General features: G+C 61.8%; 8 protein-coding genes across 10 annotated transcripts; 3 read left to right on the top strand and 5 right to left on the bottom strand.

Moving 5' to 3' along the window:
* Nucleotides 1–2,522: 2,522 nt before the first annotated feature.
* Nucleotides 2,523–10,702, bottom strand: AMHR2 (anti-Mullerian hormone receptor type 2). The gene is made up of 12 exons (XM_034071609.1): nt 10,690–10,702; nt 10,188–10,340; nt 9,260–9,424; nt 8,405–8,482; nt 8,199–8,302; nt 7,024–7,248; nt 6,085–6,199; nt 5,835–5,995; nt 5,079–5,226; nt 4,504–4,640; nt 3,658–3,886; nt 2,523–2,627 (listed from the first exon to the last, which is right to left on the bottom strand). Exons 1-11 carry the CDS (start codon nt 10,700–10,702, stop codon nt 3,776–3,778), a joined length of 1,410 nt encoding a protein of 469 aa, XP_033927500.1. The 3' UTR covers nt 2,523–2,627; nt 3,658–3,775.
* A 3,803-nt stretch (nt 10,703–14,505) lies between these two features.
* SP1 (Sp1 transcription factor) lies at nt 14,506–24,353 on the bottom strand. Its single transcript, XM_034071604.1, has 6 exons — nt 24,292–24,353; nt 23,659–23,744; nt 21,556–23,047; nt 16,725–16,893; nt 15,835–16,034; nt 14,506–15,061 (listed from the first exon to the last, which is right to left on the bottom strand). Exons 1-6 carry the CDS (start codon nt 24,296–24,298, stop codon nt 14,745–14,747), a joined length of 2,271 nt encoding a protein of 756 aa, XP_033927495.1. The 5' UTR covers nt 24,299–24,353; the 3' UTR covers nt 14,506–14,744.
* A 7,691-nt stretch (nt 24,354–32,044) lies between these two features.
* Nucleotides 32,045–37,137, top strand: SP7 (Sp7 transcription factor). Of its 2 annotated transcripts, none has more exons than XM_034071643.1 (2): nt 32,045–32,174; nt 35,757–37,137. In XM_034071643.1, exon 2 carries the CDS (start codon nt 35,858–35,860, stop codon nt 36,872–36,874), a length of 1,017 nt encoding a protein of 338 aa, XP_033927534.1. In that variant the 5' UTR covers nt 32,045–32,174; nt 35,757–35,857; the 3' UTR covers nt 36,875–37,137. The 2 variants fall into 2 exon arrangements, with proteins under 2 accessions (XP_033927534.1, XP_033927535.1); XM_034071644.1 differs by lacking the exon at nt 32,045–32,174 and adding an exon at nt 34,240–34,340.
* Nucleotides 37,138–39,820: 2,683 nt separating this feature from the next.
* On the top strand, nt 39,821–45,986 carry AAAS (aladin WD repeat nucleoporin). The gene is made up of 16 exons (XM_034071640.1): nt 39,821–39,972; nt 40,718–40,845; nt 41,382–41,437; nt 41,693–41,784; nt 41,959–42,005; nt 42,868–42,966; nt 43,294–43,437; nt 43,508–43,628; nt 43,911–44,035; nt 44,208–44,268; nt 44,351–44,441; nt 44,525–44,618; nt 44,697–44,764; nt 45,252–45,333; nt 45,598–45,682; nt 45,799–45,986. The coding sequence occupies exons 1-16, from the start codon at nt 39,856–39,858 to the stop codon at nt 45,925–45,927; spliced, it is 1,539 nt and encodes a 512-aa protein (XP_033927531.1). The 5' UTR covers nt 39,821–39,855; the 3' UTR covers nt 45,928–45,986.
* Nucleotides 45,987–46,576: 590 nt separating this feature from the next.
* MYG1 (MYG1 exonuclease) lies at nt 46,577–49,799 on the bottom strand. The gene is made up of 7 exons (XM_034071642.1): nt 49,605–49,799; nt 48,771–48,883; nt 48,440–48,599; nt 48,098–48,247; nt 47,895–48,017; nt 46,966–47,147; nt 46,577–46,898 (listed from the first exon to the last, which is right to left on the bottom strand). The coding sequence occupies exons 1-7, from the start codon at nt 49,764–49,766 to the stop codon at nt 46,688–46,690; spliced, it is 1,101 nt and encodes a 366-aa protein (XP_033927533.1). The 5' UTR covers nt 49,767–49,799; the 3' UTR covers nt 46,577–46,687.
* An 867-nt stretch (nt 49,800–50,666) lies between these two features.
* On the bottom strand, nt 50,667–75,743 carry VDR (vitamin D receptor). Its single transcript, XM_034071641.1, has 11 exons — nt 75,687–75,743; nt 74,597–74,669; nt 63,673–63,744; nt 62,168–62,318; nt 58,121–58,251; nt 54,189–54,373; nt 53,407–53,527; nt 53,010–53,178; nt 52,668–52,819; nt 52,346–52,462; nt 50,667–51,271 (listed from the first exon to the last, which is right to left on the bottom strand). Exons 3-11 carry the CDS (start codon nt 63,734–63,736, stop codon nt 51,012–51,014), a joined length of 1,350 nt encoding a protein of 449 aa, XP_033927532.1. The 5' UTR covers nt 63,737–63,744; nt 74,597–74,669; nt 75,687–75,743; the 3' UTR covers nt 50,667–51,011.
* Nucleotides 75,744–81,563: 5,820 nt separating this feature from the next.
* TMEM106C (transmembrane protein 106C) lies at nt 81,564–85,395 on the top strand. 2 transcript variants are annotated; one of them, XM_034071647.1, is made up of 7 exons: nt 81,564–81,793; nt 81,933–81,996; nt 82,495–82,654; nt 82,743–82,883; nt 83,194–83,243; nt 83,526–83,579; nt 84,178–85,395. In XM_034071647.1, exons 1-7 carry the CDS (start codon nt 81,661–81,663, stop codon nt 84,302–84,304), a joined length of 729 nt encoding a protein of 242 aa, XP_033927538.1. In that variant the 5' UTR covers nt 81,564–81,660; the 3' UTR covers nt 84,305–85,395. The 2 variants fall into 2 exon arrangements, with proteins under 2 accessions (XP_033927538.1, XP_005140547.1); XM_005140490.3 differs by having other exon boundaries at nt 81,564–81,847.
* A 1,566-nt stretch (nt 85,396–86,961) lies between these two features.
* On the bottom strand, nt 86,962–109,082 carry COL2A1 (collagen type II alpha 1 chain). Its single transcript, XM_034071637.1, has 54 exons — nt 109,001–109,082; nt 106,577–106,777; nt 105,533–105,549; nt 105,343–105,375; nt 105,182–105,214; nt 104,526–104,579; nt 104,333–104,434; nt 104,174–104,251; nt 104,018–104,062; nt 103,873–103,926; nt 103,622–103,675; nt 103,480–103,533; nt 103,326–103,379; nt 103,186–103,239; nt 101,750–101,794; nt 101,610–101,663; nt 101,483–101,527; nt 101,305–101,358; nt 101,133–101,231; nt 100,970–101,014; nt 98,620–98,718; nt 97,541–97,594; nt 97,140–97,247; nt 97,001–97,054; nt 96,823–96,921; nt 96,013–96,066; nt 95,832–95,930; nt 95,351–95,404; nt 95,159–95,212; nt 94,914–94,967; nt 94,014–94,067; nt 93,869–93,913; nt 93,498–93,596; nt 93,302–93,409; nt 93,136–93,189; nt 92,698–92,751; nt 92,558–92,611; nt 92,425–92,478; nt 92,238–92,345; nt 92,054–92,107; nt 91,921–91,974; nt 91,188–91,389; nt 91,046–91,155; nt 90,226–90,333; nt 89,988–90,041; nt 89,796–89,903; nt 89,395–89,448; nt 89,188–89,295; nt 89,013–89,066; nt 88,789–88,896; nt 88,424–88,712; nt 88,117–88,304; nt 87,608–87,850; nt 86,962–87,502 (listed from the first exon to the last, which is right to left on the bottom strand). Exons 1-54 carry the CDS (start codon nt 109,080–109,082, stop codon nt 87,356–87,358), a joined length of 4,497 nt encoding a protein of 1,498 aa, XP_033927528.1. The 3' UTR covers nt 86,962–87,355.
* Nucleotides 109,083–110,903: the final 1,821 nt, after the last annotated feature.

The raw sequence follows: 110,903 nt of genomic DNA, 5'->3' as shown, positions 1-110,903 counted from the left end.
CGCCGTGCGCCGCACCACTGAGAGGGGAGGGAGGGGTAGAGAGGCTGCGGGGGGGGGGGGGGCGCTGCGGCGGAGTGGAGGACTGAGGGGGGGGGGCGGAGGGGGGAGGTGAGGGGGTGTAAAGGGGCAATAATGGGGTATAATGGGGCAATAATGGGGTCTAATGGGGCAATAAGGGGGTATAAGGGGGCAATAATGGGGTATAAAGGGGGAATAATGGGGTATAAAGGGGGAATAATGGGGTATAAAGGGGGCAATAATGGGGTCTAATGGGGCAATAAGGGGGTATAAGGGGGCAATAATGGGGTATAAAGGGGGAATAATGGGGTATAAAGGGGGCAATAATGGGGTCTAATGGGGCAATAAGGGGGTATAAGGGGGCAATAATGGGGTATAAAGGGGGAATAATGGGGTATAAAGGGGGAATAATGGGGTATAAAGGGGGCAATAATGGGGTCTAATGGGGCAATAAGGGGGTATAAGGGGCAATAATGGGGTATAAAGGGGGAATAATGGGGTATAAAGGGGGAATAATGGGGTATAAGAAGGGTAACAATGGGGTATAAAGGGGGTAATAATGGGGTACAAAGGGGCAATAATGTGGTATAAAGAAGCAATAATGGGATATAAGGGAGGCAATAGCAAGACATAAGGGGGGCAATAATGGGGTATAAAGGGGGGCAATAACAGGGTATAAAGATGCAATAATGAGGTATAAGAAGGGCAATAACAGGGTATAAGTGGGGCAATAATGGGTTATAATGGCGGCAGTAATAAGGTATAAAGCAGGCAATAATGGGGTATAAAGTGGGGTATAAGGGGCAATAATGGGGTATAAGGGGCAATAGCATGGTATGAAGGGGCAATAATGGGGTATAAGGGGGCAGGAATAGGGTATAAGGGGGGCAATAAAAGGACAATGGGGTAATGGGAGTAATGGGAACATGTGGGAGTGCATGGGGGCAACAATGGGGGGCAAGAAAGGGGCAATGGGGGTCATGGGGGGCAAGTGGGGTCTGGAAGGGGGCAATAATGGGGTATAAGGGGGGCAAAAAAAGGACAACAGGGGGTAGTGGGGGCACAGGGGGCTGGAAGGGGGGCAATAACAGGGGCCAATGGGGGCAATAAAGAAGCAAAGGGGGCAGGTTGGGGGCTATGGGGCAGGTTTCCCCTCCCCACACTGATGGGGGCTCTCCCTCCCCCCAGTGGCACAAAGCAGACACTGACACAATGGGGGGTCCCAAGGCTTTATTGGGGAACAGCAGGGGGCACCCCAGCACCCCCCAGCACCCAGGGCCTGCCTGCGGGGGGAGGGGACATGGGGGGGCCACCGGGACACGAGAGGTCCTGGTTGGTCACACGTGGTCATGGATGGACACAGGAGATCCCAGGGAGGTCCTGCTTGGTCATGGATGGTCATGGATGCAGGTCCCACATGGTCATGGATGCAGGTCCCACATGGTCATAGATGGTCATGGATGCAGGTCCCACATGGTCATGGATCATCATGGATGCAGGTCTCATGAGGTTATGGGTTGGTCACAGCTTCACATTGGTCGTCATGGGTGGTCACAGATGCAGATTCCATGAGGTCATGGATGCAGGTCCCATATGGTCATGGATGGTCACGGATGCAGGTCCTACATGGTCATGGATGGTCATAGATGCAGGTCCCACATGGTCATGGATGGTCATAGATGCAGGTCCCACATGGTCATGGATGGTCACGGATGCAGGTCCCACATGGTCATGGATGGTCATAGATGCAGGTCCCACATGGTCAGGTGTTGATCATGGCTTCACACTGGTGGTCATGGGTGGTCACGGATGCTCATGGGTGATCCTGGGCCCACATTTGGCCACGCCTGGCCATGGACACGGGTGGTCCTGGGGGTCGGGGGCACACGGGATGGACACGGGATGGACATGGGATGGACATGGGATGGACATGGGATGGACACAGGTGGTCACAGGGTGGTCATTGGTGGCCACAGCAGGAGGTGCCCACTGGCCTCTGGTGGTGGCCTCAGTCGGAGTCGCTGCTGGAGGAGGAGGAGGAGGAGGACGAAGAGTGCTGTGGGGGGGACAGGAGAGACGTGAGCACCCTGGGGACCCCCAGGGCCCCCCCCATGTGTGTGACCCCCCCCCATCACCTTGTGCTTCTTGTGAGCCTTCTTCATCTTCTTCTTCATCTTCTTCATCGCCTTCTTGTCCAGCACAGGGGGGTACACGGGGGGCACCCCATGGGGGGGGGGACAAGGGGGGGGCACCCCAGGGTGGGGGGGGCACCCCGGGGGTCCCATTGGGGGCCCACAATGGGGTGGGGGTGCCCCTGGAGGGTATGGGGGGTGCCCCGGTCCCCCCGGTGGGTATGGGGGTGCCCCCGGGGGGGGGTACATGGGGTTGGGAGGTGGGGGATGTGGGGGGCACATGGGGTTTGGGGGGTACACGGGGTTGGGGGGGGGTGGTGGCCCTGGAGGGGGGGGGGGAGAGAGAAGTGAGGGGGGGACCCCAACCCCTTCACTGCCCGGGGGGGCAGGATGGGGGGTCACAGGAGGCCCCAAACCTGGGGGTGTCCCCCCCTTTACCTGCACCCGGGTTCCACATGGGGGGGGCAGCTCCAGGACCTGGCGGGGGGCAGAGGGTAAGTGTGGGTTGTGGGGTGCACAGGGGGGATTCGGGGTTCAGAGGGGTTGGGGTGCACCAGGGTTATGGGGTGCAGGGGGGGCTTGGGGTTGGGGCTGGTTCTGGGGTGCAGGGGGTGGATATGGGGGTGCAGGGGGGCTTGGGGTTGGGGCTGGTTGTGGGGTGCATGGGGATGGATATGGGGGTGCAGGGGGTGGATATGGGGGTGCAGGGGGATGGATGTGGGGGTGCAGGGGGGGTTGGGGTTGGGTCTGGTTGTGGGGTGCAGGGGGTGGATATGGGGGTGCAGGGGGATGGATGTGGGGGTGCAGGGGGGGTTGGGGTTGGGTCTGGTTGTGGGGTGCATGGGGTGGATGTGGGGGTGCAGGGGGGGAAGGGGTTGGGTCTGGTTCTGGGGTTCAGGGGATGGATGTGGGGGTGCAGGGGGGGTTGGGGTTGGGTCTGGTTCTCGGGTGCATGGGGTGGATATGGGGGTGCAGGGGGGGTTGGGGTTGGGTCTGGTTGTGGGGTGCATGGGGTGGATATGGGGGTGCAGGGGGGGGTTGGGGTTGGGTCTGGTTGTGGGGTGCATGGGGTGGATATGGGGGTGCAGGGGGGGGTTGGGGTTGGGTCTGGTTGTGGGGTGCATGGGATGGATATGGGGGTGCAGGGGGGGTTGGGTCTGGTTGTGGGGTGCATGGGGTGGATGTGGGGGTGCAGGGGGGGTTGGGGTTGGGTCTGGTTGTGGGGTGCATGGGGTGGATATGGGGGTGCAGGGGGGTTGGGGTTGGGTCTGGTTGTGGGGTGCATGGGGTGGATATGGGGGTGCAGGGGGGGGGTTGGGGTTGGGTCTGGTTGTGGGGTGCATGGGGTGGATGTGGGGGTGCAGGGGGGGTTGGGGTTGGGTCTGGTTGTGGGGTGCATGGGGTGGATGTGGGGTGCAGGGGGGGTTGGGGTTGGGTCTGGTTGTGGGGTGCATGGGGTGGATATGGGGGTGCAGGGGGGGTTGGGGGGGGCAGCTCCGTTCCCCACCTTCCGCCTTCGCTCCGACCTTGGCCCCCGGCGGCAGGAAGCGGGAGGGGGGCGTGGCCTCCGGGCGGTGGGCGTGGCGAGGGGCGGGGCTCTGCGCTGGCCACGCCCCCGGGGCGGGTCAGTCTCCCTGCGCCAGGCGCTGCAGCCGCTGCAGGACTCGCTCCGCTGAGAGCCGAGCCTCGGGGTCCGGGTCCCAGCAGTCCTCGAGCAGCTCCGGGAGAGCCCCGGGCTGAGGGAGCAACGGGGACATCAATGGGGACCCGACGGGGACGTCAGTGGGGACCCCAAAACAGGGACCCCGAAACAGGGACCCCAAAATAGAGACCACCCCCCCAAAACGGTGACCCCCAAAGAGGGACCCCCAAAAAAGGGATCCCCCCCGAACAGAGACCCCTTGAAACAGGGACCCCAAAAGAGGAACCCCCCCCAAAACGGTGAAACCCAAAGAGGGACCCCCCTGAACAGGGAAGCCCCAAAGAGGGATGCCCCAAGCAGGAACCCCCTCAAACAGGGACCCCCGCAAACTGTGACCCCCAAACAGGGCTCCCCCCCGAACAGGGAATCTCCAAAGAGGGACCCCCCCCAAACAGGCCCCCCCTGTGCTGAAGAACCCCAAACAGAGACACTGCCCCCCCCACCAAACAGGGGCACCCCCAGGGCAGGGACCCCCCCTGGACACCCCCAAACACCCCTGGGGCTCACCCACACAGGGCCCCCCCCCCATCACGGACACCACCAAACACCCCTTGGCACCCACACAGTGACCCCTCCATAACAGGCACCCCCAAACACCCAGTGTGCACCCACATAGGGACCCCCCCCCAATGGGCCCGGTCCGGGGCTGACCTGTGGGGCTCGGTGCCAGGCAGGGGGGATCAGCGGCCGGCGCCGCTCGTCCACGGCCAAGCGGCGGAGCTGAGCCCCGGTGGGGCTGGAGCCCAGCTCGGCCTCGTACGCCAGGCGGAATGGGGGTACCGGGGCTCCTGTGGGGCCGGGGGGGGTGAGAGCATGGCGGGGATGTGGGGATGCGGAGTATGGGGATGTGGGGATGCAGGGCACAGGGATGCAGGGCACAGGGATGCAGAGCACAGGGATGCAGGGCATGGGGATGCAGGGCATGGGGATGCAGGGATGCGGAACACAGGGATGCAGGGCACAGGGATGTGGAGCACAGGGATGCAAGACATGGGGATGAGGGGACGTGGAGCACAGGGATGCGGAGCACAGGGATGCAGGGATGCGGAACACAGGCATGCAGAGCATGGGGATGCGGAGCACGGGGATGCAGGACACAGGGATGTGGGGCAGGGGGATGCAGAGCACAGGGACGCAGGGATGCAGGGATGTGGAACACAGGGATGTGGAGCACAGGGATGCAGGGCACAGGGTACAGTGTGGTTGGAGCATCCCAGTGCACTCACCGGGGCTCAGGGCCTGGCAGCGGGTCAGGATCTCCCAGAGCAGCAGCCCCAGTGCATACACATCTGCCTGCAGCAGTGCCCGGCCCCAGGCGTGCAGGTCCAGGCTCTCGTCCAGGATCTCGGGGGCCAGGTACCGCTGGGTACCCGCCTGGAGCCGGTGAGCACAGGGGTTCATGTGCCTGGAGCACATAGCAGTGCCGGCAGCAGCAGGGGGCCTGTCCCTCTCACATCCCCATCCACAGCCCCATTCCCATCCCATCCACTTCCCATTGACACCCACGTCTCAACCCTGTTCCTGTCCCCATCTCCATTCCCATCCCCATCCCTGTCTCAATCCTATCCCCATCCCCATCTACATCTCAATCCTGTCCCTGTTCCCATCTCCATTCTCATCCCATCCTCATCCCTGTCTCAATCCTACCCCTGTCCCCATCTCCGTTCCCATCCCTATCCCTGTCTCAATTCTATCCCTGTCCCCATCTCCATGTCCATCTGTACCCCTGTCTCCATCCCCATCCCCCTCCCTGTCCCCATCCTTGCTCCCATCCTGTCTCCATCCCCATTCCCATCCCATCCTCATCACCTTCCCAGTCCTATCCCTGTCCTCATCCTCATCCCTGTCCCATCCCCATCCCATCCTCATCCCTGTCCCATCCCATCCCACCCCATCCCCATCCCCATCCCCATCCCATCCCATCCCCATCCCCATCCCCATCCCATCCCTATCCCCATCCCACCCCATCCCCATCCCATCACCTTGCGGATGGGCCCGGCTCTCGGGGCCGTGGCTCCCCCCTGCGCACACGGTGGCAGCGCCAGCGCCAGCCCGAAGTCCCCAATGGCGCATGTGCCATCGTCCCTCACCAGCACATTCTGGCTGCTCAGGTCCCGGTGCACCACACTGGGCTTGTACAGGCCTGGGGGGGGACACGGGGGTGACACGGGGGGTACCGGGGGGGGGGTCTCCGGTGCTCTCCGGTGCTGTCCGGTGCTGTCCGGTGCTCACCATCGCGCCACAGCTCCTGGTGCAGGAAGGCCAGGCCTCGTGCCAGGGACAGCGCCAGGCGCACGGTGCCCACCCAGGTGCCCACGTGGTGAGCCAGGAACTGGCGCAGGGAGCCCTGGTATGGGGGACATGGAACACACATGTGAGGACATGTGACATGTGTGAGGACACATGACATGTGTGAGGACATGTGACACGTGAGGACATGTGACATGTGTGAGGACACAGAACATGTTTGAGGACACGTGACATGTGTGAGGACATGTGACATGTGTGAGGACACAGAACATGTTTGAGGACACACAACATGTGTGAAGATATGGGACATGTGGGGACACGACACACGTGGGGACATGGAACATGTGTGAGGATATGTGACAAGTGTGGGGGCGTGACATGTGTGGGGACATACAACATGTGTGGGGACATGGAACACATGTGAGGACATGTGACATGGGGACACAACACACGTGGGGACATACAACACACATGAAGACATGGAGCACACAGCACCCCATGGGCACCCATGTGAGCCCCAGCACCCCATGGGCACCCATGTGAGCTCTAGCACCCCACAGGCACCCAGAGCACCCCATGGGCACACCCAGCACCCCATGGGTACCCCCAGCACCCCATGGACACCCATGTGAACCCCAGCACCCCATGGGCACCCACAGAACCCCATGGGCACCCCCAGCACCCCATATGCACCCCATGGGTACCCCCAGCACCCCGTGGGCACCCGTGTGAACCCCAACACCCCATGGGCACCCACATGAGCCCCAGAACCCCATGGGTACCCACAGAATCCCATGGGCACCCCCAGCACCCCATATGCACCCCCAGCACCCCATGGGCACCCACGTGCACCCCCAGCACCCCACGTGCCCCCCACGTGCCCCCCACGTGCCCCCCGCACGCCCCGCCCCCCCCGCTCACCGCCGGGTACAGCTGCAGCACGAGGATCCCGCCCGCGGCGCGCGGCCCCGCGGCGCGCGCCCCCAGCAGGCGCGCCACGTTGCGGTGCTCCATGAGCGGGAGCGCGTGCACGGCGCGCTCCGCCCGGAAGCGCGCGGCCCCGCGCGCCGCGAACGCCTTGATGGCCACGGGGCGGCGCCGAAGAGACCCCGCCCACACCGACGAGAAGCGGCCGCGCTGGAGGACCTGAGGCACCGCCGCGACCACCGGCGGGGACAGAGAGACAGCAGCGACACCCGGCGGGGACACAGAGACACAGCAGCGACACCCGGCGGGGACACAGAGACACAGCAGCGACCCCCGGCGGACGGGACAGGCACAGCGACACCCGGTGGAGACACAGAGACACAGCGGCGCCACCCAGCGGACGGGGAGAGACACAGCGACACCCGGTGGAGACACGGAGACACAGCAGCGCCACCCGGTGGACACAGGGAGAGAGACACCCGGTGGAGACAGAGAGACAGAGACCACATGGAGAGGGGCAGAGACCACACAGGGAACCCCCATGGACCCCCATGGACCCAGAGCACCGGGATAGGGACCCACAGCACCCACACACCCCATAGAGAGGGGCAGAGACCCCACAGGGCACCCCCATGGACCCAGAACATCGGGACAGGGACCCACAGCACCCACACACACCATAGAGAGGGGCAGAGACCCCACAGGGCACCCCCATGGACCCCTATGGACCCAGAGCACCCGGACAGGGACTCAAAGCACCCGCACACCCCATAGCACTGGGACAGGGATCCCCCCATGAACAGAGCCCCACAACACTGGGACAGACACCCCGCAGCACCCACACACCCCATAGCACCAGGACAGGGACCCCCCATGAACAGAGCCCCATAACACCCACACACCCCATAGCAGGACAGGGACACCCCGTGGGTCACAGCCCGAGACCCGACCCCACTGCAGCACCAGGAGCGGGCACCCAGGGTCCCCCCCACCCCCCAACAAGGACCCGCATGCCCAGGGGTCCCCAGCCCTGACCCCCCCCCGACCCCACAGGGTTTCATTGCGCCACCCCCCCACCATTGGGTGCCCCCCCAATGGGTGCTCCTCCCATAGGTGCCCCCCCCACGGGTGCCCCCCCTATAGGTGCCCCCCCCACGGGTGCCCCCCACCTTCAGGAAGCGCAGCGCAGGCAGCTCCGGGCTGGGGGGTTCGGGGGGGACCCCACTCCCCCCCCGATGGGGCCGCCCCCTGTGGGCCCTGGCCCGGCGCAGGCCTGGAACGGGGACGTGTGGGGCACAGGGACCCCCATAACGGGAGCCCCCATAGGGGACACGGGGGATGGGGGGGGCTGCGCCCCATGTGCCCCCCCCCGTACCGAGCACACAGAGGCAGGTGAGGAGGATGAGGAGGGGGCCGGCGCCCCACAGCCACAGCGACCCCGAACGGACGGGCCCTGGGGGGCAGAGACTGCGGTGACCCCGGGGGGTCCCCAGCCCCATAGACCCCGTGATTCCCACAGGGCCCCCATGGGCCCCACATCCCCATATAGGTCCCTTAAGGGGCCCAGCACCAACCCCACCATAGACCCCTCCCGGTCTCCCACCCCTCAGAGGTTCCCTATAGGTCCCCTGTCCCTCCCCATGGGTTCCTATGGGATCCATATCCCACCCCTAGGGGTCCTTTAAGGGTCCCAAGCACCCCCCCCAATGGGTCCCCTGAGGGTCTCAGGGTCCCCCCAAGTGACCCCAATGGCTCCCATCCCTTACCCTCCATTGCTCCCACTGCTCCCATTGACCCCATTGCCCCCCATTATTCCCATTGTCCCCCATTAACCCCATTGGCCCCGATTACCCCCATTGCTCCCATTGACCCCATTGCTCCCATTATCCCCATTTCCCCATTACCCCCATTCCCATTATCCCCATTTCCACTATTACACCCACTCCCCCCATTCCCCCATTACCCCCATTATCCCATTGCCCCCATTGACCCCATTGCTCCCATTATACCCATTACCCCATTACCCCCATTCCCCCTATTACCCCCACACCCCCCATTCCCCCATTACCCCCATTATCCCATTGCCCCCATTGACCCCATTCCTCCCATTATACCCATTACCCCCATTCCCATTACCCCCATTCCCCCATTCCCCCCATTCCCCCCATTGGCCCCATTCCCCCCATTCCCCTCCACTGCCCCCCCATTGCCCCCCCCCGTTGCCCCTCACCCGCTCCGTGCCCGCGCGGCCCCGCTCCGGGCGCGCTCCCGTTGCCGCTCCCGTTGCAGAGCTGCCCCCGGCACAGACACACGCGGACGGAGCCGCCCGAGGGCCCCGCGGGGCTGGGGGCGCAGAGGGGGGAGGGGCAGGAGGAGGCTCCGCCCCCCCAGCAGCCTGCGGGGGGGGGGGGAGCTGGCACCGGGAACCCCGGGGACACCCCCGTGACCCCCCCGTGACCCCCCAGGGAACCCCACGTGACCCCATATGGGAACCAGCAAGGGAACCCCCGGGGAACCCCCCCAAGGGATCCCCCCCCGTGACCCCCCCCAAGGGACCTCCCCCCCGTGATCCCCAAGGGAGCCCCCGGGGACACCCCCCCCCTCCCCCAAGGGAACCCCCCCCCAGGGACCCCTTTAACAGGGACCCCCCCCCTAAGGAACCCCCTCGGGAACCCCCCCGGAATCCCTCCGTGATCCCCCCCAGGGACCGCATAGGGACCCCTTTAACAGGGACCCCTCAGGGAACCCCCCCCCCCCCCAAGGACCCCTCTGGGATCCCTTCAGGACCCCCCCCAGGGACCCCTTTAACAGGGACCCCCCCCCACCCCACCCGTAGATTCCCCCAGGACCCCCCTTAATTCCCCCCCCCGATCTCCCCATAGACCCTCCCCAAGACCCCCCCAGGACTCCCCTCTCTGTGCCCCCCCTTCACCCCCCCCCATCGAGGCCCCTTTCCCTGCCCCCCCCCCCCCCCGCATTCCCATCCCTGCTGCTCAAGGCCAAGGTCAGAGCCAGGCAGCAGCAGCCACCAATGGACCCGGGGGGGGGGGGGGTTCAGCACCAAAACTGCCCCCCCCCCCAGGGCAGGATCAGCCCCAGCCCCCCCATACCCCCCCCCCATAGGGCAGGATCGGGCCCCCCCATCCCGGGGCTCTCACCCTGCACCAGGGCCTGGCTCCGGTTCCAGATCCCGATGCAGCAGTGGCGGGGGGGGCACCGCACGGGACGGGCCCGAGCCCCCCCCCCTGCACCCCCCAGCCCCCCCCGCACACTGGGGTGCTTGTAGGAAACGCAGCTGAGATTGTGGGGACCTGGGGGGGGGGGGGAGGGAGAGTGGGGAGGGATCCAACCCCCCCCCAAACCCCAACATCACCCCCATCCCATCATCACCCCCCCATCACCATCCCATCCCCATCACCCCCATCCCATCCCCATCACCCCCATCCCATCATCACCCTCCAAACCCCATCATCACACCCCCCATCACCCCCCCATCCCATCCCCATCACCCCCATCCCATCATCACCCCCCCATCACCCCCCCATCCCATCCCCATCACCCCCATCCCATCATCACCCCCATCCCATCATCACTCCCATCCCATCATCACCCCCCCATCCCATAATCACCCCCCTATGGGGCTGGGGGGGCAGCACCCACCTGGCTGCCCCATGGGAGCCTCTGGGATGGAGTGGATGGGATGTGGGATGTGGGAAGTGGCCCCGGGAGGAGGAGGAGGAGGAAGGAGCAGCCCCCGCAGCAGGGAGGGGAATGGGATGGGATTGGGACTGGGGGGGGCCCGGTGGGATCCAGCCCTCCCCATAGCCTCACATTGGGCCTGTTCCTCCCCCCATAGCCCCATATTGTGTCCCCCCCAGCCCCACATTGTGCCTGTTCCCACCCCTATAGCCCCACATTGTGCCTGTTCCCCCCATAGCTAACATTGTGCCTGTTCCCACCCCTATAGCCCCACATTGTGTCCCCCCCATAGCACCACATTGTGCCTGTTCCCCCCCCCATAGCCCCACATTGTGTCCCCCCCATAGCACCACATTGTGCCTGTTCCCCCATAGCCAACACTGTGTCCCCCCATAGCCCCACATTGTGCCCCCCCAGCCCCACACTGTGCCTGCCCCCATCACACCTCCAGGCCACGCCAGCGACTCATCTTTATTACAAAACCCCCCCCATCGCTGTTCCCCATTTACAAAGGCCCCCCCCGACCCCCCCTTCCCCCCCCCATCATTTTCATCCTTTGTACAAAAAAATAGCACTTTGGGACCCAAAGCAGCCCCAAATCCCCCCCATCTCGCCCCAAAAATCGCCTCTGGGGTGTTCTCAGCCGTGCCCCCCCCCCCACAATCACAGACCCAAGAGTCTTGATAAGAGAGTAATGAATTATTGCCAGTGTGGGGGGGGGGCAGGACCCCCCCATCGCCCCCCCCTGCATAGACACCACCCCCCCCAGTGCTGCCCCCAGCCCCATGGGGGGGTGGGAATGGGGGGGGGGGGGGGGTTCGGCCCCTGCTGTCACCCCCTTATCAAGGCACGTTTGTGGGTGTCCCCCCCCCATCACCCTGGGAGGGGGTGGGGGTGTTGGGGGGCCCATGGTGAGGATGGGGGTGCTGCAGAATGGACCCCTCCCCCCCCCCCAACCGTCCCCATCCACGTTTCCATAGGAAAACAATTCCATCAGAGCCAATGGGAACATCCCGGGGGGGGGGGGGGAGGGGGGGGCACACGAGGGCCCCCCCAAAACCTCAGTGGGGCACAGGTTTGGCACTTGATTCCTGCTTGGAATGGGGGGGGAAGGGGGCTGAGAAGTGGCTGTTTTGATGGTGAAGGCCCCCAAATCCCTGCTTCCCATTGGAATTCCCGGCGGGGGGGGCGGGGGGGGGGGGGGGGCGGGGGGGGTTAGTGCTTCACAGGTTATTAAAATACAAATGCTCCAATTCCTATATAAAAATATACAAATGCAAAAATATCCCTCGAGGGAGAGAGCTCCCGAAGGGGGAATCCCAGCGCCATTCCAGGGCTCCGGCATTCCGGGGGGGGGATGCAGCTCCAACAGGGGATTCCAGCCTATGGGAAGTGGGGGGGATGCTTGAGGTCAAGGTGGTGGTGGTGGGGATGGGAATGTGGTGGTGGCAGCATGGGGTGTTCCCGGGTTATCCCGAAGGAAAGGGGGAGAAATGTGCTGGGAATGAGAGGGGAGCAGGGATGGAGCGGTTGGGTGGATGGAAGAGGCCATGGGTGGGATTGGGAAGATGCCATTGGATGGGATTGGGAAGACACCATTGGATGGGATTGGGAAGACACCACTGGGTGGGATTGGGAAGATGCCATTGGATGGGATTGGGAAGACACCATTGGGAGGGATTGGGAAAACACCATTGGATGGGATTGGGAAGACACCACTGGGTGGGATTGGGAAGACACCACTGGGTGGGATTGGGAAGACACCACTGGGTGGGATTGGGAAGACACCATTGGGTGGGATTGGGAAGATGCCATTGGGAGGGATTGGGAAGATACCGTTGGATGGGATTGGGAATACACCGTTGGATGGGATTGGGAAGACACCACTGGATGGGATTGGGAAGACACCATTGGATGGGATTGGGAAGACACCGTTGGATGGGATTGGGAAGACACCACTGGGTGGGATTGGGAAGATGCCATTGGGAGGGATTGGGAAGATGCCATTGGGAGGGATTGGGAAGACACCGTTGGATGGGATTGGGAAGACACCGTTGGGTGGGATTGGGAAGATGCCATTGGATGGGATTGGGAAGACACCGTTGGATGGGATTGGGAAGACACCACTGGGTGGGATTGGGAAGATGCCATTGGGAGGGATGGGAGATGCCATAGGGTCGGATGGGAGAAGACAGCATTGGCTTGGAAAAGGAAGACACCATTGGGTTGGAAGGAAGAAGATCTCATTGGGTGGGATGGATGTGGAAAACGCTGCTGGGATGGATGGAAGATACTGGGATGGATTGGGAAGACACCATTGGGTTGGATGGAAGAAGGCATCACTGGCTTGGAGGGGGAAGCTGTTGGGTGGGATGAGGGAAGACACCATTGGGTTGGATAGGGAAGACTGCTGGGCTTGATGGGAGAAGACATCATAAAGCTGGATTGGGAAGACACTGTTGGGATGGATGGAAGATACTGGGTTGGACTGGGAAAACACCATTGGGTTGGATAGGGAAGACTGCTGGGCTCAATGGAAGAAGACATCATTGGGTTGGATTGGAAAGACACTGTTGGGATGGATGGAAGAAGGTATCATTGAGCTGGACTGGGAAGATGCTGTGGGGTGGGATACAGGAAGACACCATTGGTTGGGATTCATGGAGCAGCCCATGGGCTCCTCACCTCCACACCAGCTTCCCCATGGACAACGGTGGTGGCACCATGATCCAAAGCCATCGGGATGGGGACAGCAGGGGCCACCTCCACCTCTGCACCACCACCAGGAGCTCAAGGATGCTCCCATTCCGGGACTGGTATTCCCATCCCAGGTCATTCCTAGCCCTGGCTCCCCCCTCTCCAGCCCCTCTTCATGCTCCTCTCACCCCAACATCCCTGCTCGGAACAGGGATTCCGATCCCATGGGAAGGGCGGTTGGGATCCCGCCCCCCCCGCTGCTGTGTTTCGGGAATGCAATCCCTGTGCAGCACCCTGAGATCAAATCCCCATTGGAATGGGGGGGGGATGGATGGGATGTGTGTGTGCAGCCGGATGGGAGCGGGCAGAGCCCTGGAGCAGGAAGAGGAGGGTGTGGGAGGAAGGCGCCCGGAGCCGCCGGATCCTGGAAAACCAAAGGGGTTTTCCCTGAGCTGCCCCGTATCCAACGGGATTGGTTTGGGGGGAGCCGCCTCCAGCCCCGCTCTGTGCCCCCTTCCATGCGGATCCCGGGGGGGAAGCGCCGGCTCCCACGGCCCTTTTTGGGGCTGATTCCTCTGAAATCCAGCAGGGATGGAGGAAAACGAGACATATCCCTGAGGAGAAGCTCCGGAGCCGTGGCCGGGACCCGCTGAGCTCGGAGCCCCGCACGGAGCGGGGAAAGAAGGCTCTTCCCATAGGAAGCTGCTTGGAAACCCATCCAGAAGCCCAAGGGGGGGGGGGAATAGAATCCAAGCCTCACCCAGCTCCAGAGAACAGAGACAAGGGGGTACAGGGGGTACAAAAGAGCCCATTGGGGGGGTGGGAGGGGGGGGGGGGGGTCCCCTTTCCCAAGGGATTTGCTCTAAAAGGGAATCCCGGAGCAGCTCAGCCCCCGGGATAAGGCATGGAAGAGCCCAGGGCCGGGGCTCTCTCCCGCGAGCCCGCTTTACACGTTATATATATATAATAATATAGACTCTGGGGGGGGCTCCTCGGAAGCGGATTTTTTTTTGTCTTTTCTCCTTTTTTTGGTTTTTTGTCTTTTTTTTTTTTTTTTTTTTTTTTCCTTTTTTTTTTTTACGTTTTTCCTAAAAAGTGAACTTGAGACTGGTATATTTTCCCAAGGCATGATGGCGTCGAAGGCTAAAGCTACGGGAGCGCATCCCGGGAATGCCGGGGGAGGGACTAGGGAGTGAAATGGGGGGGGGGGGGAACCCAACAAATGATACGGTGAAGCTGGATTAAAAACCAACATAGAGAGAGGAGAGAGCTCTGGCCTTGGGATGCGGCGCGATCCCATAGGAATGCCGCGGGCGCCTTCAGAAGCCGTTGCCGCTGATGTTGATGGACTGGAGGTCGGCCACCTGCATGACGTTGATGCCGCTGCTGGCCAGGCGCGCGATGCCCTCGGGGCAGATGGCTTCCATGGCTACCATGTTGGTGGCGATGAGGGCCGAGGGGGCCGCGGAGCCGTTGCCCTCGGCCGCCGTGTCCATGGGGACGGCGGAGACGTTCATGGCCACGGCGCTGCCGGCGCCGCCGCCTTTCTTGTTCTGGTGGGTCTTGATGTGCTTGGAGAGGTGGTCGCTGCGCATGAAGCGCTTGGGGCACTCCGGGCAGGCAAACTTCTTCTCTCCTAGGGGATGGGAAGGGGAAGGAGGTGAATCCCTGCGGATGCTGCGGTCCTCATGGAGCGCTTTGGACGGTGGGGTTGGCAGAGCAAGGCCATGGGGTTGGAGCAGCTCCCATAGGAGCCAGGATGAGGATATTGGGGATGGAGCAGGGAAGCTGCGTGGGGAGCTCAGAGCAGCTGAAGGGGGGTACAGGGATGCTGGGGAGGGACCTGCATCAGGGACTGCAGCGATGGGATGAGGGGTGATGGGTTCAGACTGGAACAGGGGGAGTTCAGGTTGGATAAGGAAGTTCCTCCCTGTGAGGGTGCTGGGACACTGGGATGGGCTGAATGGAGGTTTGGCTGCTCCATCCCATCAAGGCCAGGTTGGACACAGGGGCTTGGAGCATCCTGCTCCAGTGGAAGGGGTTAGAACCAGATGAGCTTTAAGCTTCCTTCATCCCAACCCATCCCATGATACAAACATCCTGATGCACCAGGATACACCAGATTGGAGACAAGGAAGCTCTTCCCTGTGAGAGTGCTGGAACACTGGGATGGGCTGAATGGAGAAGGTTTGGATGCCCCATCCCATCAAGGCCAGGTTGGATACAGCAGCTTGGAGCAACCTGCTCCAGTGGAAGGGGTCCCTGCCCATGGCACCTGGATGAGCTTTAACCCCCCCCCCCTCCAACCCAAAACCACTGTGGAATCCTGTGCCGGTTCCCCCCCCAGTGCACCCCAGGCTTGGGAAGAAGCCAATGGGAAGCAGCACCCGCATCCCTGAGCATCCTGACCTGTGTGCGTGCGCTTGTGCCGCTGGAGCTCGTCGCTGCGGGTGAAGCGCTTGCCGCACAGCACCCAGCTGCACACGAAGGGTCTCTCCCCCGTGTGCCACCGCAGGTGAGCCCGCAGGTGAGAGGTTTTGCCATAGACCTTGCCGCAGCCGGGGATGTGGCAGATGTGCTGCTTCTTCTTCCCTGGATCCCCAGAGCTCCTGTGGGAAAGAGGCCCCGGGGGGAGTTAGAACAGTGCTGGATGGAGGGGGAATGGGGCTGGGGTCCTGCCCCTGGGTTGGGGTGATACCAGGAGGATCTGGATGGAGCAGCCTGAGGAGAGGGATTTGGGGTCCCCATGAGGTGGCTTCAGGGAGTGTTTGAGCCCCAGTGTGGGGCTGCACCCCCAGAGCGTGAGGGAGGGGATCCTGCCCCTCTGCTGCGGGGAGAGCTGAGAGCAGCTCCAGAGCCTGCAGGGAGCCGGGAGAGGGGCTTGGGATGAGGGATGCAGGGGTGGAATGAGGAGTTTGGGCTTCCAGCTGGAATAGGGAAGAGTTCAATGGGATATGGGGAAGTTCTTCCCCATAAGGGTGTTGGGATGTGGAATGGAGAAGCTGTGGCTGCCCCATCCCTGGCAGTGCTCAAGGACACAGGGGCTTGGAGCGCCCTGCTCCAGTGGAAGGGGTCCGTGCTTGTGGACACCTGGAGGCCCCATCCCATCCATCCCATCCCATCCATCCTATCCCATCCCATCCTATCCCATCCCATCCCACCCCCCCTATTCCTGGCAGTGCTCAAGGACACAGGGGCTTGGAGCACCCTGCTCCAGTGGAAGGGGTCCCTGCTTGTAGACACCTGGAAGTCCCATCCCATCCATCCCATCCCCATCCATTGCCCCCCATCGCACTCACCTGCCCTCGCTGTCCTTGCAGTAGGGGCAGGTACAAGCCTCCCTCCTGACTTTGCGGCCCTGCTGGGGCTGGGGGTCCGGGCTGGTCTCCCCCTCCTCCACAGCCGTGCTCTCATCCCCCAGCGTGTCCCCCCCGGCTCCATGCAGCCCCAGCTGAGCTCCGTGGTCACCTGCAAGGAGAACACCGGGATCAGCGCGGGATCCATAGGGACAAAGCACTGGGGGGGGTTGGAGGGGGGGATGCAGCCGTTCCGCACTCATGGAGCCAGAGGAACGTCCTCATCCCAGCTGGCTCCTGGGCTCCCAGCCTTGGGAATCCCGCCCCACTGCTTCCCAAGGCCATCCCTGCCTCCCGCAGCCCCAGCAAGGCCGAGATGCCCCAAACAGCCGCATCCCAGGGACAAACATTCCCTCCCCCCCCCACCTGCCAAGTATTCCAGCTATTCCAGCACTGGATCCAGCACCACATCCCAGAGGGAGCCTGCTCCCGGCCTGGGTTTGGGGCTGGATGAGGCCCTTTTCCCTTGGCAAGGAAGTGGGGAAAGCCGCAATCCCGCAGGATTTCTTCAGGGCAGACACAATTCCCACCCCCCCCTTCCCAAATAATGGGGAGTGATTCCCAGCTGCCAACAGAGCATTCCCACCTGGAATCCAGCCCCAAAATCCACCTTTTCCTACTAACTTCCATTCACAAGCAGGGAGCCAGGATGGATCCACACTGGGATCAGCACCTGAACGTGTCCCCAGCAGCAACCACCATTGGCTCTCTGTGGAATTCCATCCCGCTGTTGGGAATGAGGCTGCACATTCCCAAAGAACACCAATCCGGGAGCGATCCTGATGCTGCTCAGCATCAGCTGCCCATTGGCTCCAGTGGGGATGGGTTAATGGGAAGGAATGGGCCAGCCTGACAGGGATACCGGGATACAAGGAACACTGTGGTGCCAGCATCACTCCATCCATCCCCTCTTCCCGGCGCCTGGAAGCTGCTTCCTCAACAGGGACCATGAACATCCCAAAGTGTGCTCTCCAAAGCCAGCATTCCCAAAGCCTCCTCCAGAGCCTGGGCACAGCCATGGATACAGGGAGGGAGCATCCAAGCATCCCCAGTGAGGAGCTGCAGGAGCTGGGAATGCTGCAGAATTCCTGGCAGCCTTCCCGGCCCCTCGGTGCTGTTACCAGCAGGTGTCAGTGGTGCCCAGGAACGGATCCATGGCTCCTTGGGCACTGCTTCCAATGATCCTTGATGGGATGGGGCAGCCTCAGCTGCTCCGGGCACCCTGTGCCAGCCTCAGCACCCTCATAGGGAAGAGCTGGTACCCAAGAGCCCATCTCAGGCAGGTTCAAGCCATTCCCATTGTCCCATCCCTGCATCCCTCATCCCAAGCCCCCATCCCGGTTCCCTGCAGCCCTGGAGCTGCCCTCAGGTCCCTATGGGGTCTGTGCCTGCATCGCTGCCAGCAGGAGCCCATCCTGCCCCGGGGTGGGTGCTGGGCTCTGGACCGGAGCCACCCCCGGGGCAGGATCGGCTCCTGCAGGGGCTGATAAAGGAGCAGCTCCGGGGGGGGGCACAGATAAAGGGAGGGGAGGAGGGAAACGGAGCCCTGAGGAGTGCAGAGCACCGACCAGTACCAACCAGTACCGACCAGCATCAACCAGCACCAACTGGTACAACCAGCACAGACCAGCATCAACCAGCACCGACCAGTACCAAGCAGCATCAACCACCACCAAATGGTGCAACCAGCATCGAGCAGAACCAACAGCACCAACCAGCACCGTGGGGCTGCCCCATAGCCCCCCAGCTCCATCTCCTGCCCCAGGCATCAGCCCCTGCTCCCAAGCAGAGCCCAGGATCCCTTGGGATTCCTCTGGCAAAGAGCCCTGAGCCAGGAGAGAGCGGAAGGAATGGGGAGCCCAGCCCAGGAAACTGCACAGCATTCCCAGTTCCTGCTGGGACAGGGCTGGAGAGGGGAGAGCCCATCCATAGGGATCAGAGCCTGTCCATAGGGATCAGAGCCTGTCCATAGGGATCAGAGCTTGTCCATAGGGATCAGAGCCCGTCCATAGGGATCAGAGCTTGTCCATAGGGATCAGAGCCTGTCCATAGGGATCAGGGCCTCTCCATAGGGATCAGAGCCTGTCCATAGGGATCAGAGCCTGTCCATAGGGATCAGAGCTTGTCCATAGGGATCAGAGCTCGTCCATAGGGATCAGAGCCCATCCATAGGGATCAGAGCTTGTCCATAGGGATCAGAGCCTGTCCATAGGGATCAGAGCTCGTCCATAGGGATCAGAACCCGTCCATAGGGATCAGAGCCTGTCCATAGGGATCACAGCCTGCCCATAGGGATCAGAGCCTGTCCATAGGGAACAGAGCCCGTCCATAGGGATCAGGGCCTGTCCATAGGGATCAGAGCCTGTCCATAGGGATCAGGGCCTCTCCATAGGGATCAGGGCCTCTCCATAGGGAACAGAGCTTGTCCATAGGGATCAGAGCCTGTCCATAGTGATCAGAGCCTGTCCATAGGGATCAGAGCCTGTCCATAGGGAACAGAGCCTGTCCATAGGAATCAGAGCCTGCCCATAGGGATCAGAGCCCGTCCATAGGGAACAGGGACCAGGACCTGCCGTGCCCTCCATGCCATTGGGATGTCTCATCCATGCCACAAACTCCCCTGGAACCCAGGGCAGGGACAATCAGGGCTTTGTGTCCTGCCCTGGGGAACAAGAGCCTGGATCCCATGGGATGAGCTCCCCCTGTTCCCTTCCAGAGGGATGCTCCTGCTGCATCCCACCCATCATGGATAATGGAGGGAGCCCTAAAGGAGCTCATCCCACAACCCCCCCATGGCTGCACCTCTCCAGCCCCATCCTCCCTGGAATACCCAGGCAGGGTTGGAAGGGGCAGAGAAGCCCCAGTGCAGCACATCCCAAATCCCATCCCTGGGCTCCCATTGGAAGGGGATCCCCATCGCCACCCATGGACACAGGCATGGAGCCCGGCCTGCCCCAGCAGGTTCCCTTCCCGATGCTGCTTGCTCCAGGGGGATCTTCCCTGTCCCAGTGGGAGCAGGAGCAGCACCAGCAGCTCCCTGCCCCGCTCCAGTGATCCCAGAGGATCCCCGGCCTCGAATGGGGTCAGGAGAGGAGCCGTGATTCCCAAAGTCCGGCAGCAACTGAACCGGGACAGGGGAGCTTCCAGGGCAGCTCAGCCCTGGGACATGGGCAGGGAAGTGCTGGGATGCAGAGGGATGCAGAGGGAAGCAAAGGGATGCAGAGGGATGCAGAGGGATGCAGAGGGAAGCAGAGGGAAGCAGAGGGAAGCAGAGGGAAGCAGAGGGAAGCAGAGGGATGCAGGGGGATGCAGGGGGATGCAGGGGGATGCAGGGGGGTGCAGAGGGATGCAGAGGGAAGCAGAGGGATGCAGAGGGATGCAGAGGGAAGCAGAAGGATGCAGAGGGATGCAGAGGGATGCAGAGGGAAGCAGAGGGAAGCAGAGGGAAGCAGAGGGAAGCAGAGGGAAGCAGAGGGATGCAGAGGGAAGCAGAGGGAAGCAGAGGGAAGCAGAGGGAAGCAGAGGGAAGCAGAGGGAAGCAGAGGGAAGCAGAGGGATGCAGAGGGATGCAGAAGGCTTGGACCAGGCGGGATCCACGTCCGGAGCCCCCACTGCAGCAGAGGATGCTCAGAGCCATGGACAGACCCACAAGCCCCCATTGTGGGTGCTGGGGAGCTCAGCACCCCCCGAGAGGGGCCGGATTGGGTGACAAGGGCGCAACCGGAGCCGCTGCCACGTCCGGCACAACCGGTGCGACCGGTGCCAGGCAGGATCCCATTGGTGCCACAACCCTGGATGCCATCGGGAGCCTCAGGCTCATCGGCTGTGAGGAGCCCCCCCCAAGTGGGAACAGGGAAGAGCTCGGGCGCATCCCGGTGCTGGCAGCAGGGATCAGAGGAGGAGGAGATGGAGGCGGCTCCAGGGATGGGTGGGCTCCGGAACGTTCCTCCCTGTCCCACCTCCGAGGGCAGGAACCGGGAGCTGCCCATGTGCTTCCCGGCGCATTCCCAAGCAGGCTGAGGGGATCCCATGGATCCAGCCCAGCAGACCTCCCCCCACCGGGTCTGTGCTCCGGAATTCCAAGGATCGGGATAATCCCTGGGATAACACTGCTGGAGAACAAGTCCGGGCAAGTGGGACGAGCATTGAGCAACGGGAGCTGGGAGCAAACCCAGCAACAGCCGGAGCCAGGACAACAACAGGAAACAGGGATGGGAAAACACTGGGAAAGCGAGCGGAGCCCTCCCCCCCCCCCCCTCTGGCAGCTCTACGGGCAGGCACAGCATTCCCAATGGGAAGCCAAGCAGCCCTGTGTACACACACCCTCCACGGGCTGCTGGGAGCTGCTGGGAGAGCATGGAATGGATCCATAGGGAATGGAGCAGCCTCAGGCTCACACTCCACATCCATGCACCCGCGTGGGAACTCTGGGGATGGATCCATAGGGCACGGAGCAGGGCCCAGCTTTAGGCTCAACACACACTTAAGGAGCCCTTTCCTCCTTCCCTGCCAGGCACTTCCTCAACAGGCCCCGTTTTCCAGGAGGATTTCAGTGATTCCCAAGTTTTCCAGGTGCAAACCCTTCCCATGGGCTCCTGCAGTGCAGGAGCGGGGCTGGACACGGGGTCCATCCCTAACCCTGACCCGAGACCCCACTGATGGCCTCCACGATGCACCCCAGCACCAGCCCCTTTGCCACCTCCATGCGGCCCCAGCATCACACTGAGCATCCGCAGAAGGAACCAAGAGGGGACCCCCCCGAACCCCCACTCACCGGCAGCATTGGCAATGGCCAGAGGCAGCCCCTGGAGCTGGTGGACCTGGATGCCAGACGCTCCCAAGGCACTGAGGTTTATAGTCTGGAGGCCGGGCACGGAGGAGAGCTGGGCAGCGTTGACGGTGACGGTGCCGCTGGGGCTGAGCGTGGTGCTGGTGCTGCCCGCCTGCCCCAGCGACACCCCCTGCATGGGGGCCAGGGTGATTGTCTGCGCCTGGGGGTTCTGCACCTGCAGGTTCTGCAGCTGGATGGTTTGCCAGCTCACCTGCCCGTTGGGCCCCACTGTTGGTGTGCGGATGATGATGGGCCCCGAGTTGGGCACGGCCTGGAGCTGCAGGTTCTGCAGGGTGTCCGGCGAGATGGCTTGGGTGGCAAAGGTCTGCCCGGAGAGCGGCGTGCTCTGCAGGGCTTGGATCGTCTGCCCCCCCTGCACCAGCTGCGGCTGGATCAGGATCTGCTGCTGGGATTGCTGGCCCTGATCCCCCTCTTTCTGCTGCCCCGACGGCAAAGGCACCCCCGAAACCTGGCTCTGCAGAGAGTCCGAGCTCTGGACGCCGCTGACCCTCTGGGGCGCCTGCGCTTGGACGGTGCTGCCCACCGTGGTGCTGGTGGAGAAATTCATGATGCCCACATTGCCGGTGCTGGTGCTGGTGCTGGAATAGCTGTTGGCGGTGGTGAAGAAGGCTCCGGAGCCGGCCTGCGACGTGGCCGCGGTGCTGGCGCTGATGGCGGAGCCGGAGGTGGCCGGTTGGGAGCTGCTGTCCGGGGAGCCGGCGCTGCTCAAGGTGCCGGTCTGCGAGGTGGGCGCCAGGCTGGCGGCCACGCTGTTGACGGGCAGCAGGGTGATGTTCCCGTTCAGAGCCACGGGCACGTTGGCCACGTACTGGGCCTGCCCCGAGAGCGTGTTGTTGGCCAGCCCCACGCCCTGGATGGGCACTGCCTGCTGCAGCAGGTTGGGCATGGCGATGAGGTTGCCGGTGCCGGTGCGGCCCGTCAGGATCTGCTGGTTGGTGCCGGGGATGAGCTGGAGCTGCCCGGATGCGTCCTGCTGCACGTTCACCTGCGCCGGTGCCGCCGCCGCCGCCGTGGTGAACTGGAGCTGCTGCCCGTCAATGGTCTGGAACTGTGGGATCACCTGGTACTGGATGTTGGGAATGACACCCGGCAGCCCCGCCAGCACCTGCTGGTTCTGCAGCCCCGAGGCGGCCGTCACCACGTACTGCCCCGCGCTCACTGGGCGGCTCTTGCTGCCGTCACCGCCGTTGGTGCCGTTGGTGCCGGGCTCCTTGGTGCCCGTGGGGGTGCTGGAGCCCGTGGAGATGATCTGCCAGCCGTTGGCTGACTGGGCGAGCTGGGCAGCGGCTGCTGTGAGGTCCAGCTCGCTGCTGCTGCCGCCTGCCTGGCCCTGAGAGCTGTTGGAGTTCTCATTGGGAGACTCGATCCGGCTGCAGGTGGCGGCCAGCAGGGCCAGCGGGGAGGGCTGGGATTCCTGCGGATGGGAAGCAAGGGAGGGGTAAAGAGGCTGTGATTCCAAGGGAAAAGACGGGTTAAAGAGACTGTGATTCCTAAGAAATGAGGGGTTAAAGAGGCTGCGATTCCTAGGAAAAGAGGGTTAAAGAGGCTGGGATTCCAAGGAAAGGAGGAGTTAATGTGGTTGTTATTCCCAGGGAAGGAGGGGTTAAAGAGACTGTGATTCCAAGGGAAGGAGGGATTAAAGAGGCTGTGATTCCAAGGGAAGGAGGGATTAAAGAGGCTGTGATTCCAAGGGAAGGAGGGGTTAAAGAGGCTGCGATTCCCAGGTTAGGGAAGGAGGGGTTAAAGTCGTTGTTATTCCCAGGGAAGGAGGGGTTAAGCCTGGGCCGGCCACAACCGAAGGGAGCAGCAAACAGAGGGAAGCGGGCGCAGGGAGGAGCCTCCCGGGAAGCACAAACCCCGCTTCCGGACCCCCCCCCCCCCCCTACGGCAGCACCGGGCCCGCAGGGAAAACCCCTCGGGGGGGGGGGGGCAAAGGAACGAACGGGAACGGGAATGGGAATGGGAACGGGAATGGGAACGGGAATGGGAACGGGAATGGGAACGGGGCCTCCGCGGGGCTCTCACCTGCGCCTCGGCGCTGCCCGTGCTACTCGCGTCTCCGTCGCCCTTCTCGGCCTTCATCGCCGCCATCTCGTCGGGGCTCTCCTGGTCTGCGGGCAGGGGAAGCGGCAGCGCCGGTTACCGGACATGGCCGGGCCGGGAGGGAGACGGGAAACGGGGGGGGGGGGGGAACAACGGGACCGGGACGGCGGCGGAGCGGCCGCGGAGGAGCTGCCAGAGCGGCGCTGGCAGCGGGACAGGGCCCGGCCCCGCTCCGGGCTCCGGCTCCTCCCTCCCAGGCCTCCCCTTCCCCTCCGGATCCCCCCGCATCGGATCCACCCGAGCGGGGCCCGCGGTGACGCCGGCACCGGCCCCTGCTCCGGCGGCCTCAACCCCTCCGGTTCCCCGTGTCCCGAACCGCATCCGGACCCCCCCGTCCCACCCCCCCCCATCACCGGTGCCCCCCCCCCCATTATCGGGGCCTCCCCCTCCCTCCCCTCCTCCGCTCCCCGTCCCTCCCCCGAGGCCTTCCCCCTCCCCCGGGTCCCTCCCCGGCTGAGCCCGGCGAGGCCCGGCCCGGGGCGGAGCCGCCTCAGGCCCCGCCGATCGCGGCCTCCCCCCCCCTCCCCAAGCCCCCATCCCCGGGCCCGGCCTCACCGCTCATGGCGGGGCGGGGGGGGCCGAGGGGCGGGCGGGCCCGGCGCTGCGAGGCGGCCACCGCCGAGGCGCTGCTGAGGGGACGGAGCGGAGCGGCCCCCTGGCCCCGCCCTCCGGCCCCGCGGGCCAATGGGGAGCGGCGGAGGGGGGGGGAGTGACGGGAGCGGCGGCCAATAGGAGGAGGGGGGCGGGATGAGGAAGGGGGAGGGAGGCGGGAGGTGGGGGGGGGCCAATGGGAGCCCGCGCGGGCTCGCAGGGAGACCCCGTATGGGAGAGGCGGTGGCGGCGTGGGCGGTGCGGTGATGGGCGGGGGTGGCGGCCAATGGGAGGACGGGAGGAGGGGCGGGGGCGTGACTGGCAGAGGGAACAGCCAATCGGCTGCGCGGATGACGCCGAGGGGGAAGGCGGGCTGGCGGGATGACATGCGCGCTGACCAATAGCAGCCAGGGAGGCGGTGGGAGGCTGGCCAATGAGAACGGCGGTCTGTCTCAAACTAACCAATAGCGGCTGAGAGGAGGCGGGGCGAGCGGCAGGGCTGCGCCCTTGGAGAAGGTGGCGGAGGAGGAGGCGCCATCTTGGGCTGGCTCCGCCCCGGCTCCGCCGAGCGCGACCCCCGGAGCCGGGTCCGGCTGTGGCCGCTGCAGGCCCCGGAGGCGGCTCCGAGGCTCCGGTTCCCTTCCCGGTTCCCGTCCCGGCCCCTCCGGTCCTGTCCCGTCCGCTCCATTCCCGTCCGTTCCCTTCTCCCCCCCCCCGTCGCCACAGCCGCCATGGCGCCCACACGGTCTCTGTGCCTCCTGTCGCGTTCCGCCCTGCTCGGGATATGTGGGGGGGGGGGGGGGGGGTCGGTTTGCGCTATTTTTGGGGTGTTTTGTACCAAACCCCCTCTTTTCGGGCCCAAAATGGACGCTTCGGTTCCGGGGGGGGGGGGGGGGGGGGGGGGGGGGAGGGGAGGGGGGGGTTATCACGTTTGATATCAGCTTCATAACCCCGCGGCGGCGCTTTGATGTCCGTATACCCCCCCCCCCACGGGGGGGCATTGACCCCGGGCCCCCCCCCCCCCCCCGTGGCCCCACTGCCCCCACCCCACCCTTCATGGCGCCCCCTGGCGGCCGGGGGGTGTCGGTGTCACCGGAGCGGCCTCTGCTGCCCCCTGGCGGAGCCGCCGGGGGTGTTACCAAGTGTCCCATAGGATCCCATGGACATTCCCTGTTCCCAAGTGTCCCATAGGATCCCATGGACATTCCCTGTTCCCAAGAGTCCCGATAGGATCCCATGGACATTCCCTGTTCCCAAGGGTCCCATAGGATCCCATGGACATTCCCTGTTCCCAAGTGTCCCCATAGGATCCCATGGACATTCCCTGTTACCAAGTGTCCCATAGGATCCCATGGACATTCCCTGTTCCCAAGTGTCCCATAGGATCCCATGGACATTCCCTGTTCCCAAGAGTCCCGATAGGATCCCATGGACATTCCCTGTTCCCAAGGGTCCCATAGGATCCCATGGACATTCCCTGTTCCCAAGTGTCCCCATAGGATCCCATGGACATTCCCTGTTCCCAAGTGTCCCATAGGATCCCATGGGCATTCCCTGTTCCCAAGTGTCCCATAGGATCCCATGGACATTCCCTGTTCCCAAGAGTCCCGATAGGATCCCATGGACATTCCCTGTTCCCAAGGGTCCCATAGGATCCCATGGACATTCCCTGTTCCCAAGTGTCCCCATAGGATCCCATGGACATTCCCTGTTCCCAAGTGTCCCATAGGATCCCATGGGCATTCCCTGTTCCCAAGTGTCCCATAGGATCCCATGGACATTCCCTGTTCCCAAGAGTCCCCATAGGATCCAATGGACATTCCCTGTTCCCAAGTGTCCCCATAGGATCCCATGGACATTCCCTGTTCCCAAGAGTCCCCATAGGATCCAATGGACATTCCCTGTTCCCAAGTGTCCCCATAGGATCCCATGGACATTCCCTGTTCCCAGGTGTCCCATAGGATCCCATGGACATTCTCTGTTCCCAAGGGTCCCATAGGATCCCATGGGCATTCCCTGTTCCCAGGTGTCCCAATGGGATCCCATGGACGTTCCCTGTTCCCAAGTGTCCCATAGGATCCCATGGACATTCCCTGTTCCCAAGTGTCCCATAGGACCCCATGGACATTCCCTGTTCCCAAGTGTCCCATAGGATCCAATGGACATTCCCTGTTCCCAAGTGTCCCCATAGGATCCCATGGACATTCCCTGTTCCCAGGTGTCCCATAGGATCCCATGGACATTCCCTGTTCCCAAGAGTCCCCATAGGATCCCATGGACATTCCCTGTTCCCAAGTGTCCCATAGGATCCCATGGACATTCCCTGTTCCCAGGTGTCCCAATGGGATCCCATGGACATTCCCTGTTCCCAAGAGTCCCCATAGGATCCCATGGACATTCCCTGTTCCCAAGGGTCCCATAGGATCCCATGGGCATTCCCTGTTCCCAGTTGTCCCAATGGGATCCCATGGACATTCCCTGTTCCCACGTGTCCCCATAGGATCCCATGGACATTCCCTGTTCCCAAGTGTCCCCATAGGATCCCATGGACGTTCCCTGTTCCCGGCAGTGATGGGGATCAGGGATACTGGGATAGGGACCAGGGATACTGGGATGGGAACTGGGGCCACCGGGACCAGTAAGGGAAGGCACAGAGACACTGGGCTGGGTAATGGGGACCCTGAGCCCACTCTGTCGGGGACCAGAGGCCATTGGGAGGAGGGGGGGGGTGTACTGGTGAGGGCGAGGCTTGCACTGGGCCCAGTCAGGAAGTGACTGGGAGCACTGGGAGGGGGGGGGAGGGGGAGCCCCTCCCCCAGCCGCGGCTCAGGCCGACGCCGGGCGAGTCCCGGCAATTTTGGGTTGGGAACCGCAGAATTGTGGCGTGGCGCGAGGCAGGGACGGGGGGGGGGAGGGGACATGGGGGGGGCTCCCCCACGCTCCTATGGGGGGGGCCGGGGGGGGTTGGAACCTCCCCCCCCCCCCCCCCCCCAAAGCCACCCCCGCTCATTGAATGGGAATGGGAACCCCCCGGACCTGCAGGCACCGGCAGGACCCCGGTGATCCAATGGGATCCCTATGGGGCCGCACACACCCTATAGCCCTTCATAAACCTATTGGTCCTACAAATCCTATGGGTCCCCCAAACACTAAAGGACCCCGAAACCCCATAGCTCTCTCCAAACCCTATAGATCCTCATTCACCCCATGGGTTCCCACACACCCTATAGGTCCCCCAAACCCTGTGGGTTCCCTAAACCCTATAGGACCCCCAAATCCTATAGGTATCCCCCACACCCTATAGGACCCCCACACTCTATAGCTCCCCCACACACTTTAGCTCCCCCAAAACCTATGGGCACCCCAAACCCTAAAGGCCCCCCCAAAACCTATAGCACTTCCACAACCCTATAACACCCCCACAACCCATAGGACCCCCAAAACCTATGGGTACCCCACACCCTATAGAAACCCCACACCCTATAGGTCCCCCCAAACCCTATGGGTACCCCACACCCTATAGGTCCCCCCAAGCCCTATAGGACCCCCAAACCCTATATGTCCCCCAAACCCTATGGGTCCCTCAAACCCTAAAGGTCCCCCCAAACCCTATAGCACCCCCACACCCCATAGGACCCCCAATCCCTATAGGACCCCCAAACCCTATGGGTACCCCACACCCTATAGGAACCCCAAACCCTATAGCACCCCCACCCCTATAGGTGTCCCCACACCCCCCAGGTGCCCCCCCCGGGGGTTCCCCCCCCCGGAGCCCTCCGAGGGTCCCCGGGGCCGCCCCCGTCCGGAGCCCGCGGGCGCTGGAGCCGCTCCCGGCGCAGCCGCAGGGCTGAGGCCGCCGCTATTTCGGGGCCTCCGACCGCAAGGGAAACATCCGGGAGGGGGGGGCGGGGAGAGGGGGGGGCACCGGGGGGGGAAGGGAATGGGGGGGGCACCGGGGGGGGAAGGGAATGGGGGGGGCACGGGGGAGGAGGGGAATGGGGGGGGCACGGGGGGGGAGGGGAACGGGGGGGGCAGGGGAATGGGGGGCACAGGGAATGGGGGGGCTGGGGGGGGGAAAGGGGGGGCAAGGGAATGGGGGGGCACAGGGAATGGGGGGGCACAGGGAATGGGGGGGCAGGGGAATGGGGGGGCAGGGGAATGGGGGGGCTGGGGGGGGAAAGGGGGGGCAAGGGAATGGGGGGGCACAGGGAATGGGGGGGGCAGGGGAATGGGGGCCTGTGAGCAGGGGGAGACACGGGGACAAGGGGGGGCAAGGGAATTGGGGGGCACAGGGAATTGGGGAGCAAGGGGCCAAAGGGGTGGCACGAGAAATGGGGGGGACACGGCGACAAGGGGAGGGCACAGGGAATAGGGGGGACACGGGGAATTGGGGGGGACACAGGAAATGTGGGGGGCACAGGGAATGGGGGGGACATGGGGAATGGGGGGACACGGGGAATGGGGGGGACACAGGAAATGTGGGGGGCACAGGGAATGGGGGGGACATGGGGAATGGGGGGAGCACAGGGACAAGGGGGTTGGACACGAGGGACGCTGTCATCGGAGGGGACACTGGGGGGGGCACTTTATGAGGGGGGGCTCAGGGGCACTGTGCTATGGGCCGGGTACCACATCCCTAGTGCCACCAGTTGCCATTCCCAGTGCTCCCTGTTCCCATTCCCAGTGCTCCCAGTCCCCATTCCCAGTGCCCCCAGTGCTTCCCATTCCCAGTGCTCCCAGTCCCCATTCCCAGTGCCCCCAGGGCTTCCCATTCCCAGTGCTCCCCATTCCCAGTGCTCCCTGTTCCCAGTGCTCCCCATTCCCAGTGCTCCCCGTTCCCAGTGCTCCCCATTCCCAGTGCTCCCAATCCCCATTCCCAGGGCTCCCTGTTCCCAGCGCTCCCCGTTCCCAGTGCTCCCCATTCCCAGTGCTCCCCGTTCCCAGTGCTCCCCGTTCCCAGCCCTCCCCGTTCCCAGTGCTCCCCGTTCCCAGTGCTCCCAGTCCCCATTTCCAGCACTCCCCGTTCCCAGTTCTCCCCGTTCCCAGTGCCCCCAGTCCCCATTCCCAGTGCTCCCCGTTCCCAGTGCCCCCAGTCCCCATTCCCGGTGCCGCCCCCCGCACACATGGAACCCATTCCCACTGCTCCCTTTGAAGGCCGCGGTGCCCCCGGCCCAGCCCCGGCTCTGGCTCAACCGCAGCGGGGGGGCCGGGGCAGGGCCCGTCCCGCTGAGACCCCCCAGGCTCGAGCCGGGCTGGGAGATGGGGGGGGATGAGGGGAGGGAGAGAGGGATAACGGGGATGGATGGGGAGGGAGAAAGGGAGGGAGGGATAACGGGGATGGATGGGGAGGGAGGGAGGGAGAGAGGGATAACGGGGATGGATGGGGAGGGAGAAAGGGAGGGAGGGATAACGGGGATGGATGGGGAGGGAAGGAGGGAGAGAAGGAGAGATGGGATGGATGGATGGATGATGGGAGGGAGGGAGGAAGGGAAAGAGAGAGGAATAGATGGGATGGATGGATGGATGGGTGGAGGAAGTAGGGAGGGAGGGAGGGAAAGAGGGATAGATGGGAGGGATGGAGGATGGATGGATGGATGGATGGATGGCAGATGGATGGATGGATGGAGGAAGGAAGGAGGGAGGGAGGGAAGGAAAGAGATAGGGATAGATGTGAGGGATGAAGGATGGATGGATGGATGGGAGGGAGGGAGGGATGACAGATGGATGATGGATGGAGAGATGGATGGATGGAGGGAGGGAGAAGGGAGGGAAGGAGGGAAGGATAATGGACAAATGGATGGAGAGAAAGAGAGATGGAGAATGGAGGAAGGGAAAAAGGGAAGGAGAAATGAAGGAATGGAGGGAGAAAGGGATGAAGGGAGGGATGGACACAGGGCAGGTGAGTGGACACCCGTAGGGGGACACAAAACCGGAGCCATGGAGGAGCCCCCCCCATGTTCCCCCTTCCCCATCCTCCCCCAGACCCCCAGGTAATTGTGGGGGCCCCGGTGCCCCAATTCCCCCCCCCGGGATGGATCCATCCCAGTTCGCTCCCAGTTTGCGGGCGGTGGAGCCCAGTGAGGTTGCAGTTTGGGGGGGGGGGGGGGGGGGGGGGGCGCGGTGGTTGCGGCCGCGGCGCCGGCGGCTCCGGAGCGGAAAACCCTGAGTCAGGGCTGGGAAAGGGACCCGCTGGCTCCGAACGGCCTTGGATGGGAACCGGAGGGAAAGGGGGAAACGGAGGGGGAAGGGGGGGGAAACAGGGAGGAAAAGGGGAAGGGGGAGGGGAAAGGGGGGGGAAAGGAGCGAGGTTGGGAATAAACCCTTGGGAGCAGGGAAACTGAGGCACGGGCATCCCCAGCCCCATCCCTGCTCTATCCCACTCCATCCACAGCTCCTATCCCCAGCCCTGGTACCTCCAGCTCCATCCCTGGTACCTCCAGCTCCATCCCTGGTCCCCTCCAGTCCCCATGCCTGTTCCCATCCACATCTCATCCCTAGCCCTTCTCCCATCCATATCCCATCCCCATTCCTGCTCCCCTTCACTTCCCATCCCTGTCCCTGCTCCCATCCTCATCCCATCCCTGTCCCTGGCCTCCTCTTGTCCCCATCCCTGCTTCATTCCCATCCCTTCCTCAAGTCCTCATTCTTGCTCCCATTCACATCCCATCTCCATCCCGTCTCTGCTCCATCTCCATCCTGTTCCCATCCCTGTTCCCTGTCTATCCTGTCCCTGTGTCCCCCCCATCCCAGACCCTCAGCCCCACGGACACTGTTTTGGGGTGGGTTTGCCCCATCTCCCCCCACAGACGCGGGGTCACGAGTCCCAGGTCCCCCTTGTTCCTTTCCCCCTCCCTGTCCAGCTCTTCCCTGTTCTGCCTCTTCCCTTCCCTCTTTCCCAGCACTTTTCTCATCCATTCCTTTCCCTTTCCCTTTCCCTTTCTCCCCTCCCTTTCCTCTCTCTTCCCCCTTTCCTCCCCAGCCTCTTCTCCCTTCTTTTCCTTTTCCCCTTTCCCTTCCTCTACCCTCTTCCCTTCCCTTTCCTTCTCCACCCTTCCCTTTCCCCTTCCCACTCCACTCTTCCCACCCCATCCCAGTCCCTGTATCTCAGCTTCCACCTCCCTCCCTTAGCTTCAGCCTCCCACTATTTCTTTTCCTTTCCTTTCCTTTCCTTTCCTTTCCTTTCCTTTCCTTTCCTTTCCTTTCCTTTCCTTTCCTTTCCTTTCCTTTCCTTTCCTTTCCTTTCCTTTCCTTTCCTTTCCTTTCCTTTCCTTTCCTTTCCTTTCCTTTCCTTTCCTTCCCTTTCCCTTTTCTTTCCTTTCCTTCCCTTTCCTTCTCTTTCTTTCCCTTTCATTTCCTTCCCTTTCCCTTTTCCTTTCCCTTCCCTTCCCTTCCCTTCCCTTCCCTTCCCTTCCCTTCCCTTCCCTTCCCTTCCCTTCCCTTCCCTTCCCTTCCCTTCCCTTCCCTTCCCCTCCTTTCCCTGTTTTCCTTTCTTTTCCTTCTTCCCCCCCGATTTCCATCCCTTTCCCCTCCTTCCCTTTCCCCTCCATCCCTTTCCCCTCCATCCCTTTCCTTCCCATCCCTCCTTCCCCTTTTCCCTCCCAGTTTCTCTCCCTCTTCCAACTCCTTCTTCCTCTTTTCCAGCCTCTTCCCCTTCCCCCCCCGGTCTCCCCCCCCCCCCCCCCCCCGTCGAGGGGCGGTTCGGGGCCGGGCTCCCGTCGCCGGTCCCGGCCCGGCCCAGCCCCGCGGCAGCGCAGAGCGGGGCAGGGGCAGCGGCAGCGGAGCCGCCTCCTGCGAGCGACCCCCGGACCCCGGGACCCGAACCCGGCAGCGCCGAGCGCCGGAGAGCGGTAGGGAAAGGCACGGGGAGAGGGGATGGGATCCTCCGGGATACGGGACAGGGATGGGACAGGATCCTCTGGGAGACGGGACACCCCCGGCACAGGATCCTTTGGGATACGGGACAGGATCCTTTGGGATATGGGACAGGATCCTTTGGGAGACGGGACAGGGATCCGGGATATGAGACAGGATCCTCTGGGATATGGGACAGGATCCTTTGGGATATGGGACAAGATTCTTTGGGATACGGGACAGGGATCCGGCATATGGGACAGGATCCTTTGGGATATGGGACAAGATTCTTTGGGATACGGGACAGGTATCCAGCATATGGGATAGGATCCTTTGGGATATGGGACACCCCCGGCACAGGGATCCCAGCACAAGATCCTTCGGGATGAGGGACCCGGCAGGATGGGGGACCTGTGGGATAAGGGACCCGCTCCAGGACAGGGGAGATCCCGGGTCTGGGAAACTCCAGGATGGGGACCCCATCTGGGACAGGGACCCTGGGATAGGGGAGACCAACGGGAAAGGGAACCCGTTGGGATGAGGGGAGCCCCCAGAGCCGGGATGGAGACTGAACCCCCCCCCCCCATCCCTGGGATACGGGACCCTGCAGGATGGGGAATCCCTCCAGGATGGGGGATCCCCACCGGGACAGGGAAAGGAGAAGGAGCCCCCGAGGCCAGGAGGAGTCCCCTGGGATAACGGGATCCCTGCGGGAAGGGGGGACCCCCCCCCCCCCCCCCTCCATGGCCTGGATTGGATCCAAGGGGTATTTCCAGCTGTGGCTGTTCCCATCCTGGCACCATCGCACCCAGCCGGGGGCACCCCAGGGTGCGGGCAGTGCACGGGGCTGGGGTGCCCCAGGGCATGGGGATGGGGACGCATTGGACCCCAGCACCATTGCACCCCAAAGCTGGGGATGAGGATGCATTGGTCCCCAGCACCATTGAGCCCCATAGCCGGGGATGGGGACGCATCAGACCCCAGCACCATTGAGCCCCAGAGCTGGGGATGGGGACGCATCAGACCCCAGCACCATTGAGCCCCAGAGCTGGGGATGGGGACGCATCAGACCCCAGCACCATTGAGCCCCAGAGCATGGGGATGGGGACGCATTGGACCCCAGCACCATTGCACCCCAAAGCTGGGGATGAGGATGCATCGGTCCCCAGCACCATTGAGCCCCAGGGCATGGGGATGGGGACACACTGATCCCCAGCACCTTTGAGCCCCAAAGCCGGGAATGGGGACGCATCCGTCCCCAGCACCATTGCACCCCAAACCCGGGGACGGGAACACATCGGACCCCAGCACCATTGCACCCCAGAGCTGGGGATGGGGACGCATCGGTCCCCAGCACCATTGCACCCCAAAGCCGGGGATGGGGACGCATCGGTCCCCAGCACCATTGCACCCCAAAGCCGGGGATGGGGACGCATCGGACCCCAGCACCATTGCACCCCAAAGCTGGGGATGGGGACGCATCGGACCCCAGCACCATTGAGCCCTAGAGCCGGGGATAGGGGCGCCTCCATCCCCAGAGTCTGGCACCCGCTGGGGCCATGGAGATGGGGCCACGTCCACCCCTGGCACGGGGCCACCCTGGGACACTGGGATGGCTCCAGAGGCCACTGCGGTCCCTTGGAGCCGTGGGGACCAGGAGGCAGGGCCCTGGCATCCCCCATCCCCTGATCCCTGCCCCTGTGCGGTCCCTGGACCCCCCCAACCCCACAGGACCTGGACCAGGGGGGGGATGGGGATGTGGGACCCCAAAGTGCTCCCCACCGTGTGAACAGGGGGAGCCAGGGCTCGGTTTTGGGGTGACCCTGGGGACATCGGCCATGGGGGACACTGAGGAAGGGGGACACCCGTGGGGGTCGGGGTTGGGGTGCACTGGGGAGAGGGACCAGGCACTGGGGATGTGGATGGGGTTTGGGGACCTGGGGTTGGGGTCAAGGTTTAGGGAGCTGGGATTGGGGATGAGGGATGGGGTTTAGGGACCAGGACTGGGTTTAGGGAGCTGGGGTTGGGGTCTGGTGACAAGAGCCTGGGAACTTAGGGGTTCAGGAACTGGAGATCACGGATTGGGGATTGGGGACCTGAAACTGGGGACCAAGACCCAGGAATTGGGGTTTGGGAAGAAGACACCAAGGACTGGGGATTGGGTGAGCCCCATTGCAGGTCCCATCCCCATTCTCACCCCTATCCCCATCCTCCTCCCCATCCCCATCCCCATCCCCATCCCATCCCCATCCCAATCCCTATCCCCATCCCTATCCCACCCCATCCCATCCCCACCACACACACAGAGGACCCAAGCAGGGCTCCTGCTCCTGTGCCCATCAGAGGCCACCGGGAGCCACCGTCGGTGCCCCCTTGGCCCCGGCGCGCGCCCGCAGCTCCCGGCATTCCCGGCCTCGGGCACAACCGGCGCTGATTTATGGCCCTTGGACCCTATTTTAAGCTCGGCTCAGCTCCACGCTCGCCCTGGTTTTAATTAGGAGCTGGGGCGGCAGCGCCACAGGCCTGGCCCTTGTTATCCTTGGAAAACCGGGAGCGCGCTGCGGCCGCGGCCGAGCCCGGCGCAAAAATAGGAGCAGAAACCACAGCAAAAAGGGAACGGGGGGGGGGAAAACAGCGAAAAAAACCCGGAAAAGCCACAAAACGGGAGCGGGGGGAGGGAAACGTCAGAGCGAGGGGAGAACTTGGGAATGGGGATGCCGGGGGGGGCCGGGCTCGGCGGCAGCTGAAAGCCATGAAGGGCATTAAAGGAGAGGAAGTGGCCTGGGGAGGGGGAGGCCGCAGCCTAATTCCATTAAAAGGCCATAAAAGCGACGGGAGCCGGGATTGGGAGCAGGGATTGGGAGCGGGGGGGGCGGTGGGGAGGGGGCTCTGCCATGGCACAGCCCTGCTATGAGCCCCTGGAGAAGCCACAGCCGGGGGGGAGATGGTCCCATGGAGGGGAAACTGAGGCACGGGGGAGCTGGGATGGGGGGGGGGCTGCCTGGGGAGGGTGCCCATTGCTCATGGGGATTGGTACCCCAATATTGAGTGCCCCATGGGCTTCCTGCCCCAATATTGGGTGCCTATTGTCCTGAGTTTCCCACGGGCCTGGGTGCCCCAATATTGGGTGTCCCGTTGCCCTGGGGGTGCCCTATGGGCCTTGGTACCCCAATACTGGGTGTCCCGTTGCACCAGTTACCCCATTATAGTAATTACCACATTTCACTGGGTGCCCCATTGCTGTAGCACCCCATTGCACTGATGGGTGCCACACTGCTGTAGCACCCCGTTACAGTGATGGGTGCCCCACTGCAGTGATGGGCTCCCATTACCCTGACGGGTGCCCCATTGTCCTCTTGGGTTCCCCCTTGCCCTGATGGGTGCCCCATTGCCCTAATGGGTCCCTATCACCCTGATGGGTGCCCCATTGCCCTGACGAGTTCCCCCTTGCCCTGATGGGTGCCCCATTGCCGTAATGGGTCCCCATCACCCTGATGGCTGCCCCATCGCCCTGATGGGTGCTCCATGGCACCGGCCGCCCCCCCCACCCCCTAACTCCCATCTCCCTCTCCCCGCAGGCCACCACCAGGGGCCATGACCGGACACCCCCATTAACGCCGCCCCCCGAACCCCACCGCACATCGGGGGTGCTCCGGCCCCACCGCCGCCTCCTGCAGCCATGGGTGACTCCTTCACCGCCGCCTTCCCCAGCGCTCCGGGGCTGCTCTCGCCCTCCGCCAGCCCCCAAGCATCGCCCGGGCCCTACGGCCCCGACTACGGCCCCTTCGGCCACCCCTTCCCGGCGCCGTCGGGGGCGCAGGAGGTGCTGGGGGCCCCCGTGGTGGTGGCGACCAAGGGGCACCCGTCGGGCGAGTGCCTCCCCCCCGTGTACCCCTCGCTGGAGATGCCGCATCCCTATGGCTCCTGGTACAAGGGCGGCATCGGGGGGGGCCTGCCGGGGGGCTCGGCCCCCGCCGCCCCCTCCTGGTGGGACGTGCACCCCAACGGGGGCTGGTTGGGGGCCCCGACGGGCGCCGAGGGGCTGCAGGGCTCTCTGCAGGCGCAGCCCACGCTGAGCCCCCCGCTGCCCGCTTACGGCTCCGACTTCGGGGCTCTGAACCCCCCCCCTTACAGCGGTGCCCCCACGGCCGCCCCCGTCCCCCCCCAGGTCCCGACCCCAAAACCGGGCTCGGGGGAGCCCCCGAAGGGTCCCCGCGGGGCCGGGTCCTTACCGGGGCGCCCCGCCTGCGATTGCCCCAATTGCCAGGAGCTGGAGCGCTTGGGGGGGGGTCCGGCCCCGGGGGGGGGGCCCCGTCGGAAGCCGGTTCACAGCTGCCACATCCCCGGCTGCGGCAAGGTCTATGGCAAAGCCTCGCACCTCAAGGCTCACCTGCGCTGGCACACGGGCGAGCGCCCGTTCGTCTGCAATTGGCTCTTCTGCGGCAAGCGCTTCACCCGCTCGGATGAGCTGGAGCGACACGTCCGGACCCACACCCGAGAGAAGAAGTTCACCTGCCCCCTATGTGCCAAGCGCTTCACCCGCTCCGACCACCTCAGCAAGCACCAGCGGACCCACGCCGAGCCCGCAGCCCCCAAAGCCGGCCCCGAGCGGCCAACGTCCCCCCCGAGCCGAGCCCCGGGCTCCCCCGTTAAGGAGAACGGGAGCCCCGAGCCTGGGAGCCTGCTGGAGATCTGAGGATGCACTCGCTCCCCATCATCATCATCCCCGTCGGGGGGGGTTATTATGGGGCGCTGCCCCCCTCTGATACCGCCCCCTCCCCATCATCATCATCATCCCCGTCGGGGGGGGGTTATTATGGGGCGCTGCCCCCCTCTGACACCCCCCCCATCATCATCATCATCCCCGTCGGGGGTGGTTATTATGGGGTGCTGCCCCCCTTCTGATACCCCCCACCCCCCCCGCATCTCTTCATTAGCGACTATAATTTATGTGTTAAATTATGGGGGGGGGCTCACTTTGACACCCCCCCCTCCCCCCCCAAACCCTCTCCCCTCCCCCCCCCCGCACAGAGCTCAGGGACAGGGTTGGCCTGGGTCATTAGGCGCTAATGTAATGTAATGTGTGTGCCCCCACCTTTTTAAGCTGCCCCCCCCCCAGCAATAAAGGGATCGCTGAGACCTCAGAGCGGCTCCGTCTCGGGGGGGATCTGACTCCCCCCCCCCCCCCCGAGTTCGGGCTCCGAGGGAAACTGAGGCACGGGGGGGGGGGGGAAGGGACACGGGACCCCCCCCCCCAGTGTGCGGGTGCTGGGGCAGGAGTGGGGTTGGGGACAGTCTGGGTCTGTGCCCCCCCCTTGTGGCCCCACATCCCCCCATGGCCCCAGGGCCCTTTCTCCTGTCTCTCCCCATTCCCAGGATCCCAAAACCCACATCCCAGTGCCCCCATGTCCCCACATCCCGGTGTCCCCATGTCCCCACATCCCAGTGTCCCCGTGACCCCACATCCTGGTGTCCCCATGACCCCATATCCTGGTGTCCCCATATCCTGGTGTCCCCATGTCCCCACAACCCGGTGTCCCCGTGACCCCATATCCCGGTGTCCCCATATCCCCACATCCACCTGTGTCCCTATGTCCCCATGACCCCACAGCCCCCACCCCCGTGTTCCCAGGCCCAGTGGGACAGTTTTGGGGTCCCCCCCTCACGGCAGCACACGCGTGTGCCCCAGCCCCATACACCTGCCCTGGCCAGTGACAGCCGTGCAGGGGAGCACAACACAGTGTGCATAGGAACATGTGTGTGCACATAGGAACATATATGTGCATAGGAACATGTATGTGCATAGGAACATGTATGTGCACATAGGATCATGTATGTGCATAGGAACATGTGTGTGCATAGGAACATGTGTGTGCACATAGGAACATGTATGTGCATAGGAACATGTGTGTGCACATAGGAACATGTGTGTGCATAGGAACATGTGTGTGCACATAGGAACATGTATGTGCATAGGAACATGTGTGTGCACATAGGAACATGTATGTGCATAGGAACATGTATGTGCATAGGAACATGTGTGTGCATATAGGAACATGTATGTGCATAGGAACATGTATGTGCATAGGATCACACATGTGCACATAGGATCACACATGTCCAACGCGTGCACAGTTCCTGCCCCTCCCGCACTGACCCCATCCCCGCTGTCCCCCCCCCCCGTGCCCGGTGGTGAACCCCCCCCCTCATCCATGTGGCACCGGAGCCGCTGGAGCCGTGGCCAGGACGGCTCCATGGGATGGGGGCTGCCGGTGCCAGCAGCCATAACCCCCCCCCAAACCCACGGCTTTGCCTTTTTTGTGGTGTTTTCACCCCAAAGCTGAGCTCGCCCTGGGTGGGCCGATGCCAACGCCAAGGTCCCGGAGCCAAACCCCAGCTCCGTGGCCACCGAGGGCTCGACCGCCCGGAGCCTCCCAAACCACGGCCCCCCCCCCCCCGGCTCGTTCCGTAACGGGTGTGGAATGCGGCCCCCCCCCCCCCCCCCCCCCCCCCCCCGGGTTCATTTAATATCCTGGAGCCATGGAAATAACTCCTGCGGCCGCGAAGGAAAACACCGGGATAAAGGGAATAACGGGGGGGGGGAAGGGGGGGGGGGCTGGGAATGGGGCACCCGTGGGTATGGGGGGGGCACGGACACACGTGGGTATGGGGGGGCACGGACACACGTGGGTATGGGGGGGGCAGGGACACACGTGGGTATGGGGGGGGCACGGACACACGTGGGTATGGGGGGGGCAGGGACACACGTGGGTATGGGGGGGGGCACGGACACACGTGGGTATGGGGGGGCACGGACACACGTGGGTATGGGGGGGCACGGACACACGTGGGTATGGGGGGGCATGGGGAGCTGTGGGACCCCCGCACCAGTGGGTGTGGGTACACGGGGTCCCAGACACCCGTGGTGTGATGGGGTGTGATGTGTATGTATGTACATGTGTGTGTGTGTCTACGTGTATCTATGTGTATCTATGTATGTGTATGTATATGTGTATGTATGTGTGTGTATGTATGTCTAAATATGTATGTGTATGTATATATGTATGTGTATGTATGTATGTCTAAATATGTGTGTATGTATGTATGTGTATGTATGTATGTGTGTACGTGTATGTATGTAGGTATGTGTGTGTATGTCTATGCATGTGTATATCTGTATTTATGTGTATGTATGTGTGTGTATGTATGTACGTATATGTATGCATGTTTATGTACGTGTATGTATGTCTATGTATGTGTATGTATGTGCATGTATGTCTATGTGTATGTATGTATGTGTATATATGTGTATGTATGTCTATGTGTGTGTGTGTGCGTATGTATGTCTATGTATGTGGATGTATGTGGATGTATGTCTATGTGTATGTGTATGTATGCCTAGGTAAGTGTGTATGTGTATGTATGTAGGTATATATATGTACGTCTATGTATGTGTATATCTGTATCTACATGTATGTATGTGTATGTATGTATATGTATATATGTTTATGTACATGTATGTATGTGTATGTATGTGTATGTATGTCTATGTCTGTGTCAGTGTCGGAGCCCACCCCCCTCGCTCCCCCCCCGCCCGCCAGGGGTCGCTCTGTCTCCGGTCTCTGTGTCCCTCAGGCTCCGGTTCCGGTTCCGGTTCCGGTGCGGTCCCGCCGCGGGATGTGCTCCCTGGCGCTGTTCCCGCCGCCCCCCCCCCCGGGGGACGTCACCGAGTACGAGAGCAACAACGGGCTCGTGAGCGCGAGCCAGAGGGGGGGGCGGGGCCGGAGCGCACACGTGAGCGACGGGAACGGGAACGGGATAGAGGGAACGGGATAGAGGGAACGGGAACGGGATAGAGGGATAGAGGGAACGGGAACGGGAACGGGATGGGAGCGGGATGGGAACGGGAGGGGAACGGGATGGAACGGGGATGGGAACCGGGATAGAGCCGGGATGGGAACGGGATGGGAACGGGAACGGGAACCGGGATAGAGGGAACGGGATAGAGGGAACGGGAACGGGATGGGAACGGGAACCGGGATAGAGGGAACGGGAACGGGATGGGAACGGGATAGAGGGAACGGGATAGAGGGAACGGGATGGGAACGGGATAGAACCGGGATGGGAACGGGAACGGGATGGGAACGGGATAGAGGGATAGAGGGAACGGGAACGAGATGGGAACGGGAACGGGAACGGGATGGGAGCGGGATGGGAACGGGATGGGAACGGGATGGAACGGGGATGGGAACCGGGATAGAGCCGGGATGGGAACGGGATGGGAACGGGAACGGGATAGAGGGAACGGGATGGGAACCGGGATGGGAACCGGGATGGGAACCAGGATGGGAACGGGGATGGGAACGGGATAGAGCCGGGATGGGAACGGGATAGAACCGGGATGGAATAGGGATGGAACCGGGATGGGAACGGAATAGACCTGGGATGGGGCCGGGATGGAACCGGGATGGGACCGGACGCGGTCGGGGGTGGAGCCCTGTCCGTTCCGCTCCGGTCCCGACCCCATCCGGCCCCGCAGCTCCCGGCCCTGCCTGTCCTCAGCCTGCCCCGGGATGCACTCAAGGCCCCAGCACGGCCGGAGCTCAGCACCCGGCCAGCGTTCATCCACCTGCGGGAGCCCACATGGAAGCGGTGCCTGAGTGCATGGTGAGGGGGGGATGGAGCCGGGATGAGGGATGCAGGGATGAGGGATGCAGGGATGATGGAGCCAGGATGAGGGAGCCGGGATGAAGGAACCGGGATGAGGGATCCAGGATGAGGGATGCAGGGATGAAGGAACCAGGATGAGGGATGTGGGATGGGGGATGCAGGGATGAGGGATCCAGGATGAGAGATGCAGGGATGATGGAGCCAGGATGATGGAGCCAGGATGAGGGAGCCGGGATGAAGGAACCAGGATGAGGGAGCAGGGATGAAGGAGCCGGGATGAGGGATGCAGGGATGGGACAATGGGAATGGCTTGAACCTGCCCGAGATGGGCTCTTGGGTACCAGCTCTTCCCTGAGGGTGCTGAGGCTGGCACAGGGTGCATGGAGAAGGTTTGGCTGCCCCATCCCTGGCAGTGCTCAAGGACACAGGGATTGGAGCATCCTGCTCCATGGGAAGGGGTCCCTGGGTTCAGGGCTGGGGGGCTCGGGGCCGGTTCTGTGCCCCAGCAGGGGCTGATGGAGCTCTTGGTGCAGGAGGGAGCTGGGGCTCTGTGGCGTCCTGAGGGAGCTCAGCAGCGCCGAGGAGCAGGGTGAGTGCCTGGAGCTCCATGGGAGCCCTTGGGTCCCTCATCCCCATCCCTGGGATCCCTTTGGTTCCCTCATCCCCATCCCTGGGATCCCTTTGGTTCCTCATCCCCATCCCTGGGATCCCTTTGGTTCCCTCATCCCCATCCCTGGGATCCCTTTGGTTCCCTCATCCCCATCCCTGGGATCCCTTTGGTTCCCTCATCCCCATCCCTGCTCAGGAGCATCCTGCACTGGTGCTGATGCCCCATCCCCTGCAGGGCTGCACTGGTTGAAGTCAGGCTCCAGCTCGGTGCTGGCTCTGTGCCGCTGGCTCTCCTCCCTGCACGGCTCCTTGTTCCCACACCTCTCCGTGAGTATTCCCATGCTCGGGAATGGGGGTGAGGGATGGGGGGTGGGGGGCACGGGGTCAGCCGGGTGCTGTGGGATGGATGGGGATGGGAGCAGGTTTGGGTGCTCTGGGGTCCCCCCTGCTCCCCAGAGGGGGTGCTGAGCTCCGTGCTCAGCATTGGCCCTGTCCCTGCAGCTCACCAGTGAGGACATGATCGCTGCCTTCTCCCAGGCTGTGGACTGGTGAGTGCTGAGCTCCAGGGCTGGGGGATACGGATGGGACCCCCCCATTGGGGCTGCTCAGCCTCCCCTCACACAGCCCCATTGCCCAGCATCAGGGCTGGAAACCCATCCCCATCCCCATCCCTATCCCCATCCCTATCCCCATCCCCATCCCCATCCCCATCCCCATCCCCATCCCTATCCCCATCCCCATCCCCATCCCCATCCCTATCCCCATCCCTATCCCCATCCCCATCCCTATCCCCATCCCCATCCCCATCCCCATCCCCATCCCCATCCCTATCCCCATCCCCATCCCTATCCCCATCCCTATCCCCATCCCTATCCCCATCCCCATCCCCATCCCCATCCCCATCCCCATCCCTATCCCCATCCCTATCCCCATCCCTATCCCCATCCCTATCCCCATCCCCATCCCTATCCCCATCCCCATCCCCATCCCTATCCCCATCCCTATCCCCATCCCTATCCCCATCCCCATCCCCATCCCTATCCCCATCCCCATCCCCATCCCTATCCCCATCCCCATCCCCATCCCCATCCCTATCCCCATCCCTATCCCCATCCCCATCCCTATCCCCATCCCTATCTCTATCCCCATCCCCATCCCCATCCCTATCCCTATCCCCATCCCCATCCCTATCCCCATCCCCATCCCCATCCCCATCCCTATCCCTATCCCCATCCCCATCCCTATCCCCATCCCCATCCCCATCCTGGGATGTGTTCGTACCATTCGGCACCAAAAAGGAGCTTTTATTCCCCTGCTGCCCCTGGAGCCACCTCCATTCCATGGGGCTCTGGCCCTGCCCCATTGCCAGGAGCCCATCACCGCGGCGCTGAGCCTGGTGCCCCCCCCCAGGGCCGGCTGCAGCATCCGAGCCTTCGCCTGGCACCCCCACACCAGTAAGTTCGCTGTGGCTCTGCTGGACGACTCCATCCGTGTCTACAACTCCAGCAGGTGAGACTGGGATGCTCCCGGTGCCTCCATCCCCACCTCCCATCCACATCCATCGTGTTCTGACCCGCCCAGTGCTCCTGTTCCCATCCCATTCCCAGTTCCCTCACCCCACATGGGCTGAGCCCTCCTCCGGAGCAGACCCCATCACCGCTGCCCCATCCCCTGCCTGCTCCTGGCCAACCAGAGCCATGGTCCAGCACAGGAGCCTCCATCCCTTGATGTGCACCAGGGCCGCATACCCCCATTCCCATTGATGCTGTAGGACCCCCCCCAACCCAACCCCATGCTCAGGCCTGGGGGGGCTCAGCCTCACTCCTGCCTCACCAGTGCCACCATCCCCTCGCTGAAGCATCGCCTGCAGCGCAACGTGGCTGCCCTGGCCTGGAAGCCTCTCTGTGCCTCCATCCTCGCCGTCGCCTGCCATAGCTGTGTCCTGCTCTGGCACCTGGATCCCACCTCGCTCTCCACCAGGTGGGGACGGCCCCTCCGTGCCCCCCCCATGGCACCGGTGCTGGCGGCTGAGCCCTTCCCTGCCCCATAGGCCCTCATCCGGATGCGCTCAGGTGCTGGCTTACCCTGGGCACGGCCCCGTTACCAGCCTGGCATGGGCACCCAGTGGGGACCTCCTGCTCTCTGCCTCACCGGTGGACACGGCCATGCTGGTGAGTGTGGGGCTGGGATGCTGCACTGGGATACTGGGATTGGGAGCACGGCACTGGGGGACCCTGTGAACCTCAGCTCCAGAGCCTGCAGGGAGCCTGGAGAGGGGCTTGGGATGAGGGATGCAGGGATGAGACAATGGGAATGGCTTCAACCTGCCTGAGCTCTTGGGTACCAGCTCTGCTGTGTGAGGATGCTGAGGCTGGCACAGGGTGCCCGGAGCAGCTGGGGCTGCCCCATCCCGGCTCCATCATCCCCATCCTCCTCCTCCTCACCCCCTGCAGGTGTGGGACGTGTCCACTGAGAGCTGTGTGCAGCTGCAGTGGTTTGGGGGTGGGGGGGTCACCTTCTTGGCCTGGTCTCCCGATGGCAGCAAGGTGCTGGCAGCCACCCCCTCAGCCGTGTTCAGGTGAGCTCCTGCCCTTGGCATCGCTTCCAGCTGCTCCATACCCCGGCTCTGTGTCCATCCCACTCCCATTCCCACTGCAGCTGATGGGGGGATCGGATCCATCCTCCTGGCGCACTGGGATGGGGGCAGATCTTTGGGATTGCCCCATTCACATCCATCCCCTGCCCTGCAGAGTGTGGGAGGCACAGATGTGGACGTGTGAGCGCTGGCCCACGATCACCGGGCGCTGCCAGGTACCGGGACACGATCCCCCCTTGCTCCCTGCCCCATTGCCAGCCCCACAGCGGGTGCTGACATGGGCTCCGTGCCCCACAGACCGGGTGCTGGAGCCCCGACGGCAGCCGCCTGCTCTTCACCGTGCTGGGGGAGGCTGTTATCTACTCCCTGTCCTTCTCCGAGTACCGAGGTGAGGCCATGGGGGGCTCCAACACCCCCCCCCCCCATTGTTGTCAATGGGGGGCCTGGAGCTGAGTGGGGTTTGTGCCTTAGGGGAGATGCAGGGGCAAGTGGGAGGCTCCAAGACAGCTTCCATTGTGGCAGACCTGTCCGAGACCACCTTTGAGACGCTCTATGGGGAGGAGAGGTGGGTCCAGCCCCACTGATGCCCCGGGGGGGGGGGTCTGTGCCCCACATCACCCCCAGCACTGGGTTCTCACTGCAGGGTGGGAGGAGACGTTCACTCCATGGTGTGGGACCCCACTGGTGAGCGCCTCGCAGCCATCATCCGAGGTGAGGAGCTGGGATCCCATGGGCAGGGTGGGCTCAGGGCACATCCCTCTGGGATGTATCCCAGTTCCAGCCCCACACGGGGTCTCCCTGTTCCCGTTGTTGCCCCAATGGGCCCCGTGGCCACCGGGATAATGGAGCCATTCAGAGACAAAGCAGCACCGGGATGTGGGGCTGGGGCTGCTGCTGCCTCGGGCACCCAAAGCTGGGGCCAGGCTCGGTTTAAAGGTGGGGGGTGCCCCATAGCTGCCACCCTGTTCCCTATGCACATCCAGGCAGGTCCTGCAGGGATCCTGGTGCGGACGCTGGGATTGGATGGGAAACAACCTCTGCATTGGAGGGAGGGGAGCACACAGGCTCTGGGGGGGGGGGGGTCCCCAAAGGGGTCCCGACCCCTTCCTGCCCAGAGCTTGGAGCTGGGGTTCAGTCACTGGGGGGTCCTTGGGAGCCCCATTCCCAGCTCCCATGGAGACCCCTCCATCCATCACAGGCAGCCCCGATGCTCCCGGCAGCCAGACCATCATCGCCCTGTTCCGCACCCGCAACAGTCCCGTCTTCGAGCTCCTGCCCTGGTGAGTGCTGGGGGGGCCCAGAGCAGCTGGGGCTGCCCCATCCCATTGAGCCCAGGCTGGACATGGGCTCGGAGCATCCTGCTCCAGTGCATGGGGTCCCTGGGGCTGGACTGGGGCTTTCAGGTCCCTTCCTGCTCCTTCACCCCACATCCACTTGTGTTTTGGCCACCTCACCCCCATTGCTCCACATCCCAACCCTCCCCACCTGCCCATAACCCCCCCTATGCCCCCCATGGCCGTGCTCTGAGCCCCTCTCCCCCACAGCGGGTTCCTGCGGGGTGAACGTGGTGCTGACCCCCAGCTCCTTGCCTTCCATCCCTGCTTCCCGAATGGAGCCCTCCTGACTGTGGTGAGTGACCCAGGGGCCCCATTGGGCTCTTCCCATGGGTGAGGGATGTGGGGGGGGGGGATGCTCCATGCTGGGATGCATCCCCTGTATCCTGGTCTCATCCTGTGCCCCCACAGTGCTGGTCCACAGGCACCATCAGCCACATCCCCCTGTTCTTCGTCAGCGCCCGTGGCCCCTGCGCCAGCCCCAGTCCTGCCCTGAGCAGCACCAGTGTACGGGAGCAGCCGCTGTTCTCCGAGCTCTGATGGGATGGATCCATGGGCACCTCCTCAGGGATGCGATTAAAGCCAGGCCTAACCCATCACCCTGAGCTGTGCTCTTCATCCCTGAGCTGTGCTCTTCCTCCCCGAGCCGTCCTCTTCCTCCCCGTGGGGTGATGGGTTCAGGCTGGAACAGGGGGAGCTCCGGTTGGATTTAAGGAAGCTCTTCCCTGTGAAGGTGCTGGGACACTGGGATGGGTTGGATGGAGGAGGTTTGGATGCTCCATCCCATAAGGCCAGGTTGGACACAGGGATTGGAGCATCCTGCTCCAGGGGAAGGGGTCCCTGCTGAACCCCAAACCCAGCCCATGTGGGGCAGCAGCTGGGCTGGACCAGCCCTGCAAAGGTTGGGGGGAGCAGATGGACCCCCCCTGGGCCCAGCAGAGATGGGGGGGGCAGCAATGGGGGGGGCAGCGGCACCCCACGGAGCCGTGGGGCAGCCCCAGCAGCAGCACCGGCCCCATGGCCCCAGGGATGGAGCTGGAGCGAGGGGGGAGATGCGTTCCCCCCCCCATCTGTTGCTTGGGGGGGGGGGAGGTGGTGATGCCAGCATCCCAGTGACCCCCCCATTGCACTGGGCCCAGACTGGGCCATACTGGTGTTGGGGAGCAGCAGACACAGGAATGGGGCACACTTCAGGTCCAAAGTCTCTTGTTTGGGGCTCACACCATCCCACACCGGGATAAGGGGCAGTGACCCCCCCAGCACCATAACAACGATCCCATTCCATGCATTGATCCCTGGATCAAAGGGTCCCTTTGGCAGTGCCGGTGCCCGGGGGGGTCTCCTCCGCCCCACACTGCTCCAGTGTCCTTCGGGCCATCTCCAGGGCCCCCTCCCGGGTGCAGTTGCCACCGATGAAGCCGGTAGCGTGCACGAATACACAGCCGGGAATGCCGGAGAGCTGGGATAAGGCCTGATCCCGGAGCCCGCACCAGGGCTCAGGCAGGGGCAGCCTGGAGGGGGGCAGAGGGTCAGAGCCCATTCCCAAGGACAGGAATGGGGTCCAGGGAAGGGACTCACCGGCTCTGGAAGGAGTGTGGCCCCGTGGGCACACTCTGCACCCGCCACTGCCCGGCCTGGTCCCGGTACAGCACCAGCAGCAGCGCCCGAGGCAGCGCCAGCTCCTGCTCCAGCCGGAAGATGTGGTCCTGCCATGGGCACCAGCCCTGAGCCAGCTCCAGCACCTGCCCACTGCTGTGCACCTGCACCGGGGGATGCTGAGCCTGGGTCTGGTGTCATAGACACCTCACACTGAGCCTGGCTCTGGTGTCACACACACCTCACACTGAGCCTGGCTCTGGTGTCACACACACCTCACACTGAGCCTGGCTCAGGTGTCACACACACCTCACACTGAGCCTGGCTCTGGTAACACACACACCTCACACTGAGCCTGGCTCTGGTGCCACACACACCTCACACTGAGCCTGGCTCTGGTGCCACACACACCTCACACTGAGCCTGGCTCTATGGGGTGTGTGAGCCAGGGGGATGCATTGGGGTGCATGGGAGTAAGGGGAGGTGATGGGGGCACAGAGAGGGGGCATGGGGGGGATCCGATGTGTGGCTGGGAGGGGGTGCATAGGGGATGGGGGGGCATGGATGTGTGGAAGGATAGAGGGGTGCAGGGTCATATGTAAGGATCTAGGGGTCCTGGAGGTGTGCAGGTCTGTAAGGATACAGGGGTGCAGGGCTGTGTGTAAGGATATAGGGGTGCAGGAAGGGTGCAGGGCCATGTATAGGGACATGGGTTGTAGGGATGTGCAGGGCCATGTGTAAGCATAGAGGGGTGCATGATCATGTGTAAGGATACAGGGGTGCTGGAGGGGTGCAGCGCCATGTATAGGGTCATGGGGTCCAGGAGCCACCTTGGGCCATGCATGGACATCCATCCCAAGGGAACCTGCCCCCCCCCTTGCTCCCCCCATCCTCTGCCCCCCCATGAGCACCTCAAAGCGCCGCTGGATGCTCTCCTGCACCAGTGCCCTCGCCGGCAGCCAGCTCCGGTGGCAATGCTCCAGCCGCTCCAGGAACTCACTGCGCACCAGCTCCATAGCCCGCTGGAACCCAGCCTATGGGGGGGGGATAACACATGGGGGGGGGGCTCAGGCAAGGGGGGGGGGTGGCTCCATGCTCCCCCCATGATCCCAACCTCGGTGTCCTGGTTGGGGTCATTCCAGCGTGGATTGAGGCGCCCGACGCGGGCGCTGAGGGTGCTGGTTATGGCATAGCGGGGCTCCCCCTCTGCCTGCGCGATGCCGTTGTCGATGGCGTCGATCTCCTCCACGAAGCTCTCGTACAGCTGGGGACAAAGGGGTGCTATGGGGTGTTATGGGGTGCTATGGGGTGTTATGGGGTGCTATGGGGTGTTATGGGGTGTTATGGGGTGCTATGGGGTGCTATGGGGTGTTATGGGGTGTTATGGGGTGCTATGGGGTGTTATGGGGTCCGTCCATGGGGGGAGCTGGGTCAGACCCCCCCAGAGCATCCATACCTGGTCATAGAGCGCAGCCACCACAGGGCCATCCTCCGGCTGCCCCAGCAGCTCCGCCAGGATCTGGGAGCCGAAGTGGCAGTAAATGAGCCCAGCGCTGCTGAGCTTGGTGCTCCAGGGCTTGTCCGGCCGCAGGCTCCGCATGGAATGTGTGAAGGATCTGGGATGGAGAGGACCTTAAAGCCCCTTTGGCTCCAATCCGGCTCCAGGGACCCCTCTGCTGGAGCAGGGATGCTCCAAGCGCCTGCATCCCTGAGCACTGCCAGGGATGGAGCATCCCATGCAGCTCCTCGCCCCATGGACCCCGCTATGGGGCCGGGGGGGGTCTCACCTCTGGTGGTGGTCGTAGCGGTGCCGCTCGGGGTCGTACTCCCCCCCCACGTCCACCACGACCTCGCACTGGGCTAGGCGCTGTGGGTCCCGGGTGCGAACAACCTCAGCGTCCTATGGGGGGGAACGTTGGGGAGCCCATGGGGGGGTCAGAGCAACCGGGAGCCCGCAGGGACAACGGGGAACTTAAGGGGGACCCCAATGGGAGCCCTAAGGGTGCCCGAGCACCCTGATAGGGACCAGAGGCCACGGAGAGGGGCTGGGGACCCCAAAGGGACCCTCAGGTACAAACAGGCCCCACACGGGGCACGGAGGGGCCGAAGGGTGGCCCTAGGGTGGGCTCAGGGCCCCAGACTGGGGCTGGGGGCCCCGAGGGTGCCCCCCAGTACAACCGGACACCCGCAGCAGTGCCCGGTCAGTTCCCAGCGGTACCGGACACCCCCGGTACAACCGGACACCCCAGCGGTACCGGACACCCCCGGTACAACCGGACACCCGCAGCAGTGCCCGGCCCGGTCAGTTCCCAGCGGTACCGGACACCCCCGGTACAACCGGACACCCCTGGTACAACCGGACACCCGAAGCAATGCTCGGGCCCGGTCAGTCCCCAGCGGTACCGGCCACCCCCGGTACAACCGGACACCCCAGCGGTACCGGACACCCCCGGTACAACCGGACACCCGCAGCAGTGCTCGGCCCCGGTCGCTCCCCAGCGGTACCGGACACCCCCGGTACAACCGGACACCCGCAGCAGTGCCCGGTCAGTCCCCAGCGGTACCGGACACCCCCGGTACAACCGGACACCCCAGCGGTACCGGACACCCCGGGTCCGTACCCGGAAGCGCGGCAGCAGCCGCAGCAGCGCACACGCCAGGGCCTCATCGCAGTGGAAGCTGCCGTCGTGGGTCCCGATGCGCGGAGCGGACCCGGGTCCGATACCGGCTCCGGTACCGGCGGCGGCCATGAGGCGAGCGGCGCGGCGCATCACACTGCGCATGCGCCATCCCTCCGCACCCCTGTGTATGCCCGGCCCGACACACGCCCCTGCGTCATCACGCATGCGCCAATGGCCCCGCCCAGGTGGAAGCGCGCGTAAGGGCTGCGTGGACGGGGGCGGAGCCAAGGGTGGAGCCAATGGGCGCCTATTCCCGGAGGCCACGCCCCCGCCGCGCGGTACACGTGGGCATGCGGGCACGCGGCCGCAGACACGTGCTGAAGGGACACACGTGTGCACACGGACACGGGACACGTGCCCACACACGTGCACACACAGGACATACATGTGCACACACACGTGTACAAACGGGATATGTGCACACACATGACATACATGTGCACACACACGTCTACATACAGGACATACATGTGCACACATACGTGTACACACATGACGCGTGCAGACACACGTGCCCACAGGACACATGTGCACACACACGTGTACACACAGGACATACATGTGCGCGCACACACGTGCACACACACACACGTGCACGCACACACACGTGCACGCACACACACGTGCACACACACACACACGTGCACACACACGTGCACACACACACACGTGCACACACAGGACATACATGTGCACACACAGGACATACGTGTGCACACACACATGTACACACAGGACACATGCGCACACACAGGACACGTGCACACACACACACGTGCACGCACACACACGTGCACACACACACACGTGCACACGCACACACACACGTGCACACGCGCACACACACACACACACACGTGCACACACACACACGTGCACACACACACACGTGCACGCACACACACACACACGTGCACACACACACACACACGTGCACACACACGTGCAAGGAGGGCCGCAAGGACGCCCCCGGCCCCGCACCCCCCAGGACTCAGCACCGGCCCCATTCAACCGAGTTTATTCCTGTACCGGGGGGGGGGGTCCGGGAGCAGCCGCCGGTGCCGGAGCCATCATTGCCCCCCCCGCTGTGCTCACACCCGGAGCTGCACCCGAGGGGACCCCGACTCCCGGCGCATCCGGTTGTAGCCATGGGGCTGAGCAGCACAGCCCGAGGTTCCCCATGATGGGGGGCAGAGAACGGCCCCAAACCACCCCGGGGCTCTCCTCCCTGCCCGTCCCAGGTCCAGCAGCGAGCGGAGGCCTCCGGGTGCCCTAACGGAGCGCAGGGAAGCGGCTCAGGGAGCAGGGAACCCCCCATGGCCCCGGGTCCGTCCCGTCAGGGCCGGCTCAGGAGATGTCGCTGCCGAAGACCTCGAGGACGAGCGGCGTGAGCTGCATGCTGTGCTGCGGCTGGAACGACAGGCACCGGTACTGCCGCGAGTGCTCCTCGTTGAGGCTCCGCAGGTCCGCCAGCTTCTGGATCATCTTGGCATAGAGCAGGCGGCTGCCGGGCAGGGGGTGTCGGCACCGGATGTAGCTCTGCAGCACCTCCGAGAGCCGGTCCTGGAGCGACTCCACCAGCGCAGGGTCCTGCACGCCCGGACGGTCTGTGGGGACGGGGCTGCGGTGATGGGGGAGCCGCGGACAGCGGAGGGTGGGGGAACACCGGACCCGTAAGGGATGGGGGGTGTTATGGGGGTGTTATGGGGACACTGAACCCCATAAGGGATGGGTGGTGTTATGGGGACAGCACTGAACCCATAAGGGATGGGTGATGTTATGGGGGTGTTATGGGGACATTGAACCCCATAAGGGATGGGTGGTGTTATGGGGACACTGAACCCCATAAGGGATGGGTGGTGTTATGGGGGTGTTATGGGGACACTGAACCCATAAGGGATAGGTGGTGTTATGGGGGTGTTATGGGGACACTGAAGCCATAAGGGATGGGTGGTGTTATGGAGACACTGAACCCATAAGGGATGGGTGGTGTTATGGGGACACTGAACCCCATAAGGGATGGGTGGTGTTATGGAGACACTGAATCCATAAGGGATGGGTGGTGTTATGGAGACACTGAACCCATAAGGGATGGGTGGTGTTATGGGGACACTGAACCCCATAAGGGATGAGTGGTGTTATGGGGACACTGAACCTGTAAGGGATGGGTGGTGTTATGGGGACAGCACTGAACCCTGTAAGGGATGGGTGGTGTTATGGGGACATTGAACCCCATAAGGGATGAGTGGTGTTATGGGGACACTGAACCCGTAAGGGATGGGTGGTGTTATGGGGACAGCACTGAACCCTGTAAGGGATGGGTGGTGTTATGGGGTGTTATGGGGACATTGAACCCCATAAGGGATGGGTGGTGTTATGGGGACAGCACTGAACCCATAAGGGATGGGTGGTGTTATGGGGACACTGAACCCCATAAGGGATGGGTGGTGTTATGGGGACACTGAAGCCATAAGGGATGGGTGGTGTTATGGAGACACTGAACCCATAAGGGATGGGTGGTGTTATGGGGACACTGAACCCCATAAGGGATGGGTGGTGTTATGGGGACATTGAACCCATAAGGGATGGGTGGTGTTATGGGGACAACACTGAACCCCATAAGGGATGGGTGGTGTTATGGGGACAACACTGAACCCCATAAGGGATGGGTGTGCTCCTACCTGGGGACAGGATGCAGATGGCCATGAGGAGCACGTGCTCCTCCTCATGAAGGTTCAGCTTCTTCAGGCCCACCTGGAATTTGATGAGCGGCTCCAGCAGGTCCATGTTGTGGCCAGCTGGGAAGAGAACGGACCCTTTAGCACAGCCCAATGGGGATCAGGCTCCCCCAGTGCTGAGGGATGTGTGTGGAGCCATTGGGGATGCAGGGGATGTGGGGCTGGTGCTGGGATGGGGATGCTGGGACAGCCCCGAGCGCCTGGTACCGCAGCCTGGAGCACATCCCTGCTCCATGGGGGATGCTCCTCATCCCACAGCCCTCACCTTGGGTCACGTCGCTGACCCGGTACTTGAAGTCGGCGCTGCCGCAGGTCCAGGACATGTCCTCGAGGGTGAAGGACTGGTTGGAGCGCAGCATGATCACCTCGATGGCGCTGGACTTGAGCAGCACGATCTGGTCCTCTGCAGCCAGGTCCCTGTGTGGGGGACATGGAGGTGAGGCCTCGGTGAGCCCATGGAGCCGGAGCCATGGGATGGGTTGGGATGAAGGGAGCGTCAAGCGCATCCAGGGACCCCTTGCGCTGGAGCAGGATGCTCCGAGCCCCTGTGTCCAACCTGGCCCTGCCAGGGATGGAGCATCCAAACCTTCTCCATTCACGGCCTCACCTGAAGCCCGGGATCATTTTGGCGAAGCCGATGACCTTCTGGATGCTGTAGCTGACCAGGTCAGCCAAGTGTGGGAGCATGGAGAGCTGGGAGAAGTCTGTGCTCATGGAGGAGGTGTCGTCGTTCTCATCCAGGACCAGCTCCGACAGCATCTGCGGCTCCACAGGCTCTGCGGGAGGACATGGTAGGGATGATGATAGGGATGATGGGAATGGTGCCCATCCTGCAGCAGGACACAGGGAATGGGGCCAGGAGCATCCCTGTGCCCGCAGCATCCGGGTGATGGAGCTGCCCGCAGGGGAGCAGCCCCAGGAGCATCCTTGAGTGCAGTGAGCTCCTGGGGGTCCGGATGGGTGCAATGGGGTGAAGCTGCTGCCCCATCACCTGCGGGGGGTACCTGGGAACGCGCTGAAGGCATCGGGGCCAAAGAGGTCGCTGGGGTCCTCTGCCAGGTCCTGGGTGAGGATGGGGGGGCCCTGCACTGTCCCCTTGGGGCCAGGGCTGCTCCTGACGGGCGGCTGGAAGGGGGAGCAGGATGTGAAGGGGGGCACGGGGGGGATCCTGCCCCTCTGCTCTGTGGGACCCCCTAAAGCACTGGGGGCAGCTCTGGTGTCCCCAGGTAAGGATATGGAGGTGCTGGAGCAAGGGCAGGGGAGGCCATGGGGATGCTCCGGAGCAGCTCCCATAGGAGCCAGGATGATGACATTGGGGCTGGAGCAGGGAAGGTGCATGGGGAGCTCAGAGCAGCTGAAGGGGGATACAGGGATGCTGGGGAGGGACCTGCATCAGGGACTGGAGCGATGGGATGAGGGGTGATGGGTTCAGACTGGAACAGGGGGAGCTCAGGTTGGAGATAAGGAAGTTCCTCCCTGGGAGGATGCTGGGACACTGGGATGGGCTGAATGGAGAAGGTTTGGATGCTCCATCCCATCAAGGCCAGGTTGGACACAGGGATTGGAGCATCCTGCTCTAGTGGAAGGGGTCCCTGGAGCCGGATTGGAGCTGGGTGAGCTTTAAGCTCCCTTCATCCCATCCCATTCCATGCAGAGCAGGGCTGATGGAGCACTTTGCTATGGCTCATTCCTGGGCTCTGTGACCTCCCCCCCAAGAGGTGAAGGGTTTTTGGTGCATGTGGCTATTCCCACACCCAGGAATGGGCCTGGAATGGCCTGGACGCACCCGGAACTTGGTGAAGTCGGCATAGGTTGGGTCGTAGGTCTTGCGATGAGCCTCGAGCAGGACGTCAATGACCTTCTGCTGCTCCTCCGAGAGCCGAGGCTTGAGGCTCTCCCTGAGAGCCTCCTCCTCCTTGCGCTTGAGGATCAGCTCCCGCTTGCGCTGCACCTCCTCGTCCGTCAGGATGACTGCAGGGAGCAGGATGAGGTGCTCAGCACCCACAGCATCCCCATCACCCGCTCCCATGGCCCCATCCTGCTCCCATGGCCCCATCCTGCTCCCGTCCTGCCAGCCCAACCACAGCCCCACGGGTGCAGGGAGGTCACATCCGCACTGTTTGTGCTGTGCTCCCAGGTGGAAGGGATGCGGATCCCGCAGGATGGGGCCAGTGGGTTCATCCTGCTCCATTGCCCCACAGCGGATGGAGCCGTGAGGCTGCAGTGCTGATAACCCAGGGGCTGCATCGTCAGGAGCCTCCTCCCAGGGCTGGGTGTTTATGGCCCTGTTCCTAGTGACAGGGCCCCAAGGGCAATACATGAGAGGGGTAAAAGGAGTTTAAAGACCTCAGCAGCCCTATGGGGCCGGGAGGGAAGCAGCAGGGACCCAATGGATCCCTTGGACACCGCTCCCATCCCAGTGCCGGTCCCACCTTGGCACCAGTGCTCCTTAACCCACCCCCAGCACCAGCACCCATCCCTCAAGGTGCTCTGCACCCTTCGCCCATCATCAGAGACAGCCCCATGTGTGTGGGGGCAGTGGGGCCATGGGAATGGGGCCGGGGGCAAGGAACGTTCCTGGCCCTGCTCCTGCTCCCCCCTTTGCCAGAGGCCTTTTTCCAAGGTGATCTCAAACCTGCACAAGCTCAGCAGGGACTTGGAGGAATGGGAATAACCGAAGGGTTGTGTCCGGGATTGGGACATGGTAGGGGCGGCTGCGTGGGGAGGGAGGGATGGGGAGGGAAGGGAGGGATAGGGAGGGAAGGGAAGGATGGGGAAGGAAGGGAAGTATGGGGAGGGAAGAGAAAGATGGGGAAGGAAGGGAGGGATGGGGAGGGATAGGGAAGGATGGGGAGTGAAGGGAAGGATAGGGAGGGATGGGGAGGGAAGGGAGGGATGGGGAGGGAAGGGAAGGATGGGGAGGGAAGGGAAGGATAGGGAGGGATGGGGAGGGAAGGGAAGGATAGGGAGGGATGGGGAGGGAAGGGAGGGATGGGGAAGCAAGGGAAGGATGGGGAAGGAAGGGAGGGATGGGGAGGGAAGGGAAGGATGGGGAGAGAAGGGAGGGATGGGGAAGGAATGGAAGGATGGGAAGGGAAGGGAGGGATGGGGAGGGAAGGGGAGGGAAGAAAAGGATGGGGAGGGATGGGGAGGGAAGTGGGGGTTTTGCCCTCTCCCATCCCAGTTCTCATTACAGAAGGACGGGAGCACTGCATGGACGCTGCCCATTGCATCCCTGCCTGTCTCAGGGGGGAACGAGCCGCTCAGCGCCTGCCCTTGAGCTCCCGGCGCTTCCCAAGCCTCGGAGCGCTGCGGCCGCAGGCTCCTGGCACCGGCGGCGACGTGGCCGGTGCCTGTGGGCTGCCCTGGCCCCACATCCATGCGGAGACCGGATCATCCTCCCATCGCTCCCAGACAGAGCCCGGTCCCTGTGCAGACACCGCAGGGAGCAGGGGAAGCCGCGGCCGGCACCGGGGGGTGAGGATGCGGGTTGGGGGGGGTGATGAGGAGCATCCTTGTGCCAAACAGCAGCCAGAATCCAGAGCAGGACAAGGCAACGGGAACGGCTTTAACCGGGGCTGGAGCAGGGCGAGCATCAAGGGTACGGGCAGCAGAAACCATAGTGATTATGGGGTTCCAAGCACATCCATGGCAAGCAGCACCCCAAGAGAGCACAGGGCACCCAAAGGGAATCCGCTCCCATCGGCAGCCGAAGCCGCATTCCCAAAGGCTCCGGCTCCGGCTCCCCTGCACCCATAGGGAGCGGAAACCCACAAGTATTTGCTAACGTGGCTCCGGGGGGAAGCCAGGCTTGCGGTGGGGCTGCAAACCCTGCTCCAGCCCCCGGCTATGGCCAGAACCTCACTGCCCTCCGGCTCCCACCTCCAGCGGCCCCAGGGCTCTTGCTCTGCATCAATGCACACACACACAGGGTCCCTTTGCCTTTGGCACCTCCCTGACCAGCACCGGCTGCCCCCAGCCCATCCCCGCAGCCTCTGGTCCATGGCCCTGGCGCTGGGGAAGGGATCATGGAGGTGATGGCTGAGAGCATCCAAGCACCCCCATGCTGCAGGGTCTGCACCAGAGCCTTCATCCTCCTCCTCTTCATCCCCATCCCACACTCCTGCTCTGGACCATTCGGATCCCATCAGCAGAGGGCTCAGACTGAGGGCTCCTCATTGCCTTCCAGGGCAGCCTGGGGAAGGCACAACCCCCCCTAAGCCTTCAAAAACCCTGATTCAACCTAAAAATAACAGCAGGACACCTCGGCCCTCATTTACCAGCAGCAAAGTCCACGGGAAGCTATTTTTAGGCTCCTTAGGTTAGGATGGGCTTGCTCAACCGCTGCTGGTTGGATGGAGGGGCCACTTACACATTAACTCCTGCACGCGCATCCTGGAGCCGGCGGCTTCCCGGTTTTCCAGCCTTTCCGGGTCATTTCCCAGAGCAGATCAATGCATTCCCCTTGTTAGCAACGGCTGCACCAAGCAGGGCTCATTGACCATGGCCTCGATCACCCAATACAGATATAGGGAGCCATGAGGTTCCCATTGAGCCTTCCCCTCTCCAGGCTGAACCCCCCTGGTCCCTCAGCCCTTCCCCATCACATTTGGGGTCCAGGTCCTGCTCCAGCTCCTCCTGGAATGAGGAGCCCCGAGCTGGACACAAGTGCTCTATTCCATGCTCTTTGTCTTCCTGCCTATGGCTGCTATGGAAAAGAATGAGCTCCAAGGAGAAGAGCAGAGATCTGCTCACTCTTTGGGACCATTGGAAATCCAGGCTGTAAACTGGGATTTCCTGGAGGCCTCAGTGCTCTGCTTGCACCCTGGGACACGGGAGCTGTTTGCCTCCATCTCCCACATATCCAGGTCCATCCATCATTCCCGGTGACCTCCTGTTTGCAGCGGCTCCGAGCTGCTCAGTGGTTGGAAGCCTCCATGGACACCAGGCTCACCCAGGGGAAGCTGCCAAAGCCATTGCCTTCTAAAGGCTGCTTATCTGCAGATATACTTGAAGAGAGCCAATATTTGGAGCCCATTAAAGTGTGTTTGGATTGGGCTAAAAGCCACTTTACCCCCCCGGGGTATTGACTGGAGCCGCTGCCGTGCACGTGGATGGAGGGAGGGATGGAGGGAGGGATGCATGGATGGAGGGAGGGATGGAGGGAGGGATGGAGGGAGGGATGCATGGATGGAGGGAGGGATGGAGGGAGGGATGGAGGGAGGGATGCATGGATGGATGGAGGGATGGAGGGAGGGATGCATGGATGGATGGAGGGATGCATGGATGGATGGATGGATGGATGGATGGAGGGATGGAGGGAGGGATGGAGGGAGGGATGGAGGGAGGGATGCATGGAAGAGGAGCCCAGAGAGGCTGTGGCTGAGCCAACCTGGGGCAGCTCCATCAGCTCCCCTGCTGGGATGCAGGCAGGAGCATCCGGAGCTGGGTTGGATGAGGACAGAGGTGGGATGGGAGGATGCTCACTCGGTGTAACCGGGAGTTAATCCCGAACAGCTCCGGATGCTCCCATGGAGCCGATGCCCTCTCACCCACTGCAGCCTCAACCATTAAACAGGCTCCTCTTAATCATTACCCACCATATCCCCTGCCCTTTGCATCCCCTTTGGATCCTTGCAGGGCTCCCGAGTGCTGTTGAATGGGAAGGGAAAGGAGGGCCTGGAGCCGGGATGCTCCCATAGGATACTCCATACTCACACTCTTTCATCATGCCGATGTCCACGCAGCGCTTCAGCCGGCAGGCCTGGCAGTGCCGCCGGTTGTCCTTGGTGATCCTGCAGTCCCCATTGAAGGGGCAGGTGAACATGGCTTTCCTCTTCATGCTCCTCCTGGAGAGAATGGGAACAGAAACCATCCCAGCTCAGACCAGCACCAGACCAGTACCAGACCAGCACCAGACCAGTACCAGACCAGTGCAAGAGCAGCAGGAGGAGATGCCAAGCACTAATCCAGCTCTCTGGGCAGCAAACCTCTATGAGGATGCTGGCAGCATCCCCGAGGTGCTCAGCTCAGCTGGGTGCCTGACAGGACCAAGCTGCAGGGGCTGAACCTGGCTGTGTGCATCCATGGGGATGCTCTTAGAGGTCCAGGCATTGCTGGAGAGCAGGGAAAGGAGAACTCCTGGTGTCCTCAGCATCCAAAGGACCTGGAGCTGTTGGAACAAGTCCAGAGGAGGCCACGAGGATGCTCAGGGGCTGGAGCAGCTCCTGTATGGAGCCAGGCTGAGAAAGCTGGGGCTCTTCAGCCTGGAGAAGCTGCATGGAGACTTCAGAGCAGCTTCCAGTATCTGAAGGGGGCTATAGGGATGCTGGGGATGGACTCTTCATTAGGGACTGCAGTGACAGGACAAGGGGTAACGGGTTCAAAGTGAAACAGGGGAGGTTTAGATTGGATCTAAGGAGGAAGTTCTTTCCTGTGAGGGTGCTGAGGCACTGGAATGGGTTGCCCAGGGAGGTTGTGAATGCTCCATCCCTGGCAGTGTTCAAGGCCAGGCTGGATGAAGCCTTGGGTGATGTGGTTCAGTGTGAGGTGTCCCTGCCCATGACAGGGGTTGGAGCTGGATGAGCTCCAGGTCCTTTCCAACCCACCCAATTCCATGATTCCATAAGGCCACAGCCTCGGGGCTCAGCCTGGGGTTAAGGGAACAGGTACTTTGAAGGGCACGAGGAGGGAGGAAGCATTGGACATGAACCCCTATGAGCAGCAGGGGAAGCAGCCTTGAGAGCCTGCCCTTGCTGGGAGGACTGGTGCACGCTGGGAGCCGGCCTCAAGGGGAACACCGCAGACCATAATAACCCAGCCCGTGCCACGTTAACCCCACTGCCACAGGGGCTGTCAGCGCTCCAAGGACAAAGGGTCATGGGCAGAGCTCGAGGGAAGGCTCCGGCAGTGGGGTCGGTGCTGGAGCATCCTGCCTGCTGCCCGCTAATGACAGGTTACAGGCAGCGAGGGCTGCGGCGCCGGAGCCGGAGCCTTGACAGCCATCGGCAATAGGAGCTCCTCTGTCCTCGACACAGGGTCCTATGGGGCACAGGGAGGTGGCTGGGAGGGGAATGAGGCCTGGGTGCCTGCAGGCTGTGGGGCCAGGGGTGCTCGCAGGGGTGGATGCAGCAGGGAGCAGGCAGGACAGGGAGGATGCAGGCACCGAGTCAGTGCTGTTCTATTGCATCCCAACTGGATGGGGTTGGAAAGGGCCCCAAAGCTCATCCAGCTCCATAGGGATACCTTCCACCGGAGCACCTTGCTCCTGTGTCCAACCTGTCCTTGAGCACTGCCAGGGATGGGGCAGCCACAGCTTCTCCATTCCACATCCCAACACCCTCATAGGGAAGAGCTTCCCCATATCCCATTGAACTCTTCCCTCTTCCCAAACTCCCCATCCCTGCATCCCTCATCCCAAGCCCCTCTCCATGTTCCCTGCAGCCCCTTCAGGCACTGGAGCTGCTCTCAGCTCTCACCTTCAGGAGCCCTCACATCATCCCCACAGCTCCAGGTCCCCCAGTGCTGGATGTGGGATGCAGGAGGATGAGGAGCATCCTGCAGCAGCAGCACTAAAACCCCTCTGTGGTGCTGAGCTGATGGTGCCAGGCCCCTGCTCCTCAGACACCATGGATGTGGCTATGGGGGCGATGGCCCAGGGGCCCCTCCAGCTCCAAGCCCATGCTTATGGGGTATAAATAGGTCCTGGGAGGCTGCACGCAGCAATTAGGAGCTATTTTAGGATGGAAGCTGTAAACAGAGGCTTCGCTCTCCCTTTACCTGAATGAAGGCATTCAATGGAGCTCCTATGGGATGGCAGAACCCTCGGGCACTGCCTTGCACTGAGCAGCCCCTGTTCCTCCCCACTGCTGGCCCTCCTTTGGGCTGGCAGGAACAGGGGCGCATCCAGACACCCCAAAACCCCTTGTCCCTATGAGTGCCCCTGGTTGTGAGCATGGGGGGCAGGCAGGAGGCTCCTGCCCCACTGCAGCGCTGGGAATGCACAAACAAGGCCTGGGGCAGGGAATGCTGTCCCGAGGTGAGGGCAGGGGCAGGCAGCCTGCGGCTGTGGTATGACAATTGCAGTCTGGGAACGCAGCGAGGTTGGTTCTGCTGCCCCAAAGGGGTCGGAGCTGCCCCGGTCCCAGCGGAGCAGGATCTGCCTCCAGGATATATTTACCAGGCTCCAACCCGACCATTTAGAGCTCATTGCGGAGGTAAAAATAGAGACATCCCTCCCTGCCCATGGGGAGCAGAGGCAGGGACAGCACCAGGCTCTGTGGGCTGAGAGCTCCATGGGGGCAGCATCCATCACCCACCGGTGCAGGCAGGAGTGGTCCATGGGGTGACAGAGCCCAGCTGGGCAGAGGGATGGGGACAGTGAGGATGCCAGAGCCTCCAGGCAGGAGCTTGGGCATTGCAGTGCCTGAAGGGGATGCAGGGAACCGGGAGAGGGGCTTGGGATGAGGATGCAGGGATGGGATGAGGAGTTTGGGAAGAGGGAAGAGTTCAATGGGATATGGGGAAGCTCTTCCCCATGAGGGTGTTGGGATGTGGAATGGAGAAGCTGTGGCTGCCCCATCCCTGGCAGTGCTCAAGGACACAGGGATTGGAGCATCCTGCTCCATGGGAAGGGGTCCCTGGAGCTGGATTGGGGTTGGAGTTGGATTCACGGGATGAGGAGGGATCATTCCAGCACCAAGGCTGCAGCAGAACCACCTCATCCAGGGGGCACAACCCCTCTGGGGTGGGATCATCCCATTACTGCCCTATGCCAGCCAAGTCAATGCCCCCTTGCCCTGAAGTCTCTTTAGAGGCCCTGGGGAGCTGCTCTGAACACTAAAGCCAAGGGCTGGGAAGGGATGCAGGGATGGAGACAGGAGGGATGCAGGGATGGAGACGGGAGGGATGCAGGGATGGAGATGGGAGGGATGCAGGGATGGAGACGGGAGGGATGCAGGGATGGAGACGGGAGGGATGCAGGGATGGAGACGGGAGGGATGCAGGGATGGAGACGGGAAAGGGTTCGGAGCACCGGGAGCAGCTCTGCCGTTAACACCCAGCACCAAGGCACCCCTGGTGAAACTGGAGATGCTGTGGATGCTGCAGGGAAGCGGCTGAGGGTAAATCCCTCAGGATTAGCTCCTTTGTGAGGGCTCCAGAGCCAAGAGCACAGCTCCAGGAGCGGCCCCTGTTGCCATTGGCACCGTCAGCAACCATCGGTGCCTCCTGCCTGCCTGGGCACCCATGAACTGTCCCTGGATGCTCCCTCCCAACCGGGTTCATGTCCTGCAGCTGCTCCCAAAGGAAAGCAGCACCAAAGGGATATCAGCATCAGGAGTGGTCCAGGGGCACAGGCTGAGAGGTGGAAGCCAGAGATGCACTGAGCACATCTCAGTGCAGTGACAGGACAAGGGGTAATGGGTTGAGACTTAAACAGGGGAGGTTTAGATTGGATCTAAGGAGGAAGTTCTTTCCTGTGAGGGTGCTGAGGCACTGGAATGGGTTGCCCAGGGAGGTTGTGAATGCTCCATCCCTGGCAGTGTTCAAGGCCAGGTTGGACAGAGCCTTGGGTGCCCTGGTTCAGTGTGAGGTGTCCCTGCCCATGGATGAGCTCCAGCTCCTTTCCAACCCAAACTGTTCTATGATGGGGATCCCAACCCATTTCCCATAGCAGAGGGCACCAGGAGCTCGTGAGCTCTCCAGCATCGGAGGTGCCGGGAGCAGCACCGGAGGCTCCAGTGATGGAGGCAGCCCCACGCTCACCTGAAGAAGCCCTTGCAGCCCTCGCAGGTCATGGCATTGAAGTGGAAGCCGGTGGCTTTGTCCCCACAGACCCCACAGATCCGGGGCACGTTCCGGTCGCTGTCGGCAGTGGGCTCGGGCAGGGAGGTGCTGGCAGCCGCAGGCTCCGGCGCTGCAGGGGCAGAGGCTCCGTTACTGCCATGGCCCCCCCAGCCCCAGTGACAGCAGAGCCCTGCCAGGAGGGACCTGTCCTGGGCCTGCACTGGCTTCGGGAAGGGAAACTGCAGGGATCCCATTGCCCCCATGTCCCCATTGCCTCCATGTCCCCATTGCCTCCATGTCCCATTACCTCCATGTCCCCATTACCTCCATGTCCCATTACCTCCATGTCCCCATTACCTCCATGTTCCTATGTTCCATGTCTCTATGTTCTCATTGCCTCCATATCCCAATGTTCCATGTCTCCATGTCCCTATGTTCCCTTTGCCTCCATGTCCCTACGTTCTATGTCTCTGTGTTCTCATCACCTCCATGTTTCCTATGTTCCATGTCTCTATGTTCCCACGGCCTCCATGTCCCAATGTTCCATGTCCCTATGTTCCCATTACCTCCATGTCCCTATGTACCATGTCCCTATGTCCCCATTACCTCCATGTCCCTATGTTCCATGTCCCTATGTTCCCATTACCTCCATGTCCCTATGTTCCATGTCTCCATGTTCCCATTGCCTCCATGTCCCAATGTTCCATGTCTCCATGTCCCTATGTACCATGTCCCTATGTCCCCATTACCTCCATGTCCCTATGTTCCATGTCCCTATGTCCCCATTACCTCCATGTCCCTATGTTCCATGTCTCCATGTTCCCATTGCCTCCATGTCCCTATGTTCCCTTTGCCTCCATGTCCCTATGTATATCCCTATGCATGTCCCTATGCAGAGCACACAGAGGACCTGAAGCCAGTGAGTGACGGCCCTGGAGCACCTGGGATGTGAGATCCCAGAACAGCTCCTGGAGTTTCCTCTGCACAGCACCTGAAACGTCTCAGAGGCAACAATCCTGGTGCCGTTAGACAGGAATCATGGAATGGGTTGGGTTGAAGGGACCTTAAAGCTCCTCCAGCCCCAATCCAGCTCCAGGGACCCCTTCCCATGGAGCAGTATGCTCCAATCCCTGTGTCCTTGAGCACTGCCAGGGATGGGGCAGCCACAGCTTCTCCATTCCACATCCCAACACCCTCATGGGGAAGAGCTTCCCCATATCCCATTGATCTCTTCCCTCTTCCCAAACTCCTCATCCCATCCCTGCATCCCTCATCCCAAGCCCCTCTCCAGGTTCCCTGCAGCCCCTTCAGGCACTGGAGCTGCTCTCAGCTCTCCCCTTCAGGACCCTTCTCTCCCCCAGGCTGCCGCAGAGCAGAGCTGCAGCATCCCCATGTCCTGGTCCTTTACATTCCTTGGATAAAGCCCCAGGAGGAGACAGACCCGGCCCCAAGGAGCAGGTCCCTGTGCAGAGGCCGTCGCTTACCTGGCTCAGGAAGATAGGCCATGTTCTGCTGGTGCAGCTCCCAGGAGCTCTGCAGCTGGGACATGGAGCCACCTGCATTGGAGACAGAGAGGACAGGGCTGAGCCAGCTCAGACCTTATCCCACTGAGGAGTCAGTGCAGAGCATCCACCTGCTGCAGCCCCTTTGGGATGGGGGCATCGGATGGGGTGATGTGGGGACACGCTGCCCGCTCCAGCCCTATGGGATGGGAGCATCACATGGGGTGATGTGGGGACACGCTGCCCGCTCCAGCCCCATGGGATGGGAGCATCGGATGGGGTGATGTGGGGACACGCTGCCCGCTCGGCCCCTTTGGGATGGGAGCATCGGATGGGGTGATGTGGGGACACGCTGCCCGCTCCAGCCCCATGGGATGGGAGCATGGGATGGGGTGATGTGGGGACACGCTGCCCGCTCCGGCCCCATCAGATGGGAGCATCGGATGGGGTGATGTGGGGACACGCTGCCCGCTCCAGCCCTATGGGATGGGAGCATCGGATGGGGTGATGTGGGGACACGTTGCCCGCTCCAGCCCCATGGGATGGGAGCATCGGGATGGGGTGATGTGGGGACACGCTGCCCTCTCCAGCCCCATGGGATGGGAGCATCGGATGGGGTGATGTGGGGACACGCTGTCCGCTCGGGTACCACTTGTGCACTTCCCACGCAGCCCTGAGCACTGTTGCTAAGGCAGCTGAGGTGGATGCAGCTGGCCCAGGCTAGGGCACAGGAAGGGCAGGAGACAGCGAGAGCTGTGGGGCTGGTGCTGTTCCCCTGCCTCACTCTTTCCTATGGGGTTAACTGCCCATGGGGCTGCAGCAGTGGGGGCAGCGCTGAATGGGGCTGGTGCAGAGCAGCAGTGATGCTCAAAGTCCTCACTGCTGCCCAGTGAAGGGGGATACAGGGATGCTGGGGAGGGACCTGCATCAGGGACTGGAGCGATGGGATGAGGGGTGATGGGTTCAGACTGGAACAGGGGGAGCTCATGTTGGAGACAAGGGAGTTCCTCCCTGTGAGGATGCTGGGACACTGGGATGGGCTGAATGGAGAAGGTTTGGATGCTCCATCCCATCAAGGCCAGGTTGGACACAGGGACTTGGAGCATCCTGCTCCAGTGGAAGGGGTCCCTGCCTGTGGCAGTGGTTGGAGCTAGAGAAGGTCCCTTCATCCCAGCCCATCCCATGACACAGCCATCCTGATGCACCATTGATGCTTCTCCAGGGCTTTGTCCTGCTCCCTGCTCCCCCAAAACCATCCCAGGACCATACCTGGGGCTGCCACCACCTCCAGCATCACAAGACAGGATGGGAAAGCAGGCACTGATGGCACCCAGGCAATGCCCCCCTTGCCCCCATCCATCTCAATGCCCACCCATGGGGTGGGATGGTCACAGCTGCTCAGGAGCCACAGGGCGCCTGTGCCAGATGTGATTCCCACACGGATGACGGGCACAGCTTCCACCTCCGACTTCTTGGAAAGCTTTACTCAGCCCATAATGGAAGTGACGTCCGTGCACGTGGGAGTTTCCCTCCACCCCCATCGGCTCGTTCATCAAACCTGACATTTCCCCATCACCCCATGGAAGGGGCAAAGCAACCGGTGCTGGAGGCACCGCAAAGGGCACCCGAGGCAGAGCTGCCGACAGCAGTGACCCCATTGTCACCGCAGGGTTTCCATCACCTCATCCAGCCCCAGGCACCAGATCCATGCAGAGGGCAGGAAACGTCAGGCACCAGATCCATACATAGGGCAGGAAACGTCAGGTACCAGATCCATGCATAGGGCAGGAAACGTCAGGCACCAGATCCATGCATAGGGCAGGAAACGTCAGGCACAAGATCCATGCATAGGGCAGGAAACATCAGGTACCAGATCCATACATAGGGCAGGAAACATCAGGCACCAGATCCATGCATAGGGCAGGAAACATCAGGTACCAGATCCATGCATAGGGCAGGAAACGTCAGGTGCCAGATCCATACATAGGGCAGGAAACGTCAGGCACCAGATCCATGCATAGGGCAGGAAACATCAGGCTCCAGCTGATGCCAGGGGGGTTTGCATGGAGCAGAGCTCAAAGAGCCACAGGATGCTGGGATCGTGATGAGCATCCCTGCGCTGGGATGCGGTTGGTGATGGAGCAGCACAGGAGGCACCGGGGCAGGGATGAACACACATGGGAAGAGCTCAGCCTTAAAGCTCATCCATCCCCAAGCCCTGCCATGAACAGGGACCCCATTCCCTGGAGCAGCTCACTCCAAGGTTGGACCTGGATGAGCTTTCAGGTCCCTTCTGACCCAAAGCACCCCATGGTTCTGTGGTGCAGTGGGGACAGAGCCCCCAGCAAGCAGCATCCTCAGAGCCACACTGGGGGTGCTCAGCAGAGCAGGATGCTACAGCCCAGCTGCCTACAACCCAGAGCACCTACAACCTCCTGGCAGCTGTTCACAACCTGGTGCAAGTCAGCTCACACCCCCATTCCTCCATGGATGTGATCAGATCCAAGCCCTCCTGCAGCCTCTGCCACCACCCCCGGGCCAGCAACACCTCAGCATCATAATCCCTATCCCAAAGAGCTGGGACACTCCCTGTCTGCAACCCACAGGGCACTGCAATGAGGAGGCTCCTGCTGTGGGACAGACAAAGAGATGCAGGTACTGGAACATAGAGGGTCAGAGAGACTTGATCCCTGAGGAATGGGGACGGAACAGGGACGGAACAGGGACGGAACAGGGACGGAACAGGGACGGAACAGGGACGGAACAGGGATAGAACAGGGACAGAACAGGGATAGAACAGGGACGGGGGTTAGCAAGCCCAGGGGCACACTGAACCCAGTTACAGCCCCAGTGCTTCCAGTGAGGAGCAGACATTGGAGCAGCACCTCGCTGCAGCACTGAGACAGCCAGAGCAGGCTGGGGCTGCCCCACATCCCTGCACCCCAGCATCACAGAGCACCTTTGCCATCAGCAAGGGAAGGCAGGAGGGATGCACAGCGAGCCCCAAACCCCAGGGTTGGGGTTCCAGGGTCATCACACAGCAAGTCCTCCCATGGCTCTGTCTGGCACCAGCCTGGCTCCGGCTGTGCCCTCGTTCCCAAGCGATGGCCTCATCCCAGCACACATCCTCAGACCAACCTGATGCAAGCGCTGGCAGACACTGAGCCAGGTCCCGACGCTGTTTGCCAATGGGGATGAGCAAACCTGGCTCAACCCCACCCGGGGCCATTGGCATTGATCAGATCCATACCAGAGAGGGGTGCTGAGCTCCAGCGGTGCAGGAGCACCCACAGACTCCACCCCTGCTCCAAGGGGCCAGTGCAGCAGCAGGGGCAGGAGCTGGACTGAAATGCAGCCACTTCAATGGGGGGGGAAGGACCTGGGAGCACCAGGGCACAGGAATGGGGAAGGGTGGAGCATCCTCAGCATTGACTCATGGGCTCCCTATGCAGGGTTTGCAATAGAGAACCCCTGCTCTGGAGCCCTTCCTCCTCATTTGGAATCCCTCTTCTGGGCTAAACCAGCTCCTAAAGAGCACTGATCACAAGCAAAGGGTCCTGAATCGCTTCTGAGGTCACATAAAGGAGCATCCACATCTGCAGCACAGACTCATGTAGAGATTCAGAGCCCCCCGAACCATTCTGAGAGTAAAACCTGATCAAACCAAGCTCGGAGCTAAGGGGAACAGTTCCAAAGCTCTGCTCTTGTGGCCTTGGATGGCAAAGAAAGCATTGAACTCACAGCCTGACATGGAGCAAAGCATCACACCTGACATGGGGATCAGCATCCATCACCGCATCAACTGCAGGGCAGGGGCTGGGTTTGGGTCAATCGGACCAAACCAATCCCGACTCATTCCCATTGACCCCCCATGCTTCCCGGATGGGCTCCAATCACTGCAGCCTTCTCCAGAGCCTGAACCCACGGGTGCTGCAGCATCGGTGCCAATCCCACTGCTGAGCCCTGGCACCAGCAGGAAGGGGATGGCTCAGCCCTGGAGTTCCCAGGAAAGCAGGAGCCGGTTCACGGGAAGGCTCCAACCACATCCAACTTCCCCTTGAGTCATGGAAGCAGGAGTGAGGCTCCAAAGCCCTGTCTGGATTGATGGGAAGCTCCAGCTGCAGGGAGCATCTGAGCTCCCATCCCTGCACTGCAGCTCCGGATGCTGCTGATGGCTCCATCATCCCTGCCCTGAGAGGGACCGGGCACAGGATGAGACCCCCCCAGGGCTGGCTCTGCTGCTCCCTGCGGGCTGGGGGAGCTCAGCCCGGTCCCGAGATGCTCGGGAGCTCCATAAGGATCTGACAACGGAACCCAGAGACCAAACCAAGCCTGGAGGGACCCACAGCACCCCCCGAGGAGCCGAGGCCGCTGCGGGCAGCAGAGCTCTGCTCTGGGGGGTTCCAGCCCCACATCGGGCTCTGCATCGGGCACACGGGGGCTGCACCATCAGCACCAGATGGCTCTGCCCCCCCCGGCCCCAGTGTTATCCCCAGCAGCGCACGTCGCAGCCGTCCCCACATTCCCAGTCCTTATCTGCCATTTCTCCAATGGAAAATCTCCGGCTCAGTCACCGTCATTCCCAGCCCGGTGCGGCTGCACCATCTGCGCCAGGTAACGTGGGGCACGGCCGGGCCAAGGGGAACGTTCTGCTTGGAGGGCTCAGGAACAGCCACGGTTTCCATAGAGGCTTCCCGAGCGTCACCTGAACCCTTCCGAGATCCCAATCACCCCCTTTGAACCCCGTGCGAGCTTCGCCTGTGCCTTTGTTTCCCAATCGCTAATTCCAGGGTAAAGCAGGGCAGGAATCTGTCCTCTCCTGTTGAAAAGCAGCAGGAAAGGCCAAGGGGAAGGAGCTGCCCCTGCTCCCGGATTGCGACATCCCTGCAAACAGGTTCCTGCCAGGAGCACGAATCCCTGCAGTGCTCTCTGCAATGGGACAAATCCCATCGGGAATGCCGCAGGGCTCTGATGCTGGAGCCCCCACGGAGCAGGGCTGCTGGAGATGGGAGAACCGGAGCGGGCTGAGCTGCAAACCAGCACCGGAGGCTGCATGCACCCTACTGAGGATGTGCTGGAGCTTGGCTGAAGAGGAGCTTGAGCCTTCATCCCTGACCAAGGGCACTGATGGGGACTGAGCCCCTTTCAGGGCTGGTACCGCTCCCGTGGCTCTGGGATGTGGGAGCAGCTCCTCCTTGCAGGGCAAGTCCAGAATCCAAGGTCTCCAGGCTCTCCAAGGCACTGCTTGTGGGGCAAATGGGGCCCTTGTGAGGCACCGGCCGCTCAGTGGCCTTTGAAGCAATAAACTCATTTGTGGAGATCCCAGCAGATAGAGGCCAACAACTGCACCATTCCCAGCAGGAAAGGCCTGGTGGAGGTGTCCAGCACCCAGCCCTATACACAAACCCATCCCATGGCATCAAACCCCAGTCCTAGCAGGGGAAAAGCAGTTTTAAAGCCCCTTGCATCCATCAGCTCTCCCATGCAGCCACATTGGCTCCTGAACAGGGCATTTAATGGGGAAAAGCATCGGCAAGGGGGAAAGCTGCAGCTGAGACAAGGACAAGGAGCTGCTCCATGGATTCCAGACCCCAAATCAACCCAGGGACACAAGCCTTGAGCAGCCCTCCCTCCAAGCCCTGCATCCCTGCTGCGTTCAGAGCCATGTGGCTTCCCCCCAAGCCTGCTTCCAGGAATGGGGCATTGCAGTGGGAAGCGAGTGCCATTAAGGCCTCTTGGGAAGGAGGAAAGGAATCGAGCTCCCAATACAGAGCACAACAGGGCTGAGTCCCATCGCTGGCTTCAGGTGGGAGGTTACAGCCATGGGAGCTGTCAGGGCCCTGACATCAGTGCATCCCTGGAGCATCAATGGGAGATTCCCAGTTTATGGAAAAGCCTGAGCCAGGGCATCTCCAAGCCAGGAATATGTGCATGGAGGCAGCTGCAAGGGATACAGGGGAATAGCCCCAGGATGGAGCAGGGCCTTGTGCCCAGGCTCAGCTTGCTGGACCCATGTCTTCTCCTGCATCCCTTAGGCTAAGCCTTCACTTTCCTGCCTCCCACCTCCCCCCCAGGCTGAGGTCCTGTCCCTGAGCTCCAGCATTCCCAGCCTGGTGTTTCCTCAGAGCAGAGCAGTGATTTCCCAGCAGATCCCTATCACCTGATGCAAGAAAACAGCAGCCAGAGGTTGAGAGAGGCCAAAGCACCAGGGGAGGGGGAACAGAGCAAGGGGAAACCCAGCAGTGAGACACACCAAAGAGGACACCCCCAGGTCAGCTCTGCCAGCCCAGGGCAGTGGGTACCTGCAGACCTGGGCATCGGGTACCAGGTACCTGCATCCCCAGGGCATCGGGTACCTGCAGACCTGGGCATCAGGTACCAGGTACCTGCATCCCCAGGGCATCGGGTACCTGCAGCCTGGGGATGGTGCAGGGAGGAGCTGGCTCCTGGCTCTCTGCTCCTCCTGCCCATCCAGACGAGCACCCAGGTATGCTCAGAGCCAGCACAGCCCCAGTGCTTGATGCCAGGGCAGAGCCATACCCTGCCCCAGACCCTGCTCCAGACAGCACTGGTGAACAGGGTTAAACCCTTCCCCTCCAGCAAGGGATCTGCTTCCTGCTCCCATCGAGGATCCACAGCTATATCCCATTCCCCACATCATTCCCACCTTCTGCCTGCCCCAGAGCAAAGGACACTGATGCCTGGGGGCAGACAGAGCAATGCCACATCCTGAGCTTGACTGCAGCACCTGCAGAGGAGCCCACCAAGCACCATCCCTGCCCTGCCAGCAGCATCACTGCCATGAGAGCTCCGATCCCACCTCATCCTTCTCCCTGCCAAGCTGTGGGGCAGGGATCCCACACCCAGGGACGTTCTGTCACTTGAAACCCTCTCATCCGTGGCAGGTAAAGCAAACAGGAGGGACCTGTTCCCTGTGTGCAGTGCTCTGCTGCAGACACAGCATCTCCTATGGTGAGGTTGTATTTGGCAGCCCAACCACTGCCAACAGGGACTGTAGGAGGCCATGGAGAAACAGGTTCCTCTGTGACCAGCGCTGTGCATCCCCCCATGTCCGAGCACAGAGCCGGGATGCTTGGGAACCAACAGCCTCTCCATGAGTGCCAGGAGGAGACACCTGAGCCTCAGCAATGGGGCACAGCCAGGAACAGGAACTGCCTGCACCAGGTGCCAGGACAACAGGGAACAGGGAAGCAACGAGCCAGGATTGCTGGGTTGAGAAGGGCTCTGCTCCTTAAAGGAGCAGTCTCCAAAGCAGGATGGAGCAGCCTGGATGAGGGCTCAGGTGCTGGGCGCAAGGAGCTCCCCATGACCCAGAACCCCCCCAGTGTGGGGCTGCACCCCCAGAGCGTGAGGGAGGGGATCCTGCCCCTCTGCTGAGGGAAGGGGAGAGCTGAGAGCAGCTCCAGAGTCTGCAGGGAACCGGGAGAGGGGCTTGGGATGAGGGATGCAGGGATGGGATGAGGAGTTTGGGAAGAGGGAAGAGTTCAATGGGATATGGGGAAGCTCTTCCCTATGGGGGTGTTGGGATGTGGAATGGAGAAGCTGTGGCTGCCCCATCCCTGGCAGTGCTCAAGGACACAGGGATTGGAGCATCCTGCTCCATGGGAAGGGGTCCCTGGAGCTGGACTGGGGCTGGAGGAGCTTTAAGGCCCCTTCCACCCAACCCAGGCTGGTTCCAGGATCCCAGCTCAGGCGCAGGAAGGGATCAGCATCACCTCCACCTTCAGCATGAGCCAAGCTATGGAAATAAACCCTCCTTAAGAGCAGGACCAAGCTAAAACACTGGGAATATGCAGATTGAGAAGTGTTTCCGAGCCCCCATTCCCAGGGCATCGCACGTGGCAGCCGCTGCTCCCCATCCCTTTGGGACACAAAGGTGAATAACCCAGCCCTGAGCAAGGCCACTGCGTGCTCTGCAGAGCCAAACAGGTCTAAAGAGAACCCTCCCTTGTATCTTATCTGCTTCCTGGTCCCATTTATGGAGCTCCCAGGGCTTATTTATAAGGAACCCTCCATGTCAGCACTATCCACGTCCCTGCTGCAGGGGACTGAAGCTCAGGACCCATCACCTCAGGCTTCTTGAATGGGAGCACCCATGGAGCAGAGCACCACAGCCTGGCATTGGGCAACTGGAACAGCACCCACACACTGGGCACCCAGCCTGCAGCCATCGGGGTGCAAGGGCACAGAGCAAAGGAGAGCGTGGGCTTCATGGCAAATCCTTAGGGAAGGGTGGGCTGTTCCAAGAGACAGGCATCAAGGACACCCTTCCCAATGCAGCACCTCCACCAGCTCCCACCTGGAACTGGGAATGGAAGCCAAGAGTCCCTCACTGGTGCTCAGAGGTCACCGGCCTGGGGCAGACGGGTTGGGCGCTGCTGGCAATGAGGAAACTGCTTTCAGATCAGCAGATAAAGGGTCCGGGTATTGGTTTCCAGCACTTTTGCCCCCAGTTTCCATTTGTCAGCGGCAAAGCTGCACTCCACGTGTGCGGTTCCCCTGATCCCACTGCGAGCCCTGCAGATAAGGATGCTGTGATTCAGCAAACACTGAAACAGGCACCAGTGGGAACACTGCCACGTCGGTCTCCACTGCAGCAGGGGACCCTTTCCCCAGCCACCTCCTGCCTGGAAGCTCCATTAAAGCCTTCAGGAGCCTCCGACCTTCCTTATCTCCTGGACTTTTGCTCCCCTCAGTGCTCGTGCTCCTCACACCCTGCTTTAACCACCCTTCCTCAGGCACACAGCCGGTCCCTATGGGCTCCCAGCCCAGCACTGGGCCACAGCTCCTGCTCACAACCGGGTACCATCAACTGGAAGCACCTACAACCATCAGCTGGTCCAGCCCCGCTTCACCTGCATCTTCAGTTGTCCTCCTGTACCATGGGTACAGCTTCAGAGCCCAAGCCCCACACAGAGCCCCAAGCAGAGGGATGCTTCACCCCAAGAACCCTGTATTAACTCAACAGGAAGCTGTAGCTCTATGGACTTATTTTAAGCAGCAGTTTCATTTGCATCATTCTCCTTTTGGGGTTATTGAACCCTCACCTTCACAAAGCTGCCCCACATTGACCCCACTGCCTCTCGCCCCACGCAGGGCTGCACACCCCATGCTCACCATCACCATGAGGAGGGGAATTTGGGTCTCCTGAGGCACTTTCACCCTATGGGAGGGGAGAGAACCAGCCCCAGAAACCACTTTCCCCTCGGCTGCTCGCCCGTCTCCCTGCCCGGTGACACACAATGAGTGTGAGCCCCGGTTGTGCAAGCCCCACAGCACAGCTCCCAATCCCTCCCCTGCACCTCTTACCCAAGAGACGTACCCAGGAGCTCACCCCAAGTGGGGGGAGCCGCCCCCTCGTAGCTATGGTTAGGAAAGAGCTGGGATCCGGATGGATCCCGTGTTCCCAGCACCTCCAGCTGTGAGGATGCAGACGCTTCCCCCCCTCCATGGCTGCTGTACCCAGCCCTGAGGGAAGCTGCTGCAGGCAGGAGCTGCACAGCACCAGACCCCAACCCACCGATGGGACAGCATCACTCAGCGGCCACCTGCACCACAGCCAAGGATTCACATCCCTTACATCCAAGATTCCCATCCCTTACATCCAAGATTCCCATTCAAACACAGGCAAATCCCACTGCCTGCAGGATGCTTCCCAACGGGACCCCCAGCTGCATCCCCTGACACGGGCATAGGGGGTCCATCAGTGCCCACAGAACAGCCCCATACACGTCCGGATGCCCCCATCCGTGGCTATAATCAGCCTGAGGAAGTTGATGCTGGAGCCATCAGACCTTACCCTGCACCCAGATGCTCATCTGCTTCCTCTTGCAGCTGATGGGGACCCGCACCAGATACTCATTGATACCTTCCTCACCCTCAGACCCAGCACAGACACAACTGCCCCTAAGCAGGACCGATCCCGGCCCCTGGATGCTCCAGCATTCCCACTTTGTGAGCAGGTTAAAGATTGGCCGGGACAGGGAAGCAGCCTCCTCCGCAGTTATCCATTACACGGGAGCAGCAGGGAGACGATCCAGTTATTTTGCCTTAAGTACATGGGGATTTGGGCAACAAACACCTCGTGGATGCCTGACCCCAGGCACATTCCTGCCCGATGAAAAACCCGTTTCCGTGCTTCGTGCCCTTGTTATTCCACAGCCCATTGCGCGATCCCGCACCCGATCTGATTGCAGACAGGCAGGTATCAGGCAGACATCTGCCTGTGCCTCCCGCACCTGACCAGCCTTCCTCCTCCTCCTCCTCCCCGTCTATGATGCTGCCCAAGCCATGCAATGCCAGGGGCTCCCAGAGCCGCTCCACCTCAGCCTGCTGCCGGGTTTTATCCCATCGCTTCCAGTTAAACCCTTCCACAGAGCCCATGGGCAGCCAGCAGCTTCCAGCCCCATCTCCTGGGGTTTGGGGTTGGTCTGGAGACAGCCGAAGGGGTTTTCCCCAGCTCACAACCCCAGTCCCTCCCTGCTCCAGTCGGGAGCGCTGCTCCAAGGCAGCCTCAGGGGCCACAGAGCAGAATAGGACCCAAGCCTGGCACCCTTTAGGAGGGGACACGCGTGGCCCCGACGTGCTGGGGCTCCTTTAAGCGGGCGCTGAGGACGGTGACTCAGTGCCCCGCATGGGAGGAGAGCTCAGAACCAGGCGCTTCTCAGGAAACCCAGCTTCGGAGGAAGCCTCCAATGCTGCAGCCTCCAGCCCGGCCTGAAGGAGGGGGATAAAGAGGAAGGAGCCGCTCCCCCCATGGAGCGGGCACCCCGGTCCGGTCCGCACCACCCATCCCCGGTCCCCCCCCGGCTCCCTTTGGGTGCTGAGGGTCAGGCAGGACCACGGAGCCCTCCGCACGTAGGAGCTGCAGGAAGAGCCTTGGTACCTTCGTTTCCTTCGCGTTGGGACTCGCAAGACGCTTCCGACACCGGGATCGTTCCCAAACGGAGGAGAAGCCACTGGGAAGCACAGAGCAGGGCAGTTATTGCCGGCCCCCCCCCCTAACCCCCCCCGCTTCCGAAAGGACTCGGTTGGGAGATTAATGATCAGCTGCAAAGTGCCCTTAAACTTAACCAGGAACTTCCCTGCACCAGAAACCAGCCCGAGGGCAAGAACCAGGCTGGAAACCCCAACAGCGCCCAGGTAACCCCCAGCTTCAGAGCCCCCACAGAGGGTGCGGGGAGCTCAGATAGGGACACACAGGGATGGGAGATGGGGAGAGGGGAGAGGGGTGTCCTCCTGTGATAGGGGAATGGAGCTAAAGGGAGGGGCACAACCCAACGTGGGGTACATGACTGCACCCCCAGCTGCAGGCTGAACACCACTCTGCACCCAGCAAGGGGGGGTCAGACCTGAGACTGGGCAGCATTGAGGGGACCTGACACCTCAAAAGCAGGAGTCACCCCACAACTCGGAGGCTGAGGGGGACGGGAATGAACCCAACCCATAGGGAACCCAAACTTTTAGAGGGGAAGCCATTAACAGCCATAAGACCCCCCTTATCAGAGAGGAGACACTGGACACTACAAGGTCTCACATAGGATCCCCAGTCTGGGGGGGCCTACAGAGCATTGAAGTGCCCTGGCTTATACAGAAGCCCCAAACCAGGATAGGGAACACAGAGAGCCCCGTGCCCAGGTGGAACCCAAACGAGGGAGCACCCAGAGCACCGGGGGAGCCCCAGCACCCCCAAACCTCCACGGAGTTCAGCGGCCCCCCACGCAGCAGGGAGAAGGCACCGGGCACCCGAAGTGACCCAAACCCTGCTCCCCACGGCTACAGCCGCCCCCCAGCCACCCCCGGAGCCGCTGCCGCCCGCAGTGAGTCCCGTGTGGGTGCCTCCATCACCAGCACCGCCCCCGTGGGTGCCCCCATCCCGGACCCGGTACCCGCACACCCGAACCCGGTACCCGCACAACCGGACCCGGTGCCCGCACACCCGGACCCGGTACCCCCGGACCCGGTACATCCGGTACCTGCGCTCCCGTAGCCGCCGCTCCCCTTCGGGCCGCCCGCGGCCGCCTTTTGACGGGAACCGGCCGGCTCGGAGCCCCGCCCCTTACCGAAACCACGCCCCCTGCACGCCACGCCCCCTCCCCACCCCCGCCAATGCCAGCGCGGCATAGTCTAGGCTCCGCCCACCAGCACCATATAAGGCTCGGGGTGGGTTAAACCCCGCCCCTTGGGGGCGTGGCCAGGGCTGGCGGGACCGCGCACGTGTGCTCTTCCCGGCTTAGGGACCCCAGGGCAGAGCCCAGCTCCTGCCCCGCTCCCATTGCTTGTGGGGAGCCCCATGGGGAGCTGCGGGCGGCTCTTGGGGTGCAGCTGCCCCCCCCCCAGCACCTTTGGGTGTCCCCAGCACCTTTGGGTGTCCCAGCACCCTGCTCTGGTGCCTGGGCAGCACAGGCATTGCACGGCTCCATCCCCGGAGCTGTTCCGCTTCCCTGCCGCATTCCCAGGTAACAGCGCCCTGCGGCTCGCCACATCCAGCAACTCGCAAAGCCCAGGCTCGTCTCCTTCCTCTCTGAGCTGCCTCCGCACACGTCTGGTTACAGCCTGGAGACAGCTCCTGTGTTGTGCTGATGCTTAGATCAGATTAAGGGCAGAGGCAGAGCTGATTCATCCATCCCCTGCCTGCAGACTGCGGGCAGCAGCATCCACGAGGGCCCCAGCGCTGCTCCATGGGTGCGTGACCACGGGTGGGCAGGTTCCTGACAGAGCCGTGGCTCCTTGAAGCCTCCGGGCTGCTCCGGTTGACCCTCGATGGGATGTGATGGGATGTGCTTCACATCCCATGCAAGGACTGACCTTGCAGGTCCTTGGACCTGGAACCCGCAGGAATCTCCCGTGGGATCTGGGACAATGGAACCAGGTCACAGATACCGACCTTGACCACCCAAGGTCCCGTTACCGGTGGCGTGAGTCAACCTTGAGCACGGGGGTTTGGGCTGAGCCGGTTCAGCCGGTGCTGCAACCCCAACCCAAAGCTGCTCCATCCATCACCCGCACACGTTTCACCCCCAGCATGGAAAACTCAGTGTCTTTGGCAGATATGTCCCTTTCCATCCCCAAAACCGCATCTGGGGGGTAGGTGCCAATGGCACTGCCAGAAGTGCTGTGAGCCCCCGTGTGATGCTCTGGGGTTTACTGAGTGCTCCCTAAACCCAAAGCTCCCTAAACCCGAGCAAATGAGCCCCAATGCAGCCGAGGGCAATCACCGCCCCTGAGCTGCACGCACCGGGTTCAACAGCGCTCATCTGCGTGGGGCAGGCGCTTCACTAACGGGCTTCAAATTGCCTTAATGAGGCCAATGAGAGCAAACGACGTCTGGGAAGAAATGGGAGCTCATCAAAGGCAATTCCCTGGCGCAGAAAGCTTTTGTGAGGGTGGGAGTGGGCTGCGAATGGGGCTGGGGGGGGGGCTTTGCATGGAAGGGGCTGCACAGAACCCATCCCACCACTGCTGATCATCACTGCAGCATCAAGCACATCCCCAGCCTCACACAGCAGCTGCCCCATTGACCTCACTGTGTCTGGACCAGTGCAATGAGCTCCTGAGCCCCATCGGAGCTGCTCTGCTGCCATAGGCACAGCTGGGTTTGTGCCCCAAGTGATGGGGAAGCACAAGCACCGGATGGGGGGGACCGGATGGAGCAGCCTTAATGGGGAGGACTTGGGGTGCTGGGTGCAAGAAGCTCCCCATGAGCTGACTTCAGTGAGTGCTTGAGCCCAGAACCCCCCCAGTGTGGGGCTGCACCCCCAAAGCGTGAGGGAGGGGATCCTGCCCCTCTGCTGCGGGAAGGGGAGAGCTGAGAGCAGCTCCAGAGCCTGCAGGGAACCGGGAGAGGGGCTTGGGATGAGGATGCAGGGATGGGATGAGGAGTTTGGGAAGAGTTCAATGGGATATGGGGAAGCTCTTCCCCATGAGGGTGTTGGGATGTGGAATGGAGAAGCTGTGGCTGCCCCATCCCTGGCAGTGCTCAAGGACACAGGGCTTGGAGCATCCTGCTCCATGGGAAGGGATCCATAGGGATGCATTGGGGCTGGAGGAGCCTTGGCAGCCCCCGGCTTCAGCAGCGCAGCTCCCCCATCCCGTTCTCCCGCACGGATCCGGCTCTCCCGGCGCTGACTCAGCCTCTTGCTCCACATCCTCAGGAGCGAAGGGTTCTGGAGAAGTGGTTGCAAAATCCCCCCCCTCCCCCTCCCCCCCCCCCCATTCCCACCCTTCCTGCGGCCTGGGGCGGGGAGAACGGGAAGGGAAGGGATGGATCCAGGACACAGCGAAAGGAGGGGGGGGAGGCGGCTGCCGGGTTTGTCTGTGGGGGGCAGTGGTTGCCTGCGCATGGGACACAACAGCCCCATGGAATGCTCCAGGTTTGGGAATTGCGGCTGGAAACTGCCCATGGAAACGGACCGGGATGGATGGAGCATCCATCATCCTGGCCAGGCTCAGCACCAGTGCGGCAGTACTGGATTGTGCCCCTGGAGGTATCTATAAGATGTGGCACTTGGGGACATGGGCTCATGGTGGCCCTGGCAGTGCTGGGAATGGTTGGAATTGAGGATGTGAAAGCTCTTTTCCAGCCGGGTTGATTCCATGGCTCCATGGTTCTATGGTTCCCCTACTTTGGGGACTCTCTGCTGTCTGATATAGGGTTGAGCTCACCCCCCAGCCCACCCCTGTGTGGGTTTCCCCCTCCCCATCTCCCCTCAGCATCCATGCATGGCTCAGTCCTGCTCCCAGCCCCTTCCTTGGCTCTTCAACCCCCATCCCAGTCAGAGCAGGAGATTCCCACCCCGCAGTGAGATGGGAGAGGTGAGCAGGGAGCCTCCGGTCCTTGGCATGTTGCTGCTGGGAAGGAGGAGAATAAATGATCCATAAGACAGAAGAAATGATCCATGAAGTTTCCATCCGGAAAGCAGCTCCAGGGAATATCCACTTTTGCCATCAACTTCATTCTGGTGCTTTGGAGGGGCAGGAATTCCATTTCCCACCTGCTCTCCTTATTGCAAAGGGAAAACACCCCCAGCGATTGTACAGGGCGAGTTATGGAATTAACATTGTTCCAAGAGAACCGGTTTTGCTTCCTTCGATCTCGGAGCCGATGGAATGGGGGTGATGGGAGAAAAGGGGTTTAGGAGTATTGGGGCTTTTCCCATCAGTTTTCCACATCTTGGCTGTTTCCAGAGGGAAATCAGAAGGATTTTGCCTTTTCCCATCGTTTTTCCCATCCCTGGCTGTTTCTGAGCTGGAAACTGGGGGGATTTGGGATTTCCCATCACTATTTTCCATGCTGGGATGCAGAGCCAGGGGTCAGGATCTGGGACCCCCCCCGAGTGACCCCCCCCAGCAGCACCGTGTCTGGTGAGGCTCTGGCAAAGGACAGCTTCACACGTGTGTTTACAGCAGCACATATGTGTGCATGGCATCAGATACATGTGCATGGCATCACATAGGTGTGCACAGCATCACATAGGTGCACATGGCATCACATATGTGTGCACGACATCACATCCGTGTGCCAAGCATCACATACCTGTTCATGGCATCACATACATGTGCATGGCATCACATAGGTGCACATGGCATCACATATGTGTGCCAAGCATCACATACACATGCATGGCATCACATACTTGTGCATGGCATCACATAGGTGCACATGGCATCACATATGTTTGCCAAGCATCACATACACATGCATGGCATCACATACTTGTGCACGGCATCACATACACATGGCAAGCATCACATACATGTGCATGGCATCACATACATGTGCATGGCATCACATACATGTGCACGAGCACGCACAGTCATGGCACAGCCTCACACCCTAGCCTCATGTTGCTGTGCACAAGCACATACAGCCTGGCCTTGCTTGCACGAGCACCCGTGATCGTGACACCCATCCTTGACACCCATGACCATGACACCCATCCATGACACCCATCCATGACACCCATCCATGACACCCATGACTGTGACACCCATCCATGACACCCAGCCTTGCACCAGCACACACAAACCCTCACACTGGTGTCTGAAGGCTCCGCACTGGGACAGGGGGGCTCATACTGGTGTCTGAGAGCTTTATACTGGGACCTGGGGGGCTCACACCGGTTTCTATACTGCTGTCTGTACTGGTACCTTTACTCGTGTCCATATCAGTGTATATACTGGTGTCCATGCTGGTGCCTATAGTCCTGTCTATACCAGTGTCTATAATGGTGCCTATAGAGGTGCCTATATTGCTGCCTATACAGGTGCCTATAATGCTATCTATACCGGTGTCTATAATGGTGCCTATAAAGGTGCCTATAGCACTGTCTATACCAGTGCCAATAGCGGTGCCTATACCGCTGTCTATGCTGGTGTCTATAATGGTATCTATCCCAGTGCCCATACCCCTGTCCATACCAGTGTCTATAATGGTGTCCATACCAGTGCCTATACCCCTGCCCATACCGGTGTCTATAATGGTATCTATACCAGTATCTATAATGGCGTCCATACCAGTACCTATACCCCGTCCATACCGGTGTCTATAATGGTATCTACACCAGTGTCTATACTGGTATCTATACCAGTGTCTATACTGGTATCTATACCAGTACCTATACTGGTATCTATACCGGTGCCCATTGCGCTGCCGACCCCAGTGTCTCCCTCCCACCGCGCATGCGCACTTCCCCCGCGCTCAGCCCCGGGGCGCGCCCTGTAGTGCGCATGCCCGGGAGGACACGCCCCCTCCGTCTCCTCCCTCACGCCGCCGCGTGGCTGAGCCGCATGCGCAGTACAAACCACGCCCCCCAAGGTGTTGTGCGCATGCGTACTGAGAGACGCGGCACGCCCGGGCGCGGCGTTTCGTCACGGGAGGCGGTGACGTAGCAAAGCCACGCCCATTTCCCCACCTGGGGGTGGAGCCATCCTCAGTGACGACACACCTGATTGGGCGGGGCGGTGGAAAGGGGCGTGGTCTGTATAAACCACGCCCCTCCCTCCTCCTCTCCATGCGCACTGTGGCCAATGGGCGTGGCTAACGCTTGGCTCCGCCCACAGCCGCTTGAGGTGTTGTCATAGCGACCGCGCCTGCGCAGAGGGAGGGAGGTGGTTGCGTTGGATGTGAGGGGTAGCGGGGGGGGGGGGGGTTTGGGGTGTCCATGGCCGGGTTTGAGGGGGTATTCCTGCATTGAGGAATTCGGGGTGTCCATGGCCGGGTTTGAGGGGGCATTCCTGCATTGAGGAATTCGGGGTGTCCATGGCCGGGTTTGAGGGGATATTCCTGCATTGAGGAATTCGGGCTGTGAGGGGGGGTCTTTGGGGTGTCCCTGTGGGGTTTATGGGGGGCAGGGCCTTGTAGGGGGGTTTGAGGGCAGCATTCCTTCATAGGGGGGTATTCAGGCTTTGAGGGTGGTTTTGGGGGTGTCCCTGTGGGGTTTGAGGGCAGCATTCCTTCATGGGGGGGTGTTCAGGCTTTGAGGGGTGGTTTTGGGGGTGTCCCTGTGGGGTTTGAGGGCAGCATTCCTTCATGGAGGGGTATTCAGGCTTGGAGGGTGGTTTTGGGGGTGTCCCTCTGGGGCTTATGGGGGTTAGGGCCTTGTACCTGAATACCCCCCTTGTTTGAGGGCAGCATTCCTTCATGGGGGGGTATTCAGGCTTGGAGGGGTGGTTTTGGGGGTGTCCATCATGGAGAGTTGGGGGGCAGGTCCCTGAGGGGTAGCATTCCTCTTTGAGGGGGGTATGAACGGCTGTGGGGCTCAGTTAGGGGCTGTTGGGGTGTCCAAGAGGGGTTTGGGTGTCTCTATGGGGGTGTCTCTATGGGGGTGTCTCTGTAAGGGGTGTTGGGGTTGTTCCCTGTAGCTCGGGGTTTCCTTGCTGGCCAGCAGCAGGTTGAAAGCCATGGAATGACCAGGGCTGCCCCTGTCCCAGGTTCCTGCAGCGGCTGCCATGGGCTCTGTGCTTTCCTTCCCTGCTGCCAACACCACCTCGAGGCAGAGGAAGGAGGAGGAGGAAGAGGACTTGCTCCATAGCCAGGACCGTGAGGAGGACATTGCCAAGTTCCCCTATGTGGAGTTCACGGGTCAGGACAGCATCACCTGCCCCACGTGCCAGGGCACCGGCTGCATCCCCACACGTGAGGGGCCGAAAGGCAAACGGGAAACGTTCCCTATGGAAGTGGGCACACAGGGAATCATTCACCTCTTCCCTTTGCCTTCCAGAGCAGGTCAATGAGCTGGTGGCTCTGATACCCTACAGTGACCAGCGGCTCCGTCCACAGAGAACGTAAGTGTGCAGCAAGAGTCATGGCACCTTTGCAAGGAGCAGATGGGGCTCTTCTGTGGGTCAGTGCTTCACCTGCTCTGCAGCCTCTCCTGCAGCCTTGTTCTCATCCAAGCCACCAGATCCCCTCTAAAGGGGAGCTTGAAATGCTTCCTGTGGAATCCCACTGGGGGGGATGTGGGAACAATGATCTTATTCACACGTTTCGGCCTGTGCCCTTTACCGGAGCTCATTGAAAGGAGCTGCCTCCCCAGCAGCAAAAACAGGAGAATGGAAAACGCTGTCAGGGCAAAACTGAGTCTTTGGTTACTCATTACCAAACACTCCCCTGGGCTGAGCAATTCCAGGTAGCAGAACCCCAGAGCAGCACTTGTGGGGCTGTCCCAGGGAAGAGCACGTCTGTGGTGGTTGCTGCTTGGGTTGGGTTTCGGATGCAAAGGCTCCTGTGGTGTTGATGTGAGGGAGCTGAGCTAACCCTAACCCTAACCCTGCCTCTTCCAGGAAGCTCTATGTGCTGCTGTCCGTGCTGCTCTGCCTCCTGGTCTCGGGGCTGGTGGTTTTCTTCCTGTTCCCACACTCCATCCTGGTGGATGACGATGGGATCAAAGTGGTTCAGGTGTGGTTCGACAAGAAGAACTCTGTTGTCATCCTCTCCATCACGGTATGGATTTCTTCCCATGGGAATGAATTCCCTGCTGAGCTGCCACGAGGCTCCCTGCTACCTGTGCCCCCTCTTCCCCTCCATCCAGGCCACCTTGCGCATCAGGAACTCCAACTTCTACTCGGTGACAGTGACCAGCCTCACTACTCAGGTGCAGTACATGAACACCGTGGTGGGCACCCAGCAGGTCAGCAACGTCTCCAGCATCCAGCCACTGAGCGACAAACTGGTATTCACCTTTCATTGTTTCATTGGGACTGGTATTCACCTTTCATTGTTTCATTGGGACTGGTATTCACCTTTCATTGCTTCATTGGAACTGGTATTCACCTTTCATTGCTTCATTGGGTGATGCTTCTGTTGCCTAAAACCTGCAGGTAACATGATGGTGGTCTATCTATACCTTAAAACTTTGCCTGGCAAAGCAGTCTGATGGTTAGAGTAGCTTTATGCACCCCAGATAAAGGCAACAGCAAGTAGGAAAGACTGGAAAGGGTGGATGTAGGCATGTGAATGTGTTTTTCTTTCCTCTTTTACAGGTGAATTTCACTGTGAAGGCGGAGCTGGGTGGTCCCTTCTCCTTTGTGTAGTAAGGATTGACTTCTGTTTGCATAGAGCTGGGGAGGAGGGCAGGTTGAAGGTGCTTTCATTAGAGTTAGCTCTGGAAATGACTTGGTTTGTGCTCATTTCCTGGAAGGTGACCGTTGGCGAGAAATGACTCGAAGGCCTTTGTGGGATGCTGCAGTAGGGTTTGTCTTGGCCCAGGTCTTGAGCTGAGTGGGCACCAAAGGCAGAATCCCAGAAGATACCGAGAAACACGAGTGTCTCCACAGCCCACACTGACCTGGTTCTGTGCTTTGGTCTCTTCCAGTTTCTCTTGCACGTTTCCCAAGGCGAAGGTGCACAACATCCTGATCTTCATGAGGTGCGTGGTTCTCTGCTCAGCTCCTGACTCAAAGGGGAACTGCTGCTGCAGCACATCTCAGGGACACACAGAAAACCCCTCTTGGCAGCCCCCAGCCTGGGTCAGTGTCAGTTTTAGTCCAGGCCACTTGCCATGTGTGGGTGAAATGTGAGGTGGAAAGGAGAAGACAGCAGCTTGGTTCACACTGAGCATTCACCTGAGGATGTTGTGCTCCAGAGCCTGTGCTTGCCAGCCTCTCCTCTGCAGCAAGAGACCTTGAGGAGCACAAACTGAGAGGAGCTGGGATGAGTGTTCAGTGTCCAGCTCTGGGGCAGCAGCACAAGAGGGATGTGGAGCTGGTGGAGCAAGGCCAGAGGAGCAGCTCAGCTGGGGCAGCCTGGACAAGAGAAGGCTCCTGAAGGGGAGAGCTGAGGGACAAGGGATGCAGGGACAGGACAAGGGACACCTTCCAGTGGGACAGCCTGCTCTAGTGGAACGTGTCCCTGCCCATGGGACTGGAGGAGCTTTAAGGTCCCTCCTGACCCATCCCTGTTTGGGGTTCTATGGGTGTGAGCCTGCTGAGCTGCTCCTCAGGCAGAGGTGTTGCTCTTCCCCCCAGGACATGGGTGAAGCTCTCGTACATTGGGCACACGTCACAGAGCAGCCTGGAGCGGCACCGCTACGTCGACTGCAGCACCAACTTCACAGCCAGCCAGGACCTGCTCCCATTGTCCCCATCTGCCTGATGTGCTGATGGGTGTCCAGAAGGGACCAGGAGCTTCCCAATGGAAGCAGAGGGATCGTGCAGGACTTTGGTGGGAGATGCCTGGAAGCTCCGTGTCCCTTTCATGCTGTTCCATGTGCAGTTGGGCTGAGCTTCTGGCTGGGCCATGAAGCTCTCTTGGGATGTTTTCCCAGCTCCAGGGTCCTGCTGTTCTCTTTGGTTCTGGAGAACTGGTTTTTGGTAGGAAAACTGCACTTCCAGGCATTGGGGGCTGAAGTTCCCAAAGATTTCGAGTTGGTTTTTGCAGCTCTCAAAGCTTTGCCCTGTGTCAGGTCCCTCAGGGTGAACTACTCTGTTCTGTGCAATTGATTTATCCTGCTCTTCTTCAGCAGCAGCATGTCCCTGGCTTGATCCAAAGCAAACCTTGGGAACAAAGAGATAGTTCCCATAAGGAACGTGCAGGTAAAGCTTCCACCTCCTTAACTTGTGCTCGGCAAAGGCACCTTTGGAACACACTCACCCTCCGTGTGTTTGGCACCTCCAGCACACCCAGCCCCAAACCACCTGGATAGAGGTGCCTCGGGAAGTGTGGGGCTGGGGAAGGCTCCGTGTGCATTCCACCTTCCTCCTCCTCCTCCTTTGGACCTTCCTCTCCCCACAGGGGGCAGCTGCAGGGCCTCTGGGCTCTCACAGCTCCGTGTCACTTGGTGCTCATGCCTGACACAGTCAAGTCTGGATTTACACCAGTTTCGGGGGGGTTTGGTGTTCCAAAGGGTTCACTCCAGGAGCTGTTCCTGATGGATGGTATCAGCTGTGTTCCTAAAGCAAAGAGACCCCAAGTTCAGCGCAGCCTGTGCTGTTTGCAGCTTGGAGCCTCTCATCCCTTTGTAGTTCCTCTGGAATTCGATGCCTGCCTGCACCTACCCCGTCCTTCAGATGGGAGGTGGTGTGAGCCTGTGTGAGGACACAGAGCCCGGCTGGAGCTGGGGGCAGTGCTCAATGAAGGATGCTTTATTTAGTGGGAATGTGGATTGAGAGCACACGGTGCCTCTGTTAGGAAGTGGCATTCCTGCCTCCTGAGGTTTCTAGCAGTGAATTCACTCATTAAAGCCGAGCTGGACGTTACAAAGAGCTGTTTGTGGCTGTGCAATGTCCTTTGGTGGAGCAAAGCTCTGCCTTTCTCCTGTGCAAACCAAGCCTTGTCCTAGAGGTAGTGACTGGAGTCATGGTCTGCCCAGAATTCCCTGTTCCCTTGGGAAGGAATGAAGGCAAAGAAGCTCATCAGGGAGCAGTGCAGCCCGTCCATCCCTTCCCATTGCAGCCCGTCCATCCCTTCCCATTGCAGCCCGTCCATCCCTTCCCATTGCAGCCCCTCCATCCCTTCCCATTGCAGCCAGGACCGGAGCATGAGCAGCAGCTCATGGAGGGGATCCCCCCCTTCCACCCCAAACCATGACCTCAGGCGCTCATCCCTGGTGCTCTCCATCACGAGCTGCTCACACAACCCCAGGAACCCCCAGTTTCAGTTGGACTTTAAGGAAATCACAACCTTTGCTTTTCATCCATCCCATTGCTCCCCTTCCTCCTGCTCTGTCCCCTGGTGCTGCTCAGCCTGAGCTGGTGTCCCTGCTCCACCACCGTCATCATCCTCACCTGCAGCCCCAGCATTAACCCCATTGCATGGGGTTGCCTTGAGCTGGGTGATGCTTTGGGGTGCTCAGGCCCTGCTGCTTTGGCTCTGCCCTGCTTCAGTGTGCGAGGCTCTGAGCCAGGGCTCCCTGGGGCTGCCCTGGGCTCCTTGGCCAAAGCACTTGGCCTTGGAGAGGCTGTTTTGGGTTCAAAAATGCTGTTTAATCTCCAATCTCCTGGAATGAATTCCTGCTGCCAACATCCCCCATCCTGAGCTGCCTCAGGTGCTGCTCCGGTGCCAACCAAGAGGCTTTCAAACCGGCCCCCACCTGTGGCTGTACTGATTTGCATGAGGATTGGTCTCAGCATCCCCCTCCCCACTGGTTTTACTGGTTTCTGTCCCAGTTTGCATTGCCCTGGTTCTGTTTAGGGAAGCAAGGGGACCCCTGAACACAAACCTGTGGCTGCTGCCTTGGCTCCTGGCGCTTCAGGGGTTCTCACCTCATAGAATCCCAGCTTGGTTTGGGTTGAAGGGACCTTAAAGCTCATCCAGCTCCAATGCATCCCTATGGATCCCTTCCCATGGAGCAGGATGCTCCAATCCCTGTATCCTTGAGCACTGCCAGGGATGGGGCAGCCACAGCTTCTCCATTCCACATCCCAACACCCTCATGGGGAAGAGCTTCCCCATATCCCATTGAACTCTTCCCTCTTCCCAAACTCCTCATCCCATCCCTGCATCCCTCATCCCAAGCCCCTCTCCAGGTTCCTGCAGCCCCTTTAGGCACTGGAGCTGCTCTCAGCTCTCCCCTTCAGGAGCCTTCTCTCCATTTGGGGTGGGACATTCATTGTTCAGGGACTTTTTTCCCTTTAATGAGGTTATTTGACCCAAACCTCCCTTTATCACAGCTGCGAAACAGGGGGGAGGGATTTGCACCCCCCACAAAAAACCAAACCCAGCGATTTACGTTTTCCACCAAAAAAAAGTATTATTTTTTTGTCCTTTTTTTGTCTTTTTTATATCAACTGATGTCAAAAAATACAGACTTGTTGTACACGAATAGCACCATGTTACTGTGTTTGTGTCCTCTGATCCATTCACTCCTGCTGGGGAGCCCCAGGGGGACGGGAGGGGATTCCTGGTACCTGGATTTGGGAGACCCCATTGGCAGGGGAACGCGCCGGATTCCCACCTGCCCCCGACCTCAACGCGAGCTCTTGGGAAGAGAATAAATAAGAAGCCTGCCCGGGCGGCGCTGGGAAGAGACGGAGATTCCCGACGCCGGGAATGCCGTGAGCCGAGGGGGTCGTCGCAGCCATTCAGTGCAGAAGTCGTTGGGGACGAGCTCAGGTCTTGGGGGGGACTTTGGGATTCGGTCGTTTCTCCTTTCGGTTTAATGGGATGGGGCTGGAATTCCGAGCGAGGAAACCCACGAGGAGCTCTTTACAAGAAGCAGACGGGGCCGATGTCCACACCGAATTCCTGCTCCGCTCCACCAATGTCCATAGGTGCAATATCCACAATGGGCAGGCGCGAGGTCTTCTGCGACCGGTACTCGATCACTGTCTTGCCCCATTTGCCAGTGTGTTTCTGGTGGTGGTGGGGAGAGAAACCAGAATGGGATGAGATGCTCTTGAGCATCCTCAAGGCTTGAGCCCTGATTCACCCCCTGTGTCACCGGTACCGCGGCCTTACCGTGCAGCCGTCCTCCAGGACGCTGTAGGTGAACCTGCTGTTGCCCTCGGCTCTGATCTCCACATCATTGGAGCCCTGGATGAGGATGGCTTTCTTCAGGTTACCGGTCTCCTCGTCCATGTAGGCGATGCTGTTCCGGCAGTGGTAGGTGACGTTCTGGGAGCCCTCGGTGGACAGCAGGCGCAGGAAGGTCATCTGGATGCTGGCTGTGTTGGGAGCCAGGTCTTCATCACCGTAGCTAAACTGGGGGGACAAGGGGAGACATTGAAGCCAATGGGTGTTGCAACACCCTCATTCCAGCCTCCTTTTGAGGGTGCTTCCAGGCTTGGCATTCCCACATGGAGCTGGACGGCCCCAACCCCACGCGTTCAATAGGGTCCCCTAGAAGAGCCTGTGACATCCATCAACACAACTCCAAGGACATCCCAACCTTCCAACCAGACACCCAACACCTTCCCCTGCTCAACACCCATTCCCGGTGTACAACACCAGCCCAGTGGGACACTTACATGGAAACCACCATTGATGGTCTCTGCGAACCAGACGTGCTTCTTGTCTTTGGTCTTGCTGCTCCACCAGTTCTTCCTGGGGATGCTTCTGGGGTTGGGGTAGACACAGGTCTCACCCGTCTCCATGTTGCAGAAGACTTTGATGGCATCCAAGGTGCAGCCTTGGTTTGGGTCGATCCAGTAATCACCTGTAGGGGAGGGGAAATGATGCTTGAACAGGAGGTTATGGAGCTCAAAGAGCATCATGGACCTCACTGTGCCATTGGGTGCAAGAGGCTGGGGAGGAGGCAGGGATGGAGGCTCCTACCGCTCTTCCACTCGGGATGGCAGAGCTTGATGTCCCGGCAGGTCCTGGCTGGGTTCTTCTTGGAGCCCTCGGGGCTGCGGATGCTCTCGATCTGGTTGTTGAGGGCCTTGAGTGTGGCATCCACCTCCACATCGTGCTGCCTCAGGCTGCTACCGGCCTCATCCGCCCGCATGTACCGGATGGGATCGGGACCCTTCTCCGTCTGCCCCAGCCCCGCGAAGGCTGACATGTCGATGCCGGTGCCCGGGGGGCCTGGAGGACCGGGGGGACCGGGGTTGCCGGGGGGACCCTGCAGGAGGATGATGGAGCCATGGTGATGCTCTGCTCCCAGCCCCAGCCCTGCCACCGGCACCACTTCCACTCACCGCAGGTCCCGGTTCGCCGCTGCGGCCGCGGGGGCCGGGGGGTCCGATGGGGCCGGGCATCCCATTGGAGCCGTCCTTGCCGGAGGGACCGACGGGACCGGGGGGACCCTGAGAGAGAGCCCCAAATGGGGGGTCAAGAGGCAGGGAAGGGTCCATTGGGGAGCGAGGTGACCCAGGAGGCTCCTTTCCCTCTTATCCCCATCCATCCCATAGGCAGGACATACCCTGGGGCCAGAGGGACCTGCGGGCCCAGCAGCACCTTGGTCTCCAGAAGGACCCTGAGGAGAAGCAAGGGTGATGTTAGAGCACCGAGGGATGCTCAGCCTGATGGAGCCGCATCCAGCTCCATGCTGCAATATGGGGGGTGCTGAGCGCTGGGGTCCCCAAACCATCACTTACAGGTGGTCCAGGCAGACCCTGCAGGCCGGTGAAGCCGCGGTGACCCTTCAGCCCCCTCTCTCCAGCCTCTCCTGTCTCCCCCTTGTCACCACGAGGCCCTTGGGGACCCTGGAAGGGGAGAAAGGGACTTGGGTGTCAGGCTCCGGGTGCCCAGCACCCATCAGGGTGCTGGCATCGCTCACTGGGTGCCCCAATGGCATCACTCACCGGCATGCCTCGAGCACCAGCAGGGCCGGAGGGACCCATAGGACCTTGTGCACCCTGCAGGGAGAGAAGAGGGGACTCAATGGGTGCCCTGTGCCTTTTGGGGGGGCTGAACCGGCTCTGCTCCCAGCACCGGGACAGCAGCAACCGGCACCTCTCGGCTCAGCATCACCATTGAGTCCCCATCCTTCCATGGGCACATTATCCTGGTGCAGCATCCCGGTCCAGAGCCAGGCTCTAGGAGCTCCTGAGCCCTTGGGAAGATGCTCCAAAGGCTCTACCAGCACTCAGGGCACCATGGCACCAACAGCCCTGCTCCGGCTCTCCGGTTATCCCAAGCTTATCATGGGGGGGGTCAGTGCCATGTGCTCCCCGTGCCCCCATCACCCCCCACCAGCACTCACCGTCTCCCCTCTGTCTCCCTGTTTGCCGGTGGGACCCACGGGGCCGGGAGCGCCGGGAGCACCGGGAGCACCGGGAGCACCAACGGGGCCGGTCTCACCGCGGTCACCCTGTGCCGGGACAAGGGCAGGGTCAGGGATCGGGATGGGGGGGATATGAGGGCACAAAGGGGGGGGGCATGGGGCTGAGCTCACCTTCACCCCGGCAGCACCATCTCTTCCGGGGGGGCCATCGGAGCCGGGGTTACCCTGTGGGATGAGTACGGAATAGGAGCTGGGATGGAGCCGGATGGAGCATCCCCCCCAGAGCCAAAGGCACCGGTGGAAGGTGCTGCCGGGAGCTCTGGCTCCGGGATCAGCTGTGCCCGAACCCATTGGGGTCACATCGGGATGATCCCGGCTGGAAGGAGGATTCCCATTGGATGCTGCCCACCTCGCGGCCGGGTTCACCGGCAGGACCGGTCAGACCGGGGGGACCCACGGGGCCGGGGGGGCCGCGGTCACCGGCGGAGCCGGGAGCTCCTTGTTTTCCAGGTTCACCCTAAAGGAAGGGAAAAGGGGAGACAGAACACATGGGATGGGAGAGCCCAGCAGTGAATGGGAGAGCCCAGCACTGAATGGGAAACACCAGTATTGAATGGGAGACCCCATCACTGAATGGGAGACCCCAACATTGAATGGGAGATCCCAGCATTGAATGGGAGACCCCAACATTGAATGGGAAATCCCAACATTGAATGGGAGACCCCAACATTGAATGGGAGACCCCAGCACTGAACAGGTGCCCCTATCCCCATGCCATGGGTGCCCCCATTCCCCCCAGCACCCAGAGTTCATCCCCCAGCCCCCCTCCCTTCACTCAGAGGGTCCAGGCCCCCCCCATGAGCTGCCCCTTGGGCCCCCATCCCCCCCATTCTGGATGCTAGCCCCCCAATGTGTCTCAGTGGCTGCCCCCTGACCCCCATCCCCCCCATTCCGGATGGTGGGTCCCCATTGTCCCTCAGTGTCCACCCCTTGTGCCCCATCCCCCCCATTCTGGATGCTGCCCCCCCATGTTCCCCCAGTGCCCCCAGTGTCCCCCAGTGTCCCCAGTGTCCCCAGTGTCCCCCAGTGCCCCCAGTGTCCCCCAGTGCCCCCAGTGTCCCCCAGTGTCCCCCAGTGTCCCCAGTGCCCCCAGTGTCCCCAGTGCCCCCAGTGCCCCCAGTGCCCCCATTGTCCCCCAGTACCCCCCAGTGCCCCCATTGCCCTCTCACCGCTGGCCCCGGCAGGCCAGGGAATCCCCTCTCCCCCCTCTGCCCGGGCAGCCCCACGATGCCGCGCTGTCCTGCCAGCCCCTGGGGGCCGGGGGGGCCGTCGGGTCCCTGCGGAGCAAAGGGGGGTGCTCAGCGCCGGTGCCTGTGGGGCTCAGCCCCATCCAGCCCCGGTCCCCACGCACCGCGGGGCCGTCCTCGCCCGGTTCACCCTTCTCGCCGGGGGGGCCGGCAGGACCCTGCAGCCCTGGGTCCCCTGCGCGCCCGGGGGGGCCGGAGTCACCGCGAGCGCCTTTGGGGCCGTCCTTGCCAGCGGAGCCGGGGGGGCCGGGGGGGCCTGGGTTACCCTGGGGGGAGAGAGAGGGGGGGTGAGAGAGGGGAGGGGGTTGAGAGCACACAGGGAGATACCGGCTGATCCCGAGGGATCCCAATTGAGCCCTGAGGGATCCCAACCAATCCCAACTGATCCCAAGTAATCCCTGGATTATCCCGGCTGATCCCGAGTGATCCCAAATGAACGCTGAGGGGTCCCAGCTGATCCCAAGTGATCCCTGAGGGATCCCTGAGTGATCCCAACTGATCCCAACTGAACCCAGATGATCCCAAGTGACCCCTGACTGATCCCAAGTGATTCCTGAATGATCCCATGTGATTCCTGAATGATCCCAGCTGAACCCAGCTGCTCCCTGAGTGATCCCAGCTGCTCCCAAGTGATCCCTGAACAATCCCATCTGCTCCCAACCAATCCCAACCACTCCCTGAGTGATCCCAACTGCTCCCAACCAATCCCATTTGCTCCCAAGTGATCCCAACTGCTCCCAATTGATCCCTGAGTGATCCCAACTGCTCCCAACCAATCCCAACTGCTCCCAACTCACGTTCGGACCGGGAGGTCCCACTCGACCGGCGGCACCCGGGAATCCGGTTGCTCCCTATGGAAGCAGAGGATGGAGGAGGCTCAGGGGCTGCCCCCACTGCCCCCATCACCCCCCCATAACCCCCCATACTCACCGGGGGACCCTGAGCTCCGCGCGCTCCTTTGGGACCAGTGACACCCGTGGGGCCCTGGAAGAGGAGGAAAAGGTTGGGATATAGGAAAAGGTTGGGATATGGGGGGGGGGGGGGGGGGGGCAGCATTCCTATGGGACAGCACCGACAGCTCCATCCCTGCTTGGGATGCTGCAGCTGCACCCACCTGCGGACCGGGGGCACCGGAGGGACCCTGCGGACCGGGAGCTCCAGCATCTCCCTTCTGGCCTGGCTCTCCCTGCTCCCCTTTGGCTCCCGGTTGTCCATCAGCTCCCTGCGGGAAGCGGCACCGTCAATGGGAGGAGATGGGAGCTGCGCCCGCTCCATACTGGGATATGGGGACCGATACTCACCGGGGGCCCGGCGAAGCCAGCGGGACCGGGGGCACCAGGCTCCCCGCGCTCGCCCTGCGGGAGAGATAGGGGTCAATGGGGGAATGGGAGCGGAGGGATCGGTGATGGAGCCGAGGGGGGGACCGGGACTTACGGGGGCACCACGGGCACCGGCAGCACCGGAGGGACCAGGGGGGCCGGATTCTCCCTGGAAAGGAAAGGGAATGATGGGGAGTTGGGGGGGGGGATGGGGTCACCCCCAAAGGGAGCAGACAAGGGGTGAGCAGGACTCACCTTCTCGCCATTGGGGCCAGCGGGGCCGGGGGGACCGATGGGACCTGTGAGACCCTGGGGGGGGACACAGGTGAGGGTGAGGCCACCATGAGCATCCCTCGCTGGCCACTGTGCTCCTGTCGTGTCCCCATCCCTCCATGTCCCCATCCCTCCATGTCTCCATTCCACAATGATCCCATCCCACCATGTCCCATCCCAAAATGTCCACATCCCTCCATGTCCCCATCCCTCCATGTCCCCATCTCACCATGTCCCCATCTCACCATGATCCCACCCCAGCATGTCCCCATTCCATGTCCCCATGCCACCATGATCCCATCCCTCTATGTCCCCATCCCTCCATGATCCCATCCCTCTATGTCCCCATCCCTCCATGATCCCATCCCACCATGTCCTCATCCCGCTATGCCCTATCCCTCCCTGTCCCATCCCACTCACACGGGCGCCGTCCTTCCCAGGAGCTCCCTCTGGTCCCTTCTCTCCGACGTCTCCCTGCAGGTCCAAGGGGGATCCATGAGCCCAGCTGAGGCCTGGCCCCACTCAGGGCACCGCTCAGGGCACTGCTCAAGGCACCGCTGGGGACACCCCTGCACCCATCACTCACCCGATCTCCTTTGGGACCAGCGATCCCGGCTGCTCCTCTCTCCCCAGGCATCCCCTGCAGCCCTGGGGGTCCTTGGGCCCCATTGGGGCCGGCGGGACCGGTTGCACCCTAAACCGGAGCAGAGGTGCAGTTATTGGGGTGCTGACACCCCAGGCACCCTGGGCACGGTCACACCGGGACCCCCTTTGTCACCCACCTTGGGTCCGTCGGTGCCGGGGGTGCCGGGGAGCCCACGGGGACCCTGCAGCCCTTGAGCACCGGGAGAGCCGCGCTCACCGGGGAAGCCGCGTTCACCCTGGGGGGGGGGGGACAGCGTTAGGAGGGGGCCATGGGGCCGTGGTGAGGGTCACAGCATCCGTATCCCCAAGGATGGGGCAGAGCATCCGTCCTGCTCTGTACTGGTGGGACTGGGATGCACTGGGAGCAATGGGCTGCAGCCAAGGCTGAGCCACCAGGGGGAGCTGCTGGCCCAGGGGTGGGGGTGTCCAGGCCCCCCAAAGCCCCCCATGGGATGAGGGATGGGAACAAGCTCCCTGTCCCACATCCATGGGGACAATGGACACTTACTCTGGGACCGACGAGCCCGGGGGCACCGGCTTCCCCAGGAACACCCTGTGGGGGGTAAGAGAGTTGGGGTTCAGCCACAGGGGCTGCAGGGGGGGGGGTCCTGAACCCCACTTTGCACCCTGGGGGTGCCCGAGAGGGGCCTCACCTGATCTCCGGGTTTGCCGCTCTCTCCGGGGGGACCTGGTGGCCCAGGCAGGCCCTGGGATGGGGGGGAAGCAGCGTGAGCAGCAGCAAGACCCCAGCATCACCCCCAGCATCACCCCATAGCATCACCCCACAGCATCACCCCACAGCATCACCCTGAGCATCACCCCACAGCATCACCCCACAGCATCACCCTGAGCATCACCCTGAGCATCACCCCCAGCATCACCCCCAGCATCACCCTGAGCATCACCCCACAGCATCACCCCACAGCATCACCCCACAGCATCACCCACAGCATCACCCCACAGCATCACCCTGAGCATCACCCTGAGCATCACCCCCAGCATCACCCCACAGCATCACCCTGAGCATCACCCCACAGCATCACCCCCAGCATCACCCGAATCATCACCCCCCAGCATCAACCCCAGCATCAACTCCAGCATCACCCCACAGCATCACCCCCAGCATCACCCTGAGCATCACCCGAATCATCACCCCCAACATCACCCCCAACATCACCCCATAGCATCACCCCACAGCATCACCCCATAGCATCACCCCATAGCATCACCCCCAGCATCACCCTGAGCATCACCCTGAGCATCACCCTGAGCATCACCCCACAGCATCACCCTGAGCATCACCCCCAGCATCACCCCCCAGCATCACCCGAATCATCACCCCACAGCATCAACCCCCAGCAACACCCCCAGCATCACCCTGAGCATCACCCGAATCATCACCCCCAGCATCACCCCACAGCATCACCCCATAGCATCACCCCACAGCATCAACCCCCAGCATAACCCCTGAGCATAACCCCACAGCATCACCCCGAGCATCACCCTGAGCATCACCCCAAACATCACCCAAGCCCCCCCTGCCATGTGCTCACCTGGAAGCCGGAGGGACCGGGGGCTCCTTGCTCTCCCCTCTCCCCTGCAGGACCCTATGGGAGGAGGATGCTGAAGGACCCTGGAGCTTCCCCACCCCAAGGTTTTGGGGCCATGGGGACACCCCAGATCCCCACCACTGCAGGGGCTGGGCCCGGCAGAGCCGGGGGGCTCTTGCCCACAATGGGGGGGGCACAACCCCCAGACCCCCATTTCAAGCAGGGTTTGGGTCTGGTGGGACACTCACAGCAGGTCCGGGGGGGCCGGCGGCTCCGGTCTCACCATCCTTGCCAGGAAGCCCCTATGGAGGAGAGAGCCCTCACTGAGCTCCGGGTGTGATGCTGCAGCTGTGCCTCAGTTTCCCCACTCGGACACTGCAGGTGCCTCAGGACACCCCCAAAGGGGTGTTTGGGGGTGATGGGGAAGGGAAACCACTCACCCGCAGCCCCGGGGCGCCGGGGAGCCCCTTCTCACCGGCTTTGCCAGGCTCGCCCTAGGGATGGAGGAGGGAGGGGATGGTGATTGGCTCCATGTCCCCATTACCGGTGATGGGCTCCATGTCCCTGTTACCGGTGATGGGCTCCATGTCCCCGTCACCGGTGATGGGCTCCATGTCCCTGTTACCGGTGATGGGCTCCATGTCCCCGTCACCGGTGATGGGCTCCATGTCCCCATTACCAGTGATGGGCTCCATGTCCCCATTACCAGTGATGGGCTCCATGTCCCCGTCACCGGTGATGGGCTCCATGTCCCTGCCACCGGTGATGGGCTCCATGTCCCCATTACCGGTGATGGGCTCCATGTCCCCGTCACCGGTGATGGGCTCCATGTCCCTGTTACCGGTGATGGGCTCCATGTCCCTGTTACTGGTGATGGGCTCCATGTCCCCATCACTGCCCCACTTTGGGGTCAATACTCACATTGGCACCTTTGGGACCAGGGAACCCCATCACACCGGGCTGGCCACGAGCACCCTGGGGGCCGGGGGGGCCGGGGCGTCCGTCCTCGCCGGGGGCACCCTGTGGGGATGGGGGCATCAATGGGGACCCCAAATGACCCTGGTCCCCCTCCCCACACCAAGCCCTATGCAGAGGCACTTACAGTGGGGCCGACTTTGCCTTGAGGACCAGCATCTCCTGGGCGGCCGGTGAGACCCTGAGGTGGGGGGCAGCAATGGGGAGCTGTGGGGGCAGCTCCGAGGGGGGGGACGCTGGCACTAACCCCATGACCTCAAAGAGCATCGTAACCCCCAGCAAGCGTCTTTGCTAAGCCCAAATGCACCTGAACTCACCCCAAAAAAGCATCTTAGGTAGCAGCAGGAAAGCATCTTAACCAGGGTGCATCTGAACCCCAAAGAGCATCTTTGGTACCCCCAGACTGCATCTTCACTAACCCCAAATGCATCTTGGATAACCCCAAAGAGCATCTTAAGTAACCCCAAAAGCATCTTAAGTAACCCCAAAGAGTTTCTTCATTAGCAATAAAGAGCAACTGAACCAACCCTAAAGAGTGTCTTAGTAACACAGAACATCTTGGCCAGTCCCAGAAGCACCATAACCAATCCCAAAAGCACCTTATTGACCCCAAAAGTACCTTATGAGCCTCCAAAGCATCTTAACCAATCCCAAAAGCACCTTATGAACCCCAAAAGCACCTTTTTGACCCAAAAGCACCTTATTGACCCAAAAGCACCTCAAATGACCCTAAAAGCACCTTATGGACCCAAAAAGCACCGTATGAACCCCAAATGCACCTTATTGACCCCAAAACACCTTCTGACCCCAAAAGCACCTTCAATGACCCCAGAAGCATCTCATCTACCCCAAAAGCATCTCATCTACCCCAAAAGCACCACTGCCCCCCCCCCCGTCCATGGTGCTGTGCAGTGCAGGATGCGGCCCCAGCCCTTACCCTGGCTCCGGGCAGGCCGGGCTCTCCGGGGCGCCCGGGGTCCCCGGTGGCTCCTTTGGACCCTGCGAGGCCGGCGGGGCCGCGCTCACCCGGAGCTCCCTGTGGGGGGGGACAGGGATGGGTTTGGGGGTTCAGGGGGGTGCACCCCTGGTCCCCCCCCCCGTGCCCATGGCAGTACCTTGGGTCCGGCCAGCCCGTCCTGCCCTGGGAAGCCGCGGTTGCCGGGAGCGCCCTATGGAGGAAGAGGAGGATGAAGGTCGGACGGGGGGGTCTGGGGGGCAGCCCTCGATGTGGGGCGCGGGTGGGGGGGCACGGACCCTCTCTCCGGGTGGCCCCACGGGGCCGGCAGCGCCGGGTTCACCACGGGCTCCCCTCTTGCCTTCCTCCCCCGCCGGGCCGGGGGCTCCCTGCGGTCCTGCGGGGCCCTGAGGAAGAGGAGAAGGGGTCACGGATGGGGGGGGGGGGGGGGATGCAATTCCCGATGCATCCCAGATGCCGGCGCCACGTGTCCCGCCGGGCATTGAGGATGGTTAATGAAGCGAGGGGGGAATGGCCCCGGGGGGGGGGCACGAACACAGCGGCTTTTGTTCCGCACGGGAGGGGGACGCTGCCCCTCGAGGGGCCTCCGAAGGGGAAGAGCTTCGGGAGATGCCGGTGAGACCGGATTCCAGAGCCTGGGAATGGGGGGGGGGATGCGGTGCCCCCATCCCGGACTCACCGTCTCGCCCTTGGGTCCCTGCTCGCCTTTGAAGCCTGCGATGCCGGGTTCACCCTGCGGAGGAGGAGGTGATGGAGCCGCAGTGTTCCCAAGGATGGCTCCATCCCACACCCAGCTCCAGGGCCTGGCCCTGTCTCCTGTGCCCCTCTTGATGCCGGGCCCCATACACACCCTTATCCTCACCCTCACTCCCATCTGCATCCCTGTCCCCATCCTGTTCCCAGCCCATCTCTGTTCCCATCCCCTTTCCTGATCCAACTTTGTTCCCCTCCCCGACTCCCATTCTTACCCCTGTCCCCACCCCATCCCTGTCCCATCCATGTCCCCATCCCCATCTCCAGCCCCTTTCTTGTCCCCATCCTCATCCCTATCCCTCCTTGTCCCCATCCCTGGCCCCAAGTCCCCAACCCGTCCATGTCCTCATCCCTGTCTCCAGCCCCTTCCTTGTCCCCATCCTCATGCCCATCCCCATCCCTGACCCAGCCTCTTTCCTGTCACCAGCTCCTGTCCTCATTCCTGACCCCAACCTGAACTCTATCCTTGTCCCCATGCCTGTTCCCATTGGCATGGGTCTCCATGGCTTTCCTCATCCTCACCTCCATCCCAGTCCCCTTACCTGTCTGTGTACCCAACCCTGTAACCATCTTTGTCCACATTGTCGTCCTCTCTACCTTTATCCCCATCCCATCTCCATTCCCATTTCCATTCCTATCCCCATCCCCAATTCTTCTCCACCCCATCCCTATTTCCATCCGTATCCCCATCCCCATTTCTTCTCCACTCCATCCCTGTCCCCATCTCGTTTCTCTCCTCACCCTATCCCATCTCCATTCCAATCCCACCCCTTCCCCACCCCACCCCCGTCCCCATCCTCCCCCCCTCCCCATCCCATCCCCATCCCAACCCAATCCCATCCCCATCCCAGTGTCCCCTATGGGCACCAGGACAAGGTGACCGGGGGGTGACCCACAAGACGTTGGGATGGGGGAGTGGCCTGTGCCAGAGTGGGCGGGGTCAGACCGGAGTGGGCGGGGTTTGGTGTTAGTGGGCGGGGCCAGGGGGTCCCGGGGGTCTCTCACCGTCTGTCCCTTGGGTCCCAGCGGGCCGGTGGCTCCCTGGGGTCCGGGGGGGCCGCGGGGGCCGGGGAAGCCTGGAGCCCCCGCGATGCCGGGAGCGCCCTGAGGGCAGCAGGACTCGGTCAGCAGGGACACGGCACAGACCGCGGCTCACAGCGTCACCGAACCATTCAGCATCCTCGTGGCCACACATCCCACAGCATCCCACATCTCCCAGCATCCCACAGCATCCCCCAGCATCCCCCAGCATCCCACAGCATCCCCAGCATCCCTCAGCATCCCACAGCATCCCACAGCATCCCACAGCATCCCCCAGCATCCCACATCCCTCAGCATCCCACAGCATCCCTCAGCATCCCACATCCCACAGCATCCCACAGCATCCCACAGCATCCCACATCCCACAGCATCCCACAGCATCCCCAGCATCCCACAGCATCCCCCAGCATCCCCCAGCATCCCACAGCATCCCACAGCATCCCACATCCCACAGCATCCCACAGCATCCCACATCCCACAGCATCCCACAGCATCCCACATCCCCCAGCATCCCACAGCATCCCCAGCATCCCACAGCATCCCACAGCATCCCCCAGCATCCCACAGCATCCCACAGCATCCCCCAGCATCCCACAGCATCCCACAGCATCCCACAGCATCCCACATCCCACAGCATCCCACATCCCACAGCATCCCACAGCATCCCACAGCATCCCACAGCATCCCACATCCCACAGCATCCCACATCCCACAGCATCCCACAGCATCCCACATCCCACAGCATCCCACAGCATCCCCCAGCATCCCACAGCATCCCACAGCATCCCACATCCCACAGCATCCCACAGCATCCCACAGCATCCCCCAGCATCCCCCAGCATCCCACAGCATCCCCAGCATCCCACAGCATCCCCCAGCATCCCACAGCATCCCACAGCATCCCCCAGCATCCCACAGCATCCCACAGCATCCCACAGCATCCCACATCCCACAGCATCCCACAGCATCCCACAGCATCCCACAGCATCCCACAGCATCCCACAGCATCCCCCAGCATCCCACATCCCACAGCATCCCCCAGCATCCCACAGCATCCCCCAGCATCCCACAGCATCCCCCAGCATCCCACATCCCACAGCATCCCACAGCATCCCCCAGCATCCCACAGCATCCCCCAGCATCCCCCAGCATCCCCCAGCATCCCACAGCATCCCCCAGCATCCCCCAGCATCCCACATCCCCCAGCATCCCCCAGCATCCCCAGCATCCCCAGCATCCCCAGCATCCCCCAGCATCCCACAGCATCCCACAGCATCCCCCAGCATCCCATATCCCACAGCATCCCCCAGCATCCCACAGCATCCCACATCCCTCAGCATCCCACAGCATCCCCAGCATCCCCCAGCATCCCACAGCATCCCACATCCCTCAGCATCCCACAGCATCCCCCAGCATCCCACAGCATCCCACAGCATCCCACATCCCTCAGCATCCCACAGCATCCCCCAGCATCCCACAGCATCCCACAGCATCCCACAGCATCCCACATCCCTCAGCATCCCACAGCATCCCCCAGCATCCCACAGCATCCTACATCCCACAGCATCCCCCAGCATCCCATATCCCCCAGCATCCCCCATCCCCAAGCATCCCACATTCCTCAGCATCCCACATTCCTCAGCATCCCGCATCCCCCAGCATCCCACATCCCCAGCATCCCACATCTCCCAGCATCCCACATCCCACAGCATCCCACAGCATCCCCCAGCATTCCCAGCATCCCACATCTCCCAGCATCCCACATCTCCCAGCATCCCGCATACCCAAGCATCCCGCATCCCTCAGCATTCCATATCCCCAAGCATCCCACATCCCCCAGCAGCCCGCATACCCCAGCATTCCATATACCCCAGAATCCCCCAGTATCTCTCAGTATCCCACATCCCCCCATATCTCCCAGCATCCCCAGTCCCACCCAGCATCTCCCAGTATCCCATATCCCACAGTATCCCCCAATATCCCACATCCCCCAGTATCTCCCAGCATCCCCAGTATCACCCAGGACCTCCCAGTATCTCCCAGCATCCCATGTTCCCCAGCATCCACATCCCCCATTACCTACCACTATCTCCCAAGCATCCCATGTTCCCCATCATCCCCTGTCCCCACTAATGTCCCAGCATCTCCCAACATCCCAAATCCCCAGTATCTCCCAGCATCCCCCAGCATCCCCCAGCAACGCACATCCTCCCGCCCCAGCATCCTCCCACATCCCCATGTTCCCAGCATCCCCAAATCCCACCTCAGCCCCCCCAGACCCTCCTATCCCTATCCCAGTCCCATTCCCACTCACCGCAGAGCCTTTTGCACCGGGAATGCCGTCAGTACCGGGGTTACCCTAAGAGAAGACACCCTGAGGCTCAATCCCTGTGCCTCAGTTTCCCCACTCGGGATCACCCCATCCCCACGGATCCCAGTGCAGGGAACACACAGGGATACAGGGAAGGGACACTCACGGGGGCACCGGATGGGCCGGGAGAGCCGGGGGTACCGGATTCACCGCGGGGGCCCTGAGCCCCCTCGGGCCCTCGTGCTCCGGTGGGTCCAGCTTCACCCTGCAGGGAGCAGGCATGGGGTGATGTGGCAGCCGGTGCCGTGCCTCAGTTTCCCCATTCCCTTTGCCCTTACCTTGGATCCAGGGGCGCCGGGGAAGCCGGGGGCTCCGGCTGGACCCACAGGTCCCTGTTGGTGGGGGGAGAAGAGCATGAGGACCCTTTTGGGGGGGGGGGTACCCCAGTGCCCCCCATGGGGTAACACAGGGGAAGGTAACACAGCATGGGAAGGGCTGGAGCACCCCAATACTCACCGGGGGTCCCGCTGGGCCGGGGAGGCCGTCATTGCCACGAGCACCCTGTGGGGACATGGGGATAGGGGTCATGGGGGGGGACATGGGGGTCCCATCACCGGGGGTCACCGGGCACCGTCACACTCACCGCAGCACCGGAGGGGCCGGGACGTCCTCGCTCTCCAGGCAGCCCACGGGGACCCTGGGGGGGGACACGGGGGGTGGTTGGGGTGAGAAGCGGCTTCCACCCGTGCCTCAGTGTCCCCCATTGCCACCCCATAGACTCACCATGGGGCCGGGGGAGCCGTTCTCGCCGGGGGAGCCGGATTCACCCTGCGGGGAAGGGTGGAGAGGGTGAGTCCCACCAGGCCTGATGCCATGGGGATGGTCACACATCAGTACTGACACCATGGGGTTGGTCACCCACCAGCACTGACACCATGGGGATGGTCACACATCAGTACTGACACCATGGGGATGGTCACACATCAGTACTGACAACATGGGGATGGTCACACATCAGTACTGACACCATGGAGATGGTCACACATCAGTACTGACAACATGGGGATGGTCACACATCAGCCCAGATGCCACGGAGATGGTCACACACCAGCATTGACACTATGGGGATGGTCACACACCAGCCCAGATGCCATGGGGTTGGTCACACACCAGCACTGACACCATGGGGATGGTCACACATCAGTACTGACACCATGGGGATGGTCACACATCAGCACTGACACCATGAGGATGGACACACCAGCCCAGATGCCATAGGAAAGGTCACACACCAGCACTGACACCATGGATGTGATCACCCACCAGCCCAGATGCCATGGGGATGGTCACACACCAGCCCAGATGCCATGGGTCACAACAACACTGACACCATGTGGATGGTCACACATCAAGCCTGGTATGAGGATGGTCACCCACCAACCTTAATGCCATGGGGATGCTCACCCACCAGCCCTAACGCCATGCTGATGGTCATCCACCAGCACTGCTGCCATGAGGATGGTCACCCACCAGCACTGACACCATTGGGATGGTCACACACCAGCGCAGATGCCATGGGGTTGGTCAGCCACCAGGCCTGACGCCATGAGGATGGCTACCCATCAAACCTGATAGCATGGGGATGGTCACATACCGACCCTAACACCATGGAGATGGTCACCCACCAGCCCTAATGCCATGGAGGTGGTCGCACACCAACCCTAACACCATGGAGATGGTCACCCACCAACCCTAATGCCATGGGGATGGTCACACACCAACCCTAATGCCATGGGGATGGTCACACACCAATAATGACACCATGGGGATTGTCACCCACCAACCCTAATGCCATGGAGGTGGTCACTGAGAAGTCCTGACACCATGGGGATGGTCACCCACCAGCACTGACAGCATAGGGATGGCTACCCAACAGCCCAGATGCCACGGGGAGGGTCACTCACCAGGCCTGACACCATGGAGATGGTCACCCACCAACCCTAATGCCATGGAGGTGGTCACTGACCAGGCCTGACACCATGGAGATGGTCACCCACCAACCCTGATGCCATGAGGATGGTCACCCACCAACCCTGACACCATGGGGATGGTCACCCACCAGGCCTGACACCATGGGGATGGTCACCCACCATCCTTGGTGCCATCGCAATGATCACCCACCAGCCCCGATGCCACGATGATGGCCACCCACTGCTTACCTTGGCTCCAGGAGCTCCTGCCTCTCCTTTGGCACCATCCAAGCCAGGGTATCCCTATGGAGAGATGGGGGACACGGGATGGGGGGGTCACCCTCTGTGCCACCAAGTGACATGGACCCTGGGGGGGGGCACACACTCACCCGGTGTCCCTTCACTCCGGGCAGCCCGGGGGTCCCGGGGAAGCCTCGAGCACCCTATGGGTGAGCACAGAGAATGTGGGGCAGGGGCTCGGGGGGGGATATGGGGAGGATATGGGGGGGGGGATATGGGGGGGGGGGTCAGGTCCTGCCTTACCTGGGGGCCAGGGGGGCCGCGCTCTCCGGACTTGCCGGGTTTGCCGCTCTCACCCTATGGGGACACGAGGATGGGGGGGGATGAGGGCATTGGGGACCCCCATGGGCAGGAGCTGCCCCTTCCCAGCCCCCACTGCACTCACGTCATCGCCAGGCTTGCCGGGGGGTCCCGGGGGTCCCCGAGGACCCATCGGACCCTAAAGGGGACAAAGAGGCAATGGGTGAATGGGGGGTGATGGGGGAATGGGGGTGATGGGGGAATGGGGGTGATGGGTGAATGGGGGGTGATGGGGGAATGGGGGTGATGGGTGAATGGGGGTGATGGGTGAATGGGGGGTGATGGTGGGCACTGCATCCCCAAGCCGAGGTTTGGGGGGGGGGGGGGGGCACTCACAGCAGCGCCAGGCTCGCCGGGCTCACCGGGGTTGCCTTGGAAGCCTTGGGGACCCTGGAAAAGACACGGGGGGGGGGGGGGGGGGGGTATCAATGGGGTGCCCATCAGAGACCCCCGATATGGAGGGGGGGGTGTGATTACTTACGGGAGCACCGGAAGGGCCGGGGGGGCCACGGGGTCCCATGGGGCCCTATGGGGAGAGACACCAGAGTCAGCATCACCTGCAATGGGTGCCCCATAACGGGGGGGGGCTCCCATGATGAGCTGGGTCCCCCATGGGATGCATGGGGGGGGCCGTTACCATGGGTCCCTGCATGACGCCCATCTGCGCGCCTCCAGCCTTCTCATCGAAGCCTCCGGCCATCTGAGCCGCGAAGTTCTGCAGGGAACGGGGGGGGGGTCAGCACATTGAACCCCCAAAAACCCCTCGTTTCACCCCAAAACCGGCTGTGATACTCACCCCGCCGAGGCCGGGGGGGCCGGGAGGGCCGGGGGGGCCGGGGGGACCGGGGTTCCCTGGGGTGCCGGGTTCTCCATCCCTGCCCCGGGGGCCGGGAGCACCCTAAAGGGGGGGGAAGGAGAGGGGGTGATGCCTGTGGGGAGGGGGGCAGGTCCCTATGGCATCCATCGGTGGGGGGGGGTCCTGCTCTCACCTTCTCCCCCTTCTCGCCGCGGTCCCCTCGCTGTCCCTGCTCACCTGCAGGGCCCTGTGGGACAGAGGGGGGTCAGCTCTGCCCCACACACCCCCCCCATATCCCACCATTCATATCCCACCTTCCATGTCCCACCCTCCATATCCCCCCCATATGCTACCCCTCATATCCCATGCTCCCTGTTCCACCCTCCATATCCCACTCCATATATCCCCCCCATATCCCACTCCTCATATCCCTTCCATATTCCACCCTCCATATTCCCCCCCATATCCCCCCCCATATCCCACCCTTCATGTCTCACCCTCCATATCCCATCCTCCATATCCCAGACATATCCCCCCCCCCATATCCCACACCTCATATCCCACACCTCATATCCCACCCCCCATATCCCACCCTCCATATCCCACACCTCATATCCCACCCCCCATATCCCACCCTCCATATCCCCCCCATATCCCACCCTCCATATCCCCCCCTCTATATCCCCCCCATATCCCACCCTCCATGTCCCACCCTCCATATCCCCCCCATATCCCACTCCTCATATCCCTTCCATATTCCACCCTCCATATTCCCCCCCATATCCCCCCCATATCCCACCCCCTTCCCACAAATATTCCAGCAATGCACCCAGTGGAACGTGTTCCCACCTGTGGTCCTGGAGGCCCTCGGGGTCCTACAACCTGTGATGGGTGGGGGGGGGCACACAAGGATGGGGTGAGATGGATGCAGGGGGGAACCCCTCCAGCCCACCCCCAACAGCAGGGACCCCATTTTGGGGTCCCCCCCCCAAGTGTGCACCCAAACTTACATCTTTAATGTCACCGGGTTCCCCCTTCTGCCCCTGCAAGGCAAAGCATGGGGTGAGCCAAGGAGCCCCCCAAGAGATGACAACCCCAGGGCCCCATGCTCAGAGCTCCTGATTTGAACCCCCCCCACCCCATTTTGGGGGAAAATCACAGGATATTGGGTCCAGGGTAGGGGGGGGACCCCAAACTCACCTTGGGACCAGGATGCCCTGTTGGGAAACAAAGAAATAAAGAGGAATTAGAGCAGGAATAGGATTGGGGGGGGACACAAAAGGCACAACCCGAGGTGGGGGGGGGGGGGTGATGCTCCTGGGGGGCTGTGGGGCAAAACCGGGGGGCACAGGAGCAGAGGGGCTCCCCCGAAGCGGGGTGGGGGGGGGGGGGCAAAGCAGGGGTCAGCATGCGGGGGGGGCTGCACGGTTTGGGGGGGCTCAACCCTTCAACCCCCCCGGGGGGGGGGCATGGAAGGGTTAAAAAAGGCAACTTGGGGGGTTTGGGGGGTCGGGGAATGGGGTCCCAGGGCTTTTCCATCGTTCCAGGTGGATTATCCCAATGTGGGGGATGGAAACGTCCCTTTTGGGATGGGATCCGGGGAGATGGGGGGGCCACGGTTGCGGCGTCCCCCCATCATCACCCCTTGCGCCCCAAACCCATCTGCTTCCAATGGGTTCAAATCCATTCGAAAGCAGATAAACCCCCCAAATCCACGTAAACACCCCAAATCCATAGAAACCACCTCAAATCCATATAAACCCCCCCAAATCCATAGAAACCACCTCAAATCCATATAAACCCCCCCAAATCCACGTAAACACCCCAAATCCATAGAAACCACCTCAAATCCATATAAACCCCCTCAAATCCATAGAAACCACCTCAAATCCATATAAAACCCCCAAATCCATAGAAACCACCTCAAATCCATATAAACCCCCCCAAATCCACGTAAACACCCCAAATCCATATAACCCCACCCCCAAATCCATATAAAACCCCCCAAATCCATAGAAACCACCTCAAATCCATATAACCCCCCCAAATCCTTACAGCCCCTTCCAAAACCACCAAACCCACCCCCGAATCCCACAAAACACCCCCAAACCCGTATAAAACACCCCAAAAACGCCCAGCTTCGCCAAGTTGCCTTTCTCGGGGCTCCCGCACGGATGCTCCCGGCTCACATCCATACCCGGTAATTTATTTATCAAGGAAAAGAGGGAATAAATAAATTACAACCGCCGGGTTGCTCAGTGGGGCATATGGGGCAGCACTCTCCGAAGGGGATCTCGGGGCTGGGGCAGTCCCGCAGCTCCTCGCAGATGATGTCGTCGCACAGGACGGTCCCCGTGTCGCACACGCAGATACGGCACGGCTCCGGCTTCCACACGTCCTTATCGCTATAGCTCTGCCCGTCCTGCAGGCAGCTGCCTGCTTCGGCTGCAGGGACAAGGGGGGGGCGGCTGCGGGATACACAGTGCGGGCATCACCCCCCCCCCTAACCCCAGCGCCCCATAGGATGGGGGGGAAGAGGATCCTGGAGCGGCTCAGAGAGGGGGGTCCAGCCTGAAGCGGGGGGGTCCCCATGTCCTGGGGGGTATCAGAGCAGCCCCACAGCCCCTGCACCTCCAGTGGGACACGGGCAGCAGCTCCATCGGCTCCATGGGGCTCATGGCCCCAAACTGCATCCCCGATCCATGGGATGTGCCCCAGTGTTCCCAGCAGGTGCCCCACGATGCACCCCAGTGTCTCCGGAGGTGCCCCAGGGGCCCTGGGATGTGTCCGGGTGTCCCTGCAGTCCTCAGGGACCTCGGGATGTGCTGCAGTGTTCCCAGAAGGTGCTCCAGGATCTCCATGAGATTCCCGGTGTTCCCAGGGACCGCAGCTTGGTCCCAGTGTCCCCACACTGGTCCCCAGGATGCATCCCAGTATCCCCAGGCCGTGCCCTAGGGCTGGACCTCAGTGCCCCCAGCCTGGACCCCGTGTCCCCAACTGGACCCCATTGTCTCAGTCTGGACCCTGCTGTTCCCAAGCTGCACCCCATTGTCCCACCTGTACCCCATGGTCCTAATGCTGTACCCCAGTGCCAGCCTGTCCCCCAGTGTCCCCCACTGCTACTCTACATCCTTGACTGTCCCTCCCCATTATCCTTAAGCTTTCTGCACTCACCCACACCCCTCTGGATCCCCAGTGTCCCCACACTGTTCCCAGTGTTCCCATACTGTCCCCACTCTCCTTGCACTGTCCCTCAGTATCCCACATGTCCTGCCCTGTCCCATGCTGTCCCCCAGTCTCTCCTCCCCATCCCAGTCTGTCCCCTTCCAACTACCCTGAAACTTTCCCCATCCATCCCACAATATCCCACTCTCTACCACACTGTCCTCTTCTATCCCATACTGCTGCCCCTCTATCCCACACTGTTCCCTCTATCCTGCACTGTCTCCCTCTATCCACACTATCCCCATCCATACCACACTGTCCCCTCTATCCCACACTGTCCCCCTCAATCCCACACTGTCCCCCTCTATCCACACTATCCCCATCCATACCACACTGTCCCCTCTATCCCACACTGTCCCCTCTATCCCACACTGTCCCCCTCTATCCCACACTGTCCCCTCCATCCCACACTGTCCCCCTCAATCCCACACTGTCCCCCTCTATCCCACACTGTCCCCCTCAATCCCACACTGTCCCCCTCTATCCCACACTGTCTCCCTCTATCCACACTATCCCCATCCATACCACACTGTCCCCTCTATCCCACACTGTCCCCCTCAATCCCACACTGTCCCCTCTATCCCACACTGTCCCCCTCAATCCCACACTGTCCCCCTCTATCCACACTATCCCCATCCATACCAGACTGTCCCCTCTATCCACACTGTCCCCCTCTATCCCACACTGTCCCCCTCAATCCCACACTGTCCCCTCTATCCCACACTGTCCCCCTCAATCCCACACTGTCCCCTCTATCCCACACTGTCCCCCTCTATCCCACACTGTCCCCTCTATCCCACACTGTCCCCTCTATCCCACACTGTCCCCATCCATCCCTCACTGTCCCCTCTATCCACACTGTCCCCTCTATCCCACACTGTTCCCTCTATCCACACTGTCCCCCTCAATCCCACACTGTCCCCCTCTATCCCACACTGTCCCCCTCTATCCCACACTGTCCCCTCTATCCACACTGTCCCCCTCTATCCCACACTGTCCCCCTCAATCCCACACTGTCCCCTCTATCCCACACTGTCCCCCTCAATCCCACACTGTCCCCTCCATCCCACACTGTCCCCTCTATCCCACACTGTCCCCCTCTATCAACACTGTCCCCCTCTATCCACACTGTCCCCCTCAATCCCACACTGTCCCCCTCTATCAACACTGTCCCCTCAATCCACAGTTAGCTCTATCCCACACTGTCCCCCTGTATCCCATACTGCTCCCCCTCTATCCCACACCGTCTCCTCTATCCACACTGTCCCCATCCATCCCTCACTGCTCCCCTTGTCCCCGCCGCCCCCGGCTCCCCCATTTCCCATCCCCATCCCTCAGCTCCCCTCGTGGGGTGATGTGTGGGGGTTATGGTTTGGGGGGGGGGGTCAGGACGGTGTCGGTGCTGCGGGGGGGGGGCTGAGGGGGGGATCGGTCGCTACTCACGGAGGTCCCGGTCCTGCGCGGCCACAACGGCGATGCTGAGGACGGCGAGGGCTGCGATGCGGAGCGGGCGGCGGCCGGGCATGGCGAGGCGCGGCGCCCCTCACCGTGCGTCGGGCCGAGCAGTGCCCGCACCGCCCCGCGCCCGCGTATATGTCCCGGTGCGGCCCCCCGGGCCCGTGTAACCCGAGCCGGGCCCGGCCCCCCCGGCCCTCCTCCGGGACGGCACCGGCGGCCAGGGAGGGAGGGAGGGAGGGGACGGGGAGGGAGGGACGGGGATGGGGGGGGGGGGGGGGAAGGGGATGGGGATGGGTTTGGGTCCCCCCCAACGCACAGAGCCCGGTACGGCCCCGGCCCCGTGAGCTGCGGGGGTCGGGGTGCGATGGGGGTGAGACCCCCCCGTTACAGGCTGGGGGGTCCGGGGGGTGAGATCCCCCCCCCCACATTCCATCCTATCCAGGGGTGAGACCCCCCCCCACATTCCATTCCATGCAGGGGTGAGACCCCCCCCCATTCCATCCTATCCAAGGGTGAGACCCCCCCCATTCCATTCCATCCAGGAGTGAGACCCCCCCCAATTCCATCCCATCCAGGGGTAAGACCCCCCCCAATTCCATCCCATCCAGGGGTAAGACCCCACCATTGCATCCTGGGGGTCCCAGAGGGGTGAGCCCCCTGATTGCAATCTGAGGGTCACAGGGGTTGAGACCCCCCCCCTTCAATGTTATCTCATCTCTGTAGAGCCCCCCCCCTTCCCAGACAATCCCTGAGGGCTGAGACCCCCACATCCCACCCCTGCCCCCCCCATGGGAGGTCAGGTGATGGTGGGGCCTTTAAAAGGGTTTAGGGCTCCCCATGTCCCCCACCTGGCAGCTGAAACAGGGTCCCCAACAATGGGGTCCCCCCCCATTCACAAACACCCCATGGGAAGAAATGTGGGGGGGTGGCTTTGTGGTGGGTTTGATGTTGGGGTTCACTGCTCTGGGGGTCAGTGCCTGGGGGGGGATGTGCTGCTCCTGGTTGGGAAGGGATGGGATGAGGAAGGATGGGACCAGGGAGGGATGGACCTGGGGAGGGACAGGGATGGATGTGTGGATGGATGGATGGATGATGGATGGATAATGTATGGATGGATGGATGAATGGAGAGAAGGATGGATGATGGATGGAGAGATGGTTGGATGGATGATGGACGGATGGGTGGATGGAGAGATGGATAGATAATGAATGGATGGATGGATTTAGGGATGGATGGATGATGGAAGAAGGGATGGAGGGACAGAGGGATGGATGGATAATGAATGGATGGAGGGATGGATGGATAATGAAGGAATGGATGAAGGGACAGACAAATGGAGCTGGGGAAGGCTGGAGCTGGGGCCAGCAGCCCTGTAGGGTCCTCACACAGCCATTGGAGACAGCCCCTCCCTCAGCAGCATCTCTGCTGCAGCAGAGCCCCCCCAGATCCCCCCATTCCCACCTCCAGAGCCCCCAGAGGCAGCTGTGCATAGAGCCCCAGTGTTACCGGTGCTGCCGCAGGTGAACTGAGCCAGGAGCAAGTGCCCGGGCTCAGCTCGGGCTGCCCCCCCCTCAAAGTGACCCCCCCATCTGCCTTGCACCCCAAAACACCCCGCAGGTGATGGGTGACCCCTGTTATCTGCAGCTCTGCTCCATGTGTGTCCCTGCCTCCGTGTCCCTGAGTGGGAAATGGAGCAAAGCTGCATCCTGGGGGGGCTATAGGGGCTATAGGAGACTATAGGGTCTATAGGGGCTATAGGTGCTATGGGGGCTATAGGGAGCTATAGGGGCTATGGAGGCTATAGGGGCTATAGGGGCTACGGGGGCTATAGGGGCTATAGGGAGCTATAAGGGGTTTGGGGGGGTCCCACAGCCGAGCAGGTGGAGGA

This window comes from Melopsittacus undulatus, chromosome 21 (genome assembly GCF_012275295.1).
Source record: "Melopsittacus undulatus isolate bMelUnd1 chromosome 21, bMelUnd1.mat.Z, whole genome shotgun sequence".
Taxonomy (NCBI): domain Eukaryota; kingdom Metazoa; phylum Chordata; class Aves; order Psittaciformes; family Psittaculidae; genus Melopsittacus; species Melopsittacus undulatus.
This window is presented reverse-complemented; position numbering and strand designations above follow the sequence as displayed.

Excerpts from the sequence above, each read along its gene's own strand:
- SP1 (XM_034071604.1), bottom strand. Across the intron at positions 23,048-23,658 it reads CGGGCAGCGCCGAGGCGCAG|GAATCCCAGCCCTCCCCGCT; the intron begins GTGAGAGCCCCG and ends TCCCATCCGCAG. Across the intron at positions 16,035-16,724 it reads TGCAAGGACAGCGAGGGCAG|GAGCTCTGGGGATCCAGGGA; the intron begins GTGAGTGCGATG and ends TCTTTCCCACAG.
- MYG1 (XM_034071642.1), bottom strand. The coding sequence starts at position 49,766 with ATGCGCAGTGTGATGCGCCGCGCCGCTCGCCTCATGGCCGCCGCCGGT. Across the intron at positions 47,148-47,894 it reads GCATCCAGCGGCGCTTTGAG|GTGCACAGCAGTGGGCAGGT; the intron begins GTGCTCATGGGG and ends CCCCCGGTGCAG. Across the intron at positions 46,899-46,965 it reads CCACACTCCTTCCAGAGCCG|GCTGCCCCTGCCTGAGCCCT; the intron begins GTGAGTCCCTTC and ends GCCCCCCTCCAG.
- TMEM106C (XM_005140490.3), top strand. The coding sequence starts at position 81,661 with ATGGGCTCTGTGCTTTCCTTCCCTGCTGCCAACACCACCTCGAGGCAG. Across the intron at positions 81,848-81,932 it reads CACCGGCTGCATCCCCACAC|AGCAGGTCAATGAGCTGGTG; the intron begins GTGAGGGGCCGA and ends TTTGCCTTCCAG. Across the intron at positions 83,244-83,525 it reads GGTCCCTTCTCCTTTGTGTA|TTTCTCTTGCACGTTTCCCA; the intron begins GTAAGGATTGAC and ends GGTCTCTTCCAG.
- VDR (XM_034071641.1), bottom strand. The coding sequence starts at position 63,736 with ATGTCCCAGCTGCAGAGCTCCTGGGAGCTGCACCAGCAGAACATGGCC. Across the intron at positions 58,252-62,167 it reads GGCTGCAAGGGCTTCTTCAG|GAGGAGCATGAAGAGGAAAG; the intron begins GTGAGCGTGGGG and ends CATTCTCTCCAG. Across the intron at positions 52,820-53,009 it reads AAAATGATCCCGGGCTTCAG|GGACCTGGCTGCAGAGGACC; the intron begins GTGAGGCCGTGA and ends TCCCCCACACAG.
- AMHR2 (XM_034071609.1), bottom strand. Across the intron at positions 8,483-9,259 it reads GCCGCGCGGGCACGGAGCGG|GGCCCGTCCGTTCGGGGTCG; the intron begins GTGAGGGGCAAC and ends TCTGCCCCCCAG. Across the intron at positions 8,303-8,404 it reads CACCTGCCTCTGTGTGCTCG|GCCTGCGCCGGGCCAGGGCC; the intron begins GTACGGGGGGGG and ends TCCCCGTTCCAG.
- SP7 (XM_034071643.1), top strand. The coding sequence starts at position 35,858 with ATGGGTGACTCCTTCACCGCCGCCTTCCCCAGCGCTCCGGGGCTGCTC.
- COL2A1 (XM_034071637.1), bottom strand. The coding sequence starts at position 109,082 with ATGCCCGGCCGCCGCCCGCTCCGCATCGCAGCCCTCGCCGTCCTCAGC. Across the intron at positions 93,597-93,868 it reads CCGGGCTCGTCGGTCCCAGA|GGTGAACGCGGCTTCCCCGG; the intron begins GTAAGTGTCCAT and ends CCCCCCCCCCAG. Across the intron at positions 92,108-92,237 it reads CCGGTGCCCCCGGTCCGCAG|GGCCCCACGGGTGTCACTGG; the intron begins GTGGGTGCAGCT and ends CTCCTCTTCCAG.
- AAAS (XM_034071640.1), top strand. The coding sequence starts at position 39,856 with ATGTGCTCCCTGGCGCTGTTCCCGCCGCCCCCCCCCCCGGGGGACGTC. Across the intron at positions 42,967-43,293 it reads CGTGTCTACAACTCCAGCAG|TGCCACCATCCCCTCGCTGA; the intron begins GTGAGACTGGGA and ends CTGCCTCACCAG. Across the intron at positions 44,269-44,350 it reads CGATCACCGGGCGCTGCCAG|ACCGGGTGCTGGAGCCCCGA; the intron begins GTACCGGGACAC and ends CGTGCCCCACAG.